This window comes from Staurois parvus, unplaced genomic scaffold (genome assembly GCF_062004578.1).
Source record: "Staurois parvus isolate SC_StPar_1 unplaced genomic scaffold, SC_StPar_1.0 ptg000276l, whole genome shotgun sequence".
In the NCBI taxonomy this organism is placed as follows: Eukaryota; Metazoa; Chordata; class Amphibia; order Anura; family Ranidae; genus Staurois; species Staurois parvus.
Genome location: NW_028318072.1, coordinates 8,498,185 through 8,642,363, shown reverse-complemented (window position 1 = coordinate 8,642,363; position 144,179 = coordinate 8,498,185).

Sequence of the window (144,179 nt, the reverse complement as noted above, 5' to 3'; positions counted from 1 at the left end):
TCTGCACTCAGGCAGGTGGGGAGACAACTTCACTAATGGTAAAGATTTCCTTTAACATACAGTGGTACTAAACCTTTTTCCTGTTAGAGGGCATCACTTGTCAGGGAATTAGCTAAGGTGATAACACTTTATAGATAAAATGATTGCCATTACTAGGTCAGCTAATGAGGTATTAATTCTTATAAAGCACTTAAATAACCTTTTACCTGCACATTTCAGAAGAAGGGCAGCCAATATTATCTTGGATAATGTGAACAGCAGCAAGGAGTTGAACAAGACCTACTCTTATCTTAATTTATAGCACTGTGCTAAGGTTGTTCTACCAAGCTTAATTGGCCATGAGAAGAGCATGATAAATAGATGCACAATTTTCTATAAATAATTGTGCTGCAAAGTCAGATTATAGTGGCAACTCAGAAGCAGACGATAAACACACATACCATTCAATGTACAACATCGTACCTTTGCAACAAGTCACATGGTTAGAGGTTGCCACGGGGGGGGGGGGGGTGATCTGTGTCATGCATTTGTGAACACAACCAATGGAATACTCTGGATGATGCCTGCGCAGAGAGCTCAATGTTCTTGTAGAGAAAAGCAGATAAAGGAATTGCCAGAGGTAACACTGGGATTTCTGAGAGGTAATAAAACTTTTAAAGTGGATCTGAGCTCTAAAAAATAAAAAACTGCTGACAGGTAGGCGTTTTTATGACTGCAGAGACCCTATTGGTCTCTGCTGTCATAAACGCTTTTACTTGGCTTTTCAGCATATACTGAGCCACGCATGATGATGAGACTCCTGGGGGCATGTGTGGGAATGATGTCATTGTGGCCTGGGCCATTCAAGTGGCTGAACAGACTGAACCTGGAATGAAGACCGAGAGATGGAAGCGCCTATGAAAGTGGAGAGCACTGGCAGCACAGCACAAGAGGACATTGTTTGACTTTTGAGTCCACCATAATGTGCTAACATGCCATGCATACTAGCACATTATGGCATAAAGCTCCCTGGGCCCATTCATCTAAAAATAGAAATGTGGAGTTTAATTCTGCTTTATTTATTATTATTATTCAGAATTTATATAGTATAACACAAGATGTTGCGTGCCCCTGAAGACGTGCATGTGCACGAAACGCGTTGGTGAGCCTTACGTGCTGACGTAATGCCGCTGCTGCTGGAGTTTGGAGTGGTGGCCATTTTGGGATGCTTTTATGCATTTAACTCTTTGCTGTGTCCACGTGGATTATTTTTAACTATTTACAATAAATACTACACTATATTGCCATACCTTCGGCTCCTGTGGTGAGATTCTTCCCCTAGGAGGATCCTTTGCTGGTTTAGCATAGCCCTGTCCCTGGAGAAGTCCGGCCCCTATTTATGGCTTCCTGAGACCCCCCTCCCCCATAAGGATTAGCACTAATGCTATTATACAAGTAGCGTTCTGGTGAGTGCACATCCATATAAGGTGGTGTCATCCCATGTTGAATCGTGAGCACTCTCGCGCATCCCACCTGGTATTGCTGCACCTTGTAGTTCCACGATCACCGGGCATTGCTGTGACCTGTAGTGCCACAGACTATGTATAATCACTAATATTGCTAAAAAGCACCAACGTATCACTTGGCACTTCTGTGACCTGTAGGGCCACGGACTATTTATATTCACTATTTATGTTCAGATTTTTAGAGTTTTTTTATGATTCTATGATTTTAAATGATCTGAGACGTTTTTATTGTATGAACACTTCTATTCACATAAGCACTCTATGATTGCATTTGTCACTTATGCTTTAGCGCTGCACTTACATTTGAAAGGATTTATATAGTGCCAACAGTTTGCGCAGCGCTTTACGTGTTACACCTACACATTACTTAGCATGCATGCACTTAACAGGAAAAGTAGTACGTTTATTTCCCCCTGCCCATCACCTGCTTTGTAAAGTGCAATACCCATTACTCCCAAGTATGGGGAGCAGGGGTGGGCTGACCATTTGGAAACTCGGGCACTGCCCGAGGGCCCGGGGTCAGTAGGGGGCCCCATGAGATGCCCCTGGTACCTTTTTCATAGGCTTTTTTGAGTTTGAGCAAGGACACAGGGGCCCCAAGATCCCCTACTGCCCGGGGGCCCCATGAATTGTCAGTCCGCCCCTGATGGGGAGCACCAAGAAGTGCTGTTTTACAGGTCTATTATGAATATTATGAGAATCTTAGTATGTTCTGGTATAAATTCAGCTATCGTGAGATTTTAGGTGGTCTGAGTTTTATTCAGAGCTGTCGTGTTTACGCCAACTTACTGCAGCAGGGAAAACAGAAAGCTATGTTTCTCTGGAGCAATTAAGATGAAAAAAGACTGATCATAGCAGATGGCTGCGGGGTCTTACTACAAAAGAGATTTTTTAGTGGCTTTTTAGCTGAATATCATTTTCCTATATCAATATCTTATTTGCAATGCCATGATTTAAATGTGCAGCAAATCAGAAATCACTCAAAATCTATTGAGCTGTTTGGAGCTAAAGCCTGCACTATAAATTACAGTTTACCTTTAGATTGAATGACAACAACTTCACATAGTGCAATGGACCTTCCTGATTGAACATGACTTAAAGAGATTGTAAAGGTAACATTTTTAATTTTAAAAAATAACATGCATTTCACACTGACCTGTTCTATGCGTCCTCCTCTTCTTGGGTCCTCTGTTGGCACTTCTAGCTGCTCCTCATAGCTGAGTGCTCTGGGGGCACTCATGTGTGCTTGCTCCTGAACCAGCTCTGTGTGTAAATAAGACACACACAGAGTGCCCCCTCTCCCTGCTCCCTCTTCACTGGCTGTGATTGACAGCAGCAGGAGTCAATGGCTCCTGCTTCTGTGTCTGAGCCAATGAGGAGGGAGAGAGTCGAGAGAGCCTCTGCTTTCATGCACATTGCTGCAACGAGATCCTGCTCAGGTGAATAAAAGAGGGAATGGCAGGGGGGGACTGCATGCAGAAGGTTTTTACCTTTATGCATAGAATGCATGAAGGTAAAAAACCTTCTGCCTTTGCAACCACTTTAAAGGCCTGTATGGTCACCTTCTGAATAAGCCCCCTCCCGAGAAAGCTCAGCTCTGCACTAAGACATGGCAGTTTAATCCAACTTAGTTTTACATGTTAAAATGCAATATATGGATGTTCCCAGGTCAAATCAAAGTGTAAATGGACAATCATATACACCTTGTGCCCACTATGAACACTGGAACTAAATGAGGGAACATGAAGAAGAAGGGAGTGGTCTATATCAGTCAATAAAAAACAAATTAACCTGTGAGCCACTGAGGTATATCTAAAAATGTGAGTATTAGATCGCTGGTAAAAATGCCCACTCTCATTGGTCTAGATCAGTGTTTCTCAACCTTTTTTCAGTCAAGGCACCCTTTGAGATTATGGACAGTTCCGAGGCACCCTTTAAAATCATGAACAGTCTTAAAGGAACCCCATTCTAAAATGTGAAAAACTATTCTAATAGTTTTATATAATGCAGCAACATCCATACATGTAGGACACCCAACATTGTTGGTGATTTATTCTTCCAAAGCAAATACACTTTTGCACACTGGTACTGACTAGTATACAGGGGCGGACTGACAACTCATGGGGCCCCCGGGCAATAGGGGATCATGGGGCCCCTGTGTCCTTGCCCAAACTCAAAAAAGCCTATGAAAAAGGTACTAGGGGCATCTCATGGGGCCCCCTACTGACCCCAGGCCCTTGGGCAGTGCCCGAGTTTCCAAATGGTCAGTCCGCCCCTGCTAGTATAACAGTGTTTCTCTTCTCAATCAGTTTTTCTCCATCACTGAGCTAATGTTACCACAGCACTGGTGGAAAAGGGCAGGGGAGGGTCAAACTAGGATTCTGTACAGGCAGCTGACATCCTCCTTATCAATAGGTGATGTCACTGGTTGTCAGGACACTGGTGGCTAGAAGGTCATAATGGTGCACAATGAAAACCTGTGACTTTGTGTAACTAAAAGGCAAGCTTGTTCCACCCGCTGGCTTTTATACACGTTTTGGGCAATTTTTAGACATTTTGCCAAGGCACCCCTGAAGAGATCTCAAGGCACCCAGGGTGCCTGGGTACCCTGGTTGAGAAACACTGGCCTAGATAATGAATTAACCAACTAATTCAAACATGCAGGTAAACAGCATTGTACCATTCAGAGTAAAGTATTAACAAATTGCATCTACAAGGATCTCCACTAGATGTTAGCAAAAAGATATCTATACAATTCATAATTAAATCAATGTGAAAGTGATGGATACACAATACGTTTTCCAAAACACCATATTTATTACATACCTGATTTTAGAGGAATTGACATCATCACAGGGTCTCTGTGCTTATGTACTGTATGCAATGCAGGCAGATCATGGCAGGTAGGAGGGGTCAGCAGAGTGCTGTACATAGTTTTATGAAAACATCACAGCTCCCTGCCTCTCTACTTCGCTCGAGAACCCTCAGCACTGATGCAAGCAACAGGCTGTGCCTTGGAAGGCATTATGCAATATCAAAATGCTTTGATGGGTGGATGCCAGTCTGGAGGAGTGAGCATTCCTAGGAAGGCTGCATTTGTATGCAGGCCATTCCTGGTCAAAGCCACATGTCATGTTAAGCAAGCTAGAGGTGCGGTTTAGGTTCATAGCTTTAAATGCACCACATTGCAATTCATATAGACTCAACAACACAATTATTTTTTTGCTACAATGATGACAACATATATTGTATAAAACCATTTTTTTTTACTACCATATCATCTTAAAAAGCAGCCAGTCATAAACCATCATAAAATTGGTATACAATACCATGAGATCCCAATTGTGTTCCAATTCAGAAACAGAACTAGAATTTAAATTAAGATATGAAAGTGACCCTATAGCCCACCATATACCTTTTGCCATTTTATTCTGAAAATAAAGAATCAAATTCACTGCATTGGACTGGTCAGGTGGATTTACTTGCTAAAAGCAATAGAACTCCCTGGGCTTCATGAAATGTTAAGATATTAATCTTTTTATAAATTAACCCTTTGCCATCACTGACTTAGCGATAGACCCACAGGGTACAAAGGTAATTTAAAGCTTTATGGATAATAGTTTTTGGGTTTGGTCATGACTGGCTGATTTAACCAGATTGCTTAGTTGGACCTTTATTCTACACGATCGCTTGTAAATCTAAATGACATTTTAACAGGAATTACATAATGAAATACATGCTCCAGGTGTTGGATCTGTGAGATCCAATTACAGTCTTTTAGATTGTAGAGATTGTAAGAGAAGCTTTGTCCATGAGGATATATCCACAGAGTTTCTGACATATTGTTCACTGTGGTCTCTTTAGTCATACCTTCCAACCTTCTGAGATGAGAATGAAGGATACCTTAGCACAGTGGTTCTCAACCTGTGGGTCGTGACCCCTTTGGGGGTCGAACGACCCTTTCACAGGGGTCCCCTAAGACCATCAGAAAACACATATTTCCGATGTGTAAAGAGCAGCTACTGTGTAGAAAGCAGCTGCTGTGTTGAAAGCAGCTACTGTGTTGAAAGCAGCAGTATTGGAGGTAAGACGACACTCATGAATTATAATTACTGGGTAAATAATTTTATGGTTGGGGGTCACCACAACATGAGGAACTGTATTAAAGGGTCATGGCATTAGGAAGGTTGAGAACCACTGCCTTAGCACAAGGTATGAAGGCAAAGCACACACCCCAGCAAAGCACCATGTTACGCGGACCACAAAGAATAGACACTCAGAAATGATTGGTTAAATCCACAACTGATTTTTTTCCCCACTACTACTAACTACATAGTACATTTCTTTATAAAGGTCTATTCATCAGACCAAAAGGAAGGGCAAGTGAGGAGGAACAAAGGACAGAGGGATCTGGTTCCAAAAGAGGGACGGTCCCTCCAAGGCAGGTACAGTTGGGAGCAATGACTTTAGACCATACATTTTGTGATCATGAATGTTATGCAGGCAGTGTTTAGACAACTATAGTCAGTGAAGGCATGAGTGATGTCAGTCTATGACTCAAAGCCATTTGAGATACAGGTGAGTACATTGTCTCTGGCAGGGGCATATTTACCACAATGCAAATAAGGCATTTGCCTAGGGCGGCATTTTTTCACGGGGCAGCAGCATTTTTCTGGGGGGCAGCGCCGTCCCCTAAAGAAGGGATGGAAGAAAGGACACACGCAGCATGAGGACCAGGTGGGATCTGAGAGGGGCTGCTTGATGGTGTATGAAGAGCCTGCTTCCCAGGATTGTCCAGAGCTGTAAAGGAGAGTGTCTTCTCTCTTGCCAGGGTGGGGTGGGGAGTTGACAGTGTATGGGGGGCGTTGGTAGTGGAAGGCTCTCTCAGGTGGGGTGTTTTTGGTCAATGTCAGGCTCTTTTCGTGGGGGAGGGGGGTGTTTGTCAGTGTCAGGGTCTGTCCGTGGAGGGGGGGAGCCAATTTTTGTGTTGCCTAGGGCAGCACAAAACCTAAATACACCTCTGGTCTTATGGCTACAGTATGAAAATTTTATAGAAAGTATAGTAAAATTACAAATCTGAGCAATCCATGTTAATGACACAAAACTCCAGTAAATAAAGCTGCACCTAAAGGAAACATCAACTATATCCCAAAAGGGTATATTAAACTGCTAAAAAAAGGGCTTTATATTTGGGGGGTGGGGGAGGCTTTAGTTCAAAACTTCAGCCAGAGTGAATATGAATACACCACTATAATGTATTGTATTGGGGAACGAAACTGCAGAAACTTAAACTGTCATCTGTAGACCTGATTTGCAATGAAAACTTCTAATGGCTTTTAGCTTGAATGAGAAAAACAGATGTCATTTTTTCCTATTGGTGAATGGAACAACCGTTGGTTTTCTGAGACAATAAAACACACTGACAACTTTTCAGCAATATACATTTTACATATTGTAAAAAACACAGTGCAGGGTTATAAAAGTTGATTGTGTGCACAGTAGATTTAAGTGATATCATTAAAGCAACATGGATGCACTTTTTGTAAGTGTAAAATCAAGTCTTCCTCATTCTCTTTTATTTACTTAGTTAATTGTTCTTCAAGGGACATTGGGGACAATTCACAAAGCGGTATCTTACAACATCCATTGATTTGTTATTCAAGGGACATTGGGGACAATTCACAAAGCAGTATCTTACAACATCCAAGTATGCGATAAGATACTGCACATTGTTTTTTTTTTTGTAAATGTTGGCATTCTCTAAAAAAGGCTACTAAAATGCCGCATTAGTTATTTTATTAAGTCATACGATATTTTAGTAATGAAAACATGCAAAATTGTAAGCAGTCATCAGCTGTCAGCGGATTCCCCGCTGGCAGCTGAATGTAAAAAAAAGAACCAGAAATTAAGAAACAAATGTGGCATGGGGTCCCCCCTCAATCCATACCAAGCCCTTTGGGTCTGATATGGATTTTGAGGGGAAACGCCAATATAAAAAAAAAAAAAAAAAAAAAAGGAGAGGGGCGGTGCTGACCAATCAGAAGTACTGTCATCCCTATAAGGAGAGGTGGGGATTTCAAATCCCAAGACCTGTGAAGCGGCTTTTACTTGTGTGAATGCATGGAATTGTTGTAGGTAGGTTTCCCTACAAGCCCTACATGGGTTCACACAAGAGTAGTGGGGAAACCGCATGCCATTAGGACAGGAATGGCACCACATTCCTGTTCAAATCAAATGCCATTCTTTGCAGTGCAATTTGCGTCCATTTTGTATGGATGCAAATTGCACTGCAAAGTATCAATTTCAGGTATCGGGAGCATTTCCAGGAGTGCGAGTACTCGTGAAAATACTCAGTATCAGCACCGACACTGGAATCGGCACCAACACTGGTATCGGCACTGACACTGGTATCGGCACTGACACTGGTATCGGCACTGACACTCGTATCGGTGCATCCCTAGTTTAGTTAAAGGTAGACAAAGGTAGGCTACATCACACACTGGTTTCTTAGTCCTTTAATAGTAGGATCTTTCTAGTCGATTCCCCAGCCTTGTCTTCCTTCCACCAACCATCATCATCCAGGACTACCACTCCTTCTCCAGACTCTTGCGGCTGGAGTCTTTGAGATATGCTGTGCTAGTAATCACACTGGAAGAAATAACATCAAAGGACTTGGTAACTTCTAGTCCATTCAAATTGTTCTCAATAAAGCCTTGATGAAGGGATGTTTGGCTACTCTTTGGGTTGTCCCTCTGACTTTTATTACAATAACATTGTATCTGGACCTCTTACAAATGGTGTGGCACTTCAATTTCCATTTTTGGTTACATTATACTACAAGCCAAGGAGACCATAAATGTGTAGAAGGCACCTTTCTGTGAATCGGGTTATTTATATCAACATCGGTAATTTAAAATAATACTGTTGATAAGATAACCTTATGGGTACAGCACTATTTTTCCATTTTTTTAAACTATATACTGAGCTGACACATAAAAGCTGAAATCAGGCTACAGTATAGTAGGTCTGCTAAGTAATTGGGTTCCCTCCTTATGCTTTATATCCGTCTACCATAGTAGGAGTGGTCGGCGACAGGAGTAGCCACATTAATTTGCTTTTCCTTTGAAATTGTTCTTATTTTATTATTAAAGTATTGTTATCTGCAAATACAAGCTATGTCATCAGTACACAGTAGTCATATATTTAAATAAACAGGCAATAAACTGGGTCTAACAGACATGCTGCCAGCAAAAGGTTAAGCAGGGGGTCACTGTTCTTTTTTTTCATCCACCAGTCCTGTTCTCAGGTTTAATTACTGCTGAGCATCAGAGTATTCCACGCTGCGGACACATTAATTTGCTTCTCACTCGCTTTGATTAGACTTTGAATTGTTTACTGTTGAAGTAATTATTCCCTGGCATATTTAATAGGTGTAGAAGATTGTTATCTTTGGCACAAGGTAAAAAAATACCTCTTTGGAAACTTAAAAGACCCTTCCACTCTGTCCAAAGTTCACGCCTGCCGCAGAGAGCAATGTGTGAGTCATCAGTCTGGAGGTAGGGCAGCAATCCAACAAAATTATTTTTTAATGTTAATAACCAACTGCAATCAGCGAGTTTTACACAGATGAACGCTGCAATTTCCTCCTGAGGAAATTAACCTTTTTTTGGATACAACATCTTATTCTGTTTCAAGATATTTAATTATATAAACTTGTGATGTTTATGTGGACTTTATTATTGGTTACAAGTAGCTTTGCTGTATGAAAAATGTGAAAAGGTTTATTATTACTTTCTGTGTGTCTCCATGCCACAGGCATAGCTCCCCAATATACTTCACTTTCAGGGACTGTCCATTTTTAGAACCAAATCCCTCTGTCCTTTTTGCTTTAATTTTTATACTCTAGACTTGACAATTTTTGTTTTCATAGCAAGCAACAGTACAGTACATTTAAGATGAACCTGTACTTAGGAAGACCATGTAAAGACTAACCTTGGGTGTTTGTAGCATCATCCAGTGACTCTTGTGCTGTTCTCCTCATTTGTTATTTAACTGTGCATTGCATTGTATTACCAATTCTTATTTCACGACGTTTGTTTCTATGTATTGATCTGTTGCTGCCATCTGCTGGCCAGAAATTGCATGCTGCATGCCTCTGCTTTTGCTAGTAAAGTTTTTCCTCTGCTGGGTGTGGTTTTAGGCAAGCCTTGGTTCTGGTCACTTCCTGCAGCCATTTTTATGTGCTTTATAGCTGTGTGACAGGACATTCAATACCCTGGGCTTGTGAAGGCATCAGTTTTTGACCAGCAGTTAGCCTCAGGAAAGATATCACAGGACAGCATCAATACCTCTACTACCTTACAGTATTGTATCACTGTTTGTCGCTGTATTTGGACCAAATAAACCCATGCTCATTCCCGTGTATACGTTTGGATCCATCTAACCTGAGCATCTGCCGGTCCGGTCTGCTCCACTGCTTGGATACGAAGGTAGGAAGTTACACAGCCATTATCAGTTATACCTTCATTCGCCTTCATGTGGGGACAGAACAACTCTAATCATTCTTACTATCTGCCCTGCCCTCTGGAAGCCCCAAGCAGTCCTATGCAAGTTTTAACTTTTCAGAAAGTGAAGGATATATGCCCCCTCATCAGATCCCAAAATGCAATTAAGCAAAGCTTTGGTTTCAGGTGCAAAGCATCTTCTGTATTAATCTTTTCACAGATTTAAATAAGGTTGCCACATTTTTTGGTAGATAACAGTGAACATGAACACTTATTAGGCAGAACAGCCTAGTTTTCCGATAAGGGCATGTTTGATGTGCCTTTGAGACACTAGTTCACATTGGGATTGCCAGTACAGACTCCTCCTAATGAGTTTTGAGAATAAGCACCTGCAGTTAAGAGTCAAAATGTTATCTAACATAAGTTAATTAAATGTTTAAAGTTGTTTTTTTTATTAACCTAGGCATTCAATAAGCAATCTGTTTTTTTTTTTTAGATTTCGATTTAGTAAAGGGTTAAAACCCTGGTCAGTTTTGATTTTGCTGTTTCTTTTTACTTTCTGGCCAAGAGACACTATAGAAATGTGAGGGGAAAATCTTGCATAGATATTTGTCTTTTTAGCAGGTGTCCTTGCTGGAAAATGTTCATTCTATTCCCATTTCAATTGCAACTGTAAGCCCTTGTTAACACCGGTGCGATTTGTCATGAAGTTTCAAAATTCCAAATCGCATGACAAGGCGCACCTCATTGCGGGCAATGGAACCATTCAAATCAAAATGATTCATGTTGCAATGACTTTGTAAAAGGTTCCAACACTACTTTTTTTTTTAATTATTGGATTTTTATTAATGATTCAACATGTACAGTAAGCACATTGAACTTATCATCATACTGTATACATGGTGAAATAGTACAGAAAATAAGTACAACATTAGATTAGCTGTGGTGTGAGAGGGTTTTACCTGTCTGCCACAAAAGCCCTGCACTACTTATTTCCAATTTCATTGCGAATTGCATAGATGTCTGATAAACGAAGTTGCAAGCTGCAATGAAATTGGAGGTGCAAATCGCACTGATCTGCGGCTTTAAAATAACACTGAAGTAGCACAATTTCAAAGCTACAACGGTGGGAACCAGGACTTATAGCTTTGAATCACTATTAGTTTCTGTCCTGGTAACAGTGGTCACTAAAACTACTAGACAGAATAGAAACCTGACAGGGGTTTTAACCCTTACTCACTATATCTAAGGGAAACAAGAAAAGGTTTATGTTTTAGATATACCTGCTAAGATTTTTAGATTTTTTTAGGCTAAAGTATATGTAAAGCAAAAACTTTTTTTTTTTTAAGAGTATGGAAAAGTTAAAATAGCTTTCAGTTTTATATTTATTTTTTATGTTTGTGTCTCAGGGCTCATGTACACTGCAGCTGCTTAACTGATGTTCAGGAGCTGTTCAGTGTTTTTTTCAGCAGCCCCTGAACTCACCCTAATGTTTTCCTATGTGTCCATGTACACATAGTCGTTTACAGGCAGTTGAGTTTACAGTGGTTTTTTTGAGCGCACCAAACTTGTGTTCAGGAGTAGATTTTACCAGCGTTTCAGGGCTCATGTACACGGGGCGTTTGGAAAACTCTTCTGAATGATGGAAACTGACTGCTGGAAAATGTAGGTTACAAAACATCAGTTTAGCCACGTTTGCATACTGCATTTATGCGCAATTATGTGTGTTTGCGTTTAGAAGAGTTTTTAAAAGATAACCTCAGGAGACCTTCCCAAATGCCCAGAATGCACTAAAAAATTGTAAAAAAATTACTATTTCAGACAAGAATAGAGAGAGCAGAAGCAGAGAGAGCAGTATATGTTGAGATGACCTGTCTTTTCTGGTTGTATTCACTATGGATCTCATCATGAGCATAATGCAGCACGTTCTACCATTTTTTCCTTCACGCAAAACCTGGAACTGACTGTGCTGGTGTACCGGGTCCATTTGAATACATGGAAAACACTTTGCATGCATTTCTGATGATTAACTTGTTGCCGACCTCAGATAGCCGAATGACAGCTGCACTGCAGCCGGCCAGTTCTGAGTGGACGTCATATGACGTCCTCCCAGAACGCGCTCTCCTGAGCGCCCCAGGGGGCGCGCACCCGGCGATCTCCGTGATCGCTGTGTCCTATGGACACAGCTGATCACGTGATGTGGTAAAAGGCCAATCACAGCGGCCTTTTACCACGTGATCAGCGGTGTCCAATGACACGCTGATCAGAGGGAAATGCAAGTGCCAGTTCTCGGCTGCACTTTCCTCACGCTGTCAGATCGTGAGGAAAGTACTGCCGAGAACCGGCAGTTGTCAGAGCAAGGATCGGCACCGATCATCAGGGCACTGATGATCAGTGCCCTGATGATCGGTGCCCAGCAGTGGCACCCGCAAGTTCCGCCCACCTGTGCCCAGCAGTGCGCCCACTAGCTCCGCCCACCTGTGCCCAGCAGATCGCCCAGCAGTGCACCCACCTGTGCCACTCTGCAGTGTCACCCACCTGTGCCCAGAAGTGCCACCTACCTGTGCCCAGCAGTGCCACACACCTGTGCCCACCCACCTGTGCCCACCAGTGCCACCCACCTGTGCCCACCAGTGCCACCCACCTGTGCCCACCCACCAGTGCTGCCCACCAGTGCCACCCACCAGTGCAGCCCAGCAGTGCTGCCAGTCAGTGCCACCAGTCAGTGTCCAGCGGTTGTGCCAGTCAGTGCTGCCAGTCAGTGCCCAGCAGTGATGCCAGTCAGTGCCGTCTATCAGTACCCATCATCAGTGTCACCTATCAGTGCCGCCTATCAGTGCTGCATATTAGTGCCGCCTATCCGTGACACCTCATTAGTGCTGTCTATCAGTGCCGCCTATCCGTGCCACCTCATTAGTACTGCCTATCAGTGCCCTTTAGTGCTGTCTATCAGTGCCCATCAGTGCCGCCTATCAGTGCCCATCAGTGCTGCCTCATCAACGCACATCAGTGAAGGAGAAAAATTACCTGTTTGAAAAATTTTATGCACTTTTTTTATTTATAGCGCAAAAAAATAAAATGCGCAGTGGCGATTAAATACCACCGAAAGAAAGCTCTATTTGTGAGAAAAAAATGATCAAAATTTCATATGGGTACAATGTTGCATGACCGCGCAATTGTCAATCAAAGTGCGGCAGCGCTGAAAGCTGAAAATTGGCCTGGTAAATAAGGGGGTATAAGTGCCTGGTAGGCAAGTGGTTAAAAAAGGTTTTCGAAAGTATCTGTATATGGAACAGTTAAAAAACGCTTCTAAACGCAAACGCTTATAAATGCGGTTTACAAGCGTTAGACAATTGTCTCAGGAAAGTTTCCCCTCTATTCCTGTTCTGGTGGTTCTGGTGGCAACTCAGAATGTTTAAATCCCCCTCGCTTTCATTCCAGGTGACACTGGTGGTCAGGACAAATAGAGAGAATGAATCTTCCTAATGGGTACACAGACAGCTATAAAAACCTAATTGTTAAACAATCTGTCCTGCACCAATACCTTTAAAACCTTCCTAAACGGTGCAAGCCTAACGATGATGCCATGCTAAACATGTAGAAAAAGGCCAGCACAGCCTAATACAACCTCATATTTTTCTTGCAGTCATATGTGCAAAAAGCCAAATACAAAAGGCATCATTCAATATATTTTTTGTAGCTCATACAGTATTTGGAAAAATCTAGATACAAAAAAGAAACCTTGCACCAACATTTTACCGAGGCCATATATACAAAAATCCAAACACTCCTAGACTTTACCAAGTGAAAATAAAATTCCATCTTCATTAAGGTATAATTGAAAGCAAAACTTGTTTTTTGGATAGAGCAAATTTTTTTACTCATAGAAAAAGGCAATTGCTCTATATTTAAACCTCAACTTTTTACTGAGGTCATACAGTATGATAAAAACATTAAATACAAAAAGCAACCTGACTTCTCCCTTAATCTCCAGCCTCAAAGATACAGCCACATAGAGGTCTATACTGAGATCGCAGTCCTGTGAGTACTAATGACTCCAGGTGGAAGAAGAGACTGTTAGAGGGAGATGGCTGCTTAAAGTACTGCATATGCTTTCACATGTGACTACTGCGGACATCCTCTAAATGTAATTGATTATGTATGGTCAAGTGACTCCAGGATGAGTCGATGTGATGTGACATAATGTGATGTTATGCCATTCCCAAAATTCCATCAGTAAAAGTGCAGCAATTCTACTAATTTTTGTGGACATTAATTCTGTGGGATAGAAAGGTCAATGGCTGGGAATGTCACATGGAGGCCTCTGGCAAGGAATAGGAAAAATAAGGGTTTAGCCTCAGCAGGAGGGGCAGTATTCGAGCAGGACAGGAGAGGGGTAGGGACTCATGCTCTTTGGGCCAAATCTATCCAACTATCCAATCAAGGAGTCCCTCCTACATGCACATAGGTTTAAAGTACATTTATCCATTGGTGATTAACTTCTTGTACAGCATACATGTTCCCATTTGGTCTGTGAGTGGAACATTGTTTTTTTTTATTCCTTATGCTGTAGTAAATAGTAAAGTATAACATATTTAATTGTTTTAAACTTTTTTTTAAATTTCTTCAGTTACTACCTGATTTCCATGCCTAGACAAATGATGTAATCTGGGCAGTGGGTACGGGGGTACCACCAGTCCTCTTGTATGGGGCCCAAGCCAGCAGGGGGGCTCAAGCAGCTGGGTGAATCAGATGGAGGCAGGAAGGATGATTGGCACAATGGGTGGAGCAATTACTGGAACCTATCCCCATATGGCTTTCTCTGCAGCAGCTGAAATCTGGCTTCTTCTCCTCTCCCGCTTGCTTTCAGCTGTTGCAGATAGAGCCATGCAGGGGATCGGTTCCAGTAATTGCCCCCCGGTGCACCTATCACCCTCCATTTGCACCATACTTTTCCCTCTCCTGCCTAGGACGCCCTGTGTGCCTCCACCCCCACAGTGCTGCCGGCTTCTCTCCTCTCCTTCCCACACAATAGGATCCTTCAGGATGGAAAGTGGCGCCCTTCCTTTCCTGAATGAACACAATGAGTGATCTGTACCAATCACTCACTGTATTCATTCATAACTGAAGCCTAGTAAACTAGTTTTTTTTTTAGGGGGAGCTATCTGGTTGGCTGTATGGGGCCCTGTGTTTTCTAACAGTAGCCCTGGATGTCATACACCTCAAGAGTCTTTAGGAGGGAAAGAGGGGTTTTCTCAGCTAAGCACAACCTCCTGCCTGCATGCATGAGCTAAGGGCAGATGGCTTCAAGTAAATGCTACATTAATCATTTGCCCTTACTCAAAAATGCTAGGGGGGTGTTTTTCCTCATGATTTCTCAGCAAAATAAAGCATGGAGACATGGTTGGATGGGTGAGTTTGCTTTGAATATCAAAAACAAATTAAATTGCGTTTTTTGGTTTGTGGTGCTCAGATGCAGCATAGTTCCTCTTTAAATATGCAATTTCTGGATACCAGTGATTTGCTAACTTTCTGTTACTAGACAATACTGCACTAAAATGTCAAATATTGCTATCAGCCCTGTTATCGAATATTAATATCAAAGATCTCTCCGTGGACTACAGAACAACAACTCCTATTCAGGGGCAGACTGACAACTCATGAGACCCCCGGGCAATAGGGGATCATGGGGCCCCTGTGTCCTTGCTCAAACTCAAAAAAGCCTATGAAAAAGGTACCAGGGGCATCTCATGGGGCCCCCTACTGACCCTGGGCCCTCGAGCAGTGCCCGAGTTTCCAAATGGTCAGTCCGCCCCTGCTCATATTTTAAAGAGATGAGGAGGTCTCCTGTAGTCCTAATATAATTTCTGCCCTAGGTTGGCAATGCTTCTCTGCCTAAACTACCCATTTTACTGTGCATTACCACAATGCATCAGTGCGAATGGGCCCTAAAAAAACTGTTTTCAATGAAGACATATAGGGGTTTATTTACTAAAGCTGGAGAGTCCAAAATCAGACTCCCTTCTGCCTAGAAACCAATCAGCTTCTAACCTCAGCTTGTTCAATGAAGCTTTGGCAATGAAACCTGGAAGCTGATTGGTTTCTATGCAGAAGGGAGTCTGATTTTGGACTCTCCAGCTTTAGTAAACAAACCCCATAATGACTTTGGGAAAATTTTATTTGAATATTTTTAAGTTTGTATGTTTGAGACCCTCAAAGAATAGGTTTTAAAGGGGACCTGTAACAGCTTCGGGACAATTATATGTGAATTGGTTTAAGTTTGTATATTTCTAAAACTATTTTTACAATAAATACATTTTTAAAACTGTACTTTTAATTTCTGGCCATATTAATTTAAAAAAGTTGTAAAATACACTTGACATTCCTTTTAAATGTCTTGGACTTTTTCTGTCAGAAAAGGAAAGTATTTTTTAAAATTGTTACAGATAAGCCAGGTACATCAATAATAGAGGAAGATAGTTTGTACAAACCCTTTGCTAATTTATAAAGCTGTTTCTATAATGAAGTTAGAAAAATGTCTACTGTTTTCCAGGTGCCACGAAGAATGGAGTTGAGAAACAGTAATAAGCAGGATACATAAAAACAATATTTTAAAATATAATTTGAATTTGGCATTAAAAAAGAAACTCAAAATGACCAAGTCCCACATATGCTGTTAAGGCAAGCACGGGCAAAACTGTTAGCTGTCTATCTGCATTATGTTTGTGTGAAAAGTCAAGTAAATTGCGGGTTTGTGTCTTTTAACTAGAAAGTTTTGTTGATGGTAGTTTAAAGGCATTAAGGAAAGCCATTAGGACTACCTGCTCACGTCCCTGCTGCAATTCTGCACTAACAACAGTCACCTATTACTTTCTAAATTACCCTGACAAATTCTCAGAGAGAGGGGCATCAAATAGTTTAATTAGGAAGCTGCTGGATTGTCAGGTCCTTCACAGGGTTCCATTTATATCCCCACTAATTAACCACATGATACAGCAAGAAGGTAACATCCTGCAATAGCATGGGCTTTAATGGAGCAATTAAGGCGAGGAAGATTTAAATTACCTAGAATCTACAGTTATATTGAAGAGACTCTAAACTTGTCCAGTGGGCATTTTCCCCAACCACGGATGAAATAAGAGTTGAGTTAAGGACTCCGGGGGCTCCTTGACTTTGCATACTGATTGTACATTAAATCCTGCAGAAGAGACGAGACAAAGGTACAGCGCTGGTCGAGGTCATAAAACACATTATGTGATTCAGGAAGAAAGTCCATCTTGAGACTGAGAACTTGACAACAGATAAGAGAAGCTGTTCCTGCCCCTAAATGGTCTTTCATCAGCGGCAATAAAAGATCCATCTTTCTGTCTTCTCATTCTAAATTAAACCTGTACCTTAATAAATGATTTGCTTCTTTGATGTCTTAAAGAAACACTGCCCTTTTTGCACATTCAGAACAAATCTACTATCCTCTGCTACTTTATACTCAGCTCTCCAGCACTTTCATGCCACCCTTTCCTCCTATGCAGCCACCACTAAGTTTTGTTTGCTGTCAGAGCCTAGGTGGAATAGTTACTAGTCTGCCCAGTGATTAGATCTGAGCACTGTATCATGGGAGAAGGTGATGTAAGCCGTGTACCGGTGTGGGCTCCCCAGGATACAGTGAAGTCACGAACGAGGAAAGCAACCTCAACACCAGCTTTTGCCACAACAAAATTTTACTTAGATGTGGCAAATAAACACAACCAAAAATGCTGGAAACATACAATACATTTACATACACCCAGCCCAAAGGCTGAGACCCTTGTGCTGCACAGCACGGCGCCTTCTGATGATGAAGGTAGAAAGTGAAGTAATTTACCTACTGGCGGGCACAACTAAGCTGCCACACCTTACCTGTTATTACCCTAAAAGAGCAGGAATCAGTGTATGGGTGTATGGTATGGGCTAGCCTGCGGTGCAGAACAACAGCTTACAATCTTACACAAATCTACAGTATTCCCTCTCACATAACTGGTTCTGTAGCACATGCCTGAGTATTCCTTCTGAGCAAAACGTCAGTCTGGCTTGAGTTTGTAGGAATTTATCAGTTCTCCAATGTGAAATGTCACTTTAAGTTGTGGAGTCCTTCCAATAATCAGTAACAACACTTGTGGCCAGACACAAACAGAGACCCTAACTAACTAACTATCGGCCTGGACTCAGTCTCTGGGCGCCAACACTGAAATGAGGTGCGTGCAAAGATCTTACCGACCCGGGTCTGCTTTGCATCCGGTGGTGACTCTGAACAGAACAAATGTTGCTTAGTTCCTCTGCTCTCATCAGCCTTCCTGGCAGCAATCTCTGGTTAGTGAGGGATGCTTTCACACCTGGATGTCATCGGATTTTTAGCTCACACGACCCTGCATTCAGCATCGTCCAAAACATGGCTCTTGTCTCCTCTTCCTGTTTTCCTCAACTCCATGTGAAAACCCCACCTCTTCATGAATATACAAATATCTATGCAGTCTGAGCCTGTGTTAGAAAAACAGTGACATCTTGTGGCTAAACCACAGAATGTCAGTCAAAACATCAATTTACTCCACACAATAATTTACTGCACACAAACAGTGTTCAAACAATGAGAGCTGTTTCCCAATTTCACAGTGACATGCACCCGGTGCAAAGGAGAAAGAAGCATGTGGATGAATGCTTGAAAAATGAATTGGGGGTGGTTGGCTTTACACAGATCCTGACTAGGCAAAGGGCAAAGCGAAAAAAAGGTAATCCCTTCCTGCTACCCCCAGCTTGTCTTAAAGAAATGTAAACACCGGAGGCTTTTCTGGGCTTCCTGATCATATGATCACTGTGATTGGTTGTTACAGTGATCAGGGTTCATCCTATCAGCTGAAGATCTTTGTTTTGTGACTGGGAGCTGTCAATAACAACACTACTGAACTTGCCCCTAGCACAGCACTACAACACATATACTGTATGTGGCAGCATGGTGTCCAGTTGATGGAGAGGGGTTTATCAAGTAATGATATTAAAAGAGTAATTAATTAAAAGAGTAATTTTAATTAAAAATATTCTTATATCTTTTGCAAATTGCAGAAGATAGTATCCAACCTACCTTGAGGTATTCCCACTCTTCATTTTGCATTCTTCTACAGAGGAAATAAACAATGTAATAGTTAGAGATGGACAATGGTCATAGAATGTATGCTGACTGTGGAGCCTAAATGTAGACATCTTACATAGTTACATAGTTAGTCTGGCTGAAAAAATACAAAAGTCCATCCACTTCAACCATAGAAAAAAAAAGTTATAATCCTATACCCATAGTTGATCCAGAGGAAGGCAAAAAAAAACAGCAAAGCACCATCCAATTTGCTCCTGCTGGGAAAAAAATTCCTTCCTGATCCCCCGAGAGGCAATCGGATATTCCCTGGATCAACTTTTGCTAGTACAGAATCTTTTAAGAGTCATGTTTGAAACTGTTAGGTGGTTTACCTCTCCAGCACCTACTAAGAGTTTAAATATCTGTTTTGGTGGGCTAACCACTTGATGATGCTGTATTTTCTGATTTTTAAACATACAAACCCACATGAAACGCTACACATCCTTAATTGCAGACCCATTTAGCTACAAATTTCTGTAAAATGATATGATTTCATTAGCATGAAATCACTTTAACAATGGATCACTGCAAACAAAATGACCTGTCTTACATGAGCTAAGAGCCAGTTTACACTTCAACGCAAGCCCTGTCATGGGTTGAGGCACGTTGAAGCAAGCCACTTGCATCTGTGTGCAGCTATATTGCATTGCAGTGTAGTAGTGTGTTGGGGTGCAACTGGCATTGAATGACAATACAATGCAACACATTCAGTTCATTGCTGCCCATTACATTAACATGCATTTTAATGCATGTTATGGCATGCTTTATAACATGAATTCTGGTGGGAATAAGCCCTTAGATCAGGGGTGTCAAACTGGCCCTCCAGTTGTTGCAAAACTCCCATCATGCCTCTGCCTTTGAGAGTCATGCTTGTAACTGTCAATCTTGCAATGCCTCATGGGACATGTAGTTTGGCAACAGCTGGAGGGCCACCAGTTTGACACCCATGCCTTAGATGAACTGGTAATTGGAGCAAGAAAGTATAGTGGAGTTGGCTTTGGCTGATATCATACCAGGGCACACAGGACAAAATAGAGGTAATGTATAGTGTGGCATTGCTGTACAAAGAAACCCACAGAACAATTCTAAGTAACAACAGATGATAAGAGCACAAAAAACACAGAAAGGGAACCAGTTTTCAATTATTTGTTCTCTATATAGTCCACTCCCCTCTTTTCCCAGCTGTGGTTCCATTATTCATGACAATAATAAGCTCTGCTGGAGATAAGTGCTCTACTCTCTTGTGAGGCTTACTATGGTACGCATAGTATGTACACAATGTAGGTGTTTGTGTTTTGCCTTTAAATACATTTTGAATCATTTTTGAAGGTTTCTGAAATGTAGTTGCCATTGAAATACATGCGTAACTTTTTATTAAACAGATAACTGTATATGTAACTTTGTAACTGTAATGAGATATTATGAAGCAGTTAACAAATGATAGAAACTAACTGGCAAAATGTGCCCTGCCTTTTCCTTGAATAGATGATTTGGAACGATAGGGGGAGCCAATAAAGGGTGTTGTAGATATCGGCCACTGTGACAAACGTTTTGATGGTTGCAGCCAATTCAGCTACTTGTCACAGAGGTCAGAGTGTCCATACTGGAAACTGCTTCCTCCGTACTCCCTCCTTCCTAACCACTGTGCCCATCAAGCTGACAGGTGCATGGCCAGAGTTTTTGTTGGTAGGAGTGGCGCAACCCAATGAGGAACCAACTGACTAATTCCCCATCATGTCTATCTTGCTATTGATTGACAGGGCTTGGCAGTGGGTGTATCCATAGCCACAATTCAGTCCAATAGTGGCTTTTGGATCTGCCCATTGCTGTGCACTGTCAATAAAAAATATCAAAAGGACCCGTCGGGGCACTAGTTTTTCAGTTCCCCATCAGGCTTCACCCACCCAGTAACACAAGTCTTTTCCAAAATATGGGCATTGCCATATTTGGATAATGACATCACCACTACCCAGGGGCGGACTAAACTCATGGGCCCCCCAGGCAATAAGGGATTATGGGGCCCCTGTGTCCTTGCCCACACCCAAAAAAGCCTATATAAAGGCCAATGAAAGGTACCAGGGGTATCTCATGTGGCCCCCTACTGACCCCGGGTCCTCAGGCAGTGCCCGAGTGCTCAAATGGTCAGTTCGCCCCTGCCACTACCCCCAGCCCCTTTGTGTACATTTAGCTTTTCCCAAGGGAATCTCCCAGACTACAGCCTAATGAGTCAAGGCATAAAGCCCTGTGGGAAGCTGTCACATTCATGACAGCTTTTCAGCACAGACATGTCCCACTCTGAGTACTGGCATATCTTTGCTGGTCTTAATTACTGCTGGTTTCCTAATCTGTGAAGTGACCCCTTTCCATCTTGCCCTGGCATCCCTTTAAAAAGTTTTGAAAACTGGGGTGTGGGGTTGGGGGCAGGAAAGATCGTGATTGCTGACACAATGGTTACATGTTTGGGAGCTGTTCACGCTGGTTACCCATTATTAGCAGGGACTAAGAACTGTCTTTCACAGCTCATTCTCTGTGCTGGGAGTGCATTCTTCATCAGTCACGCAGCAACGCATATGTTTTGCAAGTGGGTGTTAAAGCCCAGCCTTTTTCCACCACACTTATGTGGTAAGCGGCCGTAAATGGTTCAAGAATCTGTCACTGCGATATTGACAGGTTCTTAAAGTGGCAGTAGGTAGAACTACCTGAATTTGGCACACATATTGGTAATATTAGCAAAACTGGTGCAAACGCTTGTTTGCACCAGGTGTTTCTAAAGGAAACTAGCCCCAGAAATGTGTCGGTACCAGGGGCGGACTGACAACTCATGGGGACCCCGGGCAATAGGGGATAATGGGGCCCCTGTGTCTTTGCCCAAACTCAAAAAAGCCTATGAAAAAAGTACCAGGGGCATCTCATGGGGCCCCCTACTGACCCCGGGCCCTCGGGCAGTGCCCGAGTTTCCAAATGGTCAGTCCGCCCCTGGTAGGTACTGCTGAATTGTGTTTTACTTTATTGTAGAGTGTCATTAGTTATGAGGTTTAGGTGGTTTTTTTAGTAGTTCAGAGTAAAAAGTGTTCTCAATAAGGTTTTGGAACCCTGAGGAGTGACAGTATAACAATATGGATGTGCCAGAAACACACAGCTGTGTGTTATGGTTCCAGAAGTATTTCACAAACATAGAGGATGTATTTGTATGGTCAAATAATTATTTTACAGGGGCCAGATGGACTGCAACATGTTAGCTCCATGACAGGGTGATTGTTAGCACATGGCTCATTAAAGATAGCTTGTTGAGTATGACATTGTCACTCTCCATTCTGAAGCTCCTCAGGTATAATATCATACAGCTGTGTACGACATAACACTTAATTCCTATAGACCTATGCATGCTATTTATGTGTAGCGTTACCCTCTTGAGGGCCATTGAGGTTTTGGGTCCCTCTAAGCTCTGCACAGCCAGGCAACATGCATTTTCCACACTTGCATCCACTGTCAGTAAACAGTCCTTGTACTTGTTTTGTTGTTTTATTAGTAGGGATTAACAACTTGGATAGGGTCTAGGGCAGTGGTTCTCAACCTTTCTAATGCCGCGACCCCTTAATACAGTTCCTCATGTTGTGGTGACCCCCAACCATAAAATTATTTTCGTTGCTACTTCATAACTGTAATTTTGCAGTGGGAGGACTAGCGCCCCATCACTGATGTCAGTGGGATAAATAGTGTCCCATCGTTGGTGTCAGTGGGAGGAATAGTGCCCCATCATTGGTGTCAGTGGGAGGAATAGTGCCCAATCATTGGTGTCAGTGGGAGGAATAGTGCCCAATCATTGGTGTCAGTGGGAGGAATAGTGCCCAATCATTGGTGTCAGTGGGAGGAATAGTGCCCAATCATTGGTGTCAGTGAGAGGAATAGTGCCCCATCATTGGTGTCAGTGGGAGGAATAGTGTCCCATCATTGGTATCAGTGGGAGGAATAGTGCCCCATCATTGGTATCAGTGGGAGGAATAGTGCCCCACCATTGGTATCAGTGGGAGGAATAGTGCCCCACCATTGGTATCAGTGGGAGGAATAGTGCCCCACCATTGGTATCAGTGGAAGGAATAGTGCCGCACCATTGGTGTCAGTGGGAGGAATAGTGCCCCACCATTGGCGTCAGTGGGAGGAATAGTGCCCAATCATTGGCATCAGTGGGAGGAATAGTGCCCCATCATTGGCGTCAGTGGGAGGAATAGTGCCCCATCGTGGGCGTCAGTGGGAGGAATAGTGCCCCATCGTGGGCATCAGTGGGAGGAATAGTGCCCCATTGTGGGCGTCAGTGGGAGGAATAGTGCCCCATCATGGGCGTCAGTGGGAGGAATAGTGCCCCATCGTGGGCGTCAGTGGGAGGAATAGTGCCCCATCGTGGGCGTCAGTGGGAGGAATAGTGCCCCATCGTGGGCGTCAGTGGGAGGAATAGTGCCCCATCGTGGGTGTCAGTGGGAGGAATAGTGCCCCATCGTGGGTCTCAGTGGGAGGAATAGTGCCCCATTGTGGGTGTCAGTGGGAGGAATAGTGCCCCATTGTGGGTGTCAGTGGGAGGAATAGTGCCCCATTGTGGGTGTCAGTGGGAGGAATAGTGCCCCATTGTGGGTGTCATTGGGAGGAATAATGCCTCATCATTGGTGTCAGTGGCAGGAATAGTGCCCCATCATTGGTGTCAGTGGGAGGAATAGTGCCCCATCATTGGTGTCAGTGGGAGGAATAGTGCCCCATCATTGATGTCAGTGTGGTGGAGGGGGGAATAGTGCCCCATCATTGGGATCAGGGGGGGGGAATAGTGACCCATCGTTGGTGTCAGTGGGGGGGGGAATAGTGTCCCATCGTTGGTGTCAGTGGTGGGAGGAATAGTGCCCCATTCTTGGTGTCAGTGGGGGGAGGAATAGTGCCCCATCGTTGGTGTCAGTGGGGGGAGGAATAGTGCCCCATCGTTGGTGTCAGTGGGGGGAGGAATAGTGCCCCATCGTTGGTGTCAGTGGGGGGAGGAATAGTGCCTCATCGTTGGTGTCAGTGGGGGGAGGAATAGTGCCCCATCGTTGGTGTCAGTGGGGGAGGAATAGTGCCCCATCGTTGGTGTCAGTGGGGGGAGGAATAGTGCCCCATCGTTGGTGTCAGTGGGGGGAGGAATAGTGCCCCATCGTTGATATTAGTGACACAAATGATGGGGCACTATTCCTCCCACTGACACCAATGATACTTACCTTGCTGACCCCTGCTCCAGCCTAGTCTCGCTCTCTCCCTCTCCCATCTACAGCCTGCATACCTGGCTGCAGCAGCAAAATTTGCACTTACCTGTCAGCTGTCTTCCTTCTCTGGCCTCTCTCTTCACTCGCTCCTGCAGCTCCCTCGATCTTCTTTGATCTATGCGCGCTGCCGCTCGGCTCCTCCTCTCCAAGCTCCACCTCCTCGCCGGTGATTGGCCACCTGTGTGCCTCTCCTGAGCTACAGTTCCGGTGGCCAATCAGTGGCGAGGAGGCGGAGCTGTTGAGTGATCCCGGAGGTGTGGCCAGGTGACAGGGGCAGCATATCATCCCGCCTACAGATCGCCTGAGACAGAGGAGCGGTGTCTCGGTTCCTAAGACCATCGGAAATATGTGTTTTCCGATGGTCTTAGGCGACCCCTGTAAAATGGTCGTTTGACCCCCAAAGGGGTCGCGACCCCCAGGTTGAGAACCGCTGGTCTAGGGGTATGTGGGATGCCCAATGGAACTGAAACAACTTTGAGGACAACTTCTTAGGCACAAAAAGGACAAAAATCCAGCAAAATCACAAAAGAACAGATCCTAGGCTAGCTACTCCTTCAGAAGTGTCTCTTTCCTTCTAACACAGTCTTTGCAAGGAGCACTTGGTCCCCTTAAATGAACCTCCTCAGACGCCAGATGACGCAAGGGATTCCAAGAAACACAAATAATGCAGTTATAGGGAGAACTAGTTGGGTTTTGCACCTGACCACCCTCTCCCTTCTTTGGCCCAGAGGATGTAGAAGTACTGTCCTGTTCCTGTAGCTTTAAAGGTTGAAGCGACTTTAAACTACAAAACTACATTACAAATGTGTAAGTAACTACTTTCTAACTGCCCTGTAGCAGTTTTACTGCTACAGGGCGGCTGCTCTGTGCAAAGTCACGTATATATACAGTATATGATTTTGCATTTTCGGGTAGGGGGTGTATGCACGTGCGCCGTCCTATTTACGCTGTCATTGGCTCCTGTAGGTGTCAATTACCAGGTCCTGGCCAGCGATTAATGGCCAGGATTTGATGATCTGCAGAGCAACTGACAGGAGAGAGATCTGTGACTGTAAACAACACAGATCTCTCTCCTGTCAATGGGGGCGTGCTGGTTTTTATCTCTCTGCGTTAGTGTCACTGGAGATGTCAGTAAGTTCCCACACAGTGTCAGTGTCAAAATGCCTGCCATACTATTGCAGTCCTGCTATAAGTCCCCAATCGCCACCTTTACTAGTATAGAAAAATAAATAAATAAAAAATCCAGTCTATATACCACCATTTGTAGGCACTATAACTTTCATGCTAAGCAATTAATATAAACTTATTGGGTTTTGTTTTACCAAAGACATGTAGCAGAATACATTTTGACCTAAACTTATGAAGAAATGTTATTTCTTAATTTTTTTGTTGCATATGTTTTATAGCAAAAAGTAAAAAAAATACATATTTTTTTAAATTGTCGTTTTTTTTTCACTTATAGCGTTTTTTAGCACAAAAAAAATAAAAAAACCCAGTGATCATCAAATACCACCAAAACAAAGAACCAGCAAACACAAATGCTCCTGTGCTTGGGAATGTCCTGGAACATGCACACCTTGCTGCCCTCAATAGACCAGGGAAATCCAAATATACTGAATGAGGGAAGAACAAACAGAGGGCACACAGGCCTAGTGCATTACCATAAAAAATGTTTAATAAGAAATAAAGTAGGTGTTGTACTCACAAACGAGAATAAAGTCAAGGCACATCATAAAAGAACAGCTTAGTCAACACCGCATTGAGTAACAGTCCGCAATAGGGAGTGTAGACATCCAATAGTCTAACGCATTTCAAGGACTTGCCTCTTCCTCAGAGTGGCTCAGAGGAAGAGGCAAGTCCTTGAAACACGTTAGCCTATTGGATGTCTACACTCCCTATTGCGGACTGTTACTCAGCGCGGTGTTGACTAAGCTGTTCTTTTATGACGTGCGTTGACTTAATTGTCGTTTGTGAGTACAACACCTACTTTATTTCTTATTAAACATTTTTTATGGTGATGCACTAGGCCTGTGTGCCCTCTCTTTGTTCTTTCACCACCAAAACAAAGCTTTATTTGTGTGAAAAAAAGATATAAATTTAATTTGTGTACAGTGTTTGACCGCACAATTGTCAGTTAAAGTAGAGCAGTGCCGTATAGCAAAAAATAGCCTGGTCATGAAGAGGGGTAAATCTTCCAAAGGGCAAGTGGAAAAGCTAGGTAAATTTTCTTCTTTTGGCTCCCTGTAAGTAGTGGAGCAGTTTGTGATTGCTTTGGGTTGTTTCGGATTCACTGGCTGAAGGTTCCACTGTTTCCCCCTGCCTTCTTGAGGATTCTGAAATGAAGTGGGCTGGAAGAGGCACATTAACAGCCTGCATATGTATGTTGTCTCAGCCATTCCCTGGGGGTGAGTGCCCAGTAGGTGTCTGGGGAGTGCATAAATAGTCTGGGGTCTGAGGCAGCAAGGTTCTTGTCCAGGAGGAGAAGCTCCCAGCCTGAAGGGCTAATGCCATTCCAGGCAGCCCAGCTGAAGTTCTACATGTGCTCATCGAAGTCCCAGCTGTGCTAGAGTTGGGGAACTGTGTTGCTAACTAACTAAGGGATATTTAAGAAAGGAGCTGGTCTGGAGAGTTCACAGGAGAAATTTATGGCTGATAACGGTGGGAGGCATCCAAGTATCCAGGGTCATTGTGAGTTTAGACCTGAGCGTAGTATTCTAGTGACCGTTTGTTGCTACTATCCCTGGCACATCAATGACAGTGCTTGCTTGGACTGAGACATTTATTACATTGTCTCAGTGCTGATCATTCCCTTAGCTGCTACTAGAGGGATTGTATTAAGAAGCTTTGAGAAAGAGAAGAGTGTCTTATTAATGTACAATGTTGTGGAGTATTCCAGAGCTCCCTACACCCTACCCAAGTTCATTTAGCAATAATGCAGCAAAAAGACACCCCTAGACTGCTTACTGAGTCTGAAAGAGTGTTGCTGTGTGCCTCACTGCCACTACACCAGCTAGGGAAAGGAACCTGGAGCAAATCAGCGGGCCCTTTCGGTGGTGAGCACTACAAATGTGCTACAATAATAAACCTTTCTAACTAACTAAATTATTATCATATTTTTTTGAAAAACCAGTAAAAAGGAGTATTTATTCCTCATGGTCACCATAACTGGGCTTGTGTCCTTTGCCTAAAAGGCAACAACTCCTATGGCATATATTATATTCAGCAGAGGGAACAATCAAATGGCAGATCTAAATATTTTTCCATCTCCAAGATTTTACTAGTGCAATGAGCAGTGCTGGTAGTGGTGGTGGCAGCAGTGAAACCCATGCAAAAAAGTTGTGCTTGAAAATGTAGTCTGTGGGCAACCAGCACTTGGGCTTCTGACTCCGTAAAATGTCAAGTACAGTATGCCATTGTCTTGCTTTGACTTGGTGTTTCAGTTTCTTGGACCTGCTTGTAACACACATCTAGAGTTGCTTATGATTAGCTTTGAATTCACTTCAGGCAGTTTCTGAATTGCTTTGAGCTGATTTTGTATTCACATTGTCATGCATATGGGAAGAAAAATTTCAGAAGCAGACAAATGTTCACTTCATCAAACTGGATCAGACACAGGCGTTGATGATGGCGATAATATGACAGATAAGACTAGAGAAATGCATTGTGGTTGTGTCAGAGAATCTGTTGATGGAGTAGCTCAGGATAAGGGACCACATCAGAAGGATGAAGAATATGATGATACAACAGAAGTGGTAAGTGAAGAAGAGTTCTATAATTCCCTGCTTTTCCTCTTGAATTAGTGATACCAATGTTATAATGATTTTGATTTTTTTTGTCCATTAAGTCTTTGATGAACAGCAGCATCATGGAAAGACTTGTCATCACAATGACCACCAGCTGCTGCTAAAATAGAAATAGACTTCAACATTCATACCCTCCACCAACATTGCCACCACCACCATCTGAGCCTACAGTTCTAGCTAGCTATCACCACAACCGTGCAATCTTGCTGCTAGATTAATCAAACAGATTGTTACATGGCTACAAGAAAACTAGTGGCTATTTGCTCTGATGTTTTACCGAAGTCACATCTATGTTACATGTTTTGGTTTCGCATAGGAATTATTGCTGTCATTTTGCAGAATATACATCATTATTTTATGAGCAGTGCCTTTTCTCTGTTGTTGGCAGTACCTAGTTTGGCATAATAAATCCAAGTGACTGTGCAGCTTATCCGGCATATTCTCATTCTGCCCTGATATTCCGGAGACGCGATGTTGTGCTAATGGGATGTCTGTCTCACTTTATCTTTTAGTGCATATTACAAGCAAATCTGTAGGATATTAATTAGGAAATCAACATCACAACAAGAGAGGTCCTTGTATTTCAATGCAATAGACAAAATCTATTAGGTTTAGCTGGTTGTTTGATGTGGAAATCAATAGCTCACTTGGCAGAACCAAAAACAGAGAAGAGAAATAAAAAGTCTGAGGCAGAGAAAAAGATTGAGGAAGAGTTGTTCAAAAGTAAAAAGACAGATTTTTAAAAATAGGCATTATAGTTATGATATATTTAAAGACACGGCTACAATAAAGAAAATTGCCCCACCACTTGTAAACAATCTCAAGACACTTTTTTTTTAAAAAAGATCAGTTCCTGGTATGGCAATTTTTACATAGTTCCATTGGTCCAGCTTGGATCAGTGTACAGTATGTGCTGTATCTGGGTGATTCCCCTAGAAGCTTCAAGTCTCTGTAGTAGGCACAGTTACTACCGTGAACTCCACTAGCTTCCAGGTTCTGTGCCAAACAACTGCCTTGAAGCATTGTGAACACAGCAGGTTGCTTGCTCAGCACAGCCACCACATATGGCAGGGGTCTCCAAACTTTCTAAATAAAGGGCCAGTGTACCGTCCTATAGACTTTAGGGGGGCCGGACTGGGAGTAGAAAAGGTCCCAATGTCAGTGGGAATAAACCATGTCCTTTCTTTGGTGTCAGTGGGAGGAATGGTACCCATTGTTGGTGTCATTGTGAGGAACTGTGGCCCATTGTTGGTGTGATTAGGAGGAATTGCGCCCCTTCATTGGTGTCAGTGGAGGGAATTATGCCCCATTGTTGGTATCAGTGAATTAAATATTGCCCCAAGTGCCGGATAAAAGCAAGCAAAGGGCCACATCTGGCCCCCAGGCCGCAGTTTGCAGACCACTGATCTATGGTCACAGTATACACTTTTGTTTTATAACATCAGCATTGTAATAATAATAATAACAAACAATAGTTATTATAGCCAATTCCACATGATTTTACTTGAAAAATCTCCGTTCATATAGTGAGTGCTGCCTGCGTGCTGGCCATCTCTTCCCACAACTTCCCAGATTCCATGCGTGTTTTGTACCTTCTCTGTTTACTCTCAATTTATAAGGACTACATATCCCATAGTTCCTTGCTGCCTATAAGCAGTGATTCCTGTGCTGACTCCTGTAACTCCTCCTCTCAGCACCTCTGTAGTGCAGAAGGCAGGCTCTGTGAAATGTGTGACACAGCAGTGCTTGCTCAAAGGATATAGTGACTACATGTCACAGACTACAAGGAAATAAGTGTGCGGGATCTTCACAAAGTAAGTTTACAATCTTCAGAATCATTCAGATTAAAAGGAGTGGGCTAGAAATAATTGAAATACAATGGGGAAATGAATATATTATTTTACACGGTGGCCATTGATATGCTTTAATTAAACAGTGAGAATTCATAATATTACAAAGCATGCCTCAAGCACTGGGGCTGTAAAATGTAGTTGGCATTGCACTGTACCAGCTGAGCTTGTAAAAATGATCTATTCAAATTGCATGCTATTCTTTGCACTGTGATTTGAACCCATTCATTTTGTATGGGCTTAAACTGCACCGCAAAGGCATTGGTAATTGGTATCGGCGAGTACTTGAATACAAGTATCAGTACTCATACTCGCCGGTAAAAACAGGTATTAATGTATCCCTATTTAGTAATACACCCCTCTATTATTTCTGGCTAAGCCCCCGCTTTGTCAAAAAATCTGCCATGGATGTGTCAAGTATTTTTCAAACTTTAATTGCTGCCTTTTGTTTTCTAGAATTCTAACCCTACTAAGCAAAATAAAGCACAAAACAAACAATTTTCATGGAAACAATCACTGAAAGAGCTTTAGATTCATTTAATTTACTAGTTTCTATAATTTTCTCTGGAAAAGACAAAAATGTTAATTTTGTATAATAGCATAGGAAGTTTGTAGCCAGAAAGTTCAGTTTATTTTAATTCTGCTAATTGTTTATAATGTACAGTGCTCATGCACATACTCTAAGGGGGGTTTGCATTATTATGAGTGTAAGGGGCTGAACAAAAAATGAGCACAGGCAAACCTTCACTATATGCCGGATTTTGTAAACATTTGCATGCCAGATGGTTAAGTTAAAACAGCAAAGCCATAGAGAAACCAGTGTTAATAGTTCCCAATTGTGGCACCGGGTCCAATGTTGTCAGGCAATAGACAAGGCTTGGCATAAAAGACTAAGCTGTGAACATTTATGCACATCTTAAGGGCTGGTTTACACCCTAAAAACGCAGTCCAGATGCATTCTGGATGCCTTTCTGTATGCACATTTTTTATGCATTTTTGGCACGTTCTGGTGTGTTTTTGACGTGTTCAAGTGCTTTTTGATGCTCTATGGTGAATTTTTCTCCTCTCTTTTTCTTCAATTTGTAACTTCAGGTTAGGGGGTTGTGACAGTTTGGTGATCTGTCATGATGTTGAAAGGTTATTTCACCCGGGATTCTCAACAAGGCAGGTTGAGGGCTCCAGGGTACTTGTTTGATGCAGAGGAAAGTGGCTTTTCACTTTCCTCATTTGTTTGTAAGGTCCATTTTGGGACCTGGAGCCTGGAGATTTCAAAGCGATTTGGGAGGGATGAAATCTCCAATCCTGGGACCAGGTTTTGGGAATGGCCAGGATACTGATTGCTCAGGTGTGCATGACTCTCTTCTAGAGTCAGGACCAGGGTTCTGGGCTCCACCTCGGCAGACAGGAGTCAGGAGGGCTCCACCCCGGCAGACAGGAGTCAGGAGGGCTCCACCCCGGCAGACAGGAGTCAGGAGGGCTCCACCCCAGCAGACAGGAGTCAGGAGGGCTCCACCCCAGAAGACAGGAGTCAGGAGGGCTCCGCCCTGCCAGACAAGAGGTCTCTGCCTTGGAGTCAGGAGGGCTTCACCAAGGAGAGGTTGAAGCCAGACTAGCTGTGTCTTAGTGGCCAGCTGTGTGCGAGAGCCATATTTTCGAAAGAGTCTGCAGGAGACGCACGTAAGCCTGAAGTGGAAGGCCAGAGGAAAATTGTGTGTACAAGCCAGGAGGCTGAATATTTGTTTGATGGTGGATACCCCGGCGTGGGAAGCTTTATGGAACTTTTTCTTTAAATAAAAGTGTTCTAAAAAGGCCTTAAAAAAGAAAGCGAGTTGCTGTGTGCTTTAAAAACGGTCTACCATTTGAAGCGAGTTCCCACAGGGTCTACAAGCGAGACCCTGTAGATGAGTCCAAACTGATAAAGAAAGATGCATTTATTACACTGCAGTGGAGATAATATAGCATACAAAAGTTCACCTCGTGTGAGATGAACTAAGGTGACACAAAATATATATCTGTTTCCTAAGCTTTTGGCTAATGTACATATAGCCATAAGGTCCAGGCGTGATCATATAAAATCCAGGCGTGGTCATGCAGTCTTAATCCAATCAAATCCTCATATGCTTAACAACAAACTCAGAGTTAAGTGCGGGTTAACAGCACATGATCAGTCCAAAATAGCATCCATCATGACAGTTGCTGGTTCAAACTGGTTTGACCATAAGATGCTTTTTTTATCCTAGAAAGAGGAAAAAAGCATCTAGCCTGCTAGGTGTTTACGCAACAGGCATACACTTCAAACCACATTTCCTGAGAAGAGAAAAGGAAATGCAGTAAAAACTCTTAAAATATGTATACATATACTTGTATATTACAACATTCATTATCAGACCTCTATATTTCTACTCATATTTAAATAGGGACATGTGCATGCCAGTGTGTTCCGGTACATTTTTGATGTGTTTTACCACGTCCAATACAGTTCTGTGCAGGAAAAATGCAGCCTGTTCCACTTTTTCTTTGCAACTGGAACGCACTGGAACTGCAAGCACTGGTGTGAACTATGACACTGAGAACCATATAACCTGTGCGTTTTCGATTCAGAAAAAAAGTACACTGAAACACATGTAGCGTGAACTGGCCCCAAGGCCAGGATTGCAGCTGTAAGGTGCATTAACATGTATTAAGTTATGCCCTAACCCATGTTGTGTTAAGACATCCTGATTATTTTGAGTGGCCAACCAGAACACACCAGAATGCTCCAACCAATCCTGACCTTTTTTTGAAACAAACATATGGTAGAGTAATACCATGTAGTGCGGCCCACTGCAATGCAGATGCGTTGCCTTAGTGCGTTGGGGTGCCAATCACATGTGTTACTGTAGTGCAAAGGTGCAATCCCAGTCTAATGCACCTCTTTTGATTTATGCAGCTATGCTTGGACATGGAAGGCAAGTCCATTTCTATTATGAATCCTGTATTTATCTGTCACTGCAACCTGCTCAAATAAACAGAACCTGGCTTGCTGATAATTAGGATTTGCGGATACCGCACCTCCAGCCTACCAACAGTATCTTTCTACCTTGGATTTCCAACAGCAGCTGCTTTTGGCCATCACTGGAGATAGCTGAAAGTAAGAAGAGGGATGGACTGTTCATCTATCCCACAACAAAGTCCATTGCATTTATAACTTAAAAGAAAAGTTCAGGTTTAAAAAAAAATAAACATTTATACTCAGCTAGGTGAATGCAGCATTGATCTGGTGGTGCATCTGTCTCCCGCCATCTCTAAGACTGAGAACTGAGAGATCAAACACCACCGATCGCTCAGTTCTCTTCTCCACTGTGAGAAGAGAGCGGTGAATGTCAGTCACCGGCTCTCTGCTCTGCCTCTTTAGAGCTCACTGGAGCTCCAGGCTGTGGGAGGTGCAGCAGCGGCTGGCTCAGGCTCTCAGCAGCTCACTGACTGGTTGAACCTGCTGCCAGTCCATGCATCTGTGTGGATCCCAACCATAAGGTAGGGATCTTTTCAGAGCCTGGACCGGCTTTGTGATGTCAGCCGAAAACACACTTTAGCCTGCTGTTGGCTGAAAAAGGGTCATAGGAGTGCAGAACGAACATCACTCCTGTGATCCCCAAGACATTTATAGCCAAAATAGCTTTGGCTATAAGTCTCCTTTAAACAAATTAACTCTGAGGTTTTTTTTTGTGATATGACTTTTAGATTTTGTTAGGACCAAGTAGGAAAAAGAATACATTTTTGTCAGGTTTTTATTTCTGTTCTTGACTTCTTTAGAGGTAATCTCCCTATCCTTGTGAAACCCATATAAAGTACATGTCATCAGGACAGAACATTGGTAGAAATTCTAGCTCTTCACTACCCAATTAAAAATGTGTTTATGTTTTTTGTCTGTATTCCATTGGAGAGATTTCCCACCACTTCACTCAATCTTCTCAGCAGTGATGAAAGCAGCAATTAAAAATAGAGTCAAGTGACAACACAGGCTTGAAGAAACAACAGCCACTAGTTCTTGCCATTGCTACTTTATTATAACTCTGAAGATTGGGACTTATGTAACCCGGAAAGATGTTGGCAACCAACTTTAAAGTGAACCTTTGCCCAGATCGTGTATATGAATATATTTATATGTTTCAAAGAAGCAGTAAAGGTGCTTTAGCACAAGGCCTTATTCATCTCTGTAGCTATAGGCATTGTGGAGAAACTTATTTTCAAAATTCACAACACAGGCAGTGAAAATCTCAGCTTCTTTCTTGAGATCTTGGCAGCCTGCCAGCCATCTAATGTAAGCAGTTGTTTCTAAGGTCTCATAGACAACTCACTCTAGCATCCTTGTCGAGAATCATCAAGAACTAATTACTTCACAGCTACAGAGGTTAGTGAGGGCAAGAGCTGTTTTACTGCTTGTTAAGAATATGAAAATTGTTTACTGTCCATAGTCTGGGCACAGGTGAGCTTTAAATAAAAGACATTTTTGTGGATAGGCTCGTTTTTACCTTTGGCGCTTTGATATCTCTTGTACTTCAAGCAATAAAAATCTAATATTAATGTTTTTATAACTTTAACCCTCACTGATAATAATATTAAAATCAAGCTGGTCTCTAAAAAGAACAAAAATAATATAAATTCCCTTCAACTGTATTAGAGACATTCAGCTGGTAGGGCAGCATACAAAAATAAAATAATATAGTGGCAATAACTGTGATATGAAGAAGCTTAAACCATAAGTTACATTCATTACAATAGATAATACATACTGATAGCACACATTATTAATATGGTTTGTGTAAGAAGCCAGGCACCCACCGGATACCATTCTAACAGAATATTATATTGTATTTCTCATATAAGGCAATACACGGTGTATTAAAATCCTTATATTCTTTTACTCAAGCCATGTTATGTAGACTCTCTGTAGCCTTTTACCTCTTAGCTATCAAATGTCATCATCAGAGCTTTCCTATGCATTTTGTTCATTACCACAGTCCAGATGCTTTTTATCTTTGCCACTTGAATGGCTGTGCAATGGCACCCAGCTGTTCCTTGTTCATTAACACAGAGGGCAGCTGGGCTGAGACTGGCCAGTGCCAATAAGACCATTGCAAACTCAATACTGACTTCACATCAAATGCACTGTAAAGCAGCACTTTGACAGAGACAGACAGAAGTATAAAAAAATGTTCCATGAATAAAACCTGTACTTTTACAAAATGATATGAAAGCAGAACAAAAAAATCACTTTGGAAAGACAGGAGTAGACCTACCACTATCATAGAGCACCTCATCAGCTACAAGTATAGCACACCAGTTACATTATTAGCTCTCTTCCAGTTACAGTCTTACCTTTCACAGTGTTACATACTTATGCTTCAAGTTATGAGCAATGAGCAAGTTATGCTCATTGGATATTAAGCCGGCCATACACGGGTCAAATTCAGAAAGAATTTTCTTTCAAAAATCTTTTCTAAGAATTTTTGTTTGAATTTCGCACCATTAGTGGGTCACAGAAACGGCCGTGTGACCTTCGAATTTGAGTGGTCGGGCATGTTGGAAATTTTTTGAAAAACGAACGATGATTTGGAATCAATGATGGGAGAATCATGCAAGAAATATAAAGCTGTGACCTGGAAAGAAAAGAAAATTCTTGGTCACGAAAATTATTTTCTGTAGCAACATGAGGAGAAATTGAAGGCATGGTTGGTTGAATTTTGAAATCAATGGTGGTACCATCGCATTACAAAACGCACAAAATTTCCGATTTTCTTAAGAAAATATGTTCGGAATTAGACCCATATATGGCCTGCATTACAATTTGCATATCAGTGCCATATGGTACCCCAGAATGACCTAGCACTATGCTGCTGACAGTCCATGATGGACTGTTGGCAGCACATCAACATAAAGACACTTTAGGCATGCAACAGTTTAATTTTAATACTCATTTTAAAACATTTAAACAGAAGGAGATCTTCAGCTATACAGCAGGTAAAGACTTAACAAGTATTGATGAGTACTAGCTTAAGTTAAACAATGTATGATACTATATTCTCATATCTCATCTATGTTAGTTTATATTTTACTGCAATTCTTGTAATATAGCTTTATATTTGATTGATGATATGATTATCAGTGCTGCCCATCAGTGCCCAGAAATGCCGCCCATCAGTGCCCAGCAATGCTGCCCATCAGTGCCCAGCAGTGCCGCCCATCAGTGCCACCCGTCAATGCCCAGCAGTGCCACCCGTCAATGCCCAGCAGTGTCACCCATCAGTGCCGCCAAGCAATGCCGCCCGTCAGTGCCCAGCAGTGCCGCCTGTCAGTGCCCATCAGTGCCACCTGTCAGTGCCCAGCAGTTCTGCCAGTCAGTGCCACCAGTCATTGCCATCTGTCAGTGCCTCCAGTCAGTGCCACCCATGAGTGCCGCCTATCAGTGTCCATCAGTACCGCCTATCAGTGCCGCCTATCAGTGCCCATCATTGCTGCATATTAGCGCATCATCAGTGCCTCCTTATCAATGCTCATCAGTGCCACCTCATCAGCTCCACCTCATCGGTGCTGCCTATCAGTGCAGCCTCATCAATGTACATCAGTGAAGGAGAAACATTACCTGTTTGCAAAATTGTATAATAGAAACAAAGAAAACTTTTTTTTTTTCCAAATTTTTTGCTCTATTTTTGTTTAAACTGCAAAAAATAAAAGCCCCCAATTGCAAGTAAATACCACCAAAAGAAAGCTATATTTGTGTGAAAAAAATATAAAAGTTTCATATGGGTACAGTGTTGCATGACCGCACAATTGTTATTCAAAGTGCAACAACACTGAAAGCTGAAAATTGGCATGGACAGGAAAGGGGTAAAGTGCCCGGTAGTCAAGTGGTTAAACGAATACTTTCTTGAAGCACCTTTTGATTTTATTCCAGCACTCAGTCTTTTTGGGTATGAGTCTATCAGTATGGCACATCTTGACTTGGCAATATTTGCCCAATCTTCCTTGCAAAAACACTCCAAATCTGTCAGATTGTGAGGGCATCTCCTGTGCACAGCCCTCTTCAGATCACCCCACAGATTTTCAAACGGATTCAGGTCTGGGCTCTGGCTGGGCCATTCCAAACCTTTGATCTTCTTCTGGTGAAGCCATTCCCTTGTTGATTTGGATGTATGCTTTGGGTCGTTGTCATGCTGAAAGATGATCCTCTTCATGTTCAGCTTTCTAGCAGAAGCCTGAAAGTTTTGTGCCAATATTGACTGGCATTTGGAACTATTCATAATTCCCTATACCTTGGCTAAGGCCCCAGTTCCAGCTGAAGAAAAACAGCCTCAAAGCAGGATGTTGTCACCACCATGCTTCACTGTGGGTATGGTGTTCTTTTGGTGCTGTACAGTGTTGTTTTTGTGCCAAACATATCTTTTGGAATTATGGCCAAAAACTTCAACCTTGGTTTCATCTGACCATAACAGATTTTCCCACATGCTTTTGGGAGACTTCAGATGTGTTTTTGCAAAATTTAGCTGGGCTTGGATGTTTTACTTTGTAATAAAAGGCTTCCGTCTTGCCTCTCTACCCCATAGTCCAGACATATGAAGAATACGGGAGATTGTTGTCACATGTAGCAAACAGCCAGTACTTGCCAGATATTCCTGCAGCTCTTTTAATGTTGCTGTAGGCCTCTTGGCAGCCTCCCAGACCAGTTTTCTTCTTGTCTTTTCATCAATTTTGGAGGGACGTCTAGTTCTTGGTAATGTCACTGTTGCACCATATTTTCTCCACTTGATGATGACTGTCTTCACTGTGTTCCATGGTATATCTAATGCCTTGGAAATTCTTTGGTGCCCTTCTCCTGACTGATACCTTTTAACAATGAGATCCCTCTGATGATTTGGAAGCTGTCTGTGGACCATGGCTTTTGCTGTAGGATGTGATTAAGAAAATGTCAGGAAAGACCTTATTTGGGGTTAATCAGAGGCACTTTAAATGATGGCAGGTGTGCGCTGACTCCTATTTAACATGATGTTGAATGTGATTGCTTAATTCTGAACACAGTTACATCCCCAGTTATAAGAGGGTGTGCATACTTATGTAACCACATTATTTTAGTTTTTTTTATGTTTACTCCTCCCGCCACCCCTAAAAGATTTCAGTTTGTTTTTCAATTGAGTTGTACAGTTTATAGGTTGCATTAAAGGTGGAAAAACTTCGGAAATTATTTATCTTTGTCTCGTTTTTTTACATCACAGAAACCAGATATTTTAACAAGGGGTGTGTAGACTTTTTATATCCACTGTACCTGAGCCTGATATTGTAGTGATTGTTTCAGGGGTCTGAATGCAGTCAATTTATCTTCACCAGAGGACAGTGTCAGTTGGTTGATGTTGCCAGTGGTATATGAACAAGTGTGTTTGGACCTTGTTGGTGGGGCCAAATCATCTACTATCTGATAAGTGACCTGTTTGCTCACTGGTGCGGTGGAGGTCCATTGAAGTAGCTGCTAAGAGGTGGTGGTTGGATGGACTTTTTAAGTTTGGCAACTTTATTTAAAACACAAAACAGTTTTATGGTGATTGAAGTGGATGTGGTGGTGAAGGGGTTGCATTAAATCCGCTGTCTTTCACCTCTATGAACCTTTAGTAATAATTTTGAACTTTATGTTGTATATTTTGCACAATATACAGTGAAGGAAATAAGTATTTGATCCCCTGCTGATTTTGAATGTTTGCCCACTCACAAAGAAATGATCAGTCTAAAATAGAATGGTAGGTGTATTGTAACACTGAGACACAGAATAGTAACATAAAATTCAAAAGAAATGACATTAATGGCTGTATGTTGAGTTATTTTGAGGGAATAGCAAATTTACACTGTTATACAAGCTGTACACTCACTACTTTACATTGTAGCAAAGTGTCATTTCTTCAGTGTTGTCACATGAAAAGATATAATAAAAAAAATTAGAAAAATGTGAGGGGTATACTCACTTCTGTGAGATACTGTATGTGTATATATATATATATATATATATATATATATATAATATTTGGTCAATACTTAGTATTACTATGTTTCTAATTAATATGAAATAGAAATGTGGTTAAGAGCTCCATAACTAGTCTAGCCATTGAAAAGGAGACAGAAATAGCTGTGAATATGTCAATTACAAGACCATTCAAATAATTGTAACTTACAAGTTTTGTTGAACCTTTAATGATGGATGAGAAAAAGTGTTGAGCTGTGTTTGTGCCAAACTACATAATTGATATTTAAACACACAACATTTTCAATATGCCTATAAAGGATTTTTAAATAGAGGATTGATAAAAACTGATTGTTGATGTAATCTTTGAAGTGTGGACAATGGGAGAAGTAGCATAGATCTATCCTGTGAGGGTATTATCAAATGCACATATAACATCCATAATAAGTCCTGAAAATGATCCTTGCATGAATAATGGATAAGAATTTGTAAAGTTGATGTATCTTATGCACTACTGATTGTGGGTTGTGTAATCTTGTGGATATCTTTCCTGTGATTGCTTATATAATGGTCCTAGAAAGGTTAAGTGACATCGGATTGAAGTTGATGCCTCTTGTTGCATGTTGATTATGGGTGGAGAAACCTTCTGAATATCCATCTCATAACAGATTGGTAAAACAAAGTGCTTAGCAAGAAAAAGAGCTCCAAATGCAAATTAAATGAGAAAAAAAATCATATTTTTGTTGATATAATTTGGTGCACTATATTGCCAAAAGTATTGTGACACCCCTCCAAATCATTGGATTTAGGTGTTCCAATGACCTCCATGGCCACAGGTATATAAAACCAAGTACCTAGTCATGCAGACTGCTTCTACAAACATTTGTGAAAGAATGGGTTGCTCTCAGGAGCTCAGTGTAATAAAGCATTGAAGTGTGATAGGTTGCCACCTGTGCAATAAGTGCATCCGTGAAATTTACTTGCCACTAAATATTTCACGGTCAACTGTTAGTGGTATTACAACAAAGTGGAAGCAACTGGAAACAACAGCAACTCAGCCACGAAGTGGTAGGCCACGCAAAATGACAGAGCAGGGTCAGGGCATGCTGAAGCGCACAGTGCGCAGAAGTCACCAACTGTCTGCAGAGCCAATAGCTAAAGATCTCCAAACTTCGTGTGGCCTTCAGATTAGCACAACAACAGTGCGTAGAGAGCTTCATGGAATGGGTTTCCATGGCCGAGTAGCTTCATCCAAGCCTTACATAACCAAGTGCAATGCATAGTGAAAGGTGAAGTGGTGTAAAGCACACCACCACTGGACTCTAAAGCAGTGGAGACGTGTTCTCTGGAGTGACAAATCACACTTCTTTGTCTGGCAATCTGATGGACATGTCTGGATTTGGTGGTTGCCAAGAGAACGGTACTTGCCTGACTGCATTGTGCCAAGTGTAAAGTTTGGTGGAATGGAGATTATGGTGTGGGGTTGTATTTTAGGGTCTATAAAGACATGGATGAGAAAGTCCTGATCTCAACCTGATAGAAAACCTTTCGGATGAATTAGAGCAGAGACTGCAAGCCAGGCCTTCTCATCTGACATCAGTGCCTGACCTCACAAATGTGCATCTGGAAGAATGGTCAAACATTCCCATAGACATACTCCTAAACCTTATGGGTAGCCTTCTCAGAAGAGTTGAAGCTGTTATAGCTGTGAAGGGTGGGCCAACTCAATATTAAACCCTACGGACTAAGACTGGGATGCCATTTAAATTTATGTGTGTGTAAAGGCTAGCGTGCCAATACTTTTGGCAATATAGTGAATATATAGTCACTCCATTAGGCAATTTAGGCGGCTGAGAGGCCTCTGTGAGCAGGAAGCCTTAAGTGACCACCTTATTTGCCTAATTAAAGAGCTGCCTCGGAATATTTAACTTAAAGTGTTAATAAACCCACAACATTAAAATCAGTCTGTATATGCAGTAATATACTTGTTATACTCAGTATGGAACCTAAGGGGTTAATCCTCTGCATTGTGTAAAAAGGCTGTTTGAACCTGTCTTCTCTGATCCTTTTGTTATTCTATTGTCCCCAGTCCATCTTCTGATAGTACAGAGCTCTAGTAGTCACTCTGCACATGCTCAGTTTAGTGTGTATTGCTAGATCAGCACAGGGCCAATCAGCACTGTCCATACAGAGGGTCAGGGGTGATGCAGCCTCATAGGACAGTCAGAGCAGAATGAAAACTCCTCCTACAAGCTTTTACCAGAGCTGGGCACAAAACTGCTATATTGTATACTGCTGATGGGAAAAGGTATTTAGCAGTTTATATTTACTAAAATAATTGCATTTACTGTGGGAGACCAGATATAGTGAATGCAGTGTAATGGGTTTAATAACACTTTAATGTATATTTGGTGTAGAATTGAAAAAAATTTAAAAATTGATATATGCTGCTAAATCCAATTGTCATAAAAAAAACTATATGAAAAGAGCTGTGTGTATATAGATCTATAAAATTTCATGAAATTCATTGTATACTTACTGGAAAACACTTGGGCGAAGACAATTCATTTTTAACTCATTTACTTAAAGAAACTAGATTGTGTGATGCTTGTTGGCATCCTATGCAGTCCTATGCAGTCCATGTGATTGGGTCCTTCGTTTATTTGATAGGGATATTCACAATTTTTGATATACAGTAGACATATAGGTAGTCATCTAGTTGTTCATTTTAGTGTTCCCCTCCACGGATGCATATACTTATTTTCATTTTGCCATTCAGCTGTGGGCAGTGTATAGAAAGCCCTTTGTAAGATGAAAGTTCCCGGAGTCTTAACTACCCATGTTACAGAACTGATTGGTTTAGACTTTTACTGAACTGCCATCTGCAGAAATACATAGATGGACATTTTAAAATTGAATATAATGGTATAACCTTTTTGTTTCTGTGCCATTTGATTTCTTACCAAACAGCAGCCAAACTGCAGGAGTTAAAATTGGACCCAAAAGTAATACATACATTCTAAAAAAAAAAAAGCAAAATAATTCCATGGATCATCATGGTATAACAAAATAATGACTTTTTCATAAGGATTCACACTGTTCTGCCCTACCAGTTGAGGTGACGAATATTCTAATATTTCAGCTGGAGCTAAAACAAAGGCATGCTGGGCTCTATGGTGACCAAAAATTTTGGTCACATGGCCTTTCAGTGCACTGCAGGGAAAAGGCTTAACGGAGCACACAGATGCTGCTCCTTTTTTTCCCTTTGTGTTCTGTTCAGTCTTTACATTGTATTAACCTGAATGACTAAATTTATAGCGTGTGGTCATGTCAGTTCATTTCAGGAATTATAAACCTGTTGTGAGTTCTGCAGAATGGCAAAAGAGCACTGTGGATCTTGGCCAGAATATATATCCTATTACACTTTTTCATAAATTTAGAGACAAATACGTCCCTTAAAGCGGAACTTCACTCTCTCAATCAACTGAAATATTTTTAATCCTCATGCTGCTATCATTAGCAAATGGATAGAAAAGCATACCAGATTTATTTAAACTTTTTATTTACATTTCTTCAGTTACTTCCCGATTCCCAAGCCTAGGCAAATGATGTCATACATCCCAGGAGTTTTTAGGAGGGGAGGGAGAGTTCTCAACTCAGTCAATGCCTGAGCTAGGGGCAGATGGATTCCAGGAAATAAGTGTTGCATGAATCATCTGCCCTTACTCAAGATGGCCACTGCCAGATATGCTAGGGGGTTGTTTTTTTAACAACTTGCCTACCAGGCACTTATACCCCCTTCCTTACCAGGCCAATTTTCAGCTTTCAGCGCTGCCGCACTTTGATTAACAATTGCGCGGTCATGCAACATTGTACCCATATGAAATTTTGATCATTTTTTTCTCACAAATAGAGCTTTCTTTTGGTGGTATTTAATCACCACTGGGCGCTTTACTTTTTGCGCTATAAATTAAAAAAGTGCAAAAATTTGAAAAAAAAAAAAAGTTTCTTTGTTTCTATTATAAAATTTTTCAAACAGGTATTTTTTCTCCTTCACTGATGTGCGTTGATGAGGCAGCACTGATGGGCACTGATAGGCGGCACTGATGGGTACTGATAGGCAGCACTAAAGGGCACTGATAGGCAGTACTAATGAGGTGGCACGGACAGGCGGCACTAATAGGCAGCACTAATGAGGTGTCATGGATAGGCGGCACTAATATGCAGCACTGATAGGCGGCACTGATAGGTGACACTGATGATGGGTACTGATAGATGGCACTGACTGGCATCACTGCTGGGCACTGACTGGCACAACCGCTGGGCACTGACTGGTGGCACTGACTGGCAGCACTGCTGGGCTGCACTGGTGGGCGGCACTGGTGGGCAGCACTGGTGGGTGGGCACAGGTGGGTGGCACTGGTGGGCACAGGTGGGTGGCACTTCTGGGCACAGGTGTGTGACACTGCAGAGTGGCACAGGTGGGTGCACTGCTGAGCACAGGTGGGTGCACTGCTGGGCACAGGTGGGCGGAGCTAGTGGGCGCACTGCTGGGCACAGGTGGGCGGAACTTGTGGGTGGCACTGCTGGGCACTGATCATCAGGGCACTGATCATCAGTGGCCCTGATGATCGGTGCCAATCCTCGCTCTGACAACTGCCGGTTCTCGGCAGTACTTTCCTCACGATCTGACAGCGTGAGGAAAGTGCAGCCGAGAACCGGCACTTGCATTTCCCTGTGATCAGCGTGTCATTGGACACCGCTGATCACGTGGTAAAAGGCCGGTATGATCGGCCTTTTACCACATCTCGTGATCAGCTGTGTCCGTAGGACACAGCGATCACGGAGATCGCCGGGTGCGCACCCCCTGGGGCGCGCAGGAGAGCGCGTTCTGGGGGGACGTCATATGACGTCCACCCAGAACTGGCCGGCCGCAGTGAAGCCGTCATTCGGCTATCTGCGGTCGGCAACTAGTTAAAGTGATTTTCCTGCAAAATAAAGCATGGAGACATGAATGGGTGGGGAGTTTGCTATGAATATTAATAATGAATTAAATAGCATTATTGGTTTGTGGTGCTCAGATGCAGTGCAGTTCCACTTTAAGTCCAGGTCAGCAGCTATTCTGTATGCTGATACACCCCTTGTGCATTTGGAGTGATTGGCACTCATTGCTTTTTCTCTTGATGTGGAAGTCAATGTAGGTGGAAGGGGGGACTGGGGATCCTGATGCAAAAGGGGGAATGTGGCTGAGGATTCTGATGTCTAAGGGGCCCTGAGGACTGATTCATATGGGCATTGACACCCATCCTGCGTGCTGAGCTGCTGTTTTCTGCATCCACCTTGGAGCAGGGTACGCAAGTGGATGCAGATGCAGGTACTGCATAGACACAGAACAGCCATGTGTCAAAATTTGACATTCAGGCAATAACGGGTGCACAGATCTGAATACAGACAGTGTGCATTCGGATCTGTGCACCTGCTCCTTCACGCATGTCAAATTTTGACATGTGACTGCGTCCATGAAGCTGCAGCATAGCCTTCACTCTGTATGGCTCTCTCCCTGAGGGCAAAAGAGTATGAAAGTTTCATTTTACCTTTTTAAATTACTTTAAATGACAAGTTCCTGTTGTGAATAAATAACAATTATAAAGAAATAGGGATGTTGACCCCGTCCTTGTATGCGAACAATCCCATTTATATAAGCTGGGTCATCTATTGTTCTATTTTATCAGCTAAAGGAAAAGTCTGCATTATTATTTAATGAATCTGGACAGAATGTCAAATATGGGTTAAAACATATCAATCTTCCCTCCAATATCTTCATTTGTAATATATTCAGTTCTCATAATTTCTCAAAACTTCTCCAAATTTATTCAGGATGGTAACAAAAAAGTATTCTGCATCAGCCACCTTCTAATTCATGTTTAGTGGCCCTTTAAATAAAAGGCAAAAAGTCACAAGTGCCCACATGTGCACAAAAGTCCCAGGTGAACAGAGGAGCATGAAAGACATCTGAGGATCTGACTAGCCATCCTTGTCATGTAATCACAATGTAAATGATTTTAACTGGGAAGAGTGAAGAATGCCTGATTAATATGTAACACTTATTTAAAACCGAGGAAAAAGAAAAGTTCAAGGTCTAAAGGTTGGCTGTAACGATTTTCCTTTTTCTTTGTCCACAAATAAATTTGCATAATTATATGTCCAAGCTGAATTCCACTGGATGGAGATAGATTGCACCACTGAGGAATAAGACATGGTCAAGCCGTAGACCGTAGAGAATAGACACTAGGACAGGAGTACTACTGTGTGTCAGCCTGACAGATAAATATTCCAGTTTTTAATTTAAAGATAGATTGTAGAAGCTCAGTTTCCCGGAGAAGCTGATTTTTATACCTTTCTCCATGAATATTTGACTGCCATTGTCTCTGTACATCACCTGGAATGGCTAAAAAATACAACTCAATTCTATTCAGCTGAATTCATTAGCTGGTCTATTCTTATGGGAGCTCTAAGAACAAATCACTGTCACGCTATGGAACAGAACTGATAATCAAAGAAGAATCAAAATTCGGGTCTGTAAATGGGCATTTTGAAGAGTTTTATTTACACAAGATGCATATATACATAAGGGTTCATGTACACTGCAGCTGATAAACTGACATTCAGGCGCTTTTTTATGTTTTTTTCAGCAGCCCCTTAACTCTCCCTAATGTTTTCCTATGTGTCCATGTACACATAGTCATTTACAGGCAGTTGAGTTTACAGCCTTTTTTTAACGCAGCAAAATTGTGTTCAGGAGTAGATTTTACCGGCTTTTCAAACGCCAAACACTTGAAAACGTGTGTAAATGCGGTTAACCACATTTATCAGCGTTTGCGTTTAGAAGCATTTTTTGACTGGTCCATATCCAGGGCACAATTCACTAAGTGGTATCCTACCGCATCCCAGTATGCAGTAGCATACTGCATAGCATTTAAAAAAAAAACTATTTGAATCCACTAAAAAAGGCTTCTAAAATACGGCATGATTTTATCAAGTCATGCAGAATTTTAGTAGTGAAAAGCATGCATTATGTTTCTGCTGTCAGCGGAAGAAGAAATTGCCAGTAATTAAAAAATAATTTAAAAAACGGTGTGGGGTCCCCTCTTCTATCCATACCAAGCCCTTCGGGTCTGGTATGGATTTTGAGGGGAAGCCCCATGCCAAAATTAAAACAAAAATGGTGTGGGGTTCCCCCCCAAAATCCATACCAGACCCTTATCTGAGCAGGCAGCCCGGCAGGTCAGGAAATGGGGGATGGGGGCGAGAGAGCATGAGCATGTACATTATGTTTGAATTGCCAAGTCAGTCATAACTGTATGTTTAGGGCAGCTTTGCTATCTAGACACACTACGCATAACATTTAGATAACACTTTAGTGGCAGTAAATGCAGGAAAACTGATCCCACAATGATTGTTCATTTAGCAATTTTTTGCGATGAAGCCTGTAGAGCAGGGGCCTCCAAACTTTGTAAACAAAGGGCCAGTTCACTGTCCCTCAGACATTAGGGCAAACTATTTCCAGTGGGAGTAAAAATGCCCATGCATTAGTGGGAGTGGACAATGACTCGGGTTTGGTGGTCAGTGAGTGTAAACAAATTCTATAACGCCTGTGGTCAGTAGAAGAAATAGTGCACCATCATTTATATTGGTGGACGAATAGTGCTCCATTCTTGGTTTCAGTGGGTGTAATAGTGCCCCATTAATGGTGGTAATTGAAGAAATAGTGTTTCATATCAGTGTAAGGAACAGTGCTCCAAGGGCTAGCAAAGGGCACCATCTCTCCATAGTTTAGAGACCACCACTGTAGAGTATTGCACCCATGATCAGTGTGTTGAAGGTGCATTGCAAAGGCTTTTACAATATTTTCCCAATCTTCTCCATGTGGACCAGAAGTGGAGTGGGTGCTGCTGGGCTGCAAGAGAATTAAGCAGAAGGGATCACCATTGGGGCCTTGCACAGTCTTTCTGTTATGATGGCAAATAATTCACTGGGAGTGATTACTGTGGATGGATGAAAGGTTAATAGTTTCTGCCAGAAGAAGCACTCATCCTTCTCGATTCAGGTAAGGGGTGATGGTTTGGGGGATTATGTACAGTATGTGACCATGTTTCATACTAAATACAGCTGTGACAGGACACATGGCTGAAAACCAGACTTTAATAATAGAGTCAACCAGTGGAAAGCTTAACTAAATTTTCATGGCCAGGAGGTTATATGAACTGCAATCAAATATTGTCACACATTTGTATGAGGAGACTGTGATTATAAGGGTGACCTCTTGTGCAATTCTCATCTGAGCACCCCTAGAAGTTAAGATAAGGGCTGCAATGGTGATGAAAGGGCACAAGTGCCTGGGTTCCAGAACTAGTGATTGGAACTCAGGTACACTAGTATTGGATGTGCAGGAGAACAGCTAGTAATGCCGCAAGGATACCCCAAGTTTAGATTTGAGCATAGTCAGGTCATAAGTTGGGTTGGGTAGCAGTTGAACAGGAAAGCACCAAATGGCAAGCAGAAATTAAGTCAAGAACAAGAGGTTGGCAACATGCAGGCAATGAAGTATCAAGTTGATAAGCATATTTTTGATTAGAAGTCCAGGCAGAGGTTAATAACAAGAGTGAACAGCAGTCACAAGCAGAGAGTAGAAATCCAGGAACAGATCAAGTGGAATGCCGGTCATCAGCAAAGAACAGGCACAAGTTCGGAATCAGGAATCAGAATACAGATTGAAAGACCATTCACCAATTAGTCTATGTAGAACTTACATTTAAATAGCCCACTTAGTGCAAATGTCTGTTGTGGAGATACACACATGCATGCGCAAAGTGTGCATGCTAAGTTACCGCATCTAGTTAGGCTTCTATACATAGAAACATGTGCATGTTTATGCACCCGATTCTGACAGCTGTCACAATGTTTCTAACAATTGTACTAATACTTGTAACAGCCAAATTAGATCTTTTGTTTTGATCTCTAAACCAGTGTGATTGAACATTTTTAAACTTCAGACACCAAGAGATCTTGGGGGATAACTTTGAAAGTGCTGGCACAACACAAGAGATTCTTCTTCCCATTTTTCTCATGGCATTTGCAGTTTTCCTATAAAACAGAAGCCTTAAAATTTATCTGCTGCCAACTTTTGCTTTGTTTTGGATAGAGTAGGGAAGAGTTAAAAATACTCATCATGTCTTTAATTATCTTTATCCCCACTGGGGAGATTCACATTCTCTGTTGGTGCTGATGACCATTGTAACCGGCACAGAGGGAGATGGAAAATCCAAAATATTACCATCGTCACCAAAATTTGAACTTGAACACAAGCAAGTCATCCTTTTGTTGTTCCACTTCCTCCTAGAACTAAATTTGCATCCTTCTTATATTACTTATGTATCTTGAACAATGCAAGGCAGTTGTTGCAAAGGCTCTGAGACATGGATACTCATCATTCATAGGTGAGGCTTTAAGTGTTAGAGGGGGCCAAGGCCTCAATCTGCTGACATTGTGGAACAGGCAAGATCCCTGTAGTAGGTAACAAAATAGAAAAAAAAAAGAAAAATTTGATTTTCCTAAGTCTAATAAGCCGCTTTTACTTTTGTATTTTCTACAATACAAAATTTTAGAGTTCAGAAACTTTGCAACAGAACCCTTCTCTCTTTTTATTTTTAGGAGATATGTACCTGCATCCCTATAGCAACAGTGAGCACTAAATCTAGTACTGAATGAAAAAAAATCCCACTCGTATGTATTGCTAGCATATTAAAAATACTGCAACCATTCCATAAGTGAAGTCAGGCATACAACCAGTGGCCAAACATAGAACTTTAAATAGGGTAAAGACCAAAGGCCTGCTTATGTCCAACCCCAATACTGCAATATGAATGTCGGCACATCTTCAATTTGTCCCTTCTGATTATAACATCTGGTGATGTGTGTGATAATTAAAGCAGACATATTTCTCTGGAAGGAGAGGTAAACAGAGCTCTGAGTTCACACTTAACTCGCAGCTTGTGTCAAAAGAAAATGTGCTCTGGGGCAAGCCGTCCCCTGCTGTATGCATTGCAAAGCACCCCATGTGCCAGTGTAATTGGTAAAGCTTTCTGCACAAGACACTTTAATGAGACAGGAGATATTAAAATCCATGGGAAATATTTAACAAAAATGTAAATGTCAAGCACATTACAGTTTGAATGTTGTCAGCATGTAAAAAGGGGGAGCTAGTCAGCTGCTGTGAATTTGCTTACAACTTTGCTTTTAAGACGTTTTTGCCTAGTATCCGCTCCTGTGCCCAATAAGTAAAGTCATTTGCATTCCACAGTGGGAGCCGAATTCTAATCTTTTCTTTCGGTTAATTAAATCTTTCTTGTTTCAGATAAAAGTGGAGTTTTGATCCTGCAGCAACAGATGGTCAGTTTATCTTGGGCTGAGGCTGATTATCAACCTTCACTTTATAACTGATGATTTTTTTTTTTCAATTTACTTTGTGCTAATGGTGTGAAATTAATATTTCTCTCCAATGAACCTGGGGACCCAGGATGCTATTTTGAAGGTAAAATTAAACAAGAAAGATGTATGAACTTTGCTGCATGTGGAGGTTTGAGCGACAGTCCATCACTTTAGTATTCCGTTGGGAGAGCTTACTCCGACTTCCAATATCTTTTAAAGTACCTATATGGTACAGTTCACCTAAAGATGATTTGTGAGTGCTTACCGAGGCAGTATGGAGAAACTAGGAGGTTGTTAGTCATGTCCAGCTGCACTGAAAATAATGCACTTATTAACATGAAAGAATCAAGATTTAATTAAGGGAACGCTTTCAGTACAAAAATAGAAACAAAGACAGAACAAGAGCTGCGGGGACACACTAGGAACAGCGGAGGGATGCAGGGATCCGACACCCCTGGAGTGTCTTTGGACTTTGGAATGGACTTTGCTATGCTGTCATTGTTTTTTTTTCTTTTTCATAATGGCCATGATTCTTTAAGCACTTGCCTACTAGGCACTTTTACCTCCTTCCTGCCCAGCTCATTTTTCAGCTTTCAGTGCTGTCACACTTTGAATGACTATTGCGAATGACCTGGGGTGCACATGCACTGCTAGAGTTGGGGGATGTTATATGATGTTCTCCCAGAACAAGAGAGCTCCCGTCTGTCCGCCATTTGTCAATACGGTGGGTAGGATTCAGTTACACTCCAGTGTGACTCCATTTATTTAAGGCCCCTTTCACATGGGTGTTCCGTTTTTTTCATCAGTTCAGTCAAGTTTTTCCAAGAAAAAACGGATCAGTTCACATCAGTTTACATCAGTTTTTCATCCGTTTTTGTCCGTTTACATATGTTTTCGTCCATTTACATACATTTTTTGCCCGTTCCGGTATTTTAAACAGAAGAAAAATAAGGATTTATTCTGTTCAAAAAACAGATGTTAACGGATGCGGACATTAACGGATGATCATTTGTTTACATCCGCTAGTCCATTGAAACACATGGGAGTCTGTTTTTCATCCGTAAACGGACAGATGAAAAATGGACATATGGAACACCCATGTGAAAGGGGCCTAAATGTTGCTTTTCTTTTCTTTAAGTTTTGGATAGAGTAGAAAAGATTTAGAACCCCTGACAGTTTTTTTCCCTGTCTCTGTGTTTTCAATAGGGAAATTCACCTTCTCTATTAGTCCCTTTAACCCTTTTCCTCCACCGCCTCCTGGCCATTTAAGAGGGTGTAAATGCCAGGATGCGGAGTTGTGCATTCTGATCATGTGACCACTGTGATTGGCAGTCTCAGCAGTCACTGGATTGGAAAGCTCCCGATTTCAAGTATGTACTGGGAGCTTTCCAGTGCACATTCTTTACTGTGCTGGGAGCACACAGGGAGCACACTCTCAGCATAGTAATGTGTTTAGATAGGGCTGTATTTATGCAACTGCTTGGCATTAAAGCCAACGTGCCGAGAGGCCGCATATATTCATACTGCAGGTGGGAAAAGGTTAACTTATGTCATGGGGAAGGAATAGAGTGGGAAATGTTCTAATAGGTTACCTGACAACTGCCTCATGATAGATTTGCAGACCTCCTAACCTTCTGAGATGGGCAGAGGAAGGCTTGTATTCATTGATAAAATATAAGGCTTCCAGTAAATGGCTGACCAGGGCTCAAGCCTAGCTCAGCTTTGCCGAGATGCAGATGGCAAGTCCCTATACTGCTGCCAATACATTGTACTAAAGTGGTCTCCACATTGCAGCCTGAGGGCAAGATGTGACACTTTGTTTGCCTTTTCTCTGGCCCTTGAGGCACTATTCCACCAACTGACACCAATGATGGGGCACCATTTCCCCTACTGACACCATCCATGGTGCACTATTCTTCTCATTGATATCAACAATGGGGCACTCTGCCTCCCATTAAAACCAATGATGGGGCACTGATTCCAGGCCATTTTCTACTCACGCTGGCCACAGTCTGCCCCCCCAAGGCGTGAAGTACAGTAAACTGGCCCTTTGCTTAAAAAGTTTGAAAACCCCGCTGTAATGTATATTGTTTGTAGCTTGCACTAACACCTGCTGCAGCAGCTAGTAAAGGAAATCATTTTTGGACCAGCTCCAGTACACATGAAGATAGGCCAAAAGAATCCCATTGCCTTGGTGGTACTGGGTTAAACCTATTTTTTTAAAGCGGTGTAAATGGGGAGAAAAAAAAGGATTTGTGGATATAGTAAAGAAGACAATAACACCCTGTTGGTAAGTGGACACTTACCTAAAGCTGCGTCATGCACCACTTGCTTACTCTCTTTGTCTTCTCTCCTTGGAGTATGCAGATACTGTCCTTCAAGAGGTCACTAAGCCCAACAGAGCAGGCAGAGGAGTTGCTTCAATCTACTTCCTGTTGTGTCTCCAAGACAGGAAGTGAAGAGAAATCTCCACAATGGGAAACAGACAGCCCCCTCCCCCCCAAAAAAAGGAAACAATTTATTACTCTATCTCAAACTGGAAAAATGTTTTGGATTTTTAAATACTCTAAAATCTATTTACTTCAGGGCAAAAAAACATATTCAGTGCATCTCAGCAAGACACACACATTTTCTTTATCTAAAGACAGTTTTATTTATCTAAAGACTTTGCAAGTGCAGAAAAATACTTGTTGATCTGCTAAAAAATGTATTCAGCTCTGATGTCCTGTTGTGAGCTAACAGCATTTTTGCATTTTTGTGGACTGAGTTTTGTCAGCTTTGCCCAGTTTCTTTCTTGCCAAACTACTCAGACCTTCCTACCCTCCCATCTCTACACCATAATGCTGATCATTCTGTATTTCTAGAGAATGACTTCAAGGGCTAATTACTCGCCTTCAGACAAAACAGAATGTGAGCACTGGACACAAGATGGCTCTCAATTTCATGGTTAACAGGTATTTTTTTGCATGTATCAAACATATATAACAAAACATTTCTAATAGTACATTTATAAGACCAAATGGAGCATATACAGTAAGAGAGATTAATTATTAAGATTTACCTACACTTTAAATAATTGGCCTCACACTCCAGCATGGCTGGATCTAGGGGGGTGCTGGGGTGGGCTATGCTTCCTCCCATGGATTTTAATTTTGCCCCCCCACAAAGCCAACCCTTGCCTGCCATTATACTGTCACTATACTAGCCTTACCTACCACTTATTACCCTAGTTTGATACTATACTGTTCTCAGTTATGCATTGTGTAGGGAGGAGGAGCTCTGCTGCCTGTGCCCAGGCTGTGTGCAGTGCAGGGATGGGAGAAGGAGCTGTGCCCCTGTCCTCTGCCCTGCCAGCAGTGACTCCTCCTCTACCCTGCTCACCTCCCATCCTCTGCCCCCCTGACATTATTTTTACTGCACCCCCACATCCAACAGGCTAGATCCGGCCCTGCACTTTAATTTATTTGTACTGAAGTTTGTTTGTTTCATGTCACTGAAAACACATCTCTTCCAAGGGCCTATTCCAACTTCTTAGCAAAGGCAGAATTGAATTTATTAGTAGGGTTTTGAATATTTCCTTCACATTCATATAGATTCAATCCATGCTGTGCACGCATCCACCCAGTGCTCTTATCATGCGCTCACCTCAATCCATTGATCTTAATACAAAATCAAGGTCATATGCGCTTGTTGCCCCACGATGGGATTATAGACTTTGCAAATGAGATGCAAAATGGGACCAAAATAGTGCTCTCTGCATAATACTTATTTATTAAAAACTCCCAATGATAAAACTCACATTAGAAAAGCACCCAGAGTGCTATGTTCTCAGCTTAACAAAAATGGATTCAATGAACAGTTCTCACCACTAACACTGTTCAGCTTTCAATGTGTCTCCAGTTCTTGTATGTGTCACGCTCAGAAAATGAGCTTCATCAGTCCTACGGAGTTAGCGGTGGGAAGAAGTGTACATTGAATCCATGTTTTTGTATAGCTGCAGTACATAGCACTGGGTGCTTTTTTAATCTGAGTTTTATAACTTAATGAGGAAAATTGGAGCCATATTTGAAAGTGAAGTTAACCTCTATTTGGTTTAGTTGGATAAAGGAGCTCCAGCCAAAGATAGCAACCTTATTGTGTGCATGAGTTTGTGTCTGTATGTCTGTGTGCAGGGAGACCATTCCATTAGTTTCATTTTCTTGTTTTATTTCTTACATAAGTAAACCAGCAAATAAATTTGTTTTATCAAAATTGCCTGAAATTGTATAGTCTTTCTCTTCATGGTGCAGCACATTAAGGGATAATAGGGGATTGCATTGAAATGGTCACCAATCTCTTGCTTCCAATGTTAGTATTCTCCCCTTAGCAAACCTTATAATAAACTGAACTCTAAGGCCATGTCAAATTATTGCAAAAATGCATGCTTTGCACATTGGTGCGCTGCAGTGCCATTCATTCCTAATGGCAGCCCAATGCACCTTGCCAATAGAGATGCGTTACAGCACCCAGCAACGCAAAGTAATGCACTACCGTGCATTGTGGAGCACTACCTTACAAAAAAATTGTACATTTTAGGGCTGTAGGCAGCCCATTTAAACATATTGATTGCCTTACAACAACAGGTTCATCAACGCACAACAAAAGTGTGAACTGAACTTAAAGGCTTGCATTGTTTTTAAAAGCTATATTGTGCATTCAAATGCAACTCTGCTAAAATGCATGTGTCTAACAGCAAAATACAGCAAAAAGCTTAATTTGACCTGCTGGGCCAGCAATAAAAATACATCTGTATGGGATGTGCTGCGTTCAAAGAACACAAGGCAAGTCAAGCAGAGCCTCAGAACCAGGGGCGGACTGACAACTCATGGGCCCCCAGGCAATAGGGGATCATGGGGCCCCTGTGTCCTTGCCCAAACTCAAAAAAGCCGAAAAAAAGCCGAAAAAAAGTACCAGGGGCATCTCATGGAGCCCCCTACTGACCTCGGGCCCTTGGGCAGTGCCCAAGTTTCCAAATGGACAGTCCGCCCCTGCTCAGAACTGTCACCCATACTACATCATTGAAGTAAATCAGAATCTGCAGACCTATGCCTGATGTTCATTTCAAACACAAGAAAAACTAAACCCATCTAAATAAGCTGTATGTCTGTTCACTTTCTAAATAACCATATGTGGGCAAAAAAACATTTGGCCTGCAAGAACAGGTGACACCTAAACAGTGTTAAGCATGAGGTGTCTTGAAGCCAAGTAAAACACATGTAAAATTTCCATTTAGCGCCTTAATATGTAAATAGGTCATATATGCCAATTGTGCAGTATATTCTGCTTCTGAATATAATACATTTACTTTCGACCTGTTGTTATAGCAACTAGCTGGGATGGCTGCCAAGTTGTCAAAGTTTTGTTCCTATTCTGTTTCTTTTTTTTTATAGCAAAGTGCTATAGGGTAAAAAAATTTGGATAGTTTTACTCGGTCACTAAATAAATAACATTTTATCCATAGACTTCAGACCTTAGGCTAAATATAATTAAAAATTAGAACCTACCAAACATCAAGATCAGCCCACATGCAAAGACAAATATATTTGTGCTCATGGAGTGTGATCTGTCCTCTATGCTCACTTCGCCTCGTTCTATAAATATTATTTGGTAATAAATGAGCAGATGTACATGGTGCTGTTTTTGGACCTATGATTCATATTTATTATTAGAAAACAGTAAGGCTGAATAATGAAAATGTTAATTCTTCAGCCCCTTCTATTTAAAGGAAATGGCGGTAGCTGTGTTCCATATGCGTGCTATAGGCAAAGATTTGTCTTTGCTTCTATAAAGACTGTGTCTAAGTCCAGTGCACAGGAGTCACTTATTCTTGTATCTATGTAAAGAACATTGGGGAAATAAAAATGAACAGTCATAAAAATAAAGATTTTTGTACAAAAACAGATAACAATCGAGACTAGATTATTTAAAATCCAACAAAGGCAAAATTTTGCTGACTGGATCCATACACTTCGAACGAGGCTTCTAGCAGAATGAGAAGACTCTTATACTTGTTGGTGGAAGGATACTGATGAAGGGTAGGCAGATCTCTTTCATCCTCTCTAAACTCTATCCCTGGTGTGCCTTGTGTGGCTATGTTATCTTATCTCGTAATTATAGGGATATCCAATCAGCTGGGATAAGAGGTGGTAAGCACAAAGTAACTGGCCTATGGTAGCAGGCAGTATAAATCCAGCTGGTCTATCAATTTCAGCTCAATATATATTTTTCCAACAGAAGTCCATTGAATTAAAGGATACGTTAACCTTTTGAAAAAAAGGTAAAAAAAGTGCATTTTTTTTTCTTAAGGAGCCTGCAGAGCATTGGCATCAGCAGATCGAGGGTGCAATCTCAGGCTCCTGCAGACCCTCAGGATAGATGTCTGCCCATTCCTCATATGGGCAGGTAGTTACCTGTGGGCTCACCAGTGCCTTCATAGCTCACTGAGAACTACAAGCTGTCAGTCGTCAGCTGTCAGTCAATGTACTTGTAGACATTAATTCACAGGAAACTGTGAATGAATTACGCAGCCGCATGAGTGGAGCCCAGCATGGTAGTGTTATTTTCCAATTTCAAATTGTGATAGTGGATGCAGGGAGAAGATCCCCTGCCTGCTGCCACAGGGAGGGGGGAACAGGAAGGTAGAGGCTGCAGAGCCTGAAAGATGTTACATGTTCCCCCCTAAAATCGGGAGGAACATGTAACATGTTCCAAAGGTGAATTTATCCTTTAATCTGCAAAAGGATTTAGTGTCCTGTACATGGCTTGTATGATATCCAAGCCTTTCAAAATTTCAGATAATGGGCAACATGGTCTATACATCTAATATTAGTTTATGGTTTAGAATATAATAATATAATATATTATAATATAATACATTTGCAAAGTATAGCATAGGATCAAATCCACTAGCTTCATTTGGCAATCTCCTACAAAATTGTTATGCATATGATAGGTTATAACTCTTGTCATGTTTTAACTTCTATTCGGTGCTCCAGAGGGTAAGTACCCTGATAGAAGTACAAACCCAACAGGAGTTCTATCCCTTCCCCACTCTATTCAAAGCTAGAAAAATAAGTTTTGGCCTGACATACACTTTAATAAATATAGAGAAATCATAAATCTGCCCCAGAGTCCCACCAAGATGAGGCGTAAACATGTCTCAAGTAGTGAGGATGTCATGCAGAAAATGCTGGCTCAAAAAAGTTTATTGCATCAAATATTCTACAATTTATTTAAACAAATGTCACTCTTTGTTCCCATGGCATAAATGTGAACCTTTGTCTACTACTCCCAGCAGAATTTTCACAGTCACCAACCCAGGAACTAAAAAAAACACATTTACCTATTAATGTTCAACAATTTAATTGTACAGACAAATGCAATTAAAATGGAGCAAATTAGAACTTGCTGTTAGGGCCTCAAACAAAGACAGTAGAGCAGCAAAGTGTATACATGCTCATTTATTCCAAAACGAGCCTATTCCCAGGTCTGCCACCATTTACACAGTCAAATAGTATTGTTATCTAAAAATTTAATTTGATTGTTTTTAGTTTTTTTCCCCTGCATTGTTTGATTAAGCGGAGACATTCAATGTTCTGTGTCCTTGGAGGATCATGTCTATTTGCAGCAAGTTTTTTTCTTTATTTTATTATTGTTGTGTTCTCAGACTAATTAGTGAATAACAAAAGTTCTGCCTGGGTAGCAGTGTATGTTTTGTTAGTTTTCTTCTCTTTTTACATTAACCTGCTGTACATATCACTTTTTCTGGTACCATATTTTATTTATGTTATTATTGTGGGAAATAACATTTTCTTTTTTTTACATGGTAATGCATACAACTATATTTGTGGCATGCTAATGTGTATCCCTGTGCTAATATTCCCTGCAGAAACCTCTATTTATCAAACATAATTTTCTAAATTCCATACAACCTAATACCTAGGACCCCTGTATAACTCACTTCCATTATATCTACCACTGAGTCATTGCAAGGGTCAGGGAAGATTTGGGTCACCCCTGGTAACTTTTAAAATAATAATAAAAGGTGTCATTGAATGTGGTTAAAAAGGTCACTCTGATCCTGATAAACCAGCCAAAATGTATTTTTGTGGGTGACCCTGTCAGCACCCTCCTACCAGACATCTTTTGTTTGAAAAATTGGGTGGTAAATTGTCAGCCGAACAGCTACAATAATTGCAGCAGGAGATTGATCCATCTATGTTGTATAGCTTGGATGGAGGAATCTGTTAGATTGTTTTCATTCAGCCTGTAAAGAACTGAAAATTGTCATTTGTTGTGTTTGCAGCATATTTACTGGAATCAAAAGCTATTTCAATCAAACTTTGAACAACATTTTAACTTTTTAAACATTTTAACAGGTCACGTTACATTTTAACATAGGACCCCTTATTTGATAGCAGCTTCACAAGTCTTGCATCTATTGAACTTGTGAGTTTTTGGACAGTTTCTGCTTGAATTTGTTTGCAAGATCTCAGAATAGCCTCCCAGAGCTGCTGTTTGGATGTAAACTGCCTCCCACCCTCATAGATCTTTTGCTTGAGGATGCTCCAAAGGTTCTCAATAGGATTGAGGTTAGGGGAGGATGGAGGCCGCACCATGACTTTCTCTCCTTTTATCCCCATAGCAGCCATTGATGCAGAGGTATTCTTTGCACCATGAGATGGTGCATTGTCATGCATGAAGATGATTTTATTACGGAAAGCATAGTTCTTCCTTCTGTACCAGGGAAGAAACTGGTCAGACATAAACTCCACATACTTTGCAGAGGTCATCTTTACACCTTCAGGGACCCTAAAGGGGTTGGCCAGGTCTGTTCCCATGATTCCAGCCCAAAACATGACTCCACCACTGCCTTGCTGACGTCACAGCCTTGTTGGAACAGGGTGGCCGTCCACCAACCATCCACTACTCCATCCATCTGGACCATCCAGAGTTGCACGGCACTCATCAGTGAACAGGACTGTTTGAAAATTAGTCTTCATGTATTTTTCTGCCCAATGCAGCCGTTTCTGCTTGTGAGCATTGGTTAGTGGTGGCCGAATAGAAGGTTTATGCACAGTTGCAAGACTCTAGAGGACTCTACACCTTGATGTCCGTGGGACTCCAGAGGCACCAGCAGCTTCAAATATTTGTTTGCTGCTATGCAATGGTATTTTAGCAGCTGCTCTCTTGATCCGATGCATGGATCTGGCAGAAATCTTCGTCAATGTGCCTTTATCTGCACGAACCCGTCTGTGCTCTGAATCAGCCACAAATCTCTTAATAGTGCGATGATCACGCTTAAGTTTTCGTGAAATATCTAATGTTTTCATACCTCGTCCAAGGCATTGAACTATTTCACTCTTTTAGGCAGCAGAGAGATCCTTTTTCTTCCCCATATTGCTTGAAAATGGTGCTCTGCTTAATAATGTGGAACACCCTCCTTTAGTAGTTTTTCTTAAATTGGGCTAAACCTGCCAATCTAATTATGACAGGTGTCCGAGATTGTTTTCAGTGATCAAAAGAGCCCTGAGACACAATGCCATCCATGAGTTACACTGAAAAACAAAATATTTAATCTTTGTGACACTTAAATAGAATTTGCATAATAATTTGGAACAGGGTGTAAAATTCAAGCCCTTCTGTATTTAAAATTTGTTTGCTCACTAGCTGAATAAAGGTGTGGGACAAACCTGCTTGGACTGTTCCTGGGTGTCGCTGTCTCATTTACACACCTGCCCAATATATATATATATATATATATATATATAAATATATATACACACACACACACACACACACACACACACACACACACACACACACACACACACACACAAAGGGTTTGTTGAAAGCTGACAGAGCCCCCAGTTCAACAATACACAGTTTCAAGCTTCGTGGGTCATTAATGAGTAAGCAGCTGAAGGTGACCTTCTGTGCTGAATACAGAAGTCATTTCAACCTGCCCCTTGTTTTAAATCCAGATTATTAATAGTGTTGTAATTTTCATTTATCTTCTTAATTATACTTATCGTCTAAGTCAACAATGCGGCAGTCCCCTGGGTCACTGTGGTGATGCAGTCAATTTATATTAATGTCTTCTCAAATGATACAGTGACGGCATGAAGAGACTGCAAATTGAACTAAGTCAAAGAGCACATTTTCTGTAAGGGCCCTGAAGAAAAGAGAAAGGGTTGTATCCTTATATCAAGGCCTTTCCTTAAACTGATGACTGCAATTATACAAAACACCAGTTCCAATGATTTCTGCATCTACACTAAGACAAGTTTGGTACTTAAAGGGCCACTAAATAGACATTTCATAATGCTTCTAAATGGTTTATACAATCAAATGTTGCACAGCACTTACATTTAAGCTAAAGGTGCATAAATGTTTTCCTAAACCAATAAAAATAGAGCAACATAAAACAGATATTAAAAAAAAGCAAATTCCATAAACTTGTGTCATTGATAAAAAAAAATGTCTATATATATATATATATATAAAATTAGAATATCGTGCAAAAGTTCATTTATTTCAGTAATGCAACTTAAAGGTGAAACTAATATATGAGATAGACTCATTACATGCAAAGCAAGATGGTTCAAGCCATGATTTGTCATAATTGTGATGATTATGGCTTACAGCTCATGAAAACCCCAAATCCACAATCTCAGAAAATTAGAATATTACATGCAATCAATAAAACAAGGATTGTACATAGAACAATATCGGACCTATGAAAAATATAAGCATGCACTCAGTACTTGGTTTGGGCCCCTTTTTGCAGCAATTACTGCCTCAATGCGGCGTGGCATGGAAGCTATCAGCCTGTGGCACTGCTGAGGTGTTATGGAAGACCAGGATGCTTCAATAGCGGCCTTCAGCTCTTCTGCATTGTTCGGTCTCATGTCTTTCATCTTTCTCTTGGCAATGCCCCATAGATTCTCTATGGGGTTCAGGTAAGGCGAGTTTGCTGGCCAATCAAGCACAGTAATCCCACGGTCATTGAACAAGGTTTTGATGCCTTTGGCAGTGTGGGCAGGTGCCATGTTCTGCTGGAAAATGAAGTCAGCATCCCCATAAAGCTCGTCTGCGGAAGGCAGCATGACGTGCTCCAAAATCTCCTGGTAGACGGCTGCGTTGACCCTGGACTTAATGAAGCACAGTGGACAAACACCAACAAATGACATGGCTCCCCAAATCAACACAGACTGTGGAAACTTCACACTGGACTTCAAGCATCTTGCTTCCTGACAATCCTCTCCAGGCTGCGGTCATCCCTGCTGCTTGTGCACCTTTTTCTTCCACACTTTTCCCTTCCACATAACTTTCTATTAATGTGCTTTGATACAGCACTTTGGGAACATCCAACTTCTTTTGCAATTACCTTTTGAGGCTTTCCCTCCTTATGGAGGGTGTCAGTGATGGTTTTCTGCACAACTGTCAGGTCAGCAGTCTTTCCCATGATTGTGATTCCTACTGAACCAGACTGAGAGACCATTTAAAGGCTCAGGAACCCTTTGCAGGTGTTATGGCTTAATTAGCTGATTAGAGTGGGACACTTTGAGCCGAGAATATTGCACCTTTTCACAATATTCTAATTTTCTGAGATTGTAGATTTGGGGTTTTCATGAGCTGTAAGCCATAATCATCACATTTATGACAAATCACGGCTTGAACTATCTTGCTTTGCATGTAATGAGTCTCATATATTAGTTTCACCTTTTAAGATGCATTACTGAAATAAATGAACTTTTGCATGATATTCTAATTTTTTGAGTTTCATGTTAATAATATTCAATCATTAAAGTGAAGTGTTCCAGTTGCTTTTATCTATCTTCTAAACTCTCCCACTGAAATGGGTAAACCCGCCAGATACTGATGACTACTTGAATGTAATGGTCAATATGCACTTGATGTCCGCAATCCATATGGCTTTTTTGGTTGTGGGTTCTTTTTTCACCATCAATGACTGATTACTATTGAAATAGACAATAAAGCATTATTGACACATTGATATGGATGTTAGGTTATATTGTGTGATAGTTTCATGATTGATGCACAAATAATTTTTATTGGATAGATGTTTTATGTTGATCTATTTTTATACACACATACAGTATGTATGCATATAAATAAAAATATTAAAGTATACTCATTTAGAAAAATGTACAGTAAATGCTGTACCATATTTGATAACATATATATATATACTGTATTAGAAAAAAAATACACTGCTCAAAAAAATTTAAGAAACACTTTGAAAACACATCAGTTCTCAGTGGGGAAAAATATTATGCTGGATATCTATACTGATATGGACTGGGTAATGTGTTAGGAACATGAGGATGCCCCATCATTTGATGGAAATTAAAATTATCAACCTATAGAGAACTGAATTCAAAGACACCCCAAAAATCAAAGTGAAAAAATTATGCAGCAGGCTAGTCCATTTTGCCAAAATTTTATTGCAGCAACTCAAAATGGTACTCAGTAGTTTGTATGGCCCCCACATGCTTGTATGCATGCCTAACAATGTCAGGGCATGCTCCTAATGAGATGACGGATGGTGTCTTGGGATATTTCCTCCCAGTCTGAGGTGCAACCTGGAGGCCTTGGATGGACAAAAACATGATATCTCAGAGGCATTCTATTTAATTTAGGTTAAGTGAGCGCGGGGGCCATTCAATGGTATCAATTCCTTCATCCTCCAGGAACTGCCTGCATACTCTTGCCACATGAGGCCGGGTATTGTCGTGCACCAGGAGGAACCCAGAATCCACTGCACTAGCATAGGGTCTGACAATGGGTCCAAGGATTTCATCCCGATACCTAATGGCAGTCAGGGTGTCATTGTGTAGCCTGTAGCCTGTAGCCTATAGAGGCCTCTGCGTCCCTCCATGGATATGCCTCCCCAGACCATCACTGACCCACCACCAAAACAGGCATGCTGAATGATATTACAGGCAGCATAACATTCTTCACGGCTTCTCCGGACCCTTTCACGTCTGTCACATGTGCTCATGGTGAACCTGCTCTCATCTGTGAAAAGCACAGGGTGCCAGTGGCAGAACTGCCAATTCTGGTGTTCAATGGAAAAATGCCAATCAAGCTCTATGAAGCCAGGCAGTGAGCACAGGGCCCACTAGAGGACATTGGGCCCTCAAGCCACCTTCATGAAGTCGGTTTCTGATTGTTTGGTCGAAGACATTCACACCAATGGCCTGCTGGAGGTAATTTTGTAGGGCTCTGGCAGTGCTCATCCTGTTTCTACCTGCACAAAGAAACAGATACCAGTCCTGCTGATGGGTTAAGGACCTTCTATGGCCATATCCAGCTCTCCTACAGTAACTGCCTGTCTCCTGGAATCTCCAAGTGCCATCCTTGAGTTGGACTGCCTGTGCAACTTCTGTAGGGTCCAGACATCGCCTCATGCTACCAGTTGTGACACTGACCCTAGCCAAATGCAAAACTAGTGAAAAAAAGTCAGAAAAGATGAGTAGGGAAAAAAATGTCAGTGCCCTCCACCTGTAAAACCATTCCTGTTTTGGGGGTCGTCTCATTGTTGCCCATCTAGTAAACCTGTTAATTTCATTAACACCAAAGCAGCTGAAACCGATTACCAACCCCCGCTGCTACATAACTGACCAGATCAATATCCAAGGAGTTTGACTTGATGCTATACTCTGATTAAAAAATGTTCCTTTAATTTTTTTGAGCAGTGTGTTTATATATATATATATATATATATATATATATATAGTGTATATTGTGACAGGAAGCCTTGAAGAACAAGGGGATTTTTTACAAGATGGGAGGTATATTCGTCCCAGATGCATGCTGTGCATTGTGCTTTTGTGCTGTGTAGTGAGCCTGTTTGGCTCACTGAGGGGTTAATGAGTTCAGCTGTAGCAGGTTAAGGGCTCTGGGCTCTATAAAACTCCCAGGATGCTTAGGGAGAATGCTCTATCCAAAAAACAGATTTCTGTGCAGGAAAGACCAAGTAATGCTGTGGTGAGATTAAGTCTGTGGGACTATGGACTTTGAGATACTCTGTGTGAACGCCACCTCTGCCATAACAATTGCTAAAAAGCTGTTTCAGGCCATCTAGGCATACCCAAAGAAGTACTCACTGACCAGGGCATCCCATTTATGTCTAAGGTAACTAAAGAACTTTGCAAACTTCTAAAGGTGACACAACTCCGTACTTCAGTGTGTCACCCTCAGAGAGATAGGCAACTGGAAAGGTTTAACAAATCATTAAATTTTGAGGGAGGTGGTCGATAAAGAAGGAACGAACTGGGATTGTCTACTATCTTATTTAATGTTTGTGATAAGAGAGGTTCCCCAATCGTCCACTTGGTTTTCTCCCTTTGAGCTACTGCATAGGAGGCACCCATGGGTGCTATTGGACATTGAGGAAAACATGGGAGAGTGAGAGTTCCCCTCATAGAAGTGTAATTGAACATGTGGCCCAAATGCAAGACAGAATTACAGAAGTAATGCCTCTTGTGAAAGAACATATGGCTCAAGCCCAGTTTGCTCAGCAAAGGATTTACAATCGTGGGGCCCAGATCTGTTCTTTTTCACCTGGTGATAGGGTGTTGGTGTTGGTCCCCATGGTTGAGAGTAAATTCCTGGCCAAATAGCAGGGCCCGTATGAAGTAATGGAAAAAATGGGTGATGTGAATTATAAAATTAGCTAACCAGGAAGATGAAAACCTGAGCAGGTGTATCATGTGAATTTGCTCAAACCCTGGAAGGATAGGGAATTCCTTTGCCTCTGAGACTACCCCGCTTCCCGCTCCACCTAGCTTGGTAATCCCAGAGGTTGGGATAGTGGAGACTATCAAAAACTCGCCAACAGGAAGCTAGAGAATTTGTGCTCCGCAATAAAGAAAGATTCTCAGCATTCCCTGGGTGGGTGTCTGGGATTAAGCATGACATTATTCCCCCACCATTGGAAATGGTCAAGTTGAAACCCTATCGTATTCCAGAATTCCAGCAAGATGCCATTCACCAAGAAATAAAAAACATGCTTGAACTGGGGGTTATAGATGAGTCAAATAGTGACTAGTCCAGTCCTACTGTGTTAGTGCCAAAACCAGATGGAAGTTGGCGGTTTTGTAATGACTTTCACCAACTGAATAAAATCACTAAGTTTGACACCTATCCCATGCCCAACATAGATGAACTGATTGATCGCCTAGGGACAGCCCAGTATAGGACAACATTGGACCTGACCAAAGGGTATTGGCAGATTCCTCTTTCAGAATCAGCCAAGGAAAAAACTGCATTTGTACCTCCAGAGGGCTCTTTCCAGTAGTGGAGGATGCCGTTTGGTTTGCAGAATACTCCGGCCACATTTCAACAGGTGATGGATAAGACCCTTCGGCCTCAATGCAGCATAATTAGATGATGTGGTCATCCATAGTGAGGATTGGGACTCACATTTACCGAAAGTCCAGGCGGTATTGGATTCTATCTGGAAAGCCGGGTATACAGCCAATCCAAAAAAATATACCATTGGGCTAAAGGAAGCCAAGTATTTGGGATTTACTAATGGGAGAGGTCTGATAAATCCCCAGGTTAACAAAGTTGAAGCTTTACAAAGTTGGCCATGCCCCACTAACAAGAAGCAGGTACAAGCATTTTTGTGAATTTCTGGTTATTACCAGTGTTTTATTCCTTATTTTGCCTCACAGGCTGCTCCCCTTGTCACAAGTTAGCCTGCAGTTTCTTGTTTGTGTTCTAACCTTTTTGCTGCAGTCCTGTTCCTGATCCCTTCTCATGTGTTTGTCTGTGCACATCTATGGGCATTGTCTGCTGTTCTCTGGGTTTTATTTCCTTCCCTTCCATCACTTCCTGGCCCGCCTCCTTGTTTGCCTGTTTACATAAGACGTGCTCAAACTAGGCCACTTTGCCTGAGAACCTTCCTAGTTGTCGGAGCTCCCGTGTGTTACTACTGTTTGAATCCTACATTGACTACTAGTGTACCGACCCCGGCTTCGTTCTCTGACCTTGATTGTTTTCCGCCTGTCCTGACCTCGGCTTGCCTATCGGATTCTGTTTGTCTCCTTCCATTATACTCTGCTGCCACGAGCGGTCTCCTCAACCTCAGCTGGGTGTACCTGGGGGTTGCGACCTGGTCCCAGCTTGCTACAAATCCATCCCCACCATCAGGGGCTCTGGTGAACAAGCAGGCTGGGGCTGAGACTGGAAGGTGAGGATCAATAAGAGCTCACTACCACAGGTGCTGACACCCCTGACCAATTTGACAAAAGGGAAGGTCATGGTCAAGTGGACCCCTGAAGCAGAAGTAGCTTTTGAAGCCTTAAAACAGGCTTTATGTAGACAGCCAGTGTTGTACTTGCCTGATTTTTTTAAGGGACTTTGTGGTCCAGACCGATGCATCAAATGTTGGGTTAGGAGCTGTGTTGTCTCAGGTTTCAAGGGGGAAGAACACCCCATCATTTACCTCAGCCGGAAATTAAAGCCCCATTCAGAAAATTATGCCACCATTGAGAAAGGGTGTTTAGCAATAAGATGGGCTTTAGATTCTCTCCGATACTTTTGGGTAGTATCTTTTGGGTAGATAATTTGAACTGGTAACAGATCATGCTCCAATAAAGTGGATGGCACAAAACAAAGACCAATAGGAGGGTGAATAAGTGGTTTCTGGCCCTTCAAGAATTTAGTTTTATCGTAAAACACCACCCCAGTATTAGAATGGGGAATGAATATGCCCTGTCCTGAGTGCACGCATGCTTGGCAACCTGTGTTCCAACCCTAGGGTTGAAACAAGTAGGGGGGGGGGTATGTGACAGGAAGCTAGGAAAAACTAAGGGATGTGTTCAGGATGGGAGGTATATTTGTCCCAGATTCATGCTGTACACTGACTGTTTTTCATTTTGTGTTGTGTAGGGAGCCTGTTTGGCTCACTGATGGGTTAATGAGCTCAGCTGTAGCAGGTTAAGGGCTCTGGGCTCTATAAAACTCCCAGGCTGCTTAGGGAGGATGCTGCAACTTGGAACCAGATTTCTGTGCAGGATAGACTGGGAAGCAACCAAGTAATGCTGCGGTGAGATTAGGTCTGTGTGACTTTGGACTTTGAGATACTTTTGTGAACACCATGTGTCTGAGCCAGGGGCGGACTGACAACTCATGGGGCCCCCGGGCAATAGGGGATCATGGGGTCCCTGTGTCCTCGCACAGCAGTAGGCTGTATCCAAATGACTAGTTAGGATCCTGTATTTGCAGTTAGATGCCCGATGTGGCAAGGCTTTATTTTCTGTTTTTGCTTTACTGTTTGGATATCTGTACGTTGTAAATAAAGCACCATTAGCTGCACCAAGATCCTCCTGTCGTGCTGTGCCTTCTTCATCGTGCTCGGATTCATCCAGGGGGTCACGCACAACCCGCTACTGAGCTAATCCTTCACTATATATATATATATATATATATATATATATATATATATATATATATATATAGATAGATATAGAGAGAGAGGATATATATAGAAAATATATTCATTTAAGGGATAAATATTACAGGGAAAGAAAGCATCTGCCACTGTTCACTAATGATTAAATGCCGACAAAATCTAATCCTATAATGTAGGCTACACCACTTTTTCAAGTAGTCGGTATTAAATATGCACAACTGTGCAGTTCCACAATTGTGTGCAGTTAATCTCAGTTTATCGGAATTATTCATAGCAGGATTTTTGGTTAACAGTGGCTAATTTTTTGTTGCACTCTCTGTGTTAATAAAAAGTGTTCATGCAGTTTAGCCTTACTATAACAATAGACTTATATAAATTGTAGCTATAGCCATTACTAGAGATGAGCGAATTATTCAAAAATTCGATTTGGCTGATTCGCCGAATTCGCGGAATAAATTCGATTCGAGGCGAATATATTCGCTGCGAATTTAACTTATAAAAAGGGTGTTTCTAGGCTTCAGAGATTATATTAGTGCAGAACACTGTACCTTTAATTTAAATGCCCTTTGAGTCTGCTGGGGAAGAGAACTAATACTGTCAGTCAGTATGACATGCAGATGAGTGCCGTCGATCTTAGAATCACCGCACACTTCACTCATTTGGGCAGTCACGGGGCCAAAACCAGAGTGTGGAGCCACAGTGTGGCGGTGGAGGCAGCAGCAATGGGAGGCCATACAGCACCCTATGACAAAATGGAACCCACCAGCAGTGTGAGGAGACCTGAAAGTGGCACATGGCAGAGTGTGGCGATGGAGACAGCAGCAATGGGAGGCCGTACAGGGACCCATGACACACTCTGGACCTGGCAGCAGCATGAGGAGGCGGTACAGGGGCCCATGACAGATTACGGGCCTGGCAGCAGCAGTGGGCGGGCGGTGGATGCAGCAGTATTCGGAAGCCAAACACAGGCCTCGGTTAAAAAGCGGAAGCCGTCAGCAGCGTGAGCAGACGACAGAGGCACATGGCGCAGGGTGGCGGTGGAGGCAGCAGTATTCGGAAGCCATACACAGGCCTAGGTTAAAAAGCGGAAGCCGTCAGCAGCGTGAGCAGACGACAGAGACACATGGCGCAGGGTGGCGGTGGAGGCAGCCGCAATGGGAGGCCATACAGCACCTTATGACAAAATGGAACCCACCAGCAGTGTGAGGAGACCTGAAAGTGGCACATGGCAGAGTGTGGCGATGGAGACAGCAGCAATGGGAGGCCGTACAGGGACCCATGACACACTCTGGACCTGGCAGCAGCATGAGGAGGCGGTACAGGGGCCCATGACAGATTACGGGCCTGGCAGCAGCATGAGGAGTCGGTACGGGGGCCCGTGGCAGAGTACGGGCCTGGCAGCAGCATGAGGAGGCGGTACAGGGGCCCATGGCAGAGTGGCGGAGCGTAAGCAGCTAAAATTGAAGGCCATACAGAGGCCTATGTTAAAAAGTCCCCCCAGCAGCAGCGTGGGGAGACGACTAATAGTCGTCTCCCCACGCTGCTGCTGGGGGGACTTTTTAACATAGGCCTCTGTATGGCCTTCAATTTAAGCTGCTTACGCTTTGCCACTCTGCCATGGGCCCCTGTACCGCCTCCTCTTGCTGCTGCCAGGTCCAGAGTGTGTCATGGGTCCCTGTACGGCCTCCCATTGCTGCTGACTTCATCACCAGACTCTGCCATGTGCCACTTTCAGGTCTCCTTACACTGTTGGTGGGTTCCATTTTGTGATAGGGTGCTGTATGGCCTTCCATTGCTGCTGCCTCCACCGCCACCCTGCGCCATGTGCCTCTGTCATCTGCTCATGCTGCTGACGGCTTCCGCTTTTTAACCGAGGCCTGTGTTTGGCTTCCGAATACTGCTGCATCCACCGCCACCCTGCGCCATGTGTCTCTATCGTCTTCTCACGCTGCTGACGGCTTCCGCTTTTTAACCTAGGCCTGTGTATGGCTTCAGAATAATGCTGCCCACACCGCCACCCTGCGCCATGTGCCTCTGTCGTCTGCTCACGCTGCTGCCAGGTCCATACTGATTCATGGCCCTCTGTACCGGCTCCTCATGAACGTGGTTCAGCGGGTTTGCATCACTTAACGGCAAATCGTTGACAAACGCTGGGACGTTCAGTGTTGTGCGCATTAAGCCAGACACCAAAGGGCAGCACAGACCTGTTATTACTCGCTCAAGCATGGCTGAACAAGACCAGTCTCTACCACAAATTGGACCCAGACCTGCCCAGGGTCTCGTAAGTAGATTGCACGGAGGAGTAGAGTTCGTTATTGGAATTAACTGTGAGGGACTTTTAAACCTAGGCCTGTGTATGGCCTTCAATTGAAGCTGCTTCTGCTCCGCCACTCTGCCATTGGACTCTTGATAGTCCAGGGGTCATGTGGCGTTGAGATCTGTGCGCCACGTCTACCGCACCCTGACCAGCCATTGTTAACAGCATTTGTTCCAGGACGTGCAACAGAGGAATGACGTCGTTCATCCCATAGTCCTGCCGACTCACGAATAGCGTGGCCTCCTCAAAGGGCCTGAGCAAGCGGCAGGTGTCACGCATGAGCTGCCAATGGCTGACATCTAAGTTACACAGGGGAGTACCTTTATCCGCTTGCAACATCAGGAAATCGGTGATGGCCTTTCGCTGTTCGTAAAGGCGGTCTAACATATGTAGGGTTGAATTCCACCTTGTTGCAACGTCGCAGATCAGGCGATGCTGTGGAATTCCGTTCTGCCGCTGCAGCTCAAGGAGGGTGTGCTTTGCGGTGTAGGAATGGCTGAAATGCATGCAAAGTTTACGTGACATTTTAAGGATGTCTTGCAGTGGGATGGTGGATTTTAGGAACCGCTTGACAACCAGATTGAACACGTGAGCCATGCATGGCGCATGGCACAACCTTCCTTGACGCAGAGCAGACACCATGTTCTTTCCGTTGTCGGTCAACATGGTTCCGATTTTCAGTTTGCGCGGAGACAGCCATCTGTCGATTTCTCTGTTCATTACACTCAGAAGTTCCTCCCCTGTGGGACTACGTTCGCCAAGGCATACCAGGTGCAGCACAGCGTGACACCATTGCGCCCTGCACATGTGATATGCCGGTCGGGTAATGGGACTTGGCACGGGGGTGGCGGCTGAGGACACGGCGGAAGAAGAGGTGGTAGAGGCGGACATCTTTGCTGGACCAAGGACGTGCAAACGTAGAGGCAAAAGCGGCGTGACCTGTCCAAGTTGCTGGTGCGGCTGTGCCGGCACCACGTTCACCCAGTGGGCCGTAAATGACATGTACTGTCCCTGACCGTAGTTACAGCTCCACACGTCGGCGCTGCCGTGCACTTTGGCAGAGACCGACATGCTCAAAGACTGGCCCACCATCTCTTCTACATGTGAATGCAGGGCTGGCACTGCCTTTTTGGCAAAGAAATGCTGGCTTGGCACTCTCCACCGCGGCTCGGCACAAGCCATCATTTCTCGGAAAGGTGCTGAGTCCACCACTTGGAAAGGGAGGGACTGCAGCACCAGCAACTTGGACAGGAGGACGTTCAGCTTCTGCACCGTCGGGTGCGTGCTTGCAAACTGTTGTCTCTTGGAAACGGATTCCAAGAAAGACTGCTGACGGAATCCGTGAAGAGGAGTAGCAGGAGAAGGAGCATCTGAACGAGCGGAAGATGCCAACGAGCGACAACTCCCCTCAGCAGAGGTGTTGGAGCCTTGACTGGCTGATAGAGGGCGATTGACGTCGGGTGACGGAGCAAGTAACGGAGCGGGTGATGGAGCGGGGGCTGGGGCCGGCAGAACCGCCGTATCTTTATCACGGTTTTCCCAGGCCACCGAATGGCGACGCTGCATATGCTGACGCAACGCTGTAGTCCCAACATGGGCCCCCTGGCCACGCTTGACTTTCTGGCCACATAGTCGACATACGGCTACGTTTACTTCCTCGGGCGGCTTGACGAAAAATTGCCACACCGCCGAGTAGGAAACTTTGCCCCCGCTACTCCTCACTGGCTGACTGCTACTTCCTCCGTGCACACCGGCACCACTACTGGCCGTGGTGGTAGGCTGCAGTGGAGCTGGTGCTCTACTCCGTGGCCGTTTGCCTCCACTGACACTGCTGCGACCCTGCTGCCTCCTGGGCAACCCACCGACTGTTTTGCTCGCTGCCAAGCTGGCACCCTCTTCTCCTGATGATGCGGAAGCAATAGCCTGATGACGACGAGGCTGCCAAGTGCGATCAGCCTCATCATCATCAATTAGGGTCTCCGCGTCACTACTAGCCCCCTCGGCTGCATGTGGGTCAGGAGACAGACCTGTCTCTAGACCGGCTACCGAGCCACTCTCCTCGCCAGTACTTCTTCGCCTGGCTGCTGAAGAGGCGGATGTCTCCCCCCATTCCTGACTGCCCTCTGTTAGCTCTTCCTCACTGTACAGTGGGGCTGAGCCCACAGCATGCGATACTTCGCTTGGTGAGGGAACACCAAAGGACAGGGGCAGGTAGAGGACACGTGATTTCAGTGGGCTTGCTCCCGGGCCATGCCAACTAACGGTTGTGTCTGACGTACCCACCGACCGTTGGCTGTAGGTGTCAGAGGTGACCTGGGAAGAGGAAGACGACCGAGTCAACCAATCGATGACGGCAGGGTTGTCGGTGGAGACACGACCGCTGGATGACACCGGGAGCACTGGCCTCTGGCTGCGACTAGTGCTGCCTCGACCCCTTCCTCTGCTGCCACGTCTGCTCGCTCCTGAAACATTGCCTCCTCTGCCACTCCTCTGCGTGTTGTCTGACATACTCTTTAATTCAATAAGCACCCCAAACATAAAACAGGATTTAACTCTTTGAACGTACAATAGTGGTTGTGAAGCAGAAAGTAACGATTCTGTGTCCCTGAGTAACGATTCTGTGTCCCTGAGTAACGATTCTGTGTCCCTGAGTAACGATTCTGTGTCCCTGAGTAACAATTCTGTGTCCCTGAGTAACGATTCTGTGTCCCTGAGTAACGATTCTGTGTCCCTCAGTAACGATTCTGTGTCCCTCAGTAACGATTCTGTGTCCCTGAGTAACGATTCTGTGTCCCTGAGTAACGATTCTGTGTCCCTGAGTAACGATTCTGTGTCCCTGAGTAACGATTCTGTGTCCCTCAGTAACGATTCTGTGTCCCTCAGTAACGATTCTGTGTCCCTCAGTAACGATTCTGTGTCCCTGAGTAATGATTCTGTGTCCCTGAGTAACGATTCTGTGTCCCTGAGTAACGATTCTGTGTCCCTGAGTAACAATTCTGTGTCCCTGAGTAACAATTCTGTGTCCCTGAGTAACGATTCTGTGTCCCTGAGTAACAATTCTGTGTCCCTGAGTAACAATTCTGTGTCCCTGAGTAACAATTCTGTGTCCCTGAGTAACAATTCTGTGTCTGTCCCTGAGTAACAATTCTGTGTCTGTCCCTGAGTAACGATTCTGTGTCCCTGAGTAACGATTCTGTGTCCCTGAGTAACGATTCTGTGGCCCTAAAGTCTCTGTGGCCCTAACTCTGTCCCTAATACAGACAGGTCTGTCTCTCTTGAATGACCGGAGGCTAATGGAGAATTCTAAGATGGCCGCGATTTATAGCTCCACCATTACACAGTGCTGGCTGGCTGGCTGCTGATTGGCTAATGCGATCACAAGTCATGAATGAATGCATTATGGGTCAGCGCGCCTTGTCTGCACGCCTTCCCAGAGATCCCCGCTCCGTCGCCACACATGTCGCCGCCATTTTTGGGAAAATTCGATTCGTGCATCCGAAGTTTGCTAATTTTCGGATTCGGCGCGAATCGAATTTTTCCTAATCTTCTAAACGAATTCCACTTCGTCATGTTCGATTCGCTCATCTCTAGCCATTACATCTTTTCATTAGCCATGAAGTCCAGCAGCTCACAGAATCCCAAACAAAAAACTGTAAATATTGTGGGAACTTGCTTCAAGTGGTAGAGCTCTTCTCGTTAAAGCACACAGCAACTCGCTTCTTTAAGGGCCTTTTTGCCCAATTTTATTTAAAAGAAAGTTCACATAACACAAATGCTTCCCACACAGGGGTATCCACGATCAAACAAATTCAGCCTTCTGGCTCTTTCAGCTACACAGCTCACTGTCTGTCTCCTGCAGACTCTTCCCAAATTATGACCACTAGCACACAGCTAGTCTGGCTTCCACCTGCCTCCAAGGCAGAGAACTCCCGTCTGCCAGGCTGGAGCCCTCCTGACTCCGTTTGCCGGGGTGGAGCCCAGAATTGTGGCCTGGCCTCCACTAAAAGGCCTGCACACACCTGTGCAATCAGCACGCTGGCTGCTCCCAAAATATGGGCCCAGGATTGGAGATTTCATCCCTCCCAAATCTCTAAGAAATCTCCAGGCTACAGGTCCCAAAACAGGCTTTACAAACCAAAGAGGAAACTTATAAATCAGTTTCCTCTGCATTGTGAGAACTGGCTGGAGCCCCTCAACCTGTATAGTTGAGAATCCTGGGTCTCCATCATGATTTCCACCGTGGCAGGATACCGCACTGCCACATATCCCCCCCCCTTTGTTTTGATCCCGTAGGGGGCAGAACACACAAGCCCAAACGCTTTAATTTGGCACCTCTGTGCCAGCCTTCACCCATATGAGCCCATTCCTGACTGACCTTGCTTTCAAAGGGAAACTTTCCTTCCTGTCTTATGAGGCGACTTTCCCTGTGTTCTAGTACACGGACTTGGGCCCTATAAAGACACTGTGCCTTTTTACGGGTACGCTTCCAAAAGCGTTGCCTCTCTATTTTCCTTGGGGCCACCCAAGTCACCTTCCCATTAAGGAACTTCCAAAACTTGGTACCTTTCTGAGGATGTTCATGCCTGAGTTTTAGGTGTCGGATAAGCTTAAAGCTATGCTGCACTCTCAACCACCGGTTTCCCTTTACCTTTGAAGGGGTCACGCTTTTAAACACAAAAAGTGTGGGCTCTTTTATTGGGGTTACCTTAGTCCCTCTCTGCACTCTATGTACAGGCATCTTCTTACTGACAAAACCTAGCTCGGTTGGTTTCCCCCTGTACACTGCATGCCTCCTTTTGTCCCTGATATTCTTAGACGACAGCAATGTCCTACTTCCTTTCTGAAGAACAGACCAATTGTCTTGCCCTTTAGATGTTTTTATGTCAGGGTACCTTTTTAAATAATCCACTTCTTTAACGTTTTCCTTCTGGGCAGATATGCCATTTAAAGTTTCTCTTCCCAGAGTACCCTCCTGAACCTGTAGGGGGCTTAATTCAACTGCAGCTTTTAGCTCAGCTGTGTCTACCACATCATTACCCACCACATCACATGTTTCAGGGTTATCAGCACACATGTCCACTTGACCTTCAGATCCATCATTGGGCGTATGGTCACCCACAGAAACGAACTGATCGACATTTACCAGTGCCTCGCACTTTTCCAAATCATCATATTTACCATTTACCAGTGCATCGCACTTTTCCTCATCATCATAAACATTTACAAGGGCCTTGCATTTTTCCTCATGGTCATAAACATCCACATCTTTGTCAGAACTCATTTCAATGTTTGGCAGGGCAGTGTCTGGAGACCAAGTGCACAGCATGGAGTGGTTGTCTCCCATGGCAACGTCGCTATCCACCAGCTCCACTGGCACATGAACCTCTTCCAGCAACTGTCCTGACACCTGACCGTCATAACATAATTCTACATTTGGTTTACTGACCCCAATCACTTGACTTGTGCCATCTGACACGTCCACCAACACCAGCTCATTTGGTATCACACTAGTCATTACCACACCATTGGATCCTTTGTGGGCTGTGGGCACAATCTCTGCTATGCGCTCAATCTCACTTGGCTCATCCCTATTGAGAGGGAGATCTGCAGCAACAGCTAGTGTGCCCTTGTCTATAAGCTGCTCTGCAGCCCCTCCATTTAGCACAGCAGAAGTCATGTCCACTCCATTGTTGGAAACAGAGGTCCCTTTCAACAAAGCCAACAGGTTTTCAGCCCATCTGTCCCAGTCTACTTTCTCTGCGCTCCAATCAGAGGTACTCCGCAGTACTCCAACTGCAGGAGGAGACACAGGACAGAGTGGCTCAGCAGACACATCACATATATCACTTTTGTGCAAACAAAACTGTGGCACTAAATTTTTAACCTCAACAGGTTGCAATATCACACCCTCACCACCGTACTCTGATGGCGCTTCATTCAACTCAGGAACACTTCCATACCTATTGTCATTACTGACAGACTCAGTTAACCCATTATCACCATGAGCATTTTCAAATATTTCAGTTTTAGCATTTAAATCATCATTTGGTTCAAGTACTCTCTTGTCCAGAGCAGCACCATAGTTGTCCCAGGCAACCTCTGGCTCCAACACACGGAGCTCCCAGGAAGTTTCCATGGACACCTTTGCAGCCTTGGATACTGTTGCAAAGGGCAACAACATATCTTCAATCATATTCATATCAACACTTCTATCTTTAGTGAGCTGTGCTAGCTCATCACCAACCATAACATTACATTTACCAACAGTAACACTTTTGTCGGCATGACCATCAGCATTCTCATTGCATATAGACATGACTGTGGTTTTTGCGGGTAATCCCTGGCTATTACCCAGCTGAGCAGCCTGTGAGCCATGCCTCACAGCACTCTCTCTCTTTAAAGGGACACTATATTCAGTTTTAGCAGCTCCATAGCTGACCTGGGAAATCCTCTGCTCCGTCACTGCGGGCTCCTTGGAGGTTTCCCTGGGCATCTCTGCAGCACCTGTCACTAGGGAACACGGTGCCATGACAGTTTTGGTCACCCCTAGTCTAACTTCACCAGCCATCTGCTGGATTATAGCAGGCACCTGCAGAGTCCCCATGTCCTTTTCCATATTTAGTCCTAATCGTTGGGCTGTTCCCTGTGCCTCCCCACTACTCAGGATAGCACCCAGCAGCCAGTCCATGTCCATTTGTATTGTGGAACTCCCTGAAGGACACACTCTCACTTCCTTGGAATCAGTCCCACAAACTGAAACAGTCTTACCATTTCCTGAAGCAGGTGTCATAGCCTTCACTTGAGTGCGTAGTCTCTCCTCTGTAGTGTCTCCACAGACTGATTTCCCCATGTGGTCACGGGGCAACACTGCAGCCATTCCGGACCAACTTACACCCCCTGCAGGTAACACAAGATCCCTGTTTCTAGGGGTAACAGTAGACTCGCTCTCAAAAGGCAGTGGGCTATACCTCATGTAGGATGCAGACTGTTGTGCCCTCTGTTCAGGGCTGACCACTTCACCTAAGTGGCCGTAACACGAAACCTTGCATTTCTCTGGTTTTCTGATCTCTTGGCCTTCCAGTGACACCTCTCCCAACCTGGAGCATTGCTGGCCAGCCATGACACGCCGAACTTCCCCTTGAAGAAGGATTTCCTCTTTAAAGGTGCAGTAGTCATCCTGGTTCCAATCCATCAAATGGTAAATCGACCGGAACTCCCTCGGTAATAAGGTTTGCAGCAACTTTGGCCACCGGTCCCTAGGCCATTTTCTCTGTGTAGCACCTTTTTCAAAGTTTTCAAGGAAGTCCCCAACCTCCTCTGTAGGTAGCATGGGTTGCATGTAATCAGAGGCCCAGAACTCAGCACCTCTCACCGTAGACTTTACATTGCAGCTGTTGCTACGAGCAACCACACTCCTCTCAAACTTGTGGTCAGCCTGTCGCTCCTTCCTTGCACTCAGAGCCGGCTTGCCAAACACAGATGCAGTCCTTTGCTTTGATATGCAACTTTGCAATGGAGGCTGAGACAAAGGGCATTTGGAGACAGCGTGCCCCCACTCCCTGCAACGCAAGCATCGCTCTTGCCAGTGTGTCTTGTCCAGGCTCCCCACATTGCAGCCTTTTTCCAGCTTAGGACTCTGCACATTCATAGATGGTCTCCTTTCACCAGGGTTGCCAGGGGCAACAACATGCACTTCCCGCTTTGGCAAACTCTGTTCATCCATGTATGGGGCTCGTTCTGGGGATAACAACCCCTCCAGCCATAGGGCTCTGTCTCTCATTTCCGCAAATCTTTCTTCTTTTCTTTGCTTTGACCGCCCCATCTTCACAGTCACTTCACAACACTTTTGCACAGTCCAGCATCAAAGAAATGAAGTACTGTCTTTTTAAGGCAGGTTCTTCTCACCTGCACACACAAATTGTGCTGTCCATTGCACAGAAACACAGTTCATATAACTGATGAACTTACTCTTGCAGGGATCTCCAATTCTGCCTGCATTCTCCACCATATGTGGGAACTCGCTTCAAGTGGTAGAGCTCTTCTCGTTAAAGCACACAGCAACTCGCTTCTTTAAGGGCCTTTTTGCCCAATTTTATTTAAAAGAAAGTTCACATAACACAAATGCTTCCCACACAGGGGTATCCACGATCAAACAAATTCAGCCTTCTGGCTCTTTCAGCTACACAGCTCACTGTCTGTCTCCTGCAGACTCTTCCCAAATTATGACCACTAGCACACAGCTAGTCTGGCTTCCACCTGCCTCCAAGGCAGAGACCTCCCGTCTGCCAGGCTGGAGCCCTCCTGACTCCGTTTGCCGGGGTGGAGCTCAGAATCATGGCCTGGCCTCCACTAAAAGGCCTGCACACACCTGTGCAATCAGCACGCTGGCTGCTCCCAAAATATGGGCCCAGGATTGGGGATTTCATCCCTCCCAAATCTCTAAGAAATCTCCAGGCTACAGGTCCCAAAACAGGCTTTACAAACCAAAGAGGAAACTTATAAATCAGTTTCCTCTGCATTGTGAGAACTGCCTGGAGCCCCTCAACCTGTATAGTTGAGAATCCTGGGTCTCCATCATGATTTCCACCGTGGCAGGATACCGCACTGCCACAATATATACACTACATTGCCAAAAGTACTAGGACACCCCTCAAAATCATTGGATTTGGGTGTTCCAAAAACCCCCATGGCCACAGGTATATAAAATCAAGGCATGCAAACTGCTTCCACAAACATTTGTGAGAGAATGGGTCACTCTCAGGAGCTCAGTGAATTCAAGCGTGGTCCCGTGATAGGTTGCCACCTGTGCAACAAGTGCATCCATGAAATTTCCTTGCTACTAAATATTCCACTGTCAACTGTTAGTGGTATTATAACAAAGTGGAAGAAACTGGGAACAACAGCAACTCAGCCATGAATTGGTATGCCATATAAAATGACAGAGTGGGGTCAGCGCATGGTGACTCGCACAGTGCACAGAAGTCGCCAACTATCTGCAGAGTCAGTAGCTAAAGACCTCCAAACTTTATGTGGCCTTCAGATTAGCACAGCAACAGCGCGTAGAGAGCTTCATGGAATGGGTTTCCACGGACGAGCAGCTGCATCCAAGCCTTACAGCACTAAGTGCAATGCAAAGCGTCAGATGCAGTGGTGTACAGCACGCCGCCACTGGACTCTAGAGCAGTAGAGAAGTGTTCTCTGGAGTGACGAATCACACGTCTCTGTCTGGCAATCTGATGGATGTGTTTGGGTTTGGCGGTTGCCAGGAGATCGGTACTTGCCTGACTGCATCTTACCAGGAACTTGACTTGCCTGCACAGAGTCCTGACCTCAACCCGATAGAGCACCTTTGGGATGAATTAGAGTTGAGAGTGCGAGCCAGGCCTTCTCGTCCAACATCAGTGCCTGACCTCACAAATGCGCTTCTGGAAAATTGTCAAACATTCTAATAGACACACTCCTAAACCTTTTTGACAGCCTTCCCAGAAGAGTTGAAGCTGTTATAGCTGTAAAGGTTTGGCCAACTTTAATGGCATCCCAAGACTGGGATGCCATTAAAGTTCATGTGTGTGTAAAGACAGGCGTCCCAATACTTTTGGCAATATAGTATATATATGTGAATTATTCATCCATATCTGGGGGTTTATAATGATTTTTATACCTAAAAAAATAAAGCTTAGAATAAGTTCAGTGTGTACTTACCCTGTACCTCACTATTGGTTAGTAAGGCTGCCAATCACTTTTTTGTATGACGAACAGTAAACCAAAGGAGGTTGCAGGGGATGCACTAGAGATTTCCTCTCTGAATTCTCTCTGGTATGTATTAACATAATATTGCAAACAAAGTTTGGGTTTAACTGAAAAAAAAGCTGAGAGAAGGCAAAAGTACCTGTAAATGATAGCTATTAGAGCTGTAGTACTACCCTCCCTAAGGGCCGCTGAGTTTGCATTGGATCCCCCTATACTCTTCACAGCCAGGCAACATACATTTTCCATACTTTGAACACTGGAGTCAGTAAACAGGCCTTGAGCTTGGTTTTGTGATTTTATTAGGGGTTAAGAACTTGGATGGGGTCTAGGGGTATATGGGATGACTGAGGAACTGTAGAACATGAGGACGAACTCCTTTGCAACTATGTACAAAAAAAAATGCAGACTTGCAACAGTCTCTCTTTAAGAAGCACTAGAGCCTCTTCGGTGTACCTCCTCAGACCCCGGATGATTCCTCCTCTTCACCAAGCTACCAGAGGGTATCCCTGAAGAAGGGGGCCCAAGAACTGGCAAATACACAGTCCCAGATGAGGAGCTGGTTGGGTATTACACCTGACCAGCCTCTCCCCTTATCTGGCCCAGGGAGTGTAAGAGTATTCAAACTGTCTTCTCCTGTTAGCTTAGTGTGTTGGTGGCTGCCTTCAGGCCTTACACTGAGCTGGCTGCTTCCCTGCTACACAGGCTGTCCTCCCCAGGAGACATTGAGGCAGTAGAGATCCTCTTGTCCAGCGACCTGCTTGTAGGTAGACTCCCCTCCCTGAGGCCCCTTCCCAGGCTCCACACTCCAGCCTTGCTCAGTTCATCATCCACCTGATATTACTTTGCTGCACAGGCTCTGCCACTTTTAAGGGTTGCCTTATTCACCATGCCCAGCGTCCTGCCAGGGGATTGGACAAGGTCCCTCAAAAATGCAAATCTGGGCCTCCTCCCCTTCTTCACCCCTCTTACAGAAAGTTCTCAAGTTTCTGGAAACTTGGGAGGGCTCTAGAAGCCCTGACCTATTAGAGCCTCCCACCCTGTCCTGAGGTGACCTTACTACATCATTCCCAGGCTGACTCATCCCAGGCTACTACCCAGCCTCTGTCTAAAGAAAAAAAAAAACAGCCTATCTATCTAACCTGGGGGGCTTTACAAAGGGTAGTTTACCTTTTCACAAAAAATGGAAAGGTGAACTAACTCCTCACACTTATGTTCCGCACTTGTCCCCACCCCACAGTTCTCTGTTTATTCTCTGCCACCCAAGTCAACCACTGTAGAAGCTCAGGCATCTGAAACATCAGTACATAGCCCGAAGGCTGTGTAGTATCATAATGATCTTGATGGTGAGTGGATATTTGCCAGCACTGACACATGACTGCACTGACCAATGAGAATCTCACTGAACCCTCTTTGTTCCAGGAAGGTGCAGAAGGTGTGGCTTTAAAATACCCAGACTGCTACATTAACTTCCATGAGCATTTAAAGATACAGTAATCATCCAAGGAGGTAAGTACATTGGGTATTGGGGGTGTGGGGTCCCTTTTGTGAAAACGTGAACTAATCCTTTAAAGAACATCTAAAGGCACATGTTTAACAGTCTCAAGTCCAGGCACTATGTGATGCACATGCCAAATTACCTTCCCTGACTGAACCAAATCCTCTTTCCTCTGTGTCTCACATACTTCCCCTCCCAGACACTGCAGCTCTCAGTAGGAGGGTTTCAGCAACAGAGGCTGTGCTGTTAAAGTTGTGTGCAGGACTAGGTGTAGCCAAGTGTTGGAAGATAAGCTGCAGGCTTATAAATCAGTAGTGACAGGCTGATAGCAATGGCTCCTGCACCACATTTTCATCCTACTGTAATGCAAGCAGGCACAGCCAACTTGAGAGTGGCAATGATGCTGCACTGCTGCTGAATTCATACACTATCACAGGAAGCTGCATTAGGTGGACTTCACTGGCAGGCTCAGCAGGTAATTGTGGGCCTTTGCAGTGATGCAAAGAGAAAACTGTAAGTGCAGATGCTCTTATAAATAAGGGATGCACCCAAAATGGGTATCTACACCCCAAAAATAAAATGTTTTATATTGTATAGCTTAGATGCAGTGGCTACATTATTTTTTACTTTTTTCAGGCTTCTTCCTTTATTTTTACCTGGTAATTGTGCACATAACGCACTTCGTGTCTACGCTTTTTTGTCCACTGTACCTATGGAGGCAGCCATGGTTGTCATACAGGTTGGACTTCAAACATGTCTGCTTTCGTTCATCTCCATTGCATGGTAGATTGATAGGACTAGTTGATTACACAATATAGGTAAGGTTTTTGTGTTTCTTTTATGCTTACAGTTAACAAGGACACTACTATTCTGAAAAGATCAATAGGTATGTTCTGTATTTGCGAAAAATGTTCTTAGCCTACAAAGAAAAATGAATGCAGGACTACATTTATTTATTTTTTTGGTTGTGGGTTTAGATATGCTTTTAACTAGATGCTGTACTAATGTTAATGTAAGCACAGTGACATTCCAAATTACAGCCCGCACCAAGCTTCGACTATCTTTTATCGTCTATCTTTAACATTGCAAGAAATTACTTTATATCCAACTAATCTTTGTATGTCCAAGTACTCTGACAGTAGAGGGAAAAATTCATTTTATAATAGATAACTGCCTAAATCACATGGGTCATTGCTGTCTCTGGTATATATGTTACAACAAAGTCTTACCATGTATACAGTAATCAGTACAGCACCATGAATTCAGATTCCTGTTTTATGAAAGCATTTTATCTTCCATACAAAGACTGTCATAGAAAAGCAATTTTAGCCTAAGGTCATTCGCTTTTAAATTAGAACTGCTCAACAGTGCTCATAAAGAAACATTTAAATTGAACATTTGAGCAAACAATACATGAGTAAATTTAGGTTATATACAACTGCAATCTTTGTATAGTGACATATTACATGAAAATCTATTAACAGCTATAAATAAATATTAACAGCTATAAATAAACTTTAAAATAATAAGAAAAAAAAAGAAGAAGAAAAACAGCCTTGCATTAAAGCATAAATGCCATTATAGTGTAAGTACACCTTGTGGGTGCCAATGCCCTTCCCGAAATATCTGATATGTCACATACTTACCTGTCTCCACCACTCCACTGAGATCACTACTGTATGGCTTGTTCTGCACCCCACAGCCTCTTCCCAGTTGAGCCCTGTACATCCTACACATGCTTTCCACAATGAGTATTGGAGAAGCACAGAAACACTCCATACTGTGTTTGGACCTCTAAACTTGGGGTCTGGACCAAAAACGGATAATGTTGTTCCACAAATTCAAGTTGAGGAGTGTTTGTCTGCATACTATAGAATCCCTTTCAGCACAGGCTTTCTTTAGTCACTTCTAACATGAACATTTTGGGGCCCATAGGGGTTCCCTTTTTCAGGCAAATGCTATGTGCTATGTAAGATCTATACTAAGGCAATTAAAACCCAAATTAAATCGTCGTATTACTGTAATGCAGTCAGGCTGCATATACTGTATAACAATAATTGCTTCATTAAGGTTTAAAATTCCATGTGCTAGCAGCACTAGGAGAGTGGGACTGCTGCTCTGACATACAAGCAGAGGGTAGGCTCTTATGTGGTCTGATATATCTCTGTCAACACTGTTCCCACCAACAGGGCCCTGCCAATGATGATGTAAATATAATTCACCGCTGGCATGCGGCCTGAGTGCCTCCCTTAATGTATAGTTGACATGGAGACAATGTAAATATCCATGCAGGATAGTGGGGGTAGGGTGCTGTACACCATCTATGGAGTATGACATTGTATCCCCATCCTATGATGAAAGAAGTAACATAAGAGAAAGTCAATATGATAGCTTGAAGTAGAGAAGGCCATAAGGCCGTCATTCCGTTTCTGTATAAATAAAGTTCCACTCACCACCTGTGCAGTGAATAGGAGAAAGTGCACGATTTCTCCTATTGTTTGATTCCCGAAGGCAACCGCCAGCGTTGGGACTTATGATGAACGGGCTCCGCTTCCCTCCAGGTACACATGTGGATTGATGAACGCCCAGCAAGAGCGTTTATTTCCGTGTCCCCACCAGGACTTGGTGTATGGCGACGATGTGCTAGCTGGTAGTGACATCACTGACGTGTGACGTCAACACGTTTTGCCGATGGGCGTATCTTACTCAGCTTCGTCAGGACAATGGGTATGTCAACACAAACCTGACCATTGGAGGACAGACAGGCTGTGTGCGTAGCACAGCCAGAAAACTGACCACGCTGGGATGGATGTGCTACCATGCTAACCGTGGTCAGTTTGAAACTGGAAAGCAAGGGAACTGCAGGATCACCAAGTATTTCACACAATGAAGCAAGGCAAAGAGAACAGGATAATTTTTAACAAAGTACATGGTACAACAGACACATATAAGGAATATGATATGTTGGGGGTAACATACATTTTAAGGCAATGTGCTAGACAACAATAGTAAACTTTCCTTTCTGATGCATTGCAAGTTTTGACGTCTTGTTCTCCCAAAGCACATTATAAATAAATTACCATTTATATATCAGCCCATATGTATCACAGTGTTTACTCCTGTGTAATAGCTAGATTTTTTAAGTACTACGTTGCCTTGATTACCTATCATCAACACTCAAAGATGTTCAACTTCAACCAGGGTTTATTACAATTACAGCACACCCAAAGCCATGTCCAACATGTTTCACCCACAGTAGGGCTTATTCATGGGGTGAAACATGTTGGGGCATGGCATTGGATGGGAGTGAGCGATGTGCTGCCATTGAAATAAACCTTAGCTGGAATTGAACATTTTCAGTGTGCAGCCCATTATTTGGATGGACAATCAGACCTTTGTTTTTCTGCATGTCACATTGTGGTTTAGGGTTCTCACTTTTGTCTTGCAGTGCAGAAATCCTCGGTTCAGTTAAAAAAATTACTCTATCTGCAGATAATTTTTTCCTGCAGAGCCAGTCCTAACTATCTGGTACCCAAGACTAGACACATACTTTGACAGTTTTCCATTCATTATTAAGCATCAAACATACTCTGCAAATAGAACTCACCCTACCCCCTCTCCCTATCCCTCCCATTAAAATACTTCACTCTTCTAGATATATGGACAAGTCCATACTACTATAAGCCCCCCACTACAAATGGACTTGGACACCACCTTCACATGGACCTTCTACTAACCCCCATTGCTGATGGTCCATCCCCAAAAAGCACACGGGCTACATGCGTCTTAGCGCTCCCTCCCCCCACTAACTCTTCTAGGTATGCCCTATTATTCTATAGCAGTGGCTTATAAACACACTTGTAAAAAAAAATAATACTACTGTAATTGGCTTTGCCGAACATTGGGGTGACATGAGGGGAGATCACCTGGGTTGGTAGTTTTTCTGTGCTTGAGACTGTTTCTTGCATTGCTTGTGTTAAACGTATGCAAGACAGAGTTCTGATATCAAATCTGATAAGGGTTTGTTCACACTATAAACAAACTATGAACTGAGCTGCATTAATCTGCATAGATCACAAAGGACACCAGCCTGCATTTGTTTTAGCATTTAGGGATGGTGTGAATGAGTCCAAAGTTGTATGACACAGTTGCTCTTCATACAATAAGACAATTGTAGTTTTAATTGCCTTTTCAGCTTATGCTGGCCAGACATCTTGACTTTGGTGAAAAGATTAATGTGGCTGGAGGGCTTGCCAGGTCCAGTCATAGGTGGTTGCCCCCCTTTCCTCCCAATGGTCCTCCTCACCTTAGCTTGTCCTGTGGTTTTCTTGTTATCATGTCTCATTGTTTATACAAGGAATGAGCCAGATCTTGTTAAAAAATAAGGTAATCTCTTCCTCTTTCATATATATATAGCTAGATTAAAGTGTTACTAAACCCAGGACCCTGTATTCACTATATCCAGTCTCTCACACTACACAGAACATGGAAATGCAATTATTTTAGTAAATATAAACTGCTAGATACCTTTTCTCATCAGCAGTTAGAGCAGTCTTGTGACTTCAGCTGAGCACCGGTTAAAGCTTGTAGAAGGAGTATTCTTTAGGAGGATACAAAACCCCTGACCCCTCTCTGGGCAGTGCTGATTGGCCCTGTGCTGATCACATGCACTCTCCCGAGAAAAAAAAAACCTCTCTAGCAATACACATTAAACTGAGCATGTACAGAAGGGCTATGGGTTCAGTCTGTCTTATCAGCGTGGACATTTGAACAAGAGGAGGGGCAGAGAAGTCAGGATCAAACAGCCTTTTTACACAATGCAGAGGATTAACCCCTCAGGTTCCACCGTGAGTAAAACAAGAATGCTTTACTGCATATACAGATTGATTTTACTGTTGTGGGTTTAGTAACACTAACTGTGCTGTCAGCAAAACTATCATGTGTAATCAAAGATTTTGCTTAAATGATTACTCACAAAAATAACATATCAAGTTTAAACCAGGTTACTGGGGGAAACCACAGTAAGCTTTGCTATTCAGCAGTGTCTATTCTCACTGGCATTTTCACAATAGACCTGCAGGTTCAATTAAGAGTGAAATAGTTGAACTCTCTGCAAGAAAAACCCATGTCATGGTTTGTTACCTGCAGAACACTGCAGGTCTCTGTAAAGACAGCGCTTGTACTTTATTATTTCGTAGCCTTCAACTTCCAGCCCTGACGGGATTGGCATTTGCCAACAAAGGTCTGAGCTGTAAGGTGCAGGGAGAAGCTGTGAGATGACTGCGGAGAGAGCAGTTATATCCGGAGGGAACACAAGTTACCAGCCAGCAAAGCAATTCTACATTCTGAGCATCTGCTGCTTGCAATGAGCTGAACAGATAAGGATCCCAATCTCGGTGAAGTTTGAAAAAGCCTAAAAGAGTTTCTTGTATAGTTTTTAAATTGCCAACCTGGTTTAGATCATTGTGCCAGTTTCTTGTAATGGACATATTATACAGTAAAATGTGATGGAACATATGCAGTTCTTGTGAAAATCTGACCACTGTGCAGTTTAATGGCTTTAGCTTTTCTATTGTGAAAATGTCATTATTAACATTTCACTTCCTAATCTCTGTTACTATGAGCAATGATGAGTCGTGGGGCAATGGAACATTGTTAAATGATTGTTGATTATTGTAATAGCAGTTTGCAAATAATACGATTTTAGATTGAAATAAAAATAAGATTTTACAGTTATAGTTAGTCAGTATGGTAGACCTTAAAAAAAGTGACTGTCCCTGGAAATCTCTGATAACTAGGTATTGTATTATTCAACAGTTCTAAACCAGAAATAAATTATTTTGACAATTACTGCATGGTGGGGTCCATGCCCTTACAGCTTTTCTTTAACCTTCTCATGACCAGAAGTCACTCATTCCAAGATACCCAGGCCAAATTTAGCAGTGCCAGCATTCGCCAATTAAAGTAGAACTATAGGCAAAACTTTTTTTCATTTTGGATAGAGTAAGGGAGGGTTATAACCCCTGCCATATTTTTTTTTGCCATCTGTGTTTTGTTGCGGAGATTTCCCTTTACTTCCTGTCCCATAGCCAAACATTACGTGAGAAAAAATCAATGCAAATTAATAGATTTTCTTGGGGACCACCAGGTCACCCAACCTAGTATTCCCATTGGACGATTTCCCCACTATTACTTTTCTGGTGACAACCCAAAATTTAGAATTTTCTTTCACTTTCAATGGTTATGGTAAACAGGACAATAATGAAGGTAGATCTCCTTAATGGGGGCAGACAGCAATAAAAACTCACACGCATTCTAATGCCTCTCCACTCTACCCACAACTAAAAAAATGTTTTACCTTTAGTTATACTTTAACTTGATATGATATGTTAATATTACCTAAGCCTTCTCCCCTCATCTATTCAATTCATAGGAACAATAATTTTTTTGATGAATATGTTTGGTACATGAATTTGGTGGCAACGATACTGTGAAAAAGCTTTTATTACATCTGGAAAAGAAAGTTTAGGTTGTTTGCAAACTTTAAGCTCTTGCAGTATCTGCTAAAGGAGAATAATTTCAGCTGACTTTCATTTGTAATCAAAACCCACATCCCTTGGCATTTAAATGTGATTGGAATGGGGGAGCAGAGCACATTACTACTCATGAGATCCCTTGGCCAGGTGCGGGGATGTGTTTAAATAAATGGTTGGTGCAGTAAATGACTACATAAGTTAACTAAATAACAAACAATGATTAATTTACTGACTATAGAAAAGGTTTAGACTGAGGTTGGAAGTTTCAAAAGTTAAAGTGTATGTCAAAGCACAAAAAAAAAACATATACAGTATGTCTCTGTAATACTGTACGTGCATATTTCTTCATATTTTATCTGTACAAAGACCCTTGCTCTGCCAGAAATTAAATGCAGTCATAAGTCCTGTTGTGTGCTGACAACGCACTGCATTTTCCAGCCTTTGTAAGAGTTGTCAGCCATTGTCAGAGTTGTCAGCCATACCCAGATTCTTTTGCTTAACCACTTTGCTGGGGGGAACGTTGCTGAGGTTCTATCCTATAGTGATTCTTTCTAGAAGTGGTTCTTTATACAAGTGATTTGTACTTCAGACTCTGCTCCACCTGAATGTCTCCTCTGAACATATCTTTCTGTCCCTCCACAGGTATGTTGTTGCCTACATCCAGAACTGAACACTGTTTATTTTCACTGTGTCTTTGTGCATGTTGGCAGTGGTGTATTTAGGTTTTGTGCTGCTCTAGGCAACAGAAAAATCATCTGCCCCCACGAACACCGACCAACACCACCCCCTTCCCCCTCCCGCGGAGAGAGACGGACATTGACCAACAACACCCCTGCCCCCCCGTATATAGATAGAAAGACACTCATCTGCACAGCTCTGGACATCCCTGGGAACGAGAATCAGGCTCTACTTACACTATCAAGCAGCCTCTCTCAAATCCCACCTGGTTCCCATTGCGTGTGTCCCTTCTTCCATCTATTCTTCTGAGGGGAGGTGCTGCTTTCCTGAAAAATGCCGCCCTAGGCAAGTGCCTTGTTTGCCTTGTGTGAAATACACCCCTGTATGTTGGTATATTGCTGCTTACATCCACCCAGAACTGAACACTGACTGTTTATTTTCACTGTGTCTGTGCATTTTGGTATGTTGCTGCCTACATCCACCCAGAACTGAACACTGTTTATTTTCACTGTATCTTTGTGCATTCTGGTATATTGCTGCCTACATTCACCCAGAATTGAACACTGACTGTTTATTTTCACTGTGTCTTTGTGCATTTTGGTATCTGCTGCCTTCACCATCTATTGCCCTTTCTGCATCATTATGTTTATGTTGCTCTGTAAGTGTCTTACCTAAGTTATGGCTGGTCTTATCTTTACAACTCTCTCTGCCCTCTTGCAAGCCTAGCTTAGATGTCAAAAGCTTGCTTTGCTAGCCAGTCTTCCTTATATTAGCTCATGATTAATTAACAACCAACCACCCCCACCCTTAATAGTATAAATCTACAGCACCTTTATGGGGAAGAACTTTGTTGGTTTTTTTTTCCTTTAGTGATTCTTTTAGAAGTGATTCTTTACACAAGTGATTTGCACTTCAGGCTCTGCACTTCAGTAATTGCACAAAGCAAGCATACATATCAAACTGCATTGAAAAGCACCAAACAGGCTGCAGATGACCCACTCTATATTCTGCTCTCCTTCTACTCTGTAGCATGTGCTTTCTACCACTCCTTCTGACAGTTGTGAAGGGAGGTGGAGTAGGATTCCTCCTTGCCCCACAGAGCACCTATCAGGTACTTCACTCACTTCCTTCTGTGACACTCTCCTTTTTTGAAGCACATTGTATATGTCTATTCTCTCCTGTTTCTCTAAGAATTGCTGTGATCTACCTGCCCCCTGGACCGGTATTTACATTTCTTTGATGACTTCTCTGATCACCACAATCATTCTCGGCGACTTCCACATCACATTTAATGCTAACACTCCTGCTACTTCTAAACTTCGTAATCTAGTCTCCTCTTTTGGCCTGAAGCAATGGATACAGGCTTCTACTCACTCCAATGGCAACACCCTTTACCTTGTATTCTCCTATCTATCCACTCTCTGCAACCTCTCCAACAACCCTCTCCCACTCTCTGATCATCACCTTATTAGCTTCACTCTCTCCCTGTCTCTCACCTCCTCTCCCTCCAACCACTTAACAGTTACCAGTAGAAAACTTTGCCACCTCAACTATTCTCTTCTCTACTCTGCTACTGACCACCTCTATGACAAAATTTCATCCCTGTCCTGGCCAGATCTAGCCTTCCTCAATGTGTCCGACTATCTCCATCTCTGTCCACTTTTAGACGATCCCTGAAAACTCATCTCTTCAGAGAGGCCTATCCTGCCTCCATCTAACAACTGTACATGTATTTTGTCCATCAGCCCATTCCCCACAGTTATTACCTTTTGTATCTATCGACCCTCCCTCTTAGATTGTAAGCTCTAATGAACAGGGCCCTCTGAATCCTCCTGTAATAATTTCTATTGTAATTGTACTGTCTTCCCTTATGTTGTAAAGTGCTGCATAAACTGTTGGTGCTATATAAATACACTTTAAAGCTGATGTTTAGCTATTGTTTTCTACAGCTTTAGTTACATTACGTAATCCACAATGTGCAGGCTGCTGGATTCTGTAGAGATGTTGACTTTAAGACTACCCTTTCTTCTTCCTACTGCTAAACTTCTGGCAGCATGGGGGTTACCAGCTTCAGGTTTTGGGTCTCAGCTGCACTAAAAATGATATGATGGGGACCCCCTCCATCCACTGGAAAAAGGATCACTTGTTATACTGCTTGTAACATGATCTGTGAATGGAGGAGAGAAGCCTATGACTGATCAGACTCCCCCCATTCACAGATCATGTTAAAGGCAGTGTAATCAGTAACAGAATGGTATTTCAATAGAGGAGCAGGAGGGGGGGGGGGGGGCATGTACCCATCAGATCACCTTTAGTGCAGTGGAGCTTGAAGACCTGAAGCTATTAACCCCCACAGCGCTGTAAATTTAGCAGCAGGATGAGTACAGGGCAGCTCTGCAGTGAAGAGTTCTACAGAATCAAGCAGCCTGCATATTGTGGGACACACCATTACAAGTAACTAATGTAACTAAAGCTGGAGAGAAAAAAAATGTTTTGGTTTTTTTAGCTAAACTTCAGCTTTAACATGTTCTCTCCTTAAAAAAATCAGTCACTGAAGTATTTCTAACCAGCTACAGCTTCAGCAAATTCTGTGACTGTATCTGTTTACCATCTTTAATTTTTAGCTATTTATTTGAATTATACTGTATTTGTGGATGTCCTCATACAGATAGTTTCTGAGCGAAGCAGGCAAACCATCTGCAAAAAGGAACCAATGATTTTACCCCAGGAGACACAGAGCCAAACAGTAGCCTCAGTAGCAATGTAATATATCCTAACAATTGATGTGTAAAAATTGGAGAAAAGAAAAATTAGGAAAAAGCAAACCTGCTATTCCCTAGAAGTCAATCATGTATCATTTTTTTCCAAGTGGGAAAGACTGCACTAATCTCCCTTAAATTAATTGATTGATTTGACCCTGAGTATCACATATCGTATCCCTGCCAAGTTTGGACATTTGAGAGAAATCTTTTCAGCCAAGGATATACTAATGGTACGAATGCCAATGGATGGCCTTAGAACCATTCCTCAAATATGATTCTATGATTCTACCTTAAATGACATCACTTTAAAATGTAATTGTACACTCATCGGCCACTTTATTAGGTAGACCTGTTCAATTGCTTGGTAACACAAATTGCTAAGCAGTCAGTCACATGGCAGCAACTCAATGCATTTAGGCATATAGACGTGGTGAAGACGACTTGCTATTCAAAGTTCAAACCGAGCATCAGAATGGGGAAGAAGGGGGATTTAAGTGATTTTGAACATGGTATGGTTGTTGGTGCCAGGCAGGCTGGTCAGAGTATTTAAAAAACTGCTGATCTGCTGGTATTTTCAAGCACAACCATCTCTAGGGATTACAGAGAATGATCTGAAAATGGGAAAATATCCAGTGAGCAGTTGTTGTGTGGACGAAAAAATGCCTTGTTAATATGAGGGTTTGGAGAAGAATGGACAGACTGGTTCAAGAGGATAGGCAACAGTAACTCATGTCAATATGGACCAAAATATCTGAGGAATGTTTTCAACACTTTGTTGACTCTCTGCCACTAAGAATTAAGGCAATTCTGAAGGCAAAAGTGGGTCCAACCTGGTACTAGCAAGGTGTGCCTAATAAACTGGCTGCTTCATTTGCTAAGCAAAAGGTTGATACATTAACTCCAATGAAAAACACTAGATTGACTGAGATGGAATTCTACACTTTGATCACAGAGTTCGAAGCAGCTTATGGGATAACACCACTAGAAGTCATCTTAAAGGTTTGCACTTTGGTTTATTCTACTGCCAATTCCCCCCATCCTTGTTTTTTTGTTATTGGTACAGCCCCTAGTTTTGCCAATCCCTGTCTGACCATATGGTTTGTTTGTCTGGATCCAACCAGTGTAGAGTATGGAAGCACAGCCGAAGATGGTTGTTTTATCACTTAAAACTTCAGGTTTCAGGTCCATTTTGTGAAGACACAGAGCTTTCATTTTCTTTCTTCTGGCAATGGAGGGAGGTCTTTCCTTCCAGACTGATTGGCACTCATGTTATCATGAGTGAGTGCCACTCAGTCCAGGAATACTGTGATCCCAGGTTGTGTGATGACATATGCCATATATTCCTGGAAGTATTGGTTCTCAGTGGACTCTGGGGGACAGTATCCTACGATCCAAGCAGCATATAGAGTCGTAGGTGGAGGGAGAGGCAAGAACACTGTTCAACTTTACAGGTATGTGCTTGTTTAAAGGTGATCCTATTAAGTGACAGAGTCTGTTTAAGATAATAGTGAGGTGGGCCAAGAGAAACTATAAAAATCCATTAACTAATATACACTTAAGGAGATATATACATTTTAATACCACTCTGTATTAACCCTGCACATTTGTAGACCATTTTTTCTGTTTCTAGTACTGTGATTCTTTGACTGGCAATTAATTGGTCATGCAACAATGTACTCAAATTAATTTTGTATCGTGTTTTGACAGATAGAGCTTTTGGTTGTATTTAATAACCACTGAACTTTTGATTTTTTACTATATATAGAAGAAAAAATGTAAAACTTTGAAAATAAAACTGTTTCCTTTAATTTTTAAAAAAAAAAAAGTCAGAATAGTACGAACACTGCAAACATTACACCTTTTTTCCCAAAGTGAATGCCCTAAGGTGACCTCATTTTTACCACAATTTTTGAAAATGAAGAAACATGTTGGTATGGATGGGATTAAAACATGGAGATTAGTAATGATGCTCTAGATCAAGTGCATACAGGTCATTCACAGCAAGAGGAGCTTATGAAAGGGATTAATGTACTGGGCATGTACAGTAGAAGAATGGAGGTGAAGTATTTATATACAAGCCACTTAGAGAGGCAAGCTGGAGTTTAGATGTATAGGAGAGAAGGGTAGAATCAAAAAATGATCCATACTTTTGCTGCCATGATCTGCTTACATCAGGATCTAATGAATGACTCTTTCATTAGTATTTATTTCTCCACTTCCATCATTGAGAGAGGAAACAGTGGGCTCCCAGATGTAAACACAAGTCTGTGTACATCTGCCAGCATTGTGCCTGGTCCATTCTATGGCCAATTACAGCACTCAGAAGGTAGCTCTGCATACTGTGCCTGTGAATGAAGCCCTCTGAGGATGGCTCAGTTCACAAGCACTAACGGGGTCCACTTACCAATGAGGATTGTTCTTGAGTAAAGTTTATGAACGTCACTCTAAGAATAGACACCCGCCTCCTCTCTTCTTCTTCTTTTTTTTTTCTACAAAATGGAGGCAGAATAGTGGTTAATAACACATAGGCTCAAAGGAATGTTTTCCACATCTCTGCCCATCAGTGAAAACATTTGTATACTTTTTTTTGAGAAGGCAGTGCTATCCTTCATTAGAACATGAGAACAGAGCTGCTGTAACTTGCACACTGTACCTTTTATGAATAAAGTACTTTTATTGGGAGAACGAGCTGCCGGCTCTTCATCTTATACTCCTCCATTAGAACATATTTAAAAATTTTCTTTGAAAGCAAACTATGCTTATGTATTTTTGCATCACATGCTTACTGGGAATTGGCCAGCTTTGGGATAGGTTCACTTTAACATGCCGCTCACGCTAATGAGAGAATTTTCTTTCTAACAGAACTCACAGACAAGCTTTGCTGGCCTAGAAGGAAGCAAGAAGGCACTTCTAAGCGCAGTTTTTACAATTGTTTATTAAAAGTAATGGTTAAAACCACTTACAAGAAAGATGTAAGTGTCAAGGACCGCCGCGGCTCCGTCCCTGGTGCACACGCACTAGCGGCGGCTCACGTCGGGACACAAGCACCAGGTCCCGGCGGGCCGCGGCTGACAGGAGGCCGCGCATGCGCAGTAGGAGCCGCGGGCGTGCCTCGGGCGGCCAATGACAGCCCGGGGGCACGTCCTGGGCGGCCAATGACAGTGCAGGGCGCGATATTTAAAGATGCCCTGCACTGTCACAAATCGCCGCAAGGTCTTACCAGTTATCTGAAGTTTTCCTGTGCCCTGTGATATTAGACCAGGATTGTTTGACCTCTCTGCCTGCTCCAGCTCTGACCAGGATTGTCTGACTACGCTGCCTTCTCCTGTGTTTGACCCGGATTGCCCCTGACTGCGCTGCCTTCTCCTATCCCGACCCCCGGCTTGTTTGACCATTCTGCGGGCTGACTTCGATACTGACCCTGCGTGTGACCTGACCACTCTCTGCCTGCCGTCTCTGTACCTCGCCATTCCCCACGGTGACAACCGCCGGTTTATCCTGCCTGGTCCTGCCGGCCTCCTCACATCTGGCTCTATTCTGGCTTACTCTCATCCCCGGAGGCTCCCTCTGCCACTGGTGGTATGGCTTGGAGGTCATGACCTGGTCCTGGTTCTGCTCCAAGTCCATCCCCACCATCAGGGGCCCTGGTGAAAACGCAGACCGCTCCGGGTGATTCCGCCTAGTGGGCTGCCAGAGGTACCACCTGGCGGATCCGTAACAGTAAGGCTCAAGCATGTAAATTGGTGTTGGTGCAGGGCTCTGAAATGCGTCACTGCCCACTATTGACGTCTCTTCTGGGCTGTGCTTTCTACGTGGATGGCGTGTATTCCACAGCGTTCCAGGGAGAGTGGCGGCCATCTTGACACTGTTACCTGAACTCCTCCTGCCGCTGCTGGTCAGCACAGTGAGATCTAGAACATAGTGACAGGAGCCCTGCACCACCGCTATTTACATGCTTGAGCCTTACATCTGTCTTGTAAGTGGTTTTAACCATTACTTTTAATAAACATTTGGAAATACTGCAGTTAGAAGTACCTTCTTGCTTCCTTGTTCACATTTAGAGTCTGCTTCAACTCTTGGAAATGCTGCTCTAGTGCCTACTTTGAGCCATCATCCTCCATACCTGAAGGTCTCGGAGGCAGATGCTCCCCACAACCTCCTTTTCTTCAAGCTTTGCTGGCCTGCCTCACACATTAGAGATAAGCCTTCAGTGACTGCAGAATCATGGATGGGGCTTCTTCAAGCAAACTTTATACTGGCTTTTTTTTTTTTAATTATTAGACACGGTGCACAAAGCATCCATCTGACAAGAGTTTATGGATACCAAATGAACAGCAGCTGGATAGCTACAGGTTGGTCCCTCTGTTCTAGAATATTAAGTTAAGTAATATTTCCATTTTCTCTATGCTATTTGAACCAGGCGCTATACATCAATTTAATGAAACCATTTAAAATGTAGATTTGACAGGGTGTTTTGTTTATGTTCAGGAACGTGCTGTCTATATGTTTGGGTAAAGTTATTAGTGGGCGGTTTAATCTTGTCCTGAAACAAATATATCCCCACTGCTGAAGAGCCAGTTAGTAACTACCTTGTCATTTTTATTGGGTAATCATTCCGTCTCGGTGCTGCTAATTAATCAGCTACATAATTACCCATTTGTGCTTAGACAGCCCTGTAATGTGTGTGCCTAGTGGGTAATTAGCCTGTTCAATTACACGGTGAGATCACATGACTTCAGAAAACTTTTTTGAGGCTATGCAAGCTGATTTTCCTTTGTCTGGTACAAGACAGGAATTTCTCTATTTAGCCATTTAATTTGTGTTTTTTGAAAATATACCCAAAAAATCTGGATTAAACCTTTTACCTAAAAAGTGGGTCAATGTACAATTTTACCTATTAATACAGCAGACCACCTAAAGTCTGAGTTAAATAACATAGCAAATGCTAATTTCAATAGTTATATAGTAAAAGTTATATACTGTATAATCATTACAGGAGCTTCTCTGAATATGATAATAAAAGGCCAGTACTTACATCATTCAGGGTTTCCAGATGTGACATCTCTGCATCTGTAGTCCACCCACCTGCTATTCCGTTATGAGAGGTCCTCCTCTTAGATGTTTCATTTATTTTATAGTGTAATATAATATATAATAGAGCAAAAGGGGAACAGGATCTGTGAAGCCAATGTGAGATTCAGGCCTGCGGTATCTTTTGGAAAATTTAAATATCAGATTTGCATGGTATAGCTCAGCCTTTCTCAACCTTTTCAACACAGAGGAAACCCTGAAATAACTTTCTGGTCTCAGGGAACCCCTGCAAAAAATTACTATGTCTAAAACTCATGATACAATAGTGTGATGGCCAGTGGGAAGAATGCTCCTAACACTTGTGTCATTGGTAGAATTACCCCCTTACAGATAGCTAAAAAGATCGATGGTATCAGTAGAATTGTATCTGAGAGTCAGAAATATCTCATTGCTCAAGGAACCCCTAGCAACCTTTGGAGGAACCCTAGGGTTCCACAGAACCCTTGTTGAGAAACCCTGGTCTAGCTTGTTAATGAAAGAAGAAAAACAAAAAACAAAATGTAATAAATTAAAGGTATATACAGGCAGTCAAACACAGTTTTTTTTTATCGATTACAAAAGGTTTTGTGTAACAAGCAACCCCCGACCTTGATCACCAGATCTTAGACCTCATCATACATACACACAAGAATTCTAGTGCCTCCTTTTAAAATAAGTTATGCAGTTTTCGCACCTGCAGGAGTACTTGCACATAACTACAGTGGGCACTACATTGAAGTCAACAACTCTGTCACTATACTACATTTACTCATGCAAGGCATATCTGTCAAAGAAGAGCGTACATACTCTCCTCTTCTATAATGATGTGGTGGTGAGAATGATTTCTCAGAAATGGTGCAGCTCTTGGTGGCACAAACAACAGGAAGGGTAAGTATGTACACTGTTCTTGAACAGTTATGCCTTGTCTGAGTACAGTAGCTTAAAGTCGAGTAACTGAGATCTTAAGTTTGCTAAAGTGGGCACTTTTTTTTCATCTACATGCAAAAACACTGGACCACCAATGTATAAAATGATGGTATAATATTGTTATTATTATTATTATACAGGATATTTATAAAGCCAACAGTTTGTGCAGCACTTTACAAAATGGAGTGTGACAGTCAGGGGCAGACTGACAACTCATGGGGCCCCCGGGCAATAGGGGATCATGGAGCCCCTGTGTCCTTGCCCAAACTCAAAAAAGCCTATGAAAAAGGTACCAGGGGCATCTCATGGGGCCCCCTACTGACCCTGGGCCCTCGGGCAGTGCCCGAGTTTCCAAATGGTCAGTCCGCCCCTGGTGACAGTGCAGTTACAATACAACTCAATACAAGATGGATCAGAGGGCCTTGATCTTTTGAGCTTACAATCTAAAAGGGAGGATACACCAATGCTTTCCTTCTGCCCAGCATAGTGAGAGAAAGAGAGAAAGGTACTTATGGAGAACTACAAATTCAATCAGAATACTTTATTATTCGCAATAATGCATTATATGATTGCAGTTCCAAACAAACTGTAGAGTTCTTTTTCTCTGCATGTCATTGTCATGAATCAGGCTCCGTGACCAGTAGTTATAGCAGTAGAGAGGCTCCCACCGGCCAGCTGGATAAGTGCAGTAGCAGGTAAACCTGGTGGATAATATAGGCTAACCCAAGGTGTTGAGTCTAAGCACTAACTGGTGTTCACCAGAGCTCCTGATGGTGGAGATATGTTTTGATGCATGTTAGTACCAGGTTGTGGTCCTCAGGATCACCACACCAGGAGGTGGACAAGTCGGGGTCCATAGCACATAGGGATCAAGTAAAAGTGCAGTCAGTAAATAAGCCAAAGGTTTATAACAAGTGGTCGCAGGTTGGGATCAACCGGAAGCATAGTTGAGGAACAAGCCAAAGGTCAGTAACAAGTGGTCACAGGGATACAGACAGCAGCAGGAGTGACAAGAGTGAGATATTGGTTGAAGAGAGGACAATATTCTGGCAAGCAGGAAGTGCAAAGGTATGGCTAAAATAGGAAGGTCATGCAAGGAGCAAAGTGTTCAAGGTTAAAGAGAGACATGGTTCAAGGTGAGATCATTCAAGAAATTGTCCAGGGAGCTTTCCAGCATCTCAGGTGGTTCACAAAAAGAAACATTGCCAGACACAGCAGAGATCCAAAATCCTGACACTACATTTGATACTGATATTTGTTTTGTATTGGACAGAATGCAAAGATGAGATAGGGACCCACCCTTATTTTTAGCTCAGCCATGTTTAAAGAAAAAACCTTATGTGGCAGCCTATTCAGTGCAACAGTGGGTGATGGTGGTGGTGGGGAGTAATTCTATAATTTTGTTCCTGTAGGGATAAGATATTTAAAGGCCAACTCCAGCTTAATAAATTGAATAAACAAATAAATTGCCAGACACATGTAAATATGAAATAAAAAAAACAGTTCCAACTATAATACTCAGCCTATCTCCTGCACATTCCCCTGCAGAATCACCATTCTGTGGTTTATTGCCAGTTATCTTCCAGGCTTATTGATTCAACCCACTTCCTGTAAACCCATGGTTTCAAGGGACATCCCCCTGGGGGAATATCATCAAGCTGCCCTGGACTCATGAGAGAATGCTGAAGAGTGCTGCTCCAATTTAAAAAAAATCAAAGAATGGAGAATCCAGCCCCAGGTTCAGTTTAAACAATCTTATCAAAGCCTAACTTTATTCATTTTTTAAAAATTAGATTAAAATTTTCCTCTTGCTTCCCATCCCATAGCATAAATGGAGGGCATGGATCAACAGATGGTGGTGCATGCAGATGCAATGCCTGGGTGCTCTGTTCAGCAGTGTGAGAGGAGTACTGTTTGCTATGGTCATTAGTGAAAGGCACAGGTGTAAAAAACAATTGTCCAAGGATTTAATCCCTGCTCATTTTACTCAAAATGATGTTATTTTTATCTATGCCCTCTTTGGAGAGATTTCCCATTGCCCACTCTAACCAAACCAAATCAAAAGTTGGTCTTTAAATGTTGACCTAGCAGACCAAATAATAATTATTGCTGGCACCTTAATATTCCTGGCAAGTGCCCATGTGGACAGTATATCCAACCTTGATTTATGTGGCCAAGACCGTATTGTGCACACCAAAGTAGTATGGAGAACACAATTCTGTGGGTAAGGTGCCTTTAAATCCTTACCTTTTATCAGATGTTTATCATTTTTAACAGCATATTTCCATCTTTCTGTTTTTTTGCCATAAACAAAATAATTACTGTCTAGTAGCAGTGTTGTAAATAAATATTACAAGATTTTCTTCACTTTTTCTGTTTATTTGTCGCTTTTCCCAAGATGAAACAAAATCTTTCATGTCTTTTTATGTAATGGCACATTTTTATGAAAAAATAAAGCAGAGGGAAGATTAACACTTTTGTTGTTTATTTTTTGTAAACTACTGAAATAATAATTATGTATTCACTAGTGCTCAATAAATATTTGATGACATTCTGCAATTCGGTTCTCTTGCAGGAGAGGCAGATTAGTAGCTTTTAGTTTAATTACACTCCGTAGAACCCATGCAAAATAAATACAAAGAATAAAATTGTGACTTACTTGCCATGTTGTAATTTGCAGCTGCTTTTTTTTTTTCTGGGTCAGTATTAGCTGGAACACAACTCCGCAGCACAGTGTAGGGATAATCTTTCAAGCTGCAAACGCTTGGATAGCCATTAAAAAAAATAAGTATCTGTAATAAAACCTTAGATCCTTCTGAACCAATGTACGGCTCAGGAACTAATCCGGAGATCTTCCAGTAATAGCACACAGGTGTATCTGTTAAGACTTTGCTATGTTGGGCCAAACTTGCCATGTATACAAAATGCAAGATCTTAAAAGAACATGAGGAATGTTCAATATTATAATCCATACTTTATAGTAGAAATATGTAGCAACTGCGTCTCTCACTTTTTTTTAAAGGCTAGTTCACCTATAAGTGACATTTTAATAATAACAGTCTGAATTGGTACAAATACAATGTAATTAGCTATTGTGTTTGAAAGGTGTACATATGTATTTACTGTATTTTTTGAATGTAAAAGTATCACTAGAACTAATTAAAAGTGGATTTTAAGGTATATACTGTATATATAACATGGTAATTTTGGGTTATATTCTTTCTCGAGTAAATTTAAAGTCACCATTCTTTTTGCTTAATAAATAGTACATTGGCTTTATATTGTTTTAAATAATTGTATACTTATGGAGAAAGTGAAATAAAGCGTATGCAAATTCTACTTCTCCCTTTTTCTTTCTTAAAGTGGAACTGCACTGAATCTGAGCACCACAGCCAAAAGTGCTATTTAATTCATTGTTAATACTCAAAGCAAACTCTCCCATCCATCCATGTCGCCATGCTTTATTTTGCTGAGAATTCATTTTGAAAAACACCCCCTGGTATTTTTGGCCATGGACATCTTGAGTAAGGGCAGATGATTCAGGTAGCATTAATTTCCTGGAATCCATCTGTCCTTAGGTCAGGCATTGACTGAGCTGAGAACCCTCCCCTCCTAAAGACTCCTGGAATGTATGCCATCATTTGCCTAGGCAAGGAAAACCAGGAAGTAACTGAAGAAATGTAAAAAAAAAAAGTTTAAAACTTACCGGCTTCCCCCTCACTCGATTTTCACGGGTCCGTTCGGCTCCGCCTCCTCGCCCGTGATTGGCCGCCTGTGTGCCTTTCTTGAGCTACAGTTCTGGCGGCCAATCACTGGTGAGGAGGCAGAGCCGAGTGGCAGGAGTGAGGGAGTGGCCGGAGTGACTGAAGGAGCAGCGCTTCCTGGACTGGATCGTCGTGGGAGCCAGGTAAGAGACAGCAGCCCTCTGCCCACCCCTGTACTTAGTGTCCCTTCCGTCGGAAGGGGGGGATGGCGGCGGCACCGCGCCGCCCCCCTAAAAAGTGCCGCCCTGACGTATACCGGCGTATAAGACGACCCCCGACTTTTGAGAAGATTTTCAAGGGTCAAAAAGTCGTCTTATACGCCGGAAAATACGGCATATATGATATACTTTCCTATCTATTTACTAATGCTAGCAGCATAAGGATTAAAAAAAATCAATGTTGATTGAGAGAGTGAAGTTCCGCTTTAAGTTATAGGAAGAACATGGTGAGCCTAGTCAGGTCTAGTTTTATTATATTTCTTGAAAACCATAAAGTCTCTGTCAGGCACACGAATCTTCGGAACTGTCTGGAAAAGAATATCCGTTCGCACAGGTGCACAAATCTTTGGAACTCTGCCCGTGGTCAGATTTTAGGCGCCCAAACGGGAACATGTGGGCATGAATGAACAAGAGTGTGCATTGGTGCCAGAAGGCCTATTTAAATGTTCCTGTGTTCCTGATACCAGTTTCTGCTTGATCTGTTACTGACCTGGTCTGCCTCTGACTCTGCCCTGAACGCTGCCTGTACTGACCCCTGGCTTGTCCCTGGACTATGTCTCTACCTGATTCTTCCGCTCTTACCGTCTGCTGTTATCAACCTTGACCTGACTCCTGACTACTCACCTGCCTGCTGCTTGAACCTCATCTGCTTGCTAGTTGCTGACCCAGACTGTCTAACCCTGTCTTGTGCCTGCACCGGTTCCAGTCCATTTGCTAGCTTGTCAAGTCCTGAGGTCCATGCTCTCAAGGCGCACATCTGCCAGACAGAAACTTATCAGGCACTTGTGCCACCCTGTGCTCTGGTGTTTCCTGTCACCTTACCAGGGACTCCTGAGCCAGAGCTGTTATAGAGTCCTTCCCCAACCCTTCAGGCTCCACCACCAGGTATGTTACAGTTTCCCTGACATAATTTTTGACTCTGCTGATGTCCACCTTTGGGTGTTCCAGCTTCTTCTGTTACAGCACAGTGGTATAGTGGTTAGCACTTCTGTCTTGCAGTGCTGATGTCCTTGGTTTGAATGTTCTCCCGGTGCCATTTGAGCTTTCTACCCATACTCTATAGACATGCTGATAGGAAAAGTCAGTGGCCCACAATCTTTTTTGGGCACCAGGGACTGGTTCTGAGGAAGACAATTTTTCCATGGATGGGGCTAATTCACACAGTATGAGAAACCCATGGCAATTCACAGCAGTGCAGTGCATCGCAGTGCTGCACATTGCCATGAATGAAGTGTATGTTTTTTACACTTCAAATACAGTTTGTACAAAACAAAAAAAAAGGAGCCGTGTGATAAACTGAATCACTCACCACACTGCCCCCTGTTCCACTGAACAGACAGATGCAAGGGAATGGTAAAGTTCCGCAGCAGCTCTCCATTCCCATGTGAATTCCTGTGCAGCCTGGTTCCTAACAGGCAATGGACCGGTACTGGACCGTGGCCCGGGGATTGGGGACCTCTGGGTTAAAAGGCTGCCATGGCATATATAGTTTCCGTGACTGAGACTGATCTCTGCAGTAGCTTTTGTGCAGTTATTTTCTTATTCCGGGTCACAATCCTGCGCAATGTACTTTTGTCTCTTTCGGTCAGTTGACCATGTCGACAGTGCATGAGCTTATCAGATGACATTTTCCCGGAAACTGTATATGCCATTATAACATTTGATACCTCGCGAGATGGCAAATACATTACTTCAGTCACAGAGGCACCAGCTAAGCGGGCACCAACAATTTGCTGTCTTTGAAGCTCAGTAAGCTCTGACATGACTTCAATTACTAGCAGCACATGCAGTGAATGACGAAAGTGAGGCTTCCCATCTGTGAGTTAGGGCTCATGTACACTGCAGCTGATAAACTCATGTTTAGGAGCTGTTCAGCATTTTTTTTCAGAAGCCCCTGAACTCACCCTAATGTTTTCCTATGTGTCCATGTACACATCTTCATTTACAGTCGTTTACAGATATCTGAGTTTACAGTCGTTTTCTTGAACGCAGAAAACTTGCGTTCAGCAGTCGATTTTAGCAGTCTCAAATGCAAAATGCTTGTAAACACGGCTAAATGCGGCAAATCGCATTTATAAGCATTTTCAATTGAACATTTTTTTTTAACTCTTCCAGTTCTTGATGCTGTCCAGAGCCTTTTTTCATCATGAAAAATGCATGCAAAGCATTTTCGAGGTACTCAAATGGACAAAACACTGAACACAGGATGTTCCTATCAAGCTTGTCACACATTGTAATGACTAATTCACACCTCAGACCTTTCCCATCCTTGAAAACAAAAGATATGTTAATTATTATTATTATTATTATACAGTATTTATAAAGCGCCAATAGTTCGCTCAGCGCTGTACATTACAAAGGGAGACAGAACATGTGACAGAACAATACCAATACAATGCAAAACATGAGGGGATCGAGGGCCCTGCTCTTTCGAGCTTACAATCTAGGAGGGAGGGGGTGGTGGCATAGGAGGAGATAGCTGTGGGGGATGGAGTGGTTGGAAGAGTGGAGGAGAATGATTATTCCCACCTCAACTTCCTCATGAAGACCCCCTGCCAGGTGGCCTTAATGACTCACTCCTTAATGACTTATGAGCAACTCACACCTAAGCTAATCTCAACACATTCTGCTCTCTCTGCTTCTACTTTTTGTATTTCTCTGAAACAGTCTGAAATAGTTAATAATTTACCACTTTTCAGTGCATTCTGGGTATTTGGGAGGTTCTCCTGTGCTTATCTTTAAAAAACGCTTCTAAACGCAAATGCGCATAAACGCGGTATGCTAACGTGGCTAAACAGACGTTTTTTAACCTACATTTTCCAGCAGTCAGTTTCCATTGTTCAAAAGTATCCCGTGTACATGGGGCCTTAGGTGTTTCACAGCGGAGGCAGAAGAATGTTACATCACTTCCACTTTCAACGTGAAACATGTTGTCACTTTTACACCTGCGATTCATGTGGTATTTCCATTTGTTTGTCCAACACCTGTGTGCAGGGGCGGACTGACCATTTGGTAACTCGGGCACTGCCCAAGGGCCCGGGGTCAGTAGGGGGCCCCATGAGATGCCCCTGGTACCTTTTTCATAGGCTTTTTTAAATTTGGGCAAGGACACAGGGGCCCCATGATCCCCTATTGCTTGGGGGCCCAATGAGTTATCAGTCCGCCCCTGCCTGTGTGTATGTATGTATGTGTGTATATATATATATATATATATATATATATATATATCATGCAGTATACTCTGTGTGTGTGTATATATAGCCCAAAACCTATGTTTTAACTGGAAAATTAGGGGGTCGTCTTATACACCCAGTCGCCTTATACGCCGGAAAATACGGTATTTACACAAATCTGCTTATAAGTTCAATTTTACAAATACTATACAGAAATCTGTGTTTGCATGCTTATACTTGTAATATATGTAATATTATATATGTAATCCATATAGTATATGCAATCCTTAAATATCTTTGCAGTGGGGCCACCCAGCAGTGCAAGGACTAAATGCCCATTATGTCTAGGCACAGGGGAATAAGGACAAATATTTACTTTGTTCTTCACTCCAGTAGGGTCCCTTCAGCAATCCCCGAAAACTGCCTTTTTAAGTCAAGACCAACTGTGGTTAATGGCATATTTTTACGTGATGAAGCTGAGTCTCTGCCCACAGACCAAAAATTCAGACAGAGGAGGGGAAAGCCATAACAGGCTAGAGTGAGGTGACAGGTAAGTGATAGAGCCAGTACTGTACCCCCACACCTTCCCTGACATAGCATGTATTTAACTCTTGGAGTGCTGGCGGCACTGCAAGGATGGATTTTGGATGTTCCTGGAGCTGGGTTTTAAAGGAAGGAATGCTCTACAAAAGTCCTAATTCCTGATAAAACTTTCCCCAAAATTTGTTCAATAAATCATTACAATAAATTACTTTGTTGAGAACCACATTAATACCAGATTAGTTCTGATAAAAAAAACAACAAAGCTCCTTTTTCCCTTTTGCTTTTCTCTTCACTACAGGCAGAAATAATTTGAGATTTGTCCCCATCAACCATTAGAAAATCACACAAAACTTTGAATGAAAGTCTAACCGTTTATGACAAGTTTAACATTCCTCCTTTGTACTATGCTTATTCTAGTTCTCTAGTCCTTGCTGCTAATACAAAGAGAACCTTTCCTTCCTTCCACAGGAATTCAGGTTCATTTTGTGCATACAAGAACAAAAGGAATCAGGTCGTTGCACTAGGCATTCCTAGGCACAGCTGGCCATTTGGTTTCTAACTGGAAAGTAAACACGGGCCCAGAGGTATTATTTCCCAGCTCACCTTTGTGCTATGTGCTTGCCGAGGGAATCTCATATCTCCAACTCACAACCTTCATTCGGGTCATTCTTGTAGAGCGCAATGAAATGTCAGTGCCTCTGGATTTTAAATGCACAATCATTTGCCTTTATCTCCAGCTCTCAGAGTTGCCGTGTGATGTTGAATGAACGGAGAGGATGGTAAATATACATAGTGCTGGCCAGGCTTTATTTTCAGATGTCTTCAGAGACATGACACTTGACAGAGGAAAGGGCCTTGAAGAGGTCCTGTCATGTACACACACAAACTGCATAAAACATTTCAAAACAATCAGGATATAGTTAATCTCATGTTTAAATATGTTCTGCAGTTGTCCAGACCTGTATATAGTCATCTAAAGAATGTGTTCACATCATTTGTGCTGGGCTGCTCTGGGCAGTTTTGCTGAAGTGCAATTTCAACGCAAAGACAAGGCAATTTGCTTTGTGTTCTTTGAAGCCAGTTTACACCATTGCATTGCGGCCAATTAAAACTGGTATCTTTTGCAAATTGAAATATTTATGAAAGCTAACTTAGTGATACGTGACCTGGTTATTTCATCCTGATGTTTAACCCAGTGGTGTATTTAGGTTTTGTGCTGCCCTAGGCAACACAAAAATTAAACTCCCCCCCCCCCCCAGCATTGGCCTCCTGTCACTGCGCCCACCCCTGCTAGAGAGAGATAGACTGACCTTCACAGCTCCGGACATCCCCGGGAACGAAAGTTGGGTTCTGCCTACACCCTCCAGCAGCCTGAGGATGGGGACTAGGTGAGGCACTGCATAAGATGGTGGGTGTAGGCAGAGCCTGATTCTTGTGTGTCCCTTCTTTCAGGGGGTGGTGCCGCCCCCCTGAAAATGCCACCCAAGTCAAACGCCTTGTTTTCCTTGGGGTAAATATGTTCCTGTATGCAATACTCCATTTAAAAAAAAAGAATGCTTACTATACAGCTGCTCATTTCATTTCAAATGTCAGGACATTCTCACGTCCCGAGCCAGAGTCTTTGCCCACTTTTGTCTCTTTATATTTTTCTTGACTTATTATGTATGTGCCTACATTGGCGTTTGTTTTGCTTACCACTCTGTGTGGATTTTTATAACGTCATAATAAAATATGCCCTATTTTATCCAATATTGTTTATGATTACGTATCTTTATACCCATAATGGTATGGTACCTTAAAAGCCCCATTATTTTCTCCTACTAAGGTTTATTTTCTTCACTGTTCCAATAGGGGTGTGGTACCTGTAAAACCTTCACACAAGGACAGGTGAAACCTAGCATCTCTCCAGCTCCCATCAATCTCCAGTCTATTATATTTACTTGTTTTAAAGTATCACTAAACCCACAACAGTAAAATCAGTCTGTAAATGTAGTAAAACATGCTTGTTATACTCCCTATGGAACCTAAGGGGTTAATCCTCTGCATTGTGTAAAAAGGATGTTTGATCCTGTCTCCTGTGATCCTCCCCTTCTTCTATTGCCCCCAATCCATCTGCTGACTAAACAGAGCCTTGGGGGGGGGGGGGAAGCTGCACATGCTCAGTTTTGCGTGTATTGGTAGAGAGGTTTTTTTTTTTCTTGGGAGAGTGCATGTGATCCACACAGGGCCAATCAGCACTATCCAGACAGAGGCTCACAGGACAGTCAGGGGAGAATAAAGACTCCTCCTACAAGCTTTAACCAGTGCTCTGCTGGACACTGATAGAAGTCACAAGATTGCTATATAATGCTGATGAGAAAAGGTATTTAGCAGTTTATATTTGCTAAAATAATTGCATTTCCATATTCTGTGTACTGTGGGAGACCAGATATAGTAAATGCAGGGTCCTGGGTTTAGTAACATTTTAAGCATGTACAAATAGTTAGGCTCCAAAGTATACACATCTGCTAGGTTGTAAGTATTCAGCCAGTAGAGAAAATTTCCACCTTTGCCTTACCAAATCACTTTTCAATGTTTTTTAACATTATCTTTAGGGTTTTAAGAAGCAGCAGCAATTCTCCAGCATGAACTGCACATGTCTGTGCAATACACAGCTTTTGCAAGAGTATGTAACCAATATATCTGTCCATGACAAATGCTCTTCATCACACTATGAAACAGAGAGGGTGTAGAATGTTCCCTTTTCTATTTGCAAAAGGAGAAGGTTCTTCACCGCATTTCATTGTTGGCATTGTAAACCAATCAATGTAGTTGATTGCATTAAGTTCTAAAGGCACAGTACACTTCTGAGACATCCACCAGTGTATAGCCAGCCTTATAATAAACTTGGCTGTACAAACCAAAAATAACTAAAGATTCACCATGTTTACTAAAATAGAAATTCTTCAAAACTCAGAAATGCAGCACATTTTGTGCTAAATTCAACAGCAAAAGAAATTATTTAACAACTTTGGTTTCATATACATTTTATTTTACATGTTTACTTCTATTAAATAAACAGAGTGAAAAATGTACAAAATACATTGTAACATGCAGTGCATTGCTGCTAACCGGAACATCCATTGATCAACGTCAGCGATTCAGCATTTGGGACAGGCTTTTAAAATACAGAATCCAGTGGGCAATTCATTATTGCTTCCCTGAGCAGACAAATCAGCTATGGCAGCAAAGAAAAATACATTAGAAAAATGTGGGGACCTGAGGTAAGGGAGTTTTGGAAAGAAAAAATATCTGTTTTAGAACCACTAAGCATATTCTTTTTTTCTATATTTCAAGGGATATTTACAGTAGTTTGTGTATACAAGCATGCAATACCCATGTTGATTCTCCTTCTACCTCATTTCGCTACCATCCCTTTCTGTCCAGCTTTGCTTAGTAGTTCTCAACTACCAGGCCATCGCAAACTGCTGGGCTGTGCCTTCCCTCCTACCAGGCCAGCTGCATATCCACTATCCTCCCACAGTGCCTCCCATCTCCAATAGAGACCCTTCCAAACTTCCATAGTGGACCGCAGTGCTCTCAAACCTCCTACAGTGCTCTCCAACCTCCCCCAGTGCCATCCAGCCTCCCACAGTGTCCCCAGCCTCTTGCAGTGCCCCAGCCTACAGCAGAGCCTTCAACTCCCTATAGTGCCCCCAGCCTCCAACAGTGTTCCACACTGCCCCCCAGTGCAGCACCATGTAGTCTCCTACAGTGCCTGTACAATGTCCCCAGCCTCCTGGAGAGTGCCACAGTCCCTTCCAGGGACCTCATTTCCCACATTTTCTCCCAGGACTCTCCAGAAACTGAAAAAGTGACAAAATGTCACTGAACACGTGTGGTGCGATGTGCTGCAGCAAAGCCGCACTTACAGTTCCTTGGCAGGCTCCAGATGCTTTTTCCTTATCCACTGGTCCACTCCAGAACCGGACCATACAGTCACTTGTTTCCCGGTCTCGTCACGGTGAATGTTCCCTAGGTGCCATCGCCAGACTCCACTGTGAGCCATAAATCCTCTTCCAGGCTCCACACAGATTCTCCAGACGTCCTCAGCATACACCAGCCAGACACAGACTCCCTGTCACTTCCTGCTCTGCACTGGAACTCCTCCCCTTCCCAGAGAGTTTGTGATGCAGTAAGTAATTTCCTAATTGCAGCCTCAAACCTGCATTTACAGTTCACTATGACCCTTCTGAGGGTCCTACTCAGCCCCTAAATTAGCATTAATTAAACTTTATAAGGTAAATAAGCATTAGTTTTGTCTTAGTAAACTTCAATGCAAAATTGATTCTTGTACTTTGCTGCCATCTACTAACCAAAGAACATATTGCAGGCACATTACAGTTTAACATTGCACATCAGTATATATCCATGCCCCACACCCTTACATAAAGGCAAACTCTGGGCTGGATTATATCAACCTGGCTTTCATGTAAATGGAAAAACATGTTTTTTTACTTTTGTTATGACTTGCTAATTGCTAATAGCACTAGCTATATATTTGTAGCTTAAATATTGATATTTGCACTGTTATACACTTAAAACAGTCATTCTATGTACTTTTTTGAAGTGTCAGTTAAAAATTGGTGCTGTTTGTAAATTTTGGGCATCCTGTCAGTAAATTTCACTTCGGGGGTTGGCAACACAGCTACGCGCAGCTGAGCCCTGCCCCTGCTCATTGGGTGTAATTGACAGCAGCAGGAGCCAATGACTCCCTCTGCTTTGTGAGCCAGTAAGGAGAGGGAGACCCAGGAAAACCGCAGCTCTCATGCATACTGCTGGAATGAGATGGGGCTCAAGTAAGTATAAAGAGTGGCTGAGGGGGGAGCTGCACCCAGAAGGTTTTTTACCTTAATGCATACAGAACCACTTTAATGCTGGAGGCTTTTGCCAAGCTTATCAAAATGCTTCCCAGGATAAAATCTCCCCTCCTTACCCAAAGGCACCCCTTCCTTTTAGTACAAATACCACCCAACCCCCCTCCCCCCAAACCTCCCTTGTATTCTTAGCACCTATTCCCCCATTTCTTCTCCTAGCACAAATGCCCACCCACATTTCCTGCTGCCTGGAGATGAGTAGCCCTTTAAGGAGGCAGGGGGTGGTAACAGGGGCGGAATGACCATTTGGAAACTCGGGCACTGCCCGAGGGCCCGGGGTCAGTAAGGGGCCCCATGGGATGCCCCTGGTACCTTTTTCATAGGCTTTTTTGAGTTTGGGCAAGGACACAGGGGCCCCATGATCCCCTATTGCCTGGGGGCCCCAGGAGTTGTCAGTCCGCCCCTGGGTGGTAATCATACTTTGCGTGTGCAGTCCCATACAATCTATCAGTGATCCTGTCTCATGTACTGCAAGGACAACAGGAGGGAGAGCCCAGAGAACACAACACAGCTCACCTCCTCTTGGCTCTTTCCTCTCCACTTTTTCTAGGAAGTGTAATGTGGGAATAGGGGGAATAGAGAGAGAGGGAGAGAGAGAGGGCAGGAGAGAGAGAGAGGGAGAGAGAGGGAGGGGGGAGAGAGGGGGGGAGGGCAGGAGACAGGGAGGAAGAGAGGGAGGGGGAGAGGGAGGAAGACAAAGGGGGGAGAGGGAGGTGGGAGAGGGAGGGAGATAAGGAGAGTGAGAAAGGGAGAGAGAGAGAAGGAGAGAGAGAGAGAGAGAGAGGAGGGAGCGAAAGGGAGAGAGGGAGGAGAGAGAGAGAGAAATATCATATATACATGCACACACTTATTGAATTCTCTCGCTCTCTCTTGGGAAGGGGGGGTACAATTGTTGTGTTGCCTAGGGCAGCAGTCACTGGGTGCTGGCGGGAAATCTCCATCTGGGACACAGTGACTGACATCTGTAACCGCCAATGGTGGCGTGGGTAGGGCGGTGTCAGGGGCGTATTCACCACAAGGCAAACAAGGCATTTGCCTAGGGCGGCACTTTTCAGGGGGTCAGCGCTGCCCCCTTGGAAGAAGGGATGGAAAAAGGGACACACATGGCATGGGGACCAGGTGGGATCCGAGAGAGGCTGCGGGCTGCTTGACAGAATATGCAGAGCCCCACTCTCACTCTCATGGATGTCCGGAGCTATGAAGGTGAGAGTCTCTCTCTCACCAGGTGGGGAAGGCAGTGTATGGGGGGGCAATGGTAGTGGGAGGCTCTCTCGGGTGGGGGGGAGGGGCAGGGGTGTTGTTGGTCAATGTCTCAGGCTCTCTCCTCCATGGGGGTGGGAGTGTGGCATTGGTCAGTGTCAGGCTCTCTACACAGGGGGGGGGGCGATTTTCATGGTGCCTAGGGCAGCACAAAACCTACATACACCACTGGGCGGTGTGTGCACACGTCTCCCCTACCCAGGAGTGCAAATCACGTATATATGGGGGCTCTGCCACCCTATAGCAGTACTTCTGCTATAGGGTGGAGGGGAAGCAGTTAAAGTTCCTCTTTAAAGCCTGGTTCACACCTAAGCATTCTTCAGGGCTTTTTGCATTTTGCAGAAACTCGCTACAGTCCATTTGACATAGTTTCCTATGGGACACGTTCACATCTATGCATTTTCAGCCGCTGTGTTTTTGGATAGTGCTAGGGACCTTTTTTTCTTGTAGCAGATTGCAACACACATGCGTGTGAACCAGGCCTAAGGTAAACAAATCATCATATTAAATTGCATGCTGGCTGAAAATATAATGTTTTTTTCACTTTTAAAGCAAGACTATCATGGAGGATTTCTGTTTGCAAGGTATAGTGTTGAGCACTTAGCTATTTCATTGCCTTGTTCCATTAATCACACTTTGCTTTATCCTGGCTCAGTTGGAGGGCTGGAATTGACGTGCCGAGTACACAAATAACGCGGGGCGAATACTAGTTATTACAGCTGCCACTGAACCTGCAATTCATTTGTATTACTTCATTTTCTTTTTAAACTAAGAAAAATAAAAACAAACATGAACTAGAAAAAAAGTGAATGCCCCTTATATTGCTAGCAATGATTAAGCTGCTTAGCATCTTTAAGGTGGTGTTAATGAATTTCAGATGTTGTAAGGCACCTAATGAGTAGGCTACAAGTGTGCCATAATCTCATTTATCCAGGCAAGTACTTTATTTGCTCTGGTAAATATTAACCACTTCCACACTTTTGCTATCATAAATGTTTTTTAAAGAGTGTCTCCTGGTTCCCCTGTACCAGAGGGAACTGCGGTAATTAGCTCTCCAGGGTGTGTAATGTTCTAGGCTTCAGGAATGGCAGCAAGGAAATAGACGTGAAATCTTCCTTTTAGTTCTCCCAATAACTTCACAGATCTGCTTCCCATCAACTCCTGGCATGTTCTCCATGGACATTGCTGAGTTGTTAGTGCTGCCATTTTCCTACCTGTTTGAGCAACAGGTGTATTGAAGAGTTACATTATTCTCATGGGGAAATCCTGCTCTGCCTGATAGTGCCAAGAACACTGGTTAGCATATTGTTCAGTGTAGAGGGCTGTGCTTGGCTAGCCACTGATGAAAGTTGGAGCATTCAATTTGTAGGGAAAAAAAATAACATAAGCAACGTAAAGGGACAAAAATGACCTGCTCTGGTTTTGCACTAATGCCATTCAAGCTGGTTGACTGTATACTGAATCAGAAAGCTGCATTTAGAGCACCATCACTCGATTCCTCAGTATATTCTGATTGGCAGGTCAGATGAATAAGCTATAACTTGTGATCAAAATTGGAAAATTGCTAATTTACAATTTTTTTATTATCCAGAAGATCTTTCTGATCTATGAAAAAATCAAACAAATTTTAAAACCAAACACAGCACCCTTTTAATATTAAATTGCTCCTGTTCCTGTAGTGCACTGATTGCCGGCACCGACCAGGACTACCATTTTCCCATTCATTGATGCACCATATGACTAAGCTATGTGAGCATGCTTCCAAAATGTTGAGTCCAGGTGTTTCCTGTGAAGATTAGTGTGAATGCTACAGCATACACAGACATATTGGACAATTGTGCACTTCCAGCGTTGAGGCAACAGCTTGGGGAAGGCCCTTTCCTGCTTCAAAATGAATGTGCCCCTGTGCACAATTCCATCTCCATAAATGCTAGGTTTGATGAGTTTGGTATGAAGGCCATCAGGTTCCCTGTACAAAGCCCTGAGTTCAACAGTATTTGAATTCCCCTTTGGATGAATTGGAATGTCAATTGGGACCCAGATCCTCTTGTCCAATATCAGTACCTGACCTAACAAATGATCTTTTGGCATACATTTCCATAGCCACACTTCAAAATCTTGTAGAAAGCCTTCTTGGAAGGAAAAAGGCTGTTATATTCAGAAAAAGAGAGACCGACTCCATATTACTGTGCATGATTTTGCGATGGGATGTCTAACAAGCTCATATAGGTGTGATGGTCAGGTGTCCACAAACATATGACCACATAGTGTATATGGTGGGGCGGCTGGGACCACCAACGATCCTTGCAGTACTTTTGCCCATTTAGTCCTCATGCACACTTGAAGTTTTCACAGCTGATGTTTTTGACTTTTAAGTTTTTTTTTCTACAGATAGTAAACTCCCCAGCATGTTATCATATGTGTCCATGCAAACATAGACTGTAATCAATGTGTTTTGGCTGGGACCTTTTTTGGCTGGAAAAAAACTCTAACGCTGAAAAACGCCGCAAAATGCGGTAAAACGCGGTAAAACACCGCAAACTGGCATTTTTGGATTTTTTTTTACAAGTAAAAAACGCCACTAAACGCTAATGCAAAACTGCTAAAAAAAAAGCTGAAAAACCTCACGTTTTTAATGTGACTTTACACAGCTAACATTACCAGCATTATCAAAATGTCCAGTGTGCATGAGGACTTTGAAAGGAAGCTGCATCCAAAAGGGATTTTAGCCCTCTGTCTGCCAGGTTATATAGCAAAATGGGACACCTGGAACCATCCAGGACAAGGAAGCTGACAAGCCAGCAAGAATGTCCTTTTTGCCACATTTAAAGATTGTTCATTTTAAAACTCAACAAACTAAGCATTACCTTTTCCATGTCAAGAATTGGGGTTAATTTACTAAAACTGAAGAGTGCAAAACCTGGTGCAGCTCTGCATAGGAACCTTCCAGGTTTTGATGTCAAATCTTAATAGAACAAGCTGAAGTTAGAAGCCAATTGGCTTCCATGCACAGCTGCTCCAGGTTTTGCACTCTCCAGTTTTAGTAAATCAACCCCATTGCATTGAACAATATATATACAATAGTACAATATATATATATATATATATACACACCTTTGGCTGTGAAGCAGGCTTTAAGGATTTCATTAATTTAACCTTTCATTGTCCACGTTCAAACATTAAACTGCTTTAAGGTGTCTTTTATTGTGAACTGCTCAATTTTTGCTAAATAAGTGGTAAAAGTTATGACCACATAATAAAAAGGATAAATTAAACTGGCAAAATTCAAGAGAAGCAAACTAGAGTTTGCCAGCATAATTTAGTATTTAAAAGCTGTTTAATGGCAATGGCATTTCAGTAAAAACACAGACAAACATATAGAAAGTATACACTTGTCTAATCATTCATGCAGCTTAGAAGGTAAATGGTAATTCTAAGTGGCGGGTACAGCGCTGACATTAATGAAAGTGAACACAGTCAATAGCTGAATGGTTAATGTCACTCACTAAAAGAACATCGCACCCAGAAGGGCCTAAATTTTGTGGCTTCTCCCACAAAATACCTCAATGTATAGAAGCAGTCTACGACTTGTCCTCATAAATGCATACATTTTATGCTATGATTTAAAAGGTATTAAAATTGTATAGTGAAGGGATGAAGTAGCATGTATACTGTGGAGGACAAAATGTTCATATGCCCTACAGCAGTGGTGATGCAATTCTGCCTAAAGGCAACACATCAAAAATAAATGATGGTACCTACAAATTGTTGGTCATATGGTGATCATAATTGTGCATGCATAGCTGCACAATCGTCAATCTGAATAATGTACGTGAACGATCATTTTAAAGTGCAACTTCACTCTCTCAATCGACATTGATTATTTTTAATCCTTATGCTGCTAGCATTAGTAAATAGATAGGAAATTCTGTTATATTTACTTGTTTTAAAGTGTCACTAAACCCACAACAGTAAAAGCAGCCTGTATATGTAGTAAAACATGCTTGTTATACTCACTGTGGAACCTAAGGTGTTAATCCTCCTCATTGTGTAAAAAGAAAGTTTGATCCTGTCTTCTGTGATCCTCCCCTTCTTCTACTGTCCTCAATTCATCTGCTGATTAAACAGAGCTTCGGGGGCAAGCTGCATATGCTCAGTTTTGCATGTATTGCTAGAGAGTTTTTTTTTTCTTGGGAGAATGCATGCGATCCACACAGGGCCAATCAGCACTATCCAGACAGAGGATCAGGGGTTATGCAGCCTCACAGGACAATCAGGGGAGAATGAAAACTCCTCCTACAAGCTTTAACCAGTGCTCTGCTGGACACTGATAGAAGTCACAAGACTGCTCTAACTGCTGATGGGAAAATGTATTTAACAGTTTATATTTACTAAAATAATTGCATTTTCATGTTCAGTGTACTGGGGGAGACCGGATATAGTGAATGCAGGGTCCAGGGTTTAGCAACACTTTAAACATTTCTTCAGTTACTTCCTGGTTTACAAGCCTAGTCAAATGATGTCATACATCCCAGATGCCTTCAGGAGGGAAGGATGGGTTTTCTCAGCTAAGTATACCCTCCTGCATGCATGCATGAGCGAAGGGCAGATGGATTCCAGGAAATAAATACTACATGAGTCACCTGCCCTTAATCAAGATGGCCATGACCAGAAATGCTAAGGGATGTTTTTCTAAGTGATTTCTCATCAAAATAAAGCATTGATGGATGGGTGAGTTTGCTTTGAATATTAAAAAAAGATAATTAAATAGTGGTTTTGGTTTGTGATGCCCAAGTGCAGTATAAATGCATGTTGCAATGCTTGTGCATTTAAATGTACAACCGGTACAATATACATTTATATGTTCAATATACAATCTCCTAGATTGTAAGCTCGAAAGAGTAGGGCCCTCGAACCCCTCGTGTATTGTATTGTTACCGTCTTGTCTCATGTTCTGTCCCCCTTGCTACTGTACAGCGCTGAGCAAACCCTTTGGCGCTATATAAATACTGTATAATAATAATAATAATAATAATATATGTTAAAGATGAGGATACATTGGATACAATGAGTAAGTGATGTAACACACTGCATTAATACTAGTTGCAGGATATTAATTAAACACAAGATGGTAGTTATCCAGACTTTATTGAAGCAAAGCCTTGTTGAACTTGAACAGGACTTCTGCACTCAGACAGGGAATGAACAGACTACATTTCCTAGAAGAGCTGGCAAAGGGGCAGGGGCAAGTACGTGGAGAAGGTCATGCGAGACTCCGGAGATCCAGGCTGTATTCATGGAGAAGGAAAGAAGGACTGCAGATATTGATATGGCATCACTGATAAGCAGAACAGTGAATCCTGTGGGCAAGTGGATCGCAGTGTTATCATCAGCATCGATTTTCAACAGAGGGAACCCCCCTGAGACACTACTTCTTATGCTGCAAAGGCTACAAATTGGGTGAGAGGGTTCCATAACCCAGATTATCACAAGTTGCAAGTGACTGTGGTCATTTCAGTTGTTCAATTCAGTTCACCTTACACCACAGATTATCACACTGAAACGCAGACCGCCTAGCCCATTCTGTATTATGGCCTACTGCATTAGTGTCTCACTAGAATCCTGAAATTGCAGGACTTGGCCACAGCATGTGTCTCCTGCTGACAGGACTACACTAGCATCTCATGTCAAGCCTCTATCAGCTTCAAAGGAACTTGCTTCACAAGACTAGTTCACTATCTTTAGGGGTACAACCTCTGCTGAAGTCTGCCCTTCTTAAATTTTAGCCAATTTTTGCCTTCATCCTTTGTGGTAAAGAGACCCTATTCAGTTTCAACATTACTCAAAGGGGGAATCTTTCTGTGACTATACCATCTTGCGGAAATTTTGCTCTTACACAAGGAGGGATCTGAACCTTATTGTGCACCAACTGGGGCCCCATCAAGTGCAAAGATTTGATTTAAAGAATTACAAAAGAGGACAGTACAGCTTAAAACCAAAGTATTCATCTCAAGAGTTAAACCCAGTTACCAGCAACTGAGAACCCAAAAGTGAGTTATCCTGACATCTTGATAGTTCACTTCAGCTCACTTGGGGAGTTACATCTCAAAACCTGAAATTGATGTTTAAATTCTGATTCTGCAGGACATTTGGGTTTGCTTAAAGTGATACTATGCTTTATTACTCTGCTGAACCTTTTAGAGTGGTTACTTTTTATTTTATGCACATCTACTGTCATCTTTTTTTGTGCCTGCACTCTTTAGGTTCTGACCTCAATACAATCAGAATACTTACTCACCTTAAGCTGTATGTTTATTTTATTGTTCAAAGCCAGGGTGTCTTCCTAGTCAAAGTTTAATGGTGGTGTCAACAGGGGCTGTACTTTCAAAACAGGCTTGGAGCAGACAGGGAAACCAAAAATACTCAACGGCTTTTAAGAGGGTAGCACTACAGTGATGCTCATAAATTGACTTCAGGCATTAGTGATCTTATATTTTGGTTTTTTTTATAAGTTTCTCAAAGGTAGTCTAATATATTAATACATGTTATACAAAGATAGGGCAAATACTGAACTGTGATATAAAAAACACATGAACTGCTGTCAACATAAAGTGAAGAATGCAATATTTTTCCTAGGATATAAATTGTACAATATGTACATCAGAAGCAACAAACAGGGACAAATAAAGAAAAAAACAGAACAGAAGTCACTGTGTGCTGAAATATTGTAATTTATTTTATATAAAAAAAGTGTATCAGACAATATTTCCCAATAACTATAGACAAGTTTCTCTATTTGTGTCTCGTTATTCTTTCTGCAGTATGATACAAAATTAAGGAGAAAAATTGCAAATTTGTGGTTTTAGGCTGTTGCGAAAATGGTATCAAGGGTAAGAGCGATCCATTCTCCACAAATCTTATCCAACTTTGTGGGGATTACATGAGCATTTTCAATGTCTGTAAATCATAAAATAAAGTTTATGCTTTTGTGGTCACAAGTCCTGGTTTGCTTCGTTATAATGTATTTTGAGGGTGACACCATGAAATATAAAGTATGTGTAGTGTTCTTTTGGGGCCAATTTGACTTTGCGTGCACACCCAGCAATAAATATGATTTAATGTCACCTACTAACATGTTTTTATAGGGGCATGCACTCTTTTTTCTTGCTAGCTGTTAGCATTTAGATCAAAGTTTCAAAAGTTTCCTTATTGGGCCACAGTTAATATGGAGTGTGTTGTTGTATATAAGTTACTAATGTCCATGTTACAAACTCTGATGAAGAGCTTAGCTGGCTTTGCAATAATGGGTAACATGGACCATTCATTAATGATTAATGTTTGTCTTCTTAGCTGCATGACTATTTTCTGGGCCGCTTTATAAAAAAAGCCTAGAGTTTTATTGATGTGATTCTTCTAAAATGTAACCACACTCTTAATGCAGTTAGTTGTATTGGCCTCAGACAACTGTAGCAATTTTCCCCCACAAGTCTTAGAACTATCCGTTCCCACTCCACCAACATCTTCGCTGTTTGATCTGCTGAGTGTTCATACAGCCTCTTCTTTAGAATCTTGCATGTTCCTTCCATGCGTGAACACCGCACCCTTCAAGCTGATCCTATGGAGAATTTGTAGTTCTATTGTACCAATATGAACTCTCTACAGATCTAAATAGAGACTGTAAAGCTTGTGTGCAGGAAGAGGATCCAGACCAGGGGCGGACTGACCATTTAGAAACTCGGGCACTGCCCGAGGGCCTGGGGTCAGTAGAGGGCCCCATGACATGCCCCTGGTACCTTTTTCATAGGCTTTTTTGAGTTTGGGCAAGGCCACAGGGGCCCCATGATCCCCTATTGCCCAGGGGCCCCATGAGTTGTCATTCCGCCCCTGATCCAGACCCATCAGAAAAGCTTTTGAAGCAGGGGCAGTGAGAATTTTAAAAACCATGCAGCAAACATCTCAATGGAAGGAGAGACAGATAAGTATATAACATGGTGTTAGGTGGGCTGCAATTGCACTAAAGGTGAAGTAATTGGACTTATCAAAAACTTTGCAAGTCTTCGAGTTATTATAATATACTGAAAAAGCATACTTAAAAAAAAAATGCAACTTCCTCAAAGTGGTTCTAAAGGCAGAAGGTTTTTTTTACCTTAATGCATTCTATGACCGATCTCGATCCAGCGATGTGCACAAGAGCAGCGGCTCTCTTTGCTCACTCTCTCTCTCCTCACTGGACAAATAGGAAGTAGCAGGAGCCATTGGTTCCGATTGCTGTCAATCACAGCCAGTAAATAGGGGAGCAGGGAGGGGTGGAGGGGGTGGGGCTGACCTGCACTTTGTGTGTCTTATGAACACACAGAGCTGGGTCAGGAGCAAACCTGTGCAAGTGACTTGCTATGGGGGCACTCAGCAAGGGGGAGAAGCCAGGAGCACAAGTGGGGGACTCAAGACGAGGAGGATTGGGACTGCTCTGTGCAAAACCATTACACAGAGTAGGTAAGTATAACATGTTTATTTAAAAAAAAATCACATTACGAATCACTTTAATCATTAAAAAGCAGTAAAGTGACTGCGCCTAGACTGAGAGGTGCAATCTGGGAGATAATGTCATGAATCTGCTGCAAGCTGACAGAATCACTTTCTCATTCTCACTTTCCCCTAATGATTGCTGTGACTGTAACATTGTAATACATCAGAATATTCCTTTTCTTTAACCACTTGCCCTCCAGAGGATTTACCCCCCCCCCCCCCTCCTAACCGGGCCATTTTTTTCATTATGGCGCTGCGTTAATTTAACTGACAATTGCGTGGTCATGCAACGCTGCACCCAAATGAAATTTACATCCTTTTTCTCCCATGCATAGAGTTTCTTTCAGTGGTATTTGATTGCCTGTGCTTTGTTTTATTTTTTGCACTATAAAAAAAAAGACCGACAATTTTGAGAAATAAACTATATTTTTTACTTTTTGCTATTAAACATGCCCAGTAAGAAATTAAAAAAATCAAATTTCGTCATAAAATTAGGCCAAAATGTATTCTCCTACATGTCTTTGCCCAAAAAAAAATCCAATACGTGTAAATGAATTGGTTTACATGAAAGTTATAGAGTCGACAAAATAGCGGTATATATACTGGGATTTTTTATTTTTACTAGTAATGGCGGCAGTCAGCGACTTATAGCGGGACTGCGGCGGGCATTCTGGCACTAGGGGGAACTGACTTGGTGTTACTGACATCCCCAGTGACACCAATACAGTGATCAGTGCTAATAAAAAGCACTGACACTGTACTAATGGCAATGGGCAGGAAGGGGTTAACATGTGGGGTGATCGAAGGCTTAACTGTGTGCTGTTTTACTATGGGGCTGTGTATGTGCTTTCAACTGTAAGCACACTGCTTTGCATGGCTGTGTATGTGCTTTCAATTGTAAGCACACTGCTTTGCATGTCACACTGCTATGCAGAGCCATGCAAAGAAGTGTGCATGAGCTGACATACATGCTGACATACAGTTCTCTCACTCCATTGGTAATACTCCGCGATCACCGGGAGCCGACGAGTAATCACTGGCTGGGACCCGATGATTGACAGCTGAGGCCGCAAATAGCGACGAGGGTAGGGCGTGTGTTGCTCGCGTGCATCCCCTACCCAGCAATGCTAAAATCAAGTATATATACGTGATTTTGTGCACCCATTCCGCCCTGTAGCAGCATATCAAGAAAGTGGTTAAAGTGTAGATCTGGGTACACCCAAATTGAAATTCAGCCAGTTCATCTTCTTTCAAATGGGACTGCTGAAAAATTTCATTTGATCAACAGCTGCAGCCAATGGGCTCCAACCTGTACCAAATGATACCCACATTCCAGTCGATCCCTGAAGGCACAGGGCCCTAAACGCTGGTACCACTCGGTACAGCATTCAGCCCCATCCAGCCACAGCCTTCAATGGACCTTGACAGGTTACAGGCAGCTGGGCTGAACTATGCACGTTTCCCTCCTAGGTGCATAAAAATACAGAGAAGGAAACACTCCAGCTATATGGTCCTGTGAAGTGCTGGGACAAATTCATCCAATGCCCTGGGCAAAGATGCCAAACTGTGCCCCCACCTTCCCCATTCATGATGTGCAAGCTTAGGGGATCCTATGCCCAGCAGTCACTTGCTTATCAAAATCACTACCACTGTCACTACTCCTGTCAGAGTCACTACAGAGTGAAGGCACCCCCATCCCTACAGTAAACCAATGTGCCCAGGGCACCCACCCCTTGTCCCGCCACTGTCTCTGTGTGCAAGTGGCCTATAATGCATTTATTGCCTGCTTTGCAATCTGCTTGGGTTTTAGAAAAAATGATGTAGTATGAGGACTTATCCACTAAAGTTATATCCAGCCAAATAGACCTATATAGTACATACTTGCTAGTAAATCTAGGAAGGTTCAAAAAATAAATTGCACAATCAGCTTTACAATTGTAAAGTTTTATACAACCATATCCAAATTTTATAAATGCACTGAATGTTGTATACGCCCGCACACATCTAAAATAGCTAATACAGCAATGGTATGCTATCATTTTTAACAAAATGAAGTTTAGCGAAGTTTCACTATACATCATTAAAATAACATCCTGTGTGAAGGCAATTACTTACCTTTGAAAATGTCTTATACCTTCATTCCCTTATTAAAATAAGGTGCTGATACCCCCTGCTATAAATGCCAGTTCCCTGCTAGCATTTCACACCTCTGTGCTTCTATGCTCAGTTTCACATCTTAGGAAAATAAATGACTCCCCTTCCGCACAATTTTCCTTATAGGGCCATTAATTTTATTCTCTGTAGTGAGTTCTCTGCCCCACATGCATTATTTTGCACCTATTTGCATTCAATTGCAGTTGCTCTACACACTTGCCTATGAAAAAGTCCTACTAAATCATTAATCACCACAATCCAGGTTTATCCTTTTACAAGTCTTAGGTAATAGAACCAGGGCATAAAAGGCTGTGGGAATTAATTGTCAGCCAAATGGTTGGTGAATAATAAAGTGAATATACTGACCATACATACCATCACTATGATTGAGTTACTAACATGGGCAGCAGGCATATTAATATATATTTTACCAAAAGATTTTTTTTCTGCTAAAGCTCACATAAACAGCCCTATTGTTTTATTCTATATGCTTGCATTGTAGTCTTTTGGACTACAATGGATGTTTTGCAAACTCTCCGAGAAGCCTTTCCTCCTGGAAGAAGCATTTTGGCAGAAAAAAAATGCCTGATGCTTGTAAAAGTGTACAAAGCGTTTAGGCCCATTGACAGGCATCAAACGCTTGGGCGTAAATTAATTTAATTGGCTAGAATAATCATTTATTCTGGCCATTGAAATTAATTAATGCTCAAGAGCGAAATACATCTAGTGTTAACAAGCGTTTAGATGCGTTTACAGGCGTTTTAAGGCGTCAAGATTTTTTTTCTGCCAAAACTCTGCTGCTCCTGGATACTGGCAGTGGGTTTTTTTCTGCCTCCAAAAGCTCCTGCCACTAAATGCTGCTAAAAGCCTATGGGGTTGATTTACTAAAGGCAAATAGGATGTGCACTGCAAGTGCAGTTGATTTAGATCTGAGGGGAAGCTCTAAAATGAGGTGAAGCTCTGCTGATTTCTTTCATCCAATCATGTACAAGCAAAAATGCATTTTTTTGTTATAGCCCTTGCATGTTCCCCTTAGATCTAGAGCAACTGCACTTTCAGTGCACTTGCAGTGCATAGCCTATTAACCTTTAGTAAATTAACCCCTAGGTATACATGGACACTCAGACTTAGGCCGGCCATACCGATTTTTTGTCCGAAAATTGGACCTAAGAATAATCGGCTGATTTTCGCTCTGTTAGTGGGTCAATGGCACCGGCCAATTTTCGTGGTTCCTCCCCTTTTTGGTGATCGGCATGTTGGAAAATTCATGAAAAACAACCGATTTTTGACTCAATGATGGTCAAATCGTACGATCGTTTTTCTGAACAGAATATGTGCATGAGCCGTGACCTGGAAGGAACAGAAGTTTTGCCTGTTATATGGGGTGAACTTTATGACTTGGTCGGCTGATTTTCGAAATCATTGATGGCCCCATCGGATTACTGAGCAAACAAAGTTTTTGATTTTTGGACAAAAAATTGTTTGGAATTCGAACCATATATGGCCTGCATAACATGGAGGGGGGTTTAGATACAGAAAAAAAAACATCTGATGCCCTTAGGAGCAGCTGCAAAAACGTCCAGTGTACATGATGCCTTAAAATGAACAGAAATATGTGATCAAGGAATTTGTGAACAGGAATGTGAACCAAGAATCAGGGGCAGACTGACCATTTGGAAACTCGGGCACTGCCCGAGGGCCCGGGGTCAGTAGGGGGCCCCATGAGATGCCCCTGGTACCTTTTTCATAGGCTTTTTTGAGTTTGAGCAAGGACACAGGGACCCCATGATCCCCTATTGCCCGGGGGCCCCATGAGTTGTCAGTCCGCCCCTGCCAAGAATAATGATACAGGTTAAGGCTAACTTGCAGGCAAGCAACAATTAAAATGCATACATGCAACCTGTTTCACCTACCAAAGGATAAATAATTCAGTTCAGCCAGTCTTTTGATCCAGATACCCCTGCCACACATTAATTATTAAAACTGGAGAGTGCACAATCTGGTTCAGTTGTGCACAGAAACCAATCAGCTTCCAGGTTTTATTGTCAAAGCTTAACTGAACAAGCTGAAGTTAGAAGCTGATTGGATACCATGCACAGTTTCAGGGCCGTCTTTAAGGAGGGGCAAAAGAGGCAGCCATTGTTTTGGGGCCCAAAGCAGCTGTCCCATACTTACCAACTGTACTGGTTTACATTCCCTTGGCCCTGGAAGTCTTTGTCCCAGGCTGAGTCCGATATCTCAGCGCAAAGTGTTGTCATTTATGCTGGCCAGCTCTGTTTTATTGCAATGTACAAATGACTCATGTGCAGACCATGTCAGCATTCACATATAAATAATGCAGGCATTCAAATGTAAATATCAGCTACAATGTGGCATTAATATGCAAATAGTGGTGTCATTCATATGTATATTATGCCCCAATATGTCTATTGGTGGGTCCCCTAACCTTCTCAGTCCATGATGTGCAGGCAGTAAGGAGATGATGTGCTGTAACCTTCAGAAACCAATCAGTTAGTGCCGTAACCTCTAGCAATTAATCAGTGAGTGGTAATGATATGCAGTAACCTCTAGCAACCAGTGAGGGGTAATAATGTGCAGTAACCTTCGGCAACCAACCAATGACCAATAATGAAGTGCAGTAACCTCTAGCAACCAATCAGTGAGTGGTAAGGATGTGTAGAAACCTTAAGCAACCAATCAGTGAGCAGTAATGATGTGCAGTAACCTCTAGCAACCAATCAGAAACTAGAAAGCATGTGATGCAACCTCAAGCAACTAATCAGTAAACCATAATGTGTGCAGTAACCTCTGGCAACCAGTCAGTGGGCGGTAATAATATGCTGTAAGCGTCAGGCAATCAATTGCAATTGCTGCCTGATCTGCAGCAGTAAATTGATTTTGAGTTTAGCTGCTATTTATTGTATGTCTCAAAGCAGGTGGAAAGCAAAATTGCATGGGGAGGGCCCAAGAAAATGCTTGCCAAGAGTCTAATCAATATTAAAGATGGCCCTGCACATCTACACCAGATTTTGCACTCACCAGTTTTAGTAAATCAACCTCAAAACAGCAAAGGAGGAGCACAGCTTAGTCTAAACCATACCATCAATAAATGAAGTCATCCCTCTGTTTCATCTGCTCTCTCCACTTGCCAGCACATTCATTGTCATCACATCTGCTTATATAAGAGCCTGCTCGTCTACCATCATCCTCCTGCAATCACTTTCATAATCTGTGCTGTATTGACAGGTGAAAAATCCCCAATCCCCAAATAATGAACCTATAGAGTCTATGCAGGAAGTTAACAGCAGCTACTGGCATTTAAAGGGTCAATTTATCCCAACATTATTTTAATTAAAGGGGGTACATGGTGGGCTAAGCCATTCCCTAGCATCTTATATGTCTCAAATACTCCAGCAGTGAGATTTTCCAGTCATAAGGAGGTTTGGGTGCTCCTGCCAACCTTTGCATGCCCAGTGCTTCCTTCTTCATTCTCAAAAATAACAAAATAAAAATGGCAATGGGGAGTGTGCCCCCCCTCCAATTATACTGGCCATATCAGGTCTACCAACCCTGGAGCTTAGTGTGGAACTAAGGTCCACAACACTACCTCTGCTTCGATGGTCTAAGGTCCATTTCCCACATCTTTTCATAGGCCTCTTAAAGATGCAAGTCTTTATACATCTTGATTGGCCCAGCACGGGATGACATAACTCCCACGCATGTGTTAGAGTACAGTCATCCCAGCTGGAATTTAAACTGAGCTGTTCATGCATTGCATGTCTCTTCTGCAATAAAGAGTCTGCTTCCCCACAGTTTTTTTAAAATACACTTTAAGTTTCACAATAGAGACCCCAAGAGAAATAAGAAATTGTCGGGTGGTTTAGCTCTACTGACCCCTGCACACTGTATATGACATACTTCTGACCTCTGAACTGTACATTAACCACTCCTGACCCCTGCACACTGTACAGTACATATTTCTGGGCCTGCACTCTGTATGTTGCCCACTCCTGACCTCCACATACTGTATATGACACACTTCTGACCCCTGCACTCTGTACGTTACCCACTCCTGACCCCTACACACTTTACATTACATATTTCTGACTCTTGCACTCTGTACATTACCCACTCCTGACCCCTACTCACTGTATATGACACACTTCTGACCCCTGCACTCTGTACGTTACCCACTCCTGACCCCTACACACTTTACATTACATATTTCTGACTCTTGCACTCTGTACATTACCCACTCCTGACCCCTACTCACTTTATATGACACACTTCTGATCCCTGCACTCTGTATGTTATCTATTCCTGATCCCTGCACACTGTACATTACATATTTCTGACCCCTTTGCTCTGTATGTTACCCACTTCTGACCCCTGCACACTGTACATAACATATTTCTGATCCCTGCACTGTGTGTGACAACTGCACTTTGCACCCAACATACTTCGGAGCCCAACACTCTGTACATTACATATTTATGACCCTGGACACTGTATATGAAACACCTCTGATCCCTTCACATTGTATATGAAACACTTCTGACCAGGGGCGTATTTACCACAAGGCAAACAAGGCACTTGCCTAGGGCAGCATTTTTTAGGGAGGGCAGCATCTCCTCCCAGATGAATGGATGAAAGAAGGGATACGTGCACCATGGGAACCAGGTGGGATGCGAGAGAGGCTGCAGGCTGCTAGATGGTGTATGTAGAGCCTGACTCTCATTCCCGGGTATGTCTGGAACTGTGAATATGAGTGTCTTTCTCTCTATCCGGGAAGGGGGGTAGTGTAAGGCTCTCCCAGGTGAGGGGCAGGGGTGTTGTTGGTCAATGTCAGGCTCTCTCCGCGGGAGGGGGAAGGGGGATGGTGTTAGTTGATGTCCGTGAGGGCAGATGATTTTTGTGTTGCCTAGGGCAGCACAAGACCTAAATACACCACTGCTTCTGACCCCTACATTCTGTATGTTATCCCCTCTTGGCCCCTGCAAATTGTGCATTACATATTTCTGACCCCTGCATTCTGTATGTTATCTCCTCTTGGCCCCGGCAAATTGTTCATTACATATTTCTGACCCCTGCATTCTGTATGTTATCCCCTCTTGACCCCTGCAAATTGTACATTACATATTTCTGACCTCTGCATTTTGTATGTTATCCCCTCTTGGCCCCTGCAAATTGTACATTACATATTTCTGACCCCTGCATTCTGCATGTTATCCCCTCTTGGCCCCTGCAAATTGTACATTACATATTTCTGACCCCTGCATTCTGTATGTTATCCCCTCTTGGCCCCTGCAAATTGTACATTACATATTTCTGACCCCTGCATTCTGTATGTTATCCCCTCTTGGCCTCTGCAAATTGTACATTACATATTTCTGACCCCTGCATTCTGTATGTTAACCCCTCTTGGCCCCTGCAAATTGTACATTACATATTTCTGACCCCCATTTTTCATCTAAGAGCCAATGATCCACTAAAGCCCCGTTCTTGTTTTCTATTTGAAGGTAGGACTACTGGTACCCTCATCATCACCATCCATCATTATTTCTACCTATATTTTATTTGGAGGTAAATTTTAAATGTAGTAACCTATGCAAGGATTGGAAAAAGGTCCCCATCTCCTTTAAATCCATGAATGATATCAGCACTCCCTGTGCTGTATAACGCTTGGCCTTTTCCTCATTTCGTATACATAGCCTGATAGATTTGCTTTCTGCTCCAATAACCTTAATTTGTGTTCTGCAACATGTTATCAGTCTCTCATTGTGTAAATGCCTTAAAAGATGAACGCGTAAATATTGTTCTGCTTTCGTGAGCAAGCCATTAATGGTGTTTAAAACACGACTGAGAGGCCGAAAAGGGCCAATTTGATGTTTATAGCATTTTTGGGCAACCGCTGTTATAATCCCATAACGCTACCTGCTAAAAGCAGACATCAGATGCCTCACGATTCCTTACTAACAAAGGCAATATTTTCTAGCCGAAGATCTTTTACTGGAATGATACAGACAGCTGCATACAGATTTTATATTCATCAGAAAACTCCGGCCAAAAAGGTTTATATTTAAATTATAACTTCATCTTTCAAGTACTTTGCAAACAGATGTTTTTACCTAAACTTGAGATAGCACTTAGCGGGCTGCCGCCGTACTTCTACAAAAGTCAATTGTGCCTTTTAAGTGTCCTACTTGGGTAAATAACTGTTAGTAGCAAGCTTTGTATTGTAGAAACCTTTCTTTTACTTGCCATCAGAACATATATTTAAAGTAAAAGCAGGCATTTCCTTCTATGTTATAATGTTAAAACACTCTCAAACCATAAAAAGACATGTTTTTGGATCAATTGTTTCATTGCCTTCCATTTAGATATATTTTAGGTACAATGTACAATATATATAGAGGTTACCAAAGCAACAGCTCAAGACTGACGCAATAGAAGATGCTTCTGCCTATACAGTAATTAAAGCCATACTAACAGTTAATATTATACAGATGAAAAACATATATGAAAGCTTTATTATTATTATCCGCTTTACTGCCGCCGTATTGCAGATATACTGCTACAGGGTGACAGATAAACTGCTACAGGGTGACAGATATACTGTTACAGGGCAGCAGGGGTGCGCAAAATCATGTATATATGTAATTTTGCATTTCTGGGTATTGGCGAGTAATCACCGTCCAGGACCCAGTGATTAACAGCCGAGGCCGCGAATAGCGGCGCAGGTAGGGCACGCGTGCGGCTTGCGTGTGCCCCGCACTTGAGCCGCGTGCGTGCCTTACCCACGCCGCTATTCACAGCCTCGGCTGTCAATCACCGGGTCCCGGCCGGTGATTTTCCTCTCTAAGCTTTGTTACACAGGGATACCCAATGGATACCAAGTCAGATTCAGGTAATACGTTTTTAGTTACAAAATGCATTTGAGGTGGTTTTAAAGCCTTAAAGTGATTGGAAAGCTTTTTTTTAAAAACATTTAAATAATAAACACAATAGTTTTGCACAGGGCAGCCCCAGTCTTCCTCTTAGAAGCCCTATATGGCTCTGTGCTTGTTTGTTCAAAGAATCTTGGGCCATTGGCATGATCAAAGTTTTGAGAACTGTCTCCATTGCTGTAGAAGCTATCCAGTATCCTCCTATCAATCTTTTAGTGGATGCTTGAAAACTAAAAAATATAAAGCTCAATTTACAAAGCTAAAACAACAAGATAAGGTTTCCTTATTATGTGATGATGTCAGTGCTATTCTCTTCTTCAATACAGTATGAATGAGGAGCACCATGGTAGTACCCAAGTAGGGGTCATGGCCATGACACCCATTCATTCATAGTATATTCTCAGTCACTGGGTGTCATTCAGCCTGAAAAATTGAGAGCATCTGGTGGCAGATAGAACTTCAGATTAAAGGTGAGTATGGGGGCACATATTAACCAATTGACCTCCGGAAGGTTTTATCCCTTTCATGACCAGAGCATACTCTAAGAGGCACTTGCTTGGTCATGCAACACCGTACCCAAATTACATTTTATCATTATCATTACACAAATAGAGCTTTCTTTTGGTGGCATGTAATAACTAATGGTTTCTGTTATAACATTTTGCAATTAAATAATCTTTCTTCATAAATTAGGCCAAAATGTATTCTACATTTCTTTGGCAAAAATACCTCAAATCGGTGTATATTAATTAGTCTGTGTGAAAGTTATAGACTCTACAAACTATGGTCCATATTTTAAAATTGATCAATTCCTATGTACTGATGGCCTCATTTCTCGAAGCCCTAAAATGCGAGAACAGTACTTATACCTTCCCAAAATTACCCATTTTTGGAAAGTATACAGTCCAAGGTATTTAGTAAGAATCATGGCGAGTTATTTGAAGTTGTAATGTTTTTGTCACATTTTTTGGAAAATTAACAAATTAAATAAAATTAGTTTTTTCACATTTTTTTCTTTGTAACCAGTGCAGTACAGCATCATCATACAGCTGGTGTGGCAATGAGCAGGGATACTGACTGATGACAGTATGTAAATAAATAAACAATTTTTAAAAAAATTTTTTCCTTGTTATTTCTTACACTGTACTACTCTGGGAGGAGGGGGTGATTAGGGATTTTTTTTAACACACTGTTATTGTTTGCTCACTTTTATAAGCAATAGTTTTAGCTGTCATGAATGGGTTAGTTAGAGCTTAGTTACTGTTGGCATGCTATGATTGACTACAGCTAAGCACATGGTACAGGTGGCCAGGTACCATGTTATAGCGGTGGGACAATCACAGCATCATAACAGTAATCAACCTGTCATAAATGGAAACCCATTCATGACAGTTTGCTTCCATAAATATCGTGTGATTGCTATGATTGGTCATAGCAATCACATGATACCTCAGCCGTTCATAGCAGCTGGGTACCGAGCACTGTGATCTGCTGTGTCCACAGGAAACAGCGTTCATGCTATCAAGCATATGTACGGTGGGCAGGCGTTAAGTGGTTAAAGAAAAACAATTGCCCGGAGTTGGGCTTTTGTATGAGTATGTTAGTTATTTTCAGCTCCATAATACCATAATACTGGTGTAAAGCTTTGTAAATCAAGCCTGTAAATATTCCTTCATTCAGACAAGTTGATAGGTGAGTATCACGTTTAAAAGTGTCCAGAATGAAAGATGTATTGCTCTACATACTGTATCAATTAAAAAAGAGTTTCACTTTTAGAGAACATCTAACTGGTTGCTTCGGGCAACAAATGTTTCTCCAAACCAGTCCCTACAGTTTCTATTTTTTGTGAATTGGGTCTCAATATTTAGTATGCTAGTGCTTTAAATGTATAGTGTGCATAAGCCTTGCTGTTGTTGACTCTAAATCAAAGGGTAGCCACAAAAATGGTTAATGACAGCTCGTGTGATGCTGGTTTGCCTGAGGCGATCTGAATATAATAATGTTCAGCTATTACAACATGAGTCACAAATGGTAACGTGCAGTGAAATGGCATACAGTATGTGTGAAACAGCTTATTTACATAGGTTAACCTAAATAAGCTTCTGTTCTGCAATGCATGGCTATAGCATGTTATAGCTTTATGCATGTTGGCTACAAGCTCATTATAATTGGATCCTTGGCGGGAAAGAACTGTTACAAGGACAAGATGTCCTTGTTATAGAAACACTAAAAAGATAAAATTGTTGTGGGTCCATTCCAATTGGAGGTATAAGATCTTTAACCTCCTCGGCGGTATGATTCTTTCCGATTTTTTGTTCTGAAAGCGGTACCATTTTTTTGCATGGAAATATGTAGTTTTTTATTGTAGGCTGTAATTTTTAGGAACATGGCTTTCCATGGGGGCACTCGCCAAAGAGGAGCAGCTTGGAGTGCTCTGTGCAACACCATTGCACAGAGCAAGTAAGTATAACCTGTTTGTTATTGTAGTAAAGAAAAAAAAAAGGTTTAATGTTGCTTTAAGTTTGGGGTGCACAGCATTCGATTGGTGCTGAAATGTTCTGCACACAGCTGCATTGTTGTGCAAGAACAGTGTGCCCCAAAAGCACCTCATTTCACTCACATTCACCTTATGTCTATTTATATAGACATAGGTGTGACAACCATTATCATATATTATAGTGTTTAGTGAGTCTGCAACTAGGTGGTAGCAGTATTATGTTTAATACATGAATAATGTAATGTTCTGTCTTTTGGAACTACATGGTTATGATGTAATTTCCTGTCTCTGTGTTCCTGTTTCCTGTTTCCTCAGCCACGTTCCCAGAAACATCTTTACTGATAAGAGTCATATGTGCAGCAGTTTTCCAGCAGTTTAGCATACACCTTCCAGATGACAATGACAGACAGGCCTAAAAGCAAAGACAGAAGTGCTGCACATGTGTTGTGCCCTTTGTATTCAGCATGCCACTGCATTGCTGTGCAATAAGTGGTGTGCACAAAAGCACAGCATATTCCCACTTCGGCCATTGTTTAAATAAAAGCCATGCAGGCAGGTCTAAATTGATAGGCAGAGGTGCTGATCATTGAAGTAGTAAGGGGAGAGCATTTTCTACTGGACAGAGCAGCGATAAGATGCACAAAGTGGCTGACCAATCCAGCCACAGCAAGCAAAGGAAGTATTTCTATATGTGGACCTGTTCTTGTTTATGCAAAATTGCCCTGCTGCTGGCCAATATCTACTAAACCATACCTTTAAAAGAAAAAAATGGAGTTTACAAACCAGGGGCGGACTGACAACTCATGGGGCCCCCGGGCAATAGGGGATCATGGGGCCCTTGTGTCCTTGCCCACACCCAAAAAAGCCTATGAAAAAGCCAATGAAAGGTACCAGGGGCATCTCATGGGGCCCCCTACTGACCCCGGGCTCTCGGGCAGTGCCCGAGTGCTCGAATGGTCAGTCCGCCCCTGTTACAAACTATGCCATCAAACCACTGGCCAATTTTTACCAAGCTACTTCTGCTAGTCAAAGTAGGCTTAATAACGCTTATTGAAGACAACCTGAAAAAAAAAGCCTTCTTTTAACCCCTTCCCACCCTTTAACTGGATTGAAATGTAGGGAGGCAGAGGTGGGTGTTCGGATCATGTGACCGCTGTAATTGGCTGTCACAGCAGTCACATGATCGGAAAGCTCCCAATCGCAAGTATATATCGGGAGATTTCCGGTGTTAGTTGCTGTGCTGGGAGCATGCAGTGAGCATGCTCTTAGCACAGTAAATTGTTTACAAATAGATGCATATATGCAGCTGCTTGCCATTAAAGGCCACCAAATTTGCGCCATGTCAGTGGGAAGAGGTTAACTGATATGTTTACAATAATCATGTATTGGGGCACTGATGAAGACAAATTCCACAGCCAAAAATGATGCCAAAGCACACTAATGATGAGGTTTTCCACAAAAATTATGTTGTTCTGTGACATCATGTATCACTTTCAGGCATCACCTGATCCTGTAATTTAAAGGATTTGTGCATTATCCATTTTGTACTCAAAGTCAGATATAGATAAAAAAGGTGCAACTACCCCTCTCCCCCTTTCCCATACTTTTTTTATTAGTATCTGCCTAGGTTCCCGCACAGCAGTGCCCATCTCCTCAAGCTATTTGTTTCACAATAGCCTGCCCACCATCCTCATAGGGGACCACAATTGGTTATTAGAATTCACCTCCTATAGATTTCACTGCAAATATTTGGATAGATTCACTGAACCCTTCTTGAATCAAACCTCCTTTTTATAATGGGTAGATGAGGAATTACACTTGTTTATTGGATTCCAAATCTCAGTAGCACCGCTATACCTCTGGAAAGACTTTGGTGGGGCACTGTGGGGTTGATTTACTAAAGGCAAATAGACTGTGCACTTTGCAAGTGCATTTGTATTGCTCCAGAGATTAGTAAATGAGGCAAAGCTCTCTTTTAAACATCCAATCATGTGCAAGCAAAAATGCAGTTTCTTAATTTTCTTACATATGATTGGGTATTCATTGCAAAGTGAAGTTTCACCCCATTTAATAAACTCTGGAGCAACTGCACTTGCAAAGTGCACAGTCTATTTGCCTTTATTAAAGAGGAGCTCCTCCCAAAAGAGGAAGTTCTGCTTTAAGGACTGCTCCCCCACTCCCCATTAAGGATTGGCACCTTTGGGGGGAGGGGGGGGAGCGGTTACCCGAATTTGACAGATACCCGCTCCCACTTCCGGTCTGATCGCCTAGGCGATTGGAAGCGGAAGGTGTCCACCCTCCCTCCCTGTAGTCTTTTGGGACACATGACAAGTCCCAGAAGACTACAGGGCCATTCATGAAGCGCAGCGCTACTCGCGCATGCGCAGTGGGTACCCGGCTGTGAAGCCACAAGCTATCACAGCCAGGTACCCACACTGAAGATGCCGGCCTCCTGGAATCCAGGACGACCGGTGAAATGAGCTGCAGGGGACATACCGAGGGACGGGAAAGTGGCTGTTTTTTAAAAGTCAGCAGCTACAGTTTTTGTAGCTGCTGACTTTTATTTCTTGACAGGGTGAGTGGAACTCCGCTTTAAATCCCCCCGTGTGTTCATTTATACACAGGCCTCAGTAAGAAGAGAGGGTCCATTGGTAACACCATCAAGGAAAGAACTAATGGCAATGGGGACTTAACAGGGCATTCATTGTGTTATTTCCCTGAATAGATAGTTTACTTTACTCTGAATACTTAAAGCTAACATTTAACCTGCTTATATTTTGCCTTCCCTGGTTTCTCACTTCTCCCTCATCATCATGATAATGAAAATTAAAATAAAACATTTCCATTTTCATTATATAAGGTATTTTAGACCCATTGGCATCATCACTGGGCCTTTGTGCTCCTTAAAGCAATGCTTGCAGATCATGTCTGGTGGGAGAGGCTGGAAGCATGCTATACATAGTTTCATGAAAAATCACAGCTCCTTCTCTCAGTACCCATCTCAAGAGCACTTAGCCATGATGCAAACAGTGGCCTTGAGTGGACTTAAGGAAATATCAAAATGCCTTGATGGGTGATGTCAGTCTGGAGGACTGGGTGTTCCTAGGCAGGCTTAATATCCACGTAGACCGCCCAATGTGATGCCCACATGTTATGTTACGGTAGTGAGTAGTGAGACATAACAGATAAAAAAAGTTGCTAATGGCCTACACAAAAGAAGAAATAAGGTTCCATGGAAAGCCCCTCATTCAAAATTTGAAAAGTGAAAATTAAACTTAGATGCAAACATGGGGCACATCATGATTCATTACTAATGCTTTCCTGCTAGATTCCACCTTCAGGACTCCGACAGAGATTCCAAGCTTGTGATCTTTGAACTATCAAATACAAAAGTTTTTGACATTATTAATCCCTTTCCTTTCGCTTGTCACCATGTTTAAATAATGCAATTTCCCGGAATCCAGCTTAGTCGCATCACAAATCAAATCTCCAAATGGCAACATGAAAAGACTTTCTGCTTATTGTTTGTATATTTTTACCCGTAGCTAAGACAGCAGGAAGCCTCTATCATCATATTTAATTATCTTTTTTGCTTACTGCTGCTTTGTGGCCTTATTTATGCAGCAACGAGTGATATTTTGCAGAATAAAGGATGGAAGGAGCTTTGCATAAATGTTGCATAGTACTTCTACGGGTCAAGTGGGTTGACTTTTTATAACTGCAGCGGAGGGGAGGAGGGGGCTACAACAAAGATATATATGATTTGTTTTCCTGACAAAGTATAAGGATGATTTGCTGTCATTGCACATTGTACCCATGGTTCCCTCCTGGCCTGCCAGAAATCAATATACAATTTAAATGAATTAAACAGGTGCTGTGCCTCCTACGCGCTTTGATGAATCTTCTTTTGGTAGAGATTTTTAGGCAATGCAGGCACCTGCACAGTGGTCAAAATCTGTGACATTGCGACCAGTGAGTATGGCAACTTTCACTGAAAAAGAAATTATAACATATCAAAATCCAGAAACAAAAATGTATAGTATTGTAACTTCCCAGTTCCTTCTTTTACACTTTTTTCCTTAATTGTAAAGGATATGTAAACCCTCATCTTGTAAAACAACCCATTCAGTTTAAAATAGAAATGAAAGGCAAAACATTTGTGTATAGATATAAAACAATTATAAATACCTTCCCCCCCCCCCTTTTTATGAGTGATCACATTCCCTCTGTTCTGAGCTGCACAAGGAGCTCGGAGAGGAGAAACAGCAGCACATTGATCTTCCCAGTGAATGGATGTGCAGATGAGGCATGTCAGCAAAAGTCTGATAATTGGATTAGCTCCCAGCACAGCCAGAAATCAGACTATGCTGTGCTCTCCTGCCTAGTGTAGTCAGTTTTAATAGGAAAACAGAAGGACTGTCAGGATCACCAGGGATTTCACGCAAAGGAAGCAATACAAAGACAACAGGATACTTTTTTCATAAAAGTACATGGTACAACAGGCACATATCAGGAATCTGAAATGTTGGATTTGCATATTCTTTAACCTTGTAATCCTGCCATTAACACACTTCCTGTCCTAGGGTGACAATCGTACTAAGCAGCATTGTAATCCTAAAACAGGGAGTGTGTTAGGACTACATAACACTGTTGTAGGACTACATAACACCTCCCTCTTTTCTCCATAATAGTGGGAGGCGTTTTGTAGTCAACTGAGAGAGTAGTAAACCATGCTAACATTCCAGAAGAAGAAAATAGAGGAAGTTATCAGCTCACAAAATGTTTGGCTTATCGAATGAATAAAACACAATCAATGATATATTTAACAGACCAAAAGGGAGCAAATAAGAGAACTGTATTGTTAGCATTTATGTACACTTTAGGAAGATTAACATTTGCTAAGATGGAAAAAAAGAATTTAGGTAAGCTGGGAAAGGGTTAAATAAAAAGTGTACTCAAGGGGAAAAAGGCTGTCATCTTCTGAAAATGTTAGTTCCCTGACCGCCATTTTAAAGCAGAACTAAAGTCTCAAATAAAAAAGAACTGTGGGCGGTCAGGCTCTTTATTACAGAAAAGACATTGCATATCTCTTGTGCAATAAAGTAAACCTACCTGCCTGCTTGAGGTTATCTGTAGAATGTACGCTCTGCTGCACATGTGCAGTTCAATTTCCATTCTGTGCCTGTGTGCCGGGATGACTGAACTTCTGCTCATGCTTGGGAGTCCTGTCATCCTTCTCTGGTCAATCAAGACGGCTGAAAACTGGCACTAGGAAGAAGTTGAGGAAAAGATACCGGTGTAGCTGGGGGGACCTTGCAGGTGGAGGACCTTTCAGGCATCTGACTGTTAAAGCAGGGGTAAGTATTGTGGACTTTAGTACCAATTTATTCCAATCCCCTTTCCCATTCAGGAAAAATGACAGGGACTACTTAAAGCCCAACCACCAACCATATTATGCTTCATTCTACAATGCTCCCCAGATGCTCCTTCTTCTGTTGCTGATCCCAAATTACTTGGTGCCTTTGGAAATGGTGGAGAAAGTGACCTCCTCCCAGGAATCAGTGCTTGTTACATTGCAGGGAGTGATGTGATGGCTCCCCGTAAACTCCCACATATGCTGACACCTAGTAGTTTGTGGCTGCAATGTAGAAGAAAGCTGCTGGGGAGCATTGGGAAAGTGAACATAACAGGATTGGAGGATGAGCTTTAACCACTTGAAGACCTCAATACATATATATATTTGAAGTGGGTGTATCGGAATGATGCCTGCAGCTACAGGCATCATCCTGATAATTTTTTTTACAGCAAGCAATTAGCTTTTATATAAAAGCCATCTTAGCAGCTAACTAGCTGCCCTGCGGTGCCTCTCCAGTCTCTCTGCCCCACAGGAGAACCCAGAACTGAAGCCAAAAACTCTGCTGGCTTACCGTAGAGCTGATTAAAGACCGGAACGTCCCAGGTAATCTCTATGGTATAGGAAACCAGAAGTGATAAGGATTTTGTCACTTCCAGTTTCTCTGGATGTCAACAAAGTTGCTTTTTTTGGCTTGGGAAAGCATCTGTTCACACTGATGTTGGTGTGATCAGATGCTTTGACGACCCTGCAACTTAAAGAAAGCATATGGAGTTCTAACCTGCTGCATGCTTTTTCTTGGTAGTGCCAGATTTTAAACAAGGCGACCTAAGCAAGATCCTAGGGCCCAGTGGACATCCAGGAGGGTAGCACAGTTGGTTAAAGCTGTGCAATTATCCAATCATAAAGGAAGATGCACTTGTAGGCAATTGGTGTCTGATGGGGCCATAGCAGTACACAGAGTGCAAATGGAGAAGCTTCTCTGTGCCTACTGCAAACCTTCTCAATGTCAATCGAAGAGCTTGGGAAGGGGGGAGGGGAGAAGCAAGTTGCTACCTTGCCCAGGGCACCAATCTGGCTTAATCTGATGTGGGAACTCGCTTCAGAATGGTAGAGCTTTTCTTCAAAGCACACAGCAACTCGCTTCTTTCAGGACCTTTTTTGCCCAATTTTATTTAAAAGAAAAAAGTTCCAGAAACACAAATGCTTCCCACACAGGGGTATCCAACATCAAACCAATTCAGCCCTCTGGCTCTTTCAGCTATACCGCTTTATATATGTCTCCTACAGACTCCTTCCACAAGGTTGTTTTTGCACACAGCAAACCTAGCACACAGTTAGTCTGGCTTCCACCTCTCCTTGGTGAAGCCCACCTGACTCCAAGGCAGAGACCTCCCGTCTGCCAGGGTGGAGCCCTCCTGACTCCTATCTGCCGGGGTGGAGCCCTCCTGACTCCTATCTGCCAGGGTGGAGCCCTCCTGACTCCTGTCTGCCGGGGTGGAGCTCAGAATCATGACCTGGCCTCCGCAAAAAGGCCTGCACACATCTGTTCAATCATCGCGCTGGCTGCTCTCAAAATATGGGCCCAGGATTGTAGATTTCATCCCTCCCAAATCTCTTAGAAATCTCCAGGCTACAGGTCCCAAAACAGCCTTTACAAACCAAAGAGGAAACTGATAAACCAGTTTCCTCTGCATTATGAGAACTGCCTGGAGCCCCTCAACCTGTATGGTTGAGAATCCTTGGTCTCCATCGTGGCAGGATACCGCACTGCCACACTGACTATTATTTTGCTGAATTGTCAGTGTTTTCATATTGCAGTCAGTCATGGTTGTCCAAGATTTCCCTGTATATACAACCTGAGACTCACAAAGTAAGAACAAGTGCTATCAGTTATCCATGGGGTAGGCTTCTCTGGGTACTGGAAGCAAATCCCTGCTGAAACATTGAGGTGATTACAAAAGGCAAATAGGTTGTGCAATTGGCATGTAAGGTTGCCCCACAGCTTAGTACATCAACCCCATTACCTGCAGGGAGTTTGTATGTTCTCCCTGTGTTTATTCAGTCTCTTCTTCTTTCTCTGGTTTCATTCTACTTTCCAAAACATGCTGGTGGGTAATTAGCTTCCTCACAAATTGAGCACAAGAACCCAGCTGGCAAATATGTAAAAACATCTCTTCACCTTATTTTAGTGTTCAATCTATCTATCTATCTATCTATCTATCTATCTATCTATCTATCAACAATTAATTTTCACAAATATTGGTTCATACTGCAAATTGGCAGACTCCACCCCAGTTTAGGAAAGGCATTAGTTTGAATCCAGGCAGATAAAAAGCACACATTTATGCAGTTTTGTATTCATTAAAATAATTAAATTTGTTTTAAATTAAACTAATTTTAGTATCGGTATTTGACTGGGTAATAAAGTTTTACTAAACTCACAACAGTAAAATCAGTCCTGTATATGCAGTAAAGCATACTTGTTATGCTCACTGTGGAATCTAAAGGGTTAATCCTCCGCATTATGTAAAAAGCATGTTTGATCCTGTCTTCTCTAATCCTCCCCTTCTTTTACTGTTCCCAATCCATCTGTTGATAGAACAGAGCCTTGAGGGCAAGATGCACATGCTCAGTTCGGTGTGTAATGCTAGAGAGTTTTTTTTTCTTTGGGAGGTCAGCACAGGGCCAATCAGCACTGTCCAGACAGAGGCCAGGGGTTATGCAGCCTCATAGGACAATCAGGGGAGAATGAAAACTCCTCCTTCAAGCTTTAACCACTGCTCTGCTGGACACTGATAGAAGTCACAAGATTGCTCTAACTGCTGATGAGAAAAGGTATTAAGCAGTTTATATTTACTAAAATAATTGCATTTCTATGTTCTGTGTACTGTGGGAGACCAGATAGAGTGAATGCAGGGTCCTGGGTTTAGTAACACCTTAAGCATCAGATAGACAGGGATAACAGGGGCTGCCAGTAGGAACAGAACAGATATGCTAACGAGAAACATGTTTACAGGACATAGTATAGTCAAGCAGAGGAGTGACCTCATCAGTCTCCTGCTGTTCCTTCACTGCCCAGTCATGAGCAGGGGGTAGAGAGTTGATCTAACTGTATATAATAAACTACAGAGGTTTATAGAGAATAGAAACGTGAGGTCACCAATCAGCATTGCTGTTCAGCAGGACTGTGCACTTCCATTTTTGCTGTGTATTTAATTGGTTGCCTGAAGTTAAGATTTAATATGGTCTTCCAGGTTATCTCTAGGAAAACAATATACACGGCTTTGAAACACATCTGATTACTGCATCCCCTAAGATTAGAAGCTGCAGATTATCTCTGATGCCTATAAGCAAAGGTGAGGTCCAAAATAGCTAAAATCAGATAGATTGATGATCATTTTGTGCACAAAGCTAGCTGAAGTGACTAGACCATATTGTTGTCTCCAAGTCATAGCTGGTTGGCAGCCAAAATGCAGAAGGAGACAGTTTGCTGAGCAGACACTAGGGGGCACAATGACTCTATCCTTCCTTTTTGTAGAGCGATCCTCCAAAATAAGCTTTTCTACTAATGAAGACCATCAACATATTTTGACATTTTTAAACCACAAGTCATACTTTGCCTTCGAACCAGCGCTGCACAGAAAAGAGCATTTCTTTTTCTGTAGGACACCAAGCTGTAGCCATGTATTATTTTACTATAACAATTCACAGAATAGTACTGCTTCATTTGAAATGAATATTGAGCGTGTGCTCAGCATTTCCCTTCCACTGCCTGTCTATAGATATGCCAAAATAATATATCCAGCACATGTTACAACACCTGGACAAGAAGACAGTGTTGTTTTCAGTAAAAATATATTGCAACCCAGGAACCACCAAAAATATAATGGGCCCCCGAAACTCTAAAAAATATATTGTGACCCAGGAACCACCAAAAATATAATGGGCCCCTGAAACCACAAAAAATATTTTGTGACCCAGGAACTACTAATACTAAGAAAAGCGCGGGTCTTGCTCTATGCCATGCTGGTGTGATTTAGTGTGAGTATTGCTGACTCCTTTGCTTGGACAAGCCCAGGGACAACCCCACAAAAGCTGTACGTCCATGTCTGCAGTTAATGCTTAAACAACAAGTACTTAAAAAGGATCTTCACCCTGTAAACAAAAATGTAAAAGTCAGCAGGTACAAATACTGTAGGTGGTGACTTTTAAAAAATATACACTTACCTGTCCCAGGATCCAGCGATGCCCTCACCTGATCCATCTTTGGGTCTTAGCGCCAGCATCTTATCTGTGGGCTTCCGGCTATGACTCTTTGTCGCTTCACAGCCGGACACCCACTGCACAAGTGTGAGCCGTGTTGCTCCCCATGAATGGTCTCGCAGACTCCTGGAACATATGACAGGTCCCAAGAGCCTGTGGGGGAAGAAGGGGGGTGAACTTCCGCCCTGATCACCTAGGCGGTCGGATTGGAAGTGGGAGTGGGTACCTTTCAAAATCAGGTACCCGCTTTTCCCCCTCAGAAAAAAACATCCCAAATATGAGAGAGGAGGGGGGTATAACAGGAAAAGCAGGACTTCCCCTTTTGGGTGAATTTCCACTTTAGAATGACCCTGAACAATATCCTTTTTCTCAAAAAATAATCCATACATATCCATGACTTGATGACCCTGTAATCTTTTTTTTTTTTTATGAAATTGTTTCTTGCTGTGTTTTCTCCTGAATCTATCCTTTCCCTCTTTATTTTCATCTGTTTGGAATGAGCAGTGTATGTTAATTGTGGTAATTTGTGCTGCTCTTTGCACGCTGCAAATCCCTTAGTCTATAGTTCCTAGTTCATTTCAGGAGTGAGCAAGAGTGGGTGGCTACATACACAGTCCATGATGTGAAATGTCACTAGATGTCCTTATAGCGTTCCATGACCTGAAATATCCAGTCTCAACTTGTTTCACAGACAAAATCGTTGCTTCTTCAGGGAAAAATTAGGGGTATATCACATTAATAAGAACATAGAGCAATATCAGGCATATTCAACGCTCCAACTAAGTGTCTGCAGCAGGGGGAGCTCCAACTCTTTACTGACCATAGGTATGGAATCTGGTAACAAACCACTGGACCACAGACGGAAGAGACCAAGGCTGCAACCAGCGCAGCAAGCCCAGAAAATCAAACTGTCACTCAATCCAACGTAACACCCTCCATCCAATGACTGGTCTGGAGCATCACCCTGTGTCAGGTCGTATAACACTATAAGGACATCTAGTGACATTTCACATCATGGACTTTGTATGAACTTCTCTGTGTGTCAAAGTGTTGCATTGGCCATTGTAAACTATTATTCAGAAGGAGATTATGGAACATGATTTTGTATGGTTTTAATGATAAATGGTGATGAATACATTTTGCATATTTTAAAATGTTTAATTGTGTTTTTACTGCCCATAACTGTACAGTGCCTTGAAAGTCCCCCTTTATCCATTGGAATTTTTTGGTTCCATTTTTTGAGAGCAGCAAAAAGGATAAAGTCATTTTTTTAGTTAAGAATACACACTTGAATAGATTTTTTTAAAGCCAATGTATAGTGTCTTTTTCAAGGAGAAATCCAGTATGATAGAAAAAACAGAATACTATCTTAAAAGAAGGAGCTGATAAAATGACCAATCAATTAAAGCATATGCCTAGCTTTATGGTATCCAGACAACTTTTCATACATATGCACATTAATGCAGATGATGACAAGATTCAGAGCGCATCTGAAATCCTGGTGGAGAAACACTGTCCTTGCTTAGTCTAACCTTTAAATAGAAACCATAACCCTTAACCACATCCTAAAGATTTGATACCGTGAGGAAAATAATTATTCGATCCCCTGCAGATTTTGTAAGTTTGCATACTTACCGTACAAAGAAATTAAGGGTCTATAACTTTTATCATAGGTGTATTTTAAATGATAGAGACAGAATATCAACCAAAAATTGAGAAAAACACATGATACAAATTCTATAAATTGAGTTGCAGTTCAGTGAGTAAAATAAGTATTTGATGCCCTACCAACCAACAATAATTCTGGCTCCCACAGACTGGCTATGTGGTACACAGATTAGTCCTGTCAATTTCAGAATGTGCTCCTAACGTCAACTCTTTATGTGTATAAAAAACACCTGTCCACAGAATCTCTTTCTTCCATTCAAACCTCACCATGGGAAAGACCATAGAGCTGTCAAAGGACTTCAGGAACAAGATTGCAGACCTACACATTCGGTGATTGGTGCCCAGCCGTGCCACCCACTAGCTCCGCCCACCTGTGCCCAGCAGTGCCGCCCACCTGTGCCCATCAGTGCCACCCACCTGTGTCCACCAGTGCCACCCACCAGTGCTTAGCAGTGCCACCCACCTGTGTCACCCACCAGTGCCACCCACCTGTGCCCACCAGTGCTACCCACCTGTGCCCATCAGTGCAGCCCAGCAGTGCTGCCAGTCAGTGCCACCAGTCAGTGTCCAGCAGTTGTGCCAGTCAGTGCCCAGCAGTTGCGCCAGTCAATGCCCAGCAGTGCCTCCAGTCAGTGCCCAGCAGTGCTTCCAGTCAGTGCTGCCTATCAGTGTTGACTATCAGTACCCATCATCAGTGCTGCCTATCTGTGCCGCCTATCTGTGCCACCTCATTAGTGCTCCTATCGGTGCTGCCTATCAGTGCCCTTCAGTGCTGCCTATCAGTGCCCTTCAGTGCCGCCTATCAGTGCCCATCAGTGCCACCTATCAGTGCCCATCACTGCTGCCTCATCAACACACATCAGTGAAGGAGAAAAATTACCTGTTTGTAAAATTTTATAATAGAAACAAAGAAACTTTTTTTTTCAATTTTTTTTCAATTTTTTTGTTTATAGCGCAAAAAGTAAAACACCCAGCGATGATTAAATACCACCAAAAGAAAGCTCTATTTATGAGAAAAAAATTATAAAAATTTCACATGGGTACAATCTTGCATGACTGCGCAATTGTCATTCAAAGTGCAACAACGCTGAAAGCTGAAAATTGGCCTGGTAAGGAAGGGGGTATAAGTGCCCAGTAGGCAAGTGGTTAAAGCCCAACTCTGGGAAAAAAATACATTAAAAAACAAAAACCCAGCAGATTTGAAAATTAAACTAGCAGCTCAGGCTGCAAAACTCCCTCGCTCAGCAATACTCACCCCGGAATACTGTGGAGACACTATAAATACAGGGGGATATGGATGTGTCATCAGGTCAGCACTGCTCTTTGCTTCATCCAGAATTTCCCTCTGCTGGGAGAAAACAGATCACGTGATTGGATGAAACATCAGAAAAAGGTGAGTATAAAATAAAAAAATACTGCAGTGGGGGGGACATCTGGGGACGATGACCGAGCTTTAACCTTACGCTAAGGCTGCCCATAAAAAATAGAATTGTCTTGTAGAATTTTCCTTTAGGTTTACCTAAACCATATAATATGAGGTCAAACCTACACACTTTCAATTTGTATGCAATCAGGCAGGCACTTGCACTACATAGTTAAAAGTAAATCTAAAGAATATTAAACACAAAATTACATAGATTTGGTAGATTTAAAATTGATTGTACAATGATTGTAAGATGTATGGTGACCCTAAAGCATTGTGCAATCTTCGTTAAGCTAACCACACACGTTACAATCTAATTTTGAAAGCATCATACAGCTGGTTGTAATCAGTTAGAAACAATTGCAGGTAAATAAAGTATTTTAAATTCTTACTTGCAGGGTTTTTCTTTTTCATGATTTCTTTTTTATTCATCTGCCATGTTCTTTTGAACTTACTTGAAAATTTTACTAGTCAGTTCCCTAGCATAGTCCCATCTGCCCTTGCATGTCATAGCCCTTTCCTCCTCAGGGAGTATCTACTTTCTGTGCTGGCTTAACTCCTCTGCCCTTTCTTCCCTACATAACCTTTAATGTAGCTGCCAGGGGAGAAGTGAAGGGAAATACTAATGAGTGTCACTTGAGTGACAGCCCTGAGTCTGTTGGGGCTGCTGACATCACAACCAAGATGGGGGTGACCAGCAAAAGTATCAAGGCTTTTAGATTTCTATATGCCTAAAATATGTTAAGTGCAAATATAATCTTACGGGAAGATTTTTGTTTAAGTGAATGCTCTGGCGGCAGGTTCTCCATAAAGCAAGGCTGTTTGTTGACAGGTATAGCTCCTCCAGCAGGTGGATTCTTGACACCTCAGGGATGG